This window comes from Phragmites australis, chromosome 10 (genome assembly GCF_958298935.1).
Source record: "Phragmites australis chromosome 10, lpPhrAust1.1, whole genome shotgun sequence".
Lineage (NCBI taxonomy): Eukaryota > Viridiplantae > Streptophyta > Magnoliopsida > Poales > Poaceae > Phragmites > Phragmites australis.
The window spans coordinates 29,844,164-29,986,482 of record NC_084930.1 but is presented as its reverse complement, the minus strand read 5'-3'; the positions used below and the strand labels follow the sequence as shown (position 1 = coordinate 29,986,482).

At 44.4% G+C, this 142,319-nt stretch overlaps 11 protein-coding genes and 2 pseudogenes across 16 annotated transcripts; 9 read left to right on the top strand and 4 right to left on the bottom strand.

Moving 5' to 3' along the window:
• Window positions 1-26,689: 26,689 nt before the first annotated feature.
• On the top strand, window positions 26,690-27,908 carry LOC133930650 (protein PHOSPHATE-INDUCED 1 homolog). The gene has a single exon (XM_062377343.1). The coding sequence runs from the start codon at window positions 26,806-26,808 to the stop codon at window positions 27,766-27,768; it is 963 nt and encodes a 320-aa protein (XP_062233327.1). The 5' UTR covers window positions 26,690-26,805; the 3' UTR covers window positions 27,769-27,908.
• A 3,042-nt stretch (window positions 27,909-30,950) lies between these two features.
• LOC133930649 (protein EXORDIUM-like 2) lies at window positions 30,951-32,191 on the top strand. The gene has a single exon (XM_062377342.1). The coding sequence runs from the start codon at window positions 31,032-31,034 to the stop codon at window positions 31,986-31,988; it is 957 nt and encodes a 318-aa protein (XP_062233326.1). The 5' UTR covers window positions 30,951-31,031; the 3' UTR covers window positions 31,989-32,191.
• Window positions 32,192-33,066: 875 nt separating this feature from the next.
• LOC133930648 (uncharacterized) lies at window positions 33,067-37,038 on the top strand. Its single transcript, XM_062377341.1, has 2 exons — window positions 33,067-34,342; window positions 36,641-37,038. The coding sequence occupies exons 1-2, from the start codon at window positions 33,180-33,182 to the stop codon at window positions 36,648-36,650; spliced, it is 1,173 nt and encodes a 390-aa protein (XP_062233325.1). The 5' UTR covers window positions 33,067-33,179; the 3' UTR covers window positions 36,651-37,038.
• Window positions 37,039-38,000: 962 nt separating this feature from the next.
• Window positions 38,001-41,977, top strand: LOC133930647 (pentatricopeptide repeat-containing protein At3g20730-like). 4 transcript variants are annotated; one of them, XM_062377338.1, is made up of 6 exons: window positions 38,001-38,874; window positions 39,320-40,477; window positions 40,624-40,674; window positions 41,128-41,319; window positions 41,389-41,462; window positions 41,650-41,977. In XM_062377338.1, the coding sequence occupies exons 1-2, from the start codon at window positions 38,253-38,255 to the stop codon at window positions 40,372-40,374; spliced, it is 1,677 nt and encodes a 558-aa protein (XP_062233322.1). In that variant the 5' UTR covers window positions 38,001-38,252; the 3' UTR covers window positions 40,375-40,477; window positions 40,624-40,674; window positions 41,128-41,319; window positions 41,389-41,462; window positions 41,650-41,977. The 4 variants fall into 4 exon arrangements, with proteins under 4 accessions (XP_062233322.1, XP_062233321.1, XP_062233320.1 ...); XM_062377337.1 differs by having other exon boundaries at window positions 39,320-40,542; XM_062377336.1 differs by having other exon boundaries at window positions 39,320-40,674.
• Window positions 41,978-42,421: 444 nt separating this feature from the next.
• Window positions 42,422-44,021, top strand: LOC133883220 (ADP-ribosylation factor-like). Its single transcript, XM_062322457.1, has 5 exons — window positions 42,422-42,756; window positions 42,847-42,937; window positions 43,119-43,234; window positions 43,358-43,483; window positions 43,720-44,021. The coding sequence occupies exons 1-5, from the start codon at window positions 42,700-42,702 to the stop codon at window positions 43,897-43,899; spliced, it is 570 nt and encodes a 189-aa protein (XP_062178441.1). The 5' UTR covers window positions 42,422-42,699; the 3' UTR covers window positions 43,900-44,021.
• A 7,781-nt stretch (window positions 44,022-51,802) lies between these two features.
• Window positions 51,803-56,327, bottom strand: LOC133930645 (polyadenylate-binding protein 2-like). The gene is made up of 6 exons (XM_062377335.1): window positions 56,146-56,327; window positions 55,976-56,075; window positions 55,173-55,243; window positions 52,439-52,630; window positions 52,216-52,340; window positions 51,803-52,103 (listed from the first exon to the last, which is right to left on the bottom strand). Exons 1-6 carry the CDS (start codon window positions 56,236-56,238, stop codon window positions 52,061-52,063), a joined length of 624 nt encoding a protein of 207 aa, XP_062233319.1. The 5' UTR covers window positions 56,239-56,327; the 3' UTR covers window positions 51,803-52,060.
• Window positions 56,328-56,894: 567 nt separating this feature from the next.
• On the bottom strand, window positions 56,895-61,601 carry LOC133930224 (probable leucine-rich repeat receptor-like protein kinase At1g35710; annotated as a pseudogene).
• Window positions 61,602-67,221: 5,620 nt separating this feature from the next.
• Window positions 67,222-68,211, top strand: LOC133930223 (aquaporin PIP1-6-like; annotated as a pseudogene).
• Window positions 68,212-73,965: 5,754 nt separating this feature from the next.
• Window positions 73,966-77,919, top strand: LOC133930222 (uncharacterized). The gene has a single exon (XM_062376886.1). The coding sequence runs from the start codon at window positions 73,966-73,968 to the stop codon at window positions 77,917-77,919; it is 3,954 nt and encodes a 1,317-aa protein (XP_062232870.1).
• Window positions 77,920-79,068: 1,149 nt separating this feature from the next.
• LOC133930644 (O-fucosyltransferase 7-like) lies at window positions 79,069-83,420 on the bottom strand. Of its 2 annotated transcripts, none has more exons than XM_062377333.1 (12): window positions 82,972-83,420; window positions 82,814-82,876; window positions 82,595-82,694; window positions 82,430-82,497; window positions 81,286-81,374; window positions 81,028-81,208; window positions 80,794-80,922; window positions 80,561-80,694; window positions 80,246-80,459; window positions 79,972-80,156; window positions 79,788-79,883; window positions 79,069-79,707 (listed from the first exon to the last, which is right to left on the bottom strand). In XM_062377333.1, the coding sequence occupies exons 1-12, from the start codon at window positions 83,164-83,166 to the stop codon at window positions 79,554-79,556; spliced, it is 1,608 nt and encodes a 535-aa protein (XP_062233317.1). In that variant the 5' UTR covers window positions 83,167-83,420; the 3' UTR covers window positions 79,069-79,553. The 2 variants fall into 2 exon arrangements, with proteins under 2 accessions (XP_062233317.1, XP_062233318.1); XM_062377334.1 differs by having other exon boundaries at window positions 82,814-82,873.
• Window positions 83,421-101,643: 18,223 nt separating this feature from the next.
• On the top strand, window positions 101,644-110,267 carry LOC133930642 (uncharacterized). Of its 2 annotated transcripts, XM_062377331.1 has the most exons (15): window positions 101,644-101,984; window positions 102,625-102,701; window positions 103,176-103,334; window positions 103,626-103,673; window positions 103,779-103,839; window positions 103,925-104,011; window positions 104,098-104,237; window positions 104,973-105,053; window positions 105,680-105,744; window positions 106,068-106,243; window positions 106,595-106,725; window positions 106,829-106,916; window positions 108,415-108,631; window positions 109,009-109,115; window positions 109,292-110,267. In XM_062377331.1, exons 1-15 carry the CDS (start codon window positions 101,817-101,819, stop codon window positions 109,679-109,681), a joined length of 1,995 nt encoding a protein of 664 aa, XP_062233315.1. In that variant the 5' UTR covers window positions 101,644-101,816; the 3' UTR covers window positions 109,682-110,267. The 2 variants fall into 2 exon arrangements, with proteins under 2 accessions (XP_062233315.1, XP_062233314.1); XM_062377330.1 differs by having other exon boundaries at window positions 103,626-103,839.
• Window positions 110,268-111,262: 995 nt separating this feature from the next.
• LOC133930643 (uncharacterized) lies at window positions 111,263-112,072 on the bottom strand. Its single transcript, XM_062377332.1, has one exon. The coding sequence runs from the start codon at window positions 111,990-111,992 to the stop codon at window positions 111,492-111,494; it is 501 nt and encodes a 166-aa protein (XP_062233316.1). The 5' UTR covers window positions 111,993-112,072; the 3' UTR covers window positions 111,263-111,491.
• A 13,096-nt stretch (window positions 112,073-125,168) lies between these two features.
• LOC133930641 (probable DNA helicase MCM9) lies at window positions 125,169-139,158 on the top strand. Its single transcript, XM_062377329.1, has 21 exons — window positions 125,169-125,367; window positions 125,449-125,551; window positions 125,638-125,734; window positions 125,838-125,976; window positions 126,457-126,523; window positions 126,719-126,893; window positions 127,203-127,302; window positions 127,973-128,070; window positions 128,808-128,873; window positions 129,792-129,884; window positions 133,019-133,135; window positions 133,295-133,367; window positions 135,958-136,024; window positions 136,117-136,198; window positions 136,985-137,106; window positions 137,250-137,317; window positions 137,579-137,688; window positions 137,753-137,800; window positions 137,901-138,053; window positions 138,410-138,567; window positions 138,946-139,158. The coding sequence occupies exons 1-20, from the start codon at window positions 125,192-125,194 to the stop codon at window positions 138,472-138,474; spliced, it is 2,019 nt and encodes a 672-aa protein (XP_062233313.1). The 5' UTR covers window positions 125,169-125,191; the 3' UTR covers window positions 138,475-138,567; window positions 138,946-139,158.
• Window positions 139,159-142,319: the final 3,161 nt, after the last annotated feature.

Below are 142,319 nucleotides of genomic sequence, written 5' to 3'. Positions count from 1 at the left end.
AAAATAATAATATTTTTTTTAATCAAGGCCTCTAACCCGATCTTCTTTGAGGTATTTTATGGGAGAATGGTGCAGGAGGAGAGAATCAAACCCTCCGCAGAGCTCCCACCCTGGGAGCCTATCACTAGGCACCTTTCCTGTCCGTAATAACTGAAAATAATTAAAAGTTAGATTAATAAAGATTAGATAAATAGAATATAAATCATGATCATCAAGAACAAACACTTTAAATTTAATAAAGTTTGTAAAGAAAAGCTTTGTTACATATATTTATAGTAATTATAGGTAGTAAATTATACTTGTACAATACCTGTGCGTGTACCCACAGGTGACCCATGCCGGCCGCTTTTGATGGCCGTACGTCGCTGTCTGCTCATATATGTAGCTACGGTCAGCGGCAGCTGTTGGTAGTAGACCGCCCTGTAAAACAGGCGATGGAGAATTTGTGGAGCTCGTGCAAGATGCATCGAGTTCACAGGGTGCAGTCTATCTAATCAGCAGAAGACTGGTCAGACTGGCTACAGACTCCGGATGCAGGAAAACAGAATACTGGCGCTATCTACAGCAGTGAAACAACCTCTGAGCAAACTCTAGATTTACATGTGGGCATATCCAGATTCTATACAATCTACCTATACTTCACCGATGCATTGCAGCCCTGCAGAGGACGCGATCAAATCAGTGTTGTTTGCTGTGGGACGTGCACCGAGCTAGGTTATTCAGAAACCTCACGTTATCAGACATGCACGTGCTTGATCATTCAGAAGTTTACTCCTGTTATAGTTAAAAAAAATCACTGCCCTGTATAGTACTATGTAACATCCCAATTTCCACAAAATTTTAAAAAAGATCAAGTTCAAATCATTTTCAAAATCTTTCTTTTTTTCTCCTTATCATGAGCTCAAGCTAGCCAGCTCATTCTCTCCCTCTCCCCCTCTCTCTTCTTTCCTTTCCCCTCCGGCCCAGCCCACCTCCCAACCCACTTGCCCTTTCCTTCTCTTTTTCCTTCCCGTGGCCTGCTCGCGCCATCCGGCCCGCGCCCCTTCTTCCTCCTCTTGCTATGCGCACCACGCTGGACTCCCCCTCCCGCTCTCTGCGCGCCTGAGCCCCCAACAGCTATTGCCGCAGCGGCCAGTTGTCGTGCCACCTTCACCTCCCTGTCTCCTGTCCCCACTCTGCACGGTCGCCTCGCACAAAGGCCAGCGACGACCGCATAACTACTGTGCGGACCGAGCCACGTAGGGCCGACAGCAGGTCACCACTGACCGCTATCCTACTCCCCCTCTATCTATCTATCTATCTATCTATCTATCTATCTATCTATCTATCTATGTATCTCTATGCTCGCACGCGTGCACACTAGCGCAAGTTAACACCGGCCCTACCGCAGAGCCAAAGCCACATGCCACGACCGGTGTCTACCGGGATTGCCGACTTATTGTCGTGCCTATCCCCTTCAACTCTCCGCCGATATAAAGGTCAGCCTGAGCCGCCTCCTCCCCTCGTAGCTCACCTCTTCTTGCTGAGCCCCCTTTCTCCTCAGTCCATAGAAAAAAATGTAGGACTACCATCCATCCCAAGCAGATAGCTCTCCCTCCTCTCTCTCTCTCTCTCTCTCTCTCTCTCTCTCTCTCTCTCTCTCTCTCTTTTCCATATCGCCCAGCTCCAATCGCTCCTCCCTCCCGATCTCTTCAATCGGCCGAGCTTCGCTGCCGCCAAGCTACCCAGAGCACCACCCCCTCAACCTTCTCCACCCACTTCCTCACCTCTCTCCCTCTCCCTCCCCCTACCGAGCTCGGCAGGCCGCAGTCATGGTGCCTCGCCGCTAGCCCTCCCCATCCCCTCTTCCGTCTAGCCACCGTTCAAAACGAGATCCATGTGCTCCTTTCTCCCCGTGTTTTCACTGTCGTAAACGGTGGCCGGAAGGCCGTTCCGGCGAGCTCGCCTACATGGACTAGGGTCTGAGTGGCGTCAACACCTGGTGTCATTTCAACCATCTCCCCCCCGATCATCTCCCTCACTGTGTGTTAACCCGACGGGTGGGCCCAACCGTTGACGTCATCTCCTCCCGCCGTCGCCCCTCCCTTGAGTCAAGTTGGGCCACCTTGGCCCAATAGCAGCATAGACCAATAGCATAGTACCACCCAGTAGCACAGTTCCAGCCCATATGAACAATGCCATCACAATACCTTTTTCTTTTTTTTCCTAGGATTAATTTTTTTGAAGCCCATATCTCCTTCGTTTCAACTCCGATTTTGACGATTCTTCCACTGAGATTCATCTAAATTAAAATCCTATCCTTCCCCAGTTTCATATTTATTTTAAATTTATTTATATTTTATTTATATTTATTTGTGTGTTTGTGTTTCTTATGTGCCGTGCTTTTAGAGACCATAGAGTTCGAGGAGGAGGAGGAGCCAGGAATGCAAGACTTCGAGCAGGACCCCCTCGAGGACTTGAACAAAGGCAAGTCTTAATCTGTTTCCCTCGTTGATCATTTTGAACCCAGATTTTATCACCACAACCCATAGCAGCCTTTTTTACCAGATAATTGCATAAAATATTATTTATCGGTATAATTTAAAATGTTTAGCTAGTATGTCCTAATTAGAATAGCCAGACTGATTGCTTTTGACATGGATATAACCTTGGTAACTCTAGGACAAACGTCTCGATAACTTTTATTATGCTAGACGAAAACCTTGTTACTAGTATGCTTAGGATTATGTACCTTATTGTCACTTCATGCTTAATATTAATTAGTGTTGCGAAATGTGTGAAAATTGTGACTTGGTGTTGTGTGAGTTGTTGGGATGGGAAGGCTTATCAGATAATGTTAATAAGAGATAATCTGTTAGAGTTGGACCAAATCAGGGTCTCGACGAGAATGCCTTGAGAGTTTAAGTGCTGCATATGTGGCAGGCTTATTGTGGAGATATTCACGCACAAGAAGTTAAGGATGCATTATGAGTTGTGCTTAGTGAGCTTTTAGTTGAATCAATACTTGCAACAATATTGTTTGATTCTGGAGCATCATACTCTTTCATATCATCAAGTTTTGTGTCACAACATGCTATACCTACAATATTACTTAAAAAACCCCTGGTAACCAAATCACCCGAAGCTGACATTAAGTGTCAATTGGGGTGCTCTTGGGTAAGGATCACTCTAAGTGGGTTAGTATTCCTAACGGACCTACTGGTACTTAAATCCAAAGGGATATATGTAATCCTTTGGATGGACTGGTTAACTCAACATGATGGCACCATAGCCTGTGCAGCTAGGATAGTGACCCTAACCAATCATGAAGGGACACGAATAACGTGTCATACCCTTAGGGGTAAGCCAGACCCCATGGTGTATAATCTAGAGGCTAAGACCCTAGAAGAGGTATCAATGGTGAATGAGTATCCAGATGTCTTTCCGGAGGAATTACATGGAATACCCCTAGACCGGGATATTGAGTTCATCATTGAACTCATACCTGGCATGGCCCCTATAGACAAGAGGCATTATCGCATGGTAACCAGAGAGATAGTCGAGATGAAGGAACAATTGAGGGAACTCCGGCAGAAGGGATACGTTAGACCCAGTTCGTCACCTTGGGAATCATTGGTTCTCTTCATTAAGAAAAAAATATGGAAGCATGAGGATGTGTGTGGACTACCGATCCATAAATGACGTAACCATCAAGAATAGGCACCCCTTACCAAGAATAGATGACATGTGTAGGCCTGGCAACGGGGCGTGCCAGGGCTAAGTGCAGTAAGAACGCACCTAACCTGAAACCCGAATCGAAAAACCCAACCCGGACCCGATACGCATAACAAGTGCAAAATCACCCTTGGCCCTGAACCCGACGGGGACCCAAATCCCGCCCGAGGACCTGTGAGTGGCAACCGGGAGGTGGGTGAGGGCAGGCGACGACTGGGAGGCGGGCGTGGGAGGGGGGCGAACTATGGGCTAGCGGTGGCTAGAGCCGAGGATGGCACGATGCGCCAGGAGCAGGTGACTTGGGGCACGACACATGGCGACCAGAGCCGAGGGGGGCATGGCACACCGATTGGATGCGGCCTGGGGCACGGGCGAGCGATGGCCAAAGCCAAGGAGGATGCGCCGTGCTGTTGGGAGGTGGCATGGGGTGCGTGCGGGCGATGGTTGGGCCCAGCGGGTGGCATGGGCTTTTCAAGCGCCCATCGAGGCCCACGAGCGACAATCTACCCCTGACCCTAACCCAACCCGCAATCGGGGACATCACTTGCGACCCCCACAAGCGAAAATGTAACCCCGCCCCTATCCTGTAATACCAAAAAAAATTTAGAAAAAAAAAGAGAGAGATTTGACCGGAATTTGACTTTTTGATCCGTGGCTCGTATGGACGATCGGAGACCATAGTTGCGTTCATCTCGTCGAGACGAACCCATTTTGCTATTCATATGTCCGTTTCGGGTACTTTGTGACCCGTAGCAAGTCCAATAAATTTAAACTGTTCGTTGTTTTTTTAAAAAAATAAAAAAAAGAAAGAAGATAAGTACCGGCCGATCCATCCAGACGTCTCCACCATTTTCCTTTCTCTCTCTCTCTCCTCGTTGCTGAGCACGCTGCTTGCCGAGTTCCTCGCGTTGTACGCTGCCGTCCGCCGCGCCGGCCGCTGGTTGCTGCGCGCTGCCGGCCACTGTCGCCTCCGCCTGACCGGCCTGCGCCTCGCCGCTGCGCTGCGCGCCTGCGCTGCCGTCGCTGCTGCTACGTGCGCGCGCCGCTGCCGTACGCCGTCGCCGCTGCTGCGCGCGCCGCGAGCCTGCGCCGCCGTCGCGCCGGGCCACCGCGTCGCTCCGTCGTGCGTGCTGTCGCGCTCGCTCTGCGCCAGCCGCCGTGAAGAAGTAAGCAAGCAAGCCGGCCGAGCAAAGCAGCCAGGAAGAAAAAAAAAGAAGAAAAAGGAAGAAAAAAGGAAAAGTTGGAAATTTCGTAATTTTGTCGGATTCGTCAATCCTTCGAAGGTGATTTCTCGGTGGTGTGACCTCACGTCACGACTAGCGCCCGGCTTCATCGTCGGTAAAGGCAAGTGAATGTATTGTATGACTACGCTTTCATCTATTATTGGGTTGCCTATATTCTTTAATTACAATGCATTCATCTGATCTGAATAACTGATTATGAGCTGGTTACTATGTTGTTTACTTTTCCAGAAGTTTACTCGATGATTGATTTATGAAGTGCAGTAAGTACGATATGCCATTCTGCAGTTGTTCATTATTGTTTTATGCAATGTTTTTAAGTCTCAAGCATTTTTCGGGAGTTATGTTGGTTATGCTTGAAGCACGTCATACATATACATCTCATGCATTGGAAGTTTGTCGTCGTCTTCTGGCCACGACCGTACCAGTACAGTACCGTATGTCACCCGAGGAGGGGTAAGGGTGAGGAGAGCATATCATGTGCATGGTTATGTCTTCTTATGAAATTCAATGAATCATTCGCATCAAATCTTATTTCCTTTAGTTAGCTTGTATATAGATATATATGAAGCTCTGAAGGCTTATACCAACCGATTGTTAAAATGTTTAATGTTATCGTTGGACTTGCTTAGTCATAATTGTTTTCTCCTAGTGTTGGCGGTCTGTTTCATTATTAGTTTCTATTTAGAATTGTTAGCACATTCAACTGTGGCTAAATAGCTTTTTGTTAAAGTACCTTTCACTTGCTGAGATTTTCGAATCTCACCCGTGTTTTCTTTCCAGGTTCCTTTTGAGGTGTCAATCGCTTGCGGGATGGTTAGTTACACGTCGCCTGCACGTTCACCTTTTTTTTTGGCTAAACTTGATGCCCTGTCAGATATTGTCTTTTGCCCTGTAAGGTATATATAGTGAGTTTGATGGTGATTCAGTGGTTTGGTCGAGGCTTGTACCTCGTTTGTTAGGATCTTAATTTTGCTAGTGTGATATTCTATATCTGTTCTGCCTGGTTTGTTGTTGCCTGTTATACTCCCACTTTCAGGGGAGGTGCTGTCGAAATTTTTCCTTAGCTTTCGGCAGATTTGTAGGTTGGCCTAAGTGACATTTCGAGCTTGTTTTGGTCGTCGGGGTGTTATATATCCCCACCGGGTCTAAAACTTGTGGGGCCCCGACCCGTCCCGCCCCGTTGCCAGCCCTCTTTTGATTAGCTGAAATGAGCCAAGTATTTCTCCAAGATCGACTTAAGATCAAGCTATTACCAACTAAAAATAAGAGAGGCAAACGTCCCAAAAACAATTTTGTAACCAGATATGAACAATACAAGTTCACAGTCATGTCTTTCGGCTTAACCAATGCACCTGCACACTTCATGGACCTCATTAATAAGGTGTTTGTGGAATAATTAGACTATTTTATCGTAGTCTTCATTGATGACATATTGATCTATTCTTAAAAGTTTCAAGAGCATGAACAATATCTAAGAGCAATTCTAGAGAAACTCAGAGCTCATAAACTGTATGCCAAGTTTAGTAAGTGTGAATTTTTGCTAGAGAATGTTGCCTTCCTTAGCCATATCCTAACAGTAGAAGGAGTTATTGTACACCCTGAGAAGGTAGAAGAATTCGCTCACTGACCGCAACCAGCCAATGTGTCTAAGATCATAAGCTTTCTTGGATTAGCGGAGTAATACCGCCAATTCACTGAAGGACTCTCCAAGATAGCCAGACCTATGACCGAGCTACTCAAGAAAGAAAAGAAGTTTGAATGGACACAGTCATGTGAAAAGAGTTTTCATGAATTAAAGAGTAAGCTGACAACTGCCCCAGTGCTTGTCTTACCAACATCCACCAAGACTTTGTAGTTTATTGTGATTCATCAAGGCGAGGTCTAGGATGTGTTCTAATACAAGATAATAGGGTAGTAGCATATGCCTCTCAATAGCTCAAACCCCATGAGCAGACCTACCCGACCCATGACTTGGAGTTAGCAGCAATAGTGCACGGTCTCAAGATTTGCAGGCACTACTTGATTGAAAAAGAATATGAAATTTAAAAATATCATAAGAGCCTAAAATACATCTTCACTCAACCGGACTTGAACTTGGGGAAAAGAAGGTGGTTAGAGTTAATCAAGCATTATGATTATGTTCAAATCATTTTCAAAACCTTTCTCTTTTTTCTCCTTATCATGGGCTCAAGCCGGTCGGCCCATTCTCTCAATCTCTCTCTTCTTTCCTGTCCCATCTGGCCCAGCCCACCTCCCAGTACACTCGCCCTTTCCTTCTCTTTTTCCTTTGCACGACCTGCACGTGCCAGCCGGCCTGCACCCCTTCTTCCTATTCTCACCATGCGCGCCATGCCAAACTCCTCTTTCTGCTCTCCATGCGCCTGAGCCCCTGACAGCTATTGCCGTCGTTGCCAGTAGCCTTTCCACCTATGCCTCCAAGGCTCCCCTCCTCGCTCTGCGCACAGCTCCCGCACGGACTGAGCCACGTACAATTGATAGCAATTTGCCACCAACTGCTATCCTACCTACCTCTCTCTCTCTCTCTCTCTCTCTCTCTCTCTGTGTGTGTGTGTGTGTGTTTGTGTCCATGCGTGCGCGCTTGCACACGCACACATGCACACTAGCACAAGTCGCCAGCCCCACCGCAGAGCCAAAGCCACATGCCACAACCGGTGTCTGCCACAATTGCCCGCCAATTTCTATGCCTATCCCCTTCCCCTCTCCGCCTATATAAAGGCCAGCCTGAGCCGCCTCCTCCCCTTACAGCTCACCGTCCATCCCGAGCAGGTAGCTCCCCCTCATCTCTCTTTTCCCCACCACCAAGCTCCGGCCTCCCCTCCCTCTTGATCTCTTCAATCAGTCGAGCTTTGTCGCCGCCAAGCTACCAGAGCACCCCCTCAACCTCCACCCACTCCCTCACCTCTCTCCCTATACTTCTCCCCTGCCGAGCTCCCCATAAGCTCGGTAGGCTATAGCCATGGCAGCTTGGTGGCAGCCCTCCCCGTCCCCTCTTCCGCCTAGCCACTGCTCAAAACGAGATCCACGTGCTCCTCTCATTCTCCATGTGCTTTCGCCGTCATAAACGATGGCCGGAAGGCCATTCCGGTGAGTTGAAAGGACAATGATGTCGACTAGAGGGGGGTGAATAGGTACTTTAATAAAAAAATCACCCATTTTGCCGTTAGCCTAAATTTGCAGCGAAAAATAAACTAACGGATTTTTCACAAGTAAAAATCCTAAATGTGCTAGGCTCAACTAATGCACAATCACTCTAAATAAGTGTAAAAGTTACAATCATAGGGTGACAAATATTATTCAAAACTAGCAAAATATATGCAAGAAAACACTAGTTGAAAATCCTAAAAACACTTTTCACCAGAGGCTCCAGGTTGACATGGATACTTTAGGTTCAAATCTGATTGTACAATATCTAAGGTTTCTGGGTTAAATCCGGAACCTTCGGGTTCTATAGAGAACAAACTTGAAACTAAAATTAAATGATGTCTAAGGAGTTCTAGCTCAAACCAAAATGAAGTCGTGTGTTTCAAATGATGATTTTAAATAGATCCACGGGGAACCTACATCAATTTCACACGAGCAAGTAGATCGAGCAATATGTATAAATATTGTACAAGAACTCAAAAACAAGGAAACAAGAGGAGAGACACAAGATTTATTTTCCGAAGTTCGGAACCTCCTCTAGAGGTTCCTATGTCTTTATTGAGGGGCTCGGTCATACTTGAGCCGGGTCTCTCTCAACTCTTTTCCTCTCCAAGCTCGGTCACACTTGAGCTTGAGTTTTCACTCTTGATTTCTTCCCTTCCGAAGATGAAATCGAAACCTTCACAAACTTCCTGTGGCACACTACAACCTTGGGTGCTCGCCGGTAACGCATAGCCGCCTAGGAGCTCAAAGCTCCAAGAGTAACAAATGCGATGAAGAACTTTTTGCTGATGAATCGAGTGCTCAAGATGGAACTTAGCTCACTTACACTCAATCTTTTAATCTCTCAACCTGACTCACTTTTCTTCTCAAATCACACACTAGATTGGAAGGGGGGGAGTTCTTTTGGCTCTAGAAGCTTTTTCTTTCATGCCCAAGCAGCAGCAAACAAGGGTGGGGTGAGGGGTTATTTATACCCTTCCTCTACAAACTAGTCGTTACACAGCTTTTTGTATTGACTCGGAGTATCAGGGTTTACTAGGAGTCTCTAGATTCGCACTAGAATGCATAACCGAGAGCCCTACCCAGAGTACAACTCAAAGGGTCTAGACAACTACCAAAACCCAGAGTCTCCAGGTCAACCCGGATTATCCAGGTGATACACTTAGGCCCTAACAAACCACCCAGCTCGAAGCTAAACCTAGAGACTCCGGCCAACTCAGAGTATCCAGGTCAACCTGGTGTGTTCGAGTTCATCACAGCTGACCCTTTGAAAATGACAATAACAACTAATTAATGATCCCAAAAACATTTGATCAAACTAGGAACACAACAAAAACCAATTAGGATACTTCCACACTTTTCGCACCGGATTCCTAAAGCGAACTCTCACTTTAGGTTGATTAGAAACTCTTGAGCACCGAGAGCTCTACGTTGCATCCCTCTTAATAGTGCGACATACATATAATTAATTTCAAAGATAAAAACATATTTGAATTACAATGAGCCTTTGAATACCTTCAAGTACCGCTCCTTTCTTTCAAACTTAGAGGGTTACCAACTTTTATATCGTCGTCACTCCATTTCTTCTTGATTCTTCATGTGACCGATGCAAATCACCTATAACTTCATTCGGCGCCAAACCATTTACTTACCCTTCACCACGGATGGTCCATTGCGGCCGAGTTTTGCTTTCCCTTCACCGTCTTGACATAAAAAACCACTTTGTATTCTACATCTTCAATAAATTCACTTTATAATATACGAAGTCCAATCTTGTTCTTCACTCTTGGCATATTGGATTTCAATTAAACTTATATCTTCTTATGTATTCTAAACCCAACTCACTCTTAAGCATAAAGCACACATGTTAGTACATAAAACTCTATTGACAATGGCATACCTTTAGTTACTTGATCTCCATAAGTAACTTAGCATTCACGCTTATCGCCAATTTATATGAGCTTTTCTATTTTCTTATGAGCATCACTAAGAGCTAATTTATCTTGATGCATATGTCTCCTCCATGCATCACCTATGGAACAACTTACTAAAAAACTTAAAACATTGCTAGTCCATAAGTATTATCATTAAATACCAAAACCACACATAAGGGATAGATGCACTTTTATGAGTCTCCAGCAAGCTCACCACCACGGGCCGAAGGCCAAGTGGCAACACCACCCGATGCCATTTCGACCGTCGGCTTTGTCCTCTGTTGTCTTCCAGCGGTCATCTCCCTCTCTTTGTTAACCTGACAAGTGGGTTCGGCCGTTAACGTCGCCTCCTCCCGCCGTCGCTCCCTCCCTTGGGTCAAGCTGTGCCACCTTGGCCCAATAGCAGCTCAGCCATAGCCCATCAACTCGAGCCAGCCCAATAGCATAGTACCAGCCCAGTAACACAGTTACAACCCATATGAGCAGTGCTAATACAATACCTTTTTTACTTTTTCCATGATTAATTTTTTGAAAGACCATATCTCCTCTGCTTAAACTCTGATTTTGACGATTCTTTCGTCGAGATTCATATAAAGTCAAATCCTATCCTTTCCCCAATTTCATATTTATTTCAAATTTATTTATTTCACTTGTTTCTATTTGTGTGTTTGTGTTGCTTATGTGCCGCGCTTTTAGAGACTGGAGAGTTTGAGGAGGAGGAGCCAGGAACGTAAGACTTCAAGCAGTACCCCCTCGAGGGTTTCAACGAAGGCAAGTCCCAATATGTTTCTCTCGTTGATCACTTTGAACCCATATTTTATCATCATAACCCATAGCAGCCATTTTACCACCAGATAAAATTGCATAGAATATTATTTATCAGCATAATTTTAAATGTTGAGCTAGTTGTGTCCTGATTAGAATAGCTAGCCTGATTGCTTTTGATATGGATATAATCTTGGTAACCCTGGGACAGTCGTTTTGATAACTTTTATTATGCTAGACGAAAATCTTGCTACTAGTACGCTTAGGATTGTGTACCTTATTGTTACTTCATGCTTAATCTTAATTAGTGTTGTGATATGTGTGAAAATGGTGACTTGGTGTTGTGTGAGTTGTTTGGATGGAAAAACTTATCGGGTAATATTAATAAGAGATAACATGTTAGAGCTGGGGAAAATTAGGGTTCCCACCAGCCATGCCTTGAGAGTTTAAGTGTTGCCTATGTGACGGGTTTATTGTGGAGATGTTTGCCTTGACTCGATTAAGGACTTAGTTGGTGTGATATCCTACCTAGTCTTCACAATACACTCACTCGACCATATATGAGGCAGGGCTTAGTATAAACCTCACAAGCTAGTCTATTAATCATCTGAAGACATGAGTGCAATAGGAGGCGATAGAGCATGTGCAAGTAGGTGCAGACTTATCGACCTGGTTGAAGGCCTAGTAAAGGTCATAAATCCCTAGTTAGCTACCGCAGGCGGCTAGTAGGATGATGCTGTGGTGGGATAATGACTTTTTTGAGTCGCATGCCATGACGGTGGTTTGTCGCCAAGCCCAACTTGTGAGTAAAATGTACCATTCTGCAGAGGTAAAACTATTCGAATAGCCATACCAATGGTTATGGATGAACTATGATTTGATCACATCAACTAGCATGTTTTGCGTGTGTTTTCATTGTAGTGTAAGTGGGTAAGGTTTGCCCGTTTTTGGGGAAACTAAGTTCGGCAGTTTATTGTGAGTTGTTGTCGATAGAGTGTCTGATAACATTAAAACTTGGACCCTGGTGACTTTCCAACACGGCCGAACACCCCCCCCATTTAATATTTATGGTATGATGTTTTTACAAAATCCGCCTTATTAAAATAAACTTTACATGTGTAAACTTAGCTTTTTCGCAAAAGTTAAATCTATTGCCTTATGATGTAGGGAAAGAGTTAGGACTTGCTCAGTACGGTTGTACTCACCCTTACTTATGATTTCAGAGGAAGAACCAGACTTTACCGACGCCGACAGTGAGGCTGACGAATAGATCTCGGCCGCGTCTGCACACGAGTTGCTTATAGAGCAACGTGTTCACCATACTGACCCTATTGTGCTCTTTGGTGTTGTGGACTTGTGTTTCTTGTAGGTTTTAGCATAATCTTTTATGTATTACGAACTTGGTAGAGTTACTTCGCCACTCTTTTATTGTATGACTGTGATATCAGTTGTTATAAGACTTGTATACGAGCAACTAATCTAGTGACTGATAAAAATAAAGTTTTAAGCACAGAAATTGACCAAGGCCTTATAACTACATTTTACAGTACATTTTTTAGACTTACGGTATCAAATAGTTCGCAAATGCTACATGGATGGAACGACATTGGGTTCATGTACTGTTTCCTCCGCAACTTTATTTCAGCAAGTAAGAGGATCCATTTCATTGACCGTGACTTTAGCCTTGCTGTGAGCAGGTGGTTTGAAAATAGATGATCAAGTTTTAGTGCTAAAGTATCTACAATAATGCTACAGTACCCGGTCTACATCAACTTCCGCACATCAATCATGCAAACAGTATCCGTGCTACATTTTCTTACCGCAATCACTGCGGCTAATCTCATAAATTACTGTTTACAGTACTGTTCCTTCACGTTTTTGCTTCAGCAAATCAGAGGATCTATTTCCATGAAGAAGGGATTATTCCGGTCACTCACAGATGATTCAATCCCCTCCGCCGTGTGCAAGCTACGGCGGCTTCTTTCCTCGATGCGGGGCTGCCTGCTGATTCCACACGATTTTAATGGCGATTGGCAGCAGCTGGTGCCTGCATCCTTTCAGAGAACAGCGGGTGCCCTCCATTATTGTCGCTGCGAACTGCAGATGCTGACCGGGCTCCTCCCCTGCTGCAGGTGCCTCACGTCGACACGCCTCTCGGCCTCTGCATGCGATCGAGTGCATGAGCGCCAGCTTGTGCCGGGATTACATGATGATCTCTCGAGCTTAAAGACTTTAAGCGCTCGCTTTGCCGATAATCTTTGTCGATCGATGCCTTTTGTTAGGTTGGCCATGGAGCGGCGCATGGTCCTAGCTGGTATATTTAACACTTGTGAGGGATGGGCTTATCAATCATCGATCAAACTCTATACTAGTTCTAATCTAGAGCGGCAGCAGCAGGTACAAGTGCCGTTGTTTGGTGGCTACAGAAGCCAACAGGATAAAGTATATAAAGCTTCTGGTTATCTGAACTACGAATTCTATTGTCCCCTATTTTGGCTTCAAAGAAAGTGTCACCAAATCTGTTTGTTTAACTTGGACTCAACCATGCAGCGCAGGTCACTCGTGCACTCAGGCAAAGAAGATTAATTTGGATCGAACAAAAAACAACAACAGATGCTCGTTCACCGTCTAGAGAAACCAAGAATACTTGGTCCAAGACTTGTTTAGTTCAGGGAGGGATATATATTCATTCAAATAAATGGCGGGAAGGTTGATAGATACTGGCATCCAGCTGGAGTGTGATAGGACGACTGGATCGTGATTACGCATGCATGCATGCATGAATCATGATCGAGATATATATGTGTCAAGTTGGAGCAAAAGGGCTGATCGGTTGTATGTATGGAGGAGCTTGAATGGCATATGGGTATAATTTTATAGGGAAATATGCTTGGTTATCTATATATATTGTTTTAGTCTGGTTTAACTGATACAAATATATATTCGCAGTCTGATTTGATGGATAGAGGCTCCTGCATCTATTCATGTAGGTATGTTCATTTATTAGTGTCATAAAATCACTTTCATGCGAGTAACAATCACAATCATAACTCTTGCATCCGTTTATGTGACTTCAGATCATCAACCAAATAGAAACTCAGCTCAACTTATCAAGACAGATACAACTAATCAAACACTATTTTTTTAACAAATATAACTCTGCCCAGTCTGCTTTTCATCAGCATATATATACGGTCCATACGGACAAGACCCAACAACCAATCACACCCCAGCTTTCCCTTCCGATGGGAGGTTCTAAAGAAACATACATGTCCAACTAGACCAGATGGGCTGGCTCGGCTAGGCACGACCCGTCAGGTCCAGCCAAGTATTGGATCTGACGAACCAGCTTGGCTAGGCACGACTTGTCAGGTCCAGCTAAGTAAACGAGTCGTGCTGTATCAGCCCAAGTGCTAGAGGCGTGGCTCACGGCATGGCTTGTGAGCGATCATGTCGTGTCGGATCGACCCAGGCACGGTTGTGGCACGATGGGCCATGTCGGGTGGCAGGGTGAGGGCGAAGCAACAGGGCTATGCCGGCATGACGTGATGAGGTGTCGGTCCAGGCACTGACCCTCCTAGCTCTCGGACCATGTCATGCCGAGTCGGCCCAGGCGCGGTTATGGCACGATGGGCCATGCCAGGTGGTAGGGCGAGGGCGAAGCAATAGGGTTATGCTGGCTCGACATGCTAAGGTGTGGGCCTAGGCACCGACCCTCCTAGCTCTCGGACCGTGTCGTGTTTGGGTTGTGCCTATAGTATCGAGCCACGTATCGGCTCATTAGGCATGGTCCAATTGACCAGCTTTGCAAAGAACACTGCTACAGAAACTATTTTCAGAGACGGTTTGTAACCCGTTTTCACATGCGTTTAGCGCACCCCGCCTGTGATTGAATGTCTATGGAAATGGACGATTTTCACATGTGCAAAATAGATCGTCTATGGAAATCTATTTTCATAGACGGTTCCTTAAGAGAACCGCCTGTGGAAATAGATTTTCACAGGCGCCGCACTTTAGCATCCGCATGTGGATAGATAGAGTTCCACACGTGCCATAAGGACCCGTCTGTAGTATGTATTTTATTTAATAATTAATAATGAGTAAATATTTTATTCCCTCTAGATTTTAACACCTTTTCAAGACAGATTTCAACGGCATTTGAATCAATATAAGTTTAATATTTAACATAAGTACAATAATATTCACATGTACAATATTTTTTACATCACAAGCCAAATATTCAACACAATTATTATTTCTCTCCCACTCAAAAAGCCTCGGATGGCTAGCTAATTCACCTCCGAAGTCAAAGAATATGTCACTTGTGAATGACTTCGTGCATGATGAACTGGCACATGTCACGTTGGACATTTTGGATATCTTCATCTTTGAAAGAGGTGTGGGTATATTCCATCATCCGTGTTTAAAATAAAAACACAACTAAAAGAGTTAAAATATTACTAATAATAGAAACAGAACCAAATAAGAATGTGCAAGCGCAATGATAACTTAAGCCCTCAGGGTTCCTTGTATATCTCCCGTTTACCCTAAAAAATTGGCAAACATAGTATCAACAAAAAAAGGTATCGAAACCTTACTTGTGTCACCTCAAATAAAAATGAGTTTAATAAGATTCTTCGTCATAAATAGTGAGATACAAGCATTGGAGGTGTGTTATTACCGGAAAGTGCATATGGGCCGTCATCGCATCCGGCTTGACCATATCATGTATCCCACCTTTCATTACGTACCACTTATAGGCCCTATTTGAATATCAATAAGTAATTATCAATTCATGAATGATTTATAAGACTTTTATGTATGGAGATTTTCTTTACCTCTTTATAACATCAATGATATATTAGTAGGAGGATGGGAGGAGATCGGCTGAGTCAAAGACCATGAGTCTGCTCTGCTTCGGTATTAGCATTATACAAATAAAGTGGTCGTTACATGAATACTTATGCTAGGCTCTTGATCGATCAATTAAGTTAAATAGTTATGTTAGGTTCTAGGCGTATCAAACTTACTTAAAGTTGTAGGGAGCTATGATGTAGTACTTATCTTGCATTTCTAGCATAGCCCTTTTTATATAGGTTGACATATCAAGCCTGCGTGATTTGGTCATTTCTCTTATAACCCTTTCTTTCTCCTTTTTACACTTCCTCTTAATCTCGGAGGGCATCAGTCCTCAACTTCACGACCAAGTTAGGCTGGAAAATTCGTTGCGGATCAATGAATCCAACTGGTAACTTCAACTTTTCCGCATCGTTAAATTATATTCTACATAACAAGTCATTAGTTTCTATAGCATATATTGGTAGATATATGAACATAGGGGTAGATTATAGGCACTTACAGGTACCACACGCTTATGAGATTGATGTTGAGTTTACCGCGCAAAACAAAGCGTGCATGTCCTTAAATCCACCATGAGATAGGAGTCTTCACTTAGAAAAACGTTAGCGGGGACATAAGCAATGATTATGGAGAACCCCGCATGACATACCCTCATGTACCATTCATAAAATCTCCTCATCTCTCATGGACCTTCTTGGATTTGAACAATGGTAGAAATGGTTTGTCATTCTCATATTTCTCAGGAACATCTAGTGTAGGCAGAAAATTCACCTAAGGGGTACTTTGTGTTTTGCCGGTCTCTCTCGCGAGATCGCCCAATCACTGGAGATTTCTGAAGGGATGATGCCTTTGCTTTAGAGGACAAAAGCCACCTCTTCACCAAAGATGTTAGAGTCTTTTCGTATGGGGTAACTATGATAGGTACTCTCCAATACTCAGGTGAAGGTGCCGAAGGTACAGACTCTAGAGGCGGAGAAGCCGGAGTCACAGAAGCTGGAGGTGAAGGTGCCGGAGTCGTAGACGGTGAAGCACGATGTGAAGATGCCTCAGGCGGAGAGCTGGGCATGGGGGTGAAGGTTCTTGAGGCTGAGAGGCTTGGCGCTACGGCGAAGGTGCCTGAGGCAGAGATGTTGAGCACGGGGGAGGCCGTGACGCTAACGATTGTGACTATTGATGGCTGAAGATGATATCCCATCTGGGCCACAGAATGAAGTTGCCAACAGCCTCATCGAGAATCTCAATACACCTGTCGAGAATCTTGATACCCTCAGATGTGCTGATGTCTAGCTTGTACCTCATGAAAAGTGGTTGGACTGAGTCCACTTGTACCTTGGCGTAACTAGCCGAAATGTCTTGATTGTGAAACACATGGCTTGGAATGACCTAGCCCGTGGCAGCCTCGACAGTGAAGTCTCCTTTTCTAATCAGAACATGTAGCATGTAAGGGGTAGCCTCTGTCACATCATCCATATGATATCTCTGGTTACCAGGTTGTGTGGATCCGACGCTGCTCCAAAAACCTGGGTTGGTTGGCTGCTCTATTATCATTAATGTCGTCCTTTCCTTCTCCTTTTCATATCACATTTTCATGAATTGGACCTTAACATGTTGTTGTATCTCTTTCACTAGGGTCTTCTTATATCGATTACAGGTCTTGTATTGGCCCACGACATCTGGGAACCCATGATTCCTGCCCATTTTTGATTTGATGCCTCGAGTACTACCGACTGTTCCATGTTCCCCAGGACCTTGGTAAGCAGGTCATTCTCTCTGTCGAGCCCTAGAGACCCTTCGTTAGCAATCTCTTAAATGGTCTAGGTCACTTCCATGGTTTCAGGGCTTTTGAAGGCTAAGTCCCTCGACTCGGTTTGTTCTAACCAAGCGTAGACTAAGTTCCTGCTTCGCTCATGACAATTTTCTAAAGGGTTAGGTTTCCCAGCATGTGCAGTCTCTTCTTCTTGCCTCCTCCATTTAGAACTTTTGGGGGCGTACCCAGACGAGTCCAGGTGATGGTGGTACTTGTTCTTCTTTGCAAGATGCTTGAACGATTCACCCAGTTTGATAGCCTCAGGTGTGGTCTTCTGCCTAACAAACTTCGCTCATTGGTCTGGTGTAATCTTTCTGTATTTATTAAAGGGTACAAAGTTTTTTTTTCACGAAGTCCTTATTAAGTTCACTCTTCCAGTCCCGGAAGCTTTTTCCCATAGTTTTAATGCATTCTATTTGGTGGCTTCCTCCATTCTTAAGGGGAATCGGATGGTTCTCTGTGATTGGGATGTACTCCTTGACCAGAAATCCGCAACTGTTGCAAAATCTGTCACAGGCCTCATGAGGTGCAACAGGCTCCCCTTCAACACCGACTTTCTTAATTGGGCAACTTATTTCTACTTCGCTCACTCTATCTTTGTTTTAGCGTACCCCCAGTGGGACCCAAAGTTATGACAGAGGGAGTGAAAGGTTGTGTTGCGGAAGGTCGTGCGCAGATGATCGACGCGAAGATCTTTGCACCCTCACCCTCCAGAGAGAAAAAAAAGAGAGTTGACATAAACAAAAAATATTCCTCTATTTAAGAAGTATATAATGCATTGACTCATCTCAATACCTCTTCGACAGGATCATAGTTGGGGCAACTTTCTTGACGTCCAACGTGACATGTGATACGAGCCTGAGCTTTCGCTGTTGTCGGAGGAGGATGACAAGCACGGGCTTGGGCTCCTATCTGTCCCATCTTGTGCCGGAGCGCCTCTATTGTGAGAATCCTTTGTGTCGAGGCGCCCTCTATTGCGAGCAACCGCTATGCGAGGAGCCCTCTATTGTGAGCATCCTCTATGCTGGGGAGCCCTCTATTTTGAGCATCCTCTGTGCTTCTGGTTTCTTAGCGGGCTTCGGCTCCTATCCGACTTCCTGCCTGCATCCGTCCCATCTTGTGCCGGTTTCATAGGGATTATTGTCCTATTGTGCCCCAATGACAAGTACCCAAAGGAATCAAGGTATGAGTTTTAAACTTTTCATGTTGCAAATATATACATATATATATATATATATATATATATTAAGAATGGGCAAGCCAACTATATCTCCAAACAGTAAATAGACTTTTTTAAAGGAAGTAAATAGACTTAGAAGTCAACTATTTTTGCTCTGTGATACCCAAAAGGCACATTTGGAAACATCATTTACTTGCCTCTCGCTTGACCAGAATACATTAACTATCTAAAATTCCATCGTTGACTTAGTTTTTTGAAAAGAAAAAAAAGCTCCTACCTATGTCACCATCACAAGAGTTTTTATTGTTATAATGTAATAAGATCAATAATGCAAAAGGTGATAGCATTAATGATTACTTAAACAAAGGTAGTTTGCATTACACACCTTTTAGTAAATAAGCACACATTTCTCATGTAAGCATTTCTATGAATGTAAAAGGATTGTACTAAACATTTGGATCCACAACAATTTGTAATGCAAGGAATCATGATTTCTACAAGTCCATGGATTCTACAACATCATCAGATGAAACATAGGAGTCCACTAATTTCTACAACATCATGATTTGTACAAGTCCACTGATACTTTGAAGTTTGAACATCCCATCTAAAAAAAAGACTTAAACATCAAAACTCATCAGCAAGCTACACTTAGCTAACATTACCGTTCATAGCTACACATACTTAAATTCAGACACAAACGTGCACTAGATGGAATTTAAATTTCCATATTTTGTGTTACAGAAAATATTGTGGGTGAATATGCAAACTGTTAACAACACCATCGGGTCAAATTTGTAACACGTTAGGTCATGCAGTTCATGAGTTTTTTTAGAACATGAGGTCAAAATAAAGTGAATGTTTTGTGTTACATACTGTTCACGGAGAGAGAGTAACAAACATTCAATCACAGTGTTATCAACATGAAGTCTGAATTCTAAAATCGGCCAAAATAGGAACTGTAGAAGAGACCGACCTTCATCGAAATAATCAATTCAATAACTATGTTTACAAACTTTAATTCTACAAAACATTCATAAAATTTTCTCAACGAAAATGTGAAATCCAATCGTAAGTGCTAGTTAGATTCACAGTGACTTGCTTGACATACAGCAACTCACAAAGTTGAGCAAGAAAAAAATGTGATAGGTGTGGTGACATGGGGTGCGGTCTGTCGACCCAAAAATGAAGGTGGACTGGGCATCAAGAACTAGAGGCCCAAAATATTAAGTCTCCAATCTCCTGATCAAATTCATTCACAAAATACATTCTTCTCCGGATACTCCATGGGTTAAATGGATTATGAAGGCACATTATCGCAACAACGACAAACGGCTTAGAGACAAAGCTCCACTAAGCACACGTGCTTGGAGGTAGTTAAGCTCACTCATTGATCTTTACAACGCTACCACTGTGGTAACACTAGGAAAGGGACAACATACTTCTTTTTGGCTAGGATATAGTTGGTTCAACAAAAAAAAAACTCTAATTGTTCAATATTTGGCCCTATCCTCAAATGTCAAAAATAAAATGTCACTGTTGCAGACTGCTACTCTCCAACGGGATGGCAAATATTAGCGGCGCGGTGGTCGGGCATCACCCAGAGCACAAGAAAGGACCATGGCTCGGTCGGGTATGAAGGAGGGATGGATACTCAAAACTCTGGTTTGTCGGCGACGAGGTGGATAGGGTCCCTCGGACTTTGGGAGAGGTCATCGGCACGGGTGATGATGGTGGCTGGGCTCGTCGGTGTGGGCTCCAGCTCCTCCAAGGCAGCGTCAGTGATGGGATGAAGAAGCTGCGCGAGCGATCGTGTGGCTCCTCCTCGGTGGTCCTCGGTGTCGAGGGCGGTGATGGATCCGGCGGCTCCTCCTCGGCGGTGGTAGCACGGTGTGGTCCTCCTCCGTGGTGCGACGATGGTGCAGGGTGGTCCCACCTCCTCTGTGGTGTGACGGCGGTGCAGGGTGGCCCCACCTTGTTGGGGGCAGCGGCGTCGCGGGGTGGCCCTCCTCGTTGGGGACGAAGAGCTCGCGGCGGTAGACAACAACGGAACGGATGTGGGAGGGAGAGGGCAAAACAGACAAAGGGAGAGGGTGCGGTTGACTTGGGCTACCTGACGGCACGGCTGGGCAAATTTCATAGGAAAAAATAGGACTAGGGTTTCAGGGAATCCCACAGGATATATATAGAATACATTTTCATAGACGGCTCACCAAATAAACCGCCTATGGAAATGCATTTCCATAGGCGGTTCCACAGGTGGTTCCTTAGGTGAACCGCCTGTGGAAATGCTTTTCCACAGGTGGTTCCTTAGGTCAATCGCATGTGGAAATACAGTGTCAGTTTTTACCTAAAACTGGCACTGATTATTTTTTATTTTTTTCAGGAAGTATTCTTCTATTACATATTAAGCTTCTGAGCTCATACATGTCATAAATATAAATTAAAGCATATCATTACTCCATATATGCTCTCGATATAAATTAAAGCATATTATTACATCATGCATACATGTCCTTTATACAAATTAAATCATATTCTTACATCATGCATATATGTCCTCGATATAAATTTGCATAACATGGTACTATTTTTTCTCACGCCGATCTTGGTCAAAAGTTTTTCCTTAAACTGTTTTTCTTATACCATAAATGCTTCTACAAGTTTAATCTTTTCTGAATCTTTGAATGGCGGCATGTCATCGAACTGATTGTATTCTTCCCCATCCTTCACATTCTCAACTCCGATAATTCTTTATTTTCTAGTAACAATTATGTGCTTCTTTTCATTCATGAGGTCATTTATATAGAAAATATGTGCGACGTGATCAACGAGTACCAACGGGTCATCTTTGTGCCCTACAATGCTGAGATCGATAGTTGTGAACCTGTAGTTCTCCACCACCACACCATTTGGGTGTTTGACCCATTTACAATAAAATATGGGGATCTACAGATTCACTCCATATTCGAGTTCCCAGATTTCATCTATGAACCCATAGCAGGTGCTCTTTCCCCCTATTGTGTCATATGCTTCTATCCAAACGATGATGTTTTGGTTCATGCTCTTAGTCCTTTGCTTTGGTATAGGACGTGTAATCATTAATATCATACGTTTGCCATGACGTAACTAAACTTGATGGGCCACAAGCCAATATTTTCACATATTTTTTTATCTACGGACTCACTATCTGGTAGGTTTTGGTTCTAGAACCATGTGGTGCAGCGATGCTTGCGCTTTTCAAGATCTAATCATCTGAGCAGCATTGATTTTCTATGTGAAACTCATTCAGGTGTTGCTCGATGTATTTCTCCATATCTTGAGCTGCTGCAAGATGGTGAAATGTGCTTCTTCCACTGCTTTGTAATCATGATCAATGAATCATTTATTTCCTTTGGTCCCTCTTCCAGACAACCTCCCCTCATATCGAGATACATATACACCTTCAGTTTTGCATCTTATATGTAATCAGTGGAACACTCAACGACTTCCTTGGTACTATAGTCCTCAATCATAGAACCCTCTGGTTGAGCACGATTCCGCACATAGCCCTTGAGAATGCCCATATACCGCTCAAAAGTATACATCTGATGTAAGAATATAGGGCCCAGTGCAATTATCTCATTCATGATGTGAATCAAGAGGTGTACCATGACATCGAAAAATGGAGGGAAGAACATCTCAAGTGGACACAGAGTCTCTATCAAGTGACTATGTAGGGCACCTAGTTTTTCAGCATCGATCACCTTCTATGCAATTACGTTGAAGAAGTGACACAACCGTGTTATGACCACCTTTATGTATCCTAGCTTGATACCCCTGATTGCAATAGGGAGCATTTGTGTCATCGTCACATGACAACCATAAGACTTCATGTTGATTAGCTTCAAATCTTTTATCGATACTAGTTTCTTGATGTTGGATGAGTAACCAGTCGGGACTCTCACCCCACGTAAGCACTTGCACAATACCTTTTTCTCCTTAGGTGTTAGAGAGTAGCTATCTGGGGGGGGGAGGTAATGTTTCCTATTTGGTCTGTCTTCAGAGTGTAGCTCTGGTCTGAGTTTAAAATGTGGCAAGTCTTACGTGACTTGATTCCATCATTTGTCTTACCCGGTATATCCAGCAAGAGGCCAAGGATGCTATCATGCATATTCTTCTCAACATGCATGATATCAATGCTGTGGCGAACGTCCATATTCTTCCAGTAGGGCAAATATTTAAAGGAAATTAGTATCTTCTTCCACATCACAGCAGACGACGTCTCACACTCTTCCTCTTTTTACCCTTCAGCGGCTTCTAAAAACTACCTTGATGCTCTTGACCATTTCAAATACTAGTACCCCACTACGAGGTTTTGGACCACTACCTTGCTCGATCGTATTGTCAAAATATTTCTTCATCTTGTGATATTTGTGAGTTTTGAGTAAGAACTATCAGTGTCACGTGTACACTACCTTCTGTGAGTATGGAAGGTACACAAACACGGTTTCATCCAAGCATACTACCCATCCTTGCTTCCCTTTAAACTATCCTGATAGGGAAAAAGGGCGAGATAATCACTGATGGTAATGAAAATCATGGCTTTCAGTGTGAAGTACTGTCATCAGAACTCATTCCACGCCCGGATCCCATCATTCCAGAAATATATCTATATTATTGCCAGGTTGTTTCGATCCTTGGATAAGAATTGACAACATAAGGTACTTCCGCTTTACGCATAACCATGGAGGAAGGTTGCAGATGTCCAGGACCACTTGCCATGTGATATGTGAGGTGTTCATGTCACCGAAAGGATCATTCCATTGGTACTCAATGTGAACCTTACATTCATTGGTTCTTTAGCGAAATCTGGATACATGACATCGAACTTTCTCCATTGGCTAGCATTATCGGGGTGTCGAAGCTTAGTTCCATCCTTCTTTCGCTTATCAGAATGCCAACACATCACTTCAGAGTCCTTAGAGTTCGAGCACAAAAGCTGCAAGCGGGAGATCACTAGTAGGTACTACATCACCATGGCAGGACTTCTTCTCTTCTTCTCCGTGTTGGAACAAGTGTCTTTTTCATCATGACCAGCAATACTCTTCTTCTTCACGTTGGCGAAAGCATCTTCGTCCTCACAATCATCATTTTTCTTGTACCGACTCGCATTACACACCGGGTATCTATCCAAGGCTTCATATTCTTTATGGTAGAGGATACCATGGTTTGAACATGCTTGCATTTTTTGCACATCCAATGACAATAGGCAGATAAGATTGTTCACTTGATAAGTGGTGGTGGCCTGGTGGGCAAGGAGTTAGGCTTTAGAAGCATGTTTGCCAAGAGACTCAATAGATCCGAGAAACTCTTGTTGGATCATCCACTGCTGGCCGTCAACCTTAGAAGTTTAAGCACCGAATGCAACAATGTAAACTCCTTATCACAACCCTTCGATTCCTCATACAAAGTCCCTTCGATGCTTTCTGTAATGCCTCGAAATTATCTAAACCTCTTATGTCCTTTAAAATATGTGGTTCAGTGTGGCACAATATTTTCTTTAGATCAAATTCAATATCATCATCCATCATAACATCAGTGTCGCCTTTGACTCCCTCATCATCAGCATCCACTTGAGCAGCAGCGATGTCGCTGTTTGATTCACATATACATTGTTCGCCGTGTTTGGACTAACATGTGTAATCCTTGACAAAACCTCTGAAGATCAAGTGTGATTTGATTATACTTGATTTGTCCCACAATTTTTGGTTCTTGCAATCAGAGCATGGACAGTGTATTTCCTTTGTTTTCTTAGCCAAAACGTCATTCTTGGTGACTTCAATAAAAGTAGAGAGTCCTTTGATGTAAATTTGTCCATGTCTTAGCACATCGTACATCCATGCTCTGTACATCTTTAACTTCAACCACAAAGTTTGATCCATAAATCAATTAATAAGAAAATCATAATAAAAGTTATTTTTAAAATGGGAAAAATTAGGCTTGTTATGATTATAATATATCTGCGCAATTAAATCTACAATGGCACAAATTTATGGCTCAAAACAATATAAATCTATTACTCTCTCTCCCTCTACATCTAGATCTAGATCTATCCTAAAATTCTACATTCATGATAAAACCTCCTAAGACTAAAAATACCAAATTCTAGCTACATTTTTTTAAATATAATGCTAGAATCATGTGAACTACTCAACTGAATCAATATTGGCCACAATTTTAGCTAATTTGATGATCTAAATGGCTACAACTATAAGCATCTCTAGATCACATCTATACCCTAATTAAGTCTTAAATTTAAATCTAAACTTTAAAAAGATGCAAGTTAGAGATGAGATATCCTTACCTTAGATGACTCCTCCAAGGATTTCAAAAACAAAATATTCTCCCTTTGTTTCCAAAACTCGAGGCCGTCTTTGAGCTCTACTGTTTGGATACAGTAAGCTCTATCTGAACAGAGGCCCCCTCTGGAGGACTGTTTATAAAGAGATTATCACAGGTGGTTCCTTATACGGGCTGTCTATGAAAACTAATTTTACAAGTAATTCTTTATGTTAACTGTCTATAAAAATAGATCTGTTATCACATAAGAAATTATCTGTAAAATTCTTCATTTTCACAGACGTTTCATTATGTCAACCGTATATAGAAATGAAATATATTTTCATAGGCGATATACTAACAAACTATATGTGAAAATACTTTATTACTACAGATTTTTTTTATGTGAATCATCTGTAAAAATAGAGCTATATCTACATACTATTCATATAAAAACTCGTTTGTAAAAATTAATTTTCACGTATAGCCTATAACCTGCACGGGACGATTTATCTATAAATCACCTGTATAAATGAAACATAAATATCTAAGAAAAAGTTTCGGTAATAATGGAAGCTCCTATCCGGAAGGACCGAAGGAATCATGATGAGGGCCCTCCAATTATACGTGGTCCGATCAATGCTACATTTGTTTGACTTCCATGTACGCCAAGGTAATGATTATGTTTAGGACTTTCAAAAAAAAATGATTAAGATTTGGAAGCGGTTCCCGTCCTAATCCACTGATGTGGATTGCCATGTTAATTGGAGGGTACTGTAAAGGTCCTCCCTAATCCAATACACCAGCACACTCGCTTCACTTAAACCAGTGATGGGCACTCCCCTTAATCCAATTCAAAGTATCGTAATTTTTTAAGAGTGCAATGCATGCTGTAAATTTCTAGGGTTAAAGAATATGTCCCTTGTTTATTTTTTCTAGGTTAAATAATTTGTTACTTGTGGATTAGTGGCTATCGGATGACACCGCTCCAGTATATATGTTGCTCGTTTTCTCCACCACTTAAGTTTTGTTCTTGACTGGTTGCTGCTGGTGTTATCTAGAAATAGACATAAGTGACGAAATCTATTTTGGATTTAGGTGTTTAATTTGAAAAAAAATTAAATATGTAAAATACAACTCAAAATCTGTTTTGAACACGCGAAATATAACTCAGAATCCAATATAATTATTAGAATTCAACTCAAATTTAGGATATTCAATTTAGATAAAAAACACAAATGTCCAAGTAATAATGGTCGGTGGATGAAACTCAATACTAGTACTGTGTTAGATTTTTTTCACGGAAGGAGCTGGAAGCCCGATTATATTAAAGGAGCACAGTACCACACCCATGTTTTACAGAAGTCACCCTGAAAAAGATGAAAAATACCATCAGATCCAGAACCACTCTTCGGAGGATCGCCCATTACGGTGTTAGAATTTAGAGGCTACGAATCTAGAGTTTGAGACCTGGTTAGTGCAATTTTAAGAAAAATAATTAATTGCGATCCACTTCTTAGTCCACATAGTTGATCAGATGAATCCTGATTTTAGGGAGAGTGTTAAAATGCATTGTTCATCTTTTTCTCAATGGCTTGCTTATTCGAGTGAATTGGTTGCTACCCGAAACAAGCCCCACGATAATTTTGTTCTACACATGCGTATCGATATGGATACAGCCACATTCCAGTCCGGCTGGTCTCCTCTATAAATACAGTCCTCATCTTGGCTTCTCTTCCCCGCCACTCCACCACTTCCCAATTCACGGAGTGATAAGAATCTTCAAAATCCGAAGCCCTCTTGTGCCTTGTCCAAATGGCCAAGCACAGTGTCCTGCTGCTACTGATGATGCTCGCCACAAGCATGACCACCTCATCGATGGCCACCAGGAAGCTCATGTTCCTTGTCACGCCACAGCCGAACCTCCTCACGTACCACAACGGCGCCGTGCTGAGCGGAGACATCCCCGTCTCCATCCTCTGGTACGGCCGCTTCACGCCGGCGCAGAAGGCCGTAGTCTCTGACTTCCTCCTCTCCCTGTCCGCCGCGCCGCGTGAGGCCCCCGCGCCGTCCGTCTCCCAATGGTGGAGCAGGATCCACCGGCTTTACCTCTCCAAGGCGGTGGCGCAGACCAGCGGCAAGAACGGAGCACACGGCGGTGCAGTCAAGAACGCGCGGGTGGTTCTGGGCGGCCAGGTCTCCGACGAGGGGTGCTCGCTGGGGAAGCGCCTGAAGCTGTCCCAGCTCCCCGCGCTGGCGGCCATGGCGAGGCCGGCGAAGGGCGGCATCGCGCTGGTGCTCACGGCGCAGAACGTGGCCGTGGAGGGCTTCTGCATGAGCCGGTGCGGGCACCACGGGTCGGACGCGCGCGCCCGCACGGCGTACGCGTGGGTGGGCAACTCGGCCACCCAGTGCCCGGGCCAGTGCGCGTGGCCGTTCCACCAGCCCGTGTACGGTCCCCAGGCGCCGCCGCTGGTGCCCCCGAGCGGCGACGCGGGCATGGACGGCGTGGTGATCAACGTGGCCAGCATGGTTGCCGGCGCGGTGACCAACCCGTTCGGGGACGGGTTCTACCAGGGCGACCGCGGCGCGCCCCTGGAGGCCGCGACGGCGTGCCCGGGCGTGTACGGCAAGGGCGCGTACCCCGGGTACGCCGGCCAGCTGCTGGTGGACAAGGCGACGGGCGCCAGCTACAACGCGCACGGCGCGCGCGGGAGGAAGTACCTGCTCCCGGCGCTGTTCGACCCCGACACGTCGGCCTGCTCCACGCTGGTGTAGCCGCCGCCATCCGAATCGACCCTTCTAGTGGCGTACCGGATCGAGTGTGTATTAGTGTGTGTGTATACTAAATACTAGCAGTACGTATCCTCGTCCGTAACGTGCCGGGCGGTGCTGAATAAAGGACCTGTACGTATCCTCGTACTGTGCGCCAGAGTGCTTGCAAGGTTCGGCCTTTGCGTGTCGCGAGACGCATGGTGCCGCGTGTGGCAGGTGAACCTAGAGCTTATCGGTTAGGGGTTGACGACGACGACGACACGACGAGAGGCAGATTCGTTCCATGCTGCCGTATTGGGACAGCACGGCGTGCATCCATCGTCGCATGACACGTAAGGCACAACTTGATGGTGACACACACCACACGTGCGGTCTCTAGAGAGGTGGCGACAAACACCTAGTGGGGCCGTGGGGCTCACTGTAATGGGCCAGGGTGTATTCGCTCATGGGCCAGTCCCTACCTCATGGCTTTTGCAGACCAAATTGTTCAACATTGGAATTCCTTCGACATTTCGGCTGGTTCCTGGCTTAAAACTGTACACACAGCCGTTCCGCCCATTTAAGCCCAACTGGCCCGTAATGATTTTCTTTTGTCAAACGAGACACGTCCAAGAAGTATATAGGATTTCTGATTATTCTTATAGATATTAATTAACTGATAAAAGTTTATTTTTAGATAATAGAATAAGTCATATCTCAGTCTCTACACCTGAGGATGTACGTGGCCGATAATTATTACACCGTTGTGACCAATGGATAGATAAAATCTAGATGACAAGTAATAACTAAAGTTCACCAGTGAAACATGGGAAAGTAAACTCAATCACTAATACTGTTGCTAAATTTCTAGCCATGTTTGGTGAAGATATCAATCGTGATTGACTCCAGAAGGTGACATACAATGAAAATCACATCTCGCTCTTTCTCCTTCTATAACAACGCCCATAACCTGGTCCAGCGTGTTCGTCTTGAAAATAACCTACATATAGGAGTTAATTTTGGCATTATCAAAAATCACATCATTCTGGCTAAGCCACATTGCCTAACACATCGTACTCGCCCCCAACTAAAATTTGTTTCCTAAGCTTTACCTCAATCTCATTAAGACAAGAACCAAACATATGGGGCACTTCTTGGCGGTTGTAAGCCAAAGGTGATTTGAACCATTCTCCAAGTAAACTTAGCAAACTGACATTCAAAGAATAAATATTGAATAGTTTTATTACTACCACAGAAGTAATATTTCTCATTCCCTTGCCGATTTCGTCTGACTAAGTTATCTTCAATTAAAATGACTCCTTTACGCAAGAACCGTATGAAAACCTTGATCTTCGGAGGTATTTTTAGATTCCCCAAGAAACAGTTGGTTACAATAATTTTAGAATCTAGCACAACCTTATACATAGAGTTAACTGAAAATTTTCCACTCTGATGTAATGACCATATGAAGCTGTCGGGTTGCTTATTAAGCTAAACCTGAGCTATCTTCGCTACCATATCGTGCCAAACATCTAAGTTGTTGCCCACAATAGCTCTACGAAAAGATATATTAAGGGAATATGAATTGAGCATAATCGCTACCGTTGCTTATTTCCTATGCACTATGTTATAACACAAGGGGTATTGCTCTTTTAAAATAGTGGAGCCTAGCAATTTGTCCTCCTAGAATCTGAAATGGGTGGCACATTGAAGCCTCCCCCCCCCCCCCCCGCCCAAAGTTGAGGAATAAATGCTTTACATTATAATGAGATCAGACTAAAAGTGAGAGTCAATAGTTTTTTTTTTCACTTGAGCTATTGTTTTACCAACTAAGTATTTACTCCTGAGTAAGTTTTGCCATACCCTATCTTCATTAATCAGTTTGAATAGTCATTTACTCGGTAGACATTTGTTTTAGATACCAAGGTCTTGAATTCCCAAGTCCCCTTCTCTTTAGGTCTACATAAAAGTTTCTAATTTAAAAATATACACAATCATCATTTTTAAAAGCAATACGTACTATTTTTCTATATATTTTGGTGTCACAAATATATCATCATTTTGTCGTCAAGATGATATATGTTAGTAGAGCAGGTTTCGTGGCAACCAAATGGTTCACTCCGTCGCCAAACCTTTTGGCCATAGGTGTGTATCATCAAACTATGGGAGTAGCCTGTTATCAAACAGGAGGTGACAATTGCTAGGAGTGTAATATCGTTGAGAAAAATTGGCCTGTATGCACATAAGATTTAAGATAAATATTGTTCTGCAATGTATACTATCAACCTTGTAAAAATCTAATTTTTGTTATGCATAAAAGTTTTTAGATTTATCTAACTAACTATCCTAATAGATTGTCAAAAGGACTTCGACGCCACCACAAACTCACCTTTTGCTGCTAATATATGATTCAAAAAGTAATGGTTAAAGTTGTGCATAGAAGACTTATAGATGTCTAAAAGAATAAGTATATTACATGAGGAATTATTTGTTCTACAAACATATTACTTTAATGTAGTATTGTAAAATTATATAATGTTTCCAGGCTATATATATCATTAACGTCTTGATGTTATATTGGTATAGGGACCAAAAGTTGTAATTTTTTATTAAAGAATATTTTTTTCAAATAAATAAAACAGAACTCCATCTCTAGCAATCGAAAAAAAAGTTTATATCTCTCTGGCACGCAAACTGGCGAAACCGGCAGCTCCATTTGCTGGCAACAAAACCACACGTCGGCAACATCAGTCAATCATTTGAATGCTGACAAAATAACCAAAAGAAAAAGGAACCATTCAACCAACATTTTCTCTTGGTCCAAAAAACCCTAAACAAACATGCAACACCATATCCCGCGGCATTCAACGCACAGCCATGGAAATTGTTGCGGCCACGTTCCACCCCAAGTGGCAACAAGCCAACGACGACGACAACTTCATCCTCATCTCGGCGTTCTTCCGTTCCACCGATTTCCTTCTCCGTCGATGTACACATCACGCTACATGCATCTACGGACGGCTGGAATCCAAAACCGCGGAGCCGGTGCGCACGCGCGCGTCATGCGTCTCTTAACTCCACGACGCGCCGACGCCGGCCACACACGCACACCTCCCTCACGTCGTCGTCTTTACCTCCACACGCTCCGGGCAGCGCGCTATATAATAAACCACGAGGTAGCTAGCCCAGGTACCCGAACTCAGACACATCGATCGCAACGACGTGCACACCAGTTTCAACAAACGCACAGCTCGACGCCTCATCGATCTCGGTCACCTCGCGCAGCCATGGACGAGCGCAGGAAGCCGGCGTTCGTGCCGCTGCTCTGCCTAGCCCTCGCCGTCCTGCTGAGCGAGGCGCCGCCGCGGTGTGCGGCGTTCAACCCGCGCATGCTGTTCCTGGTGAAGCCCGACCCGATCGTGCTGCAGGACCACCGCGGCGCGCTGCTCACGGGGAACCTCACCGTCAACCTGCTCTTCTACGGCCGCTTCGCCCCGGCGCAGCGCGCGATCGTCGCCGACTTCGTCCGGTCCGTCTCGGCGTCAGCGCCGCACCCGCAACCGGGCGCGGCGCCGTCCGTGGCGTCGTGGTGGCGCACCACCACGCTGTACCGCGGCGGCGGCGCGCGGCTGAGGCTCGGCAGGCAGATCCTGGACGAGCGCATGTCGCTGGGCCGGTCACTCTCTCTGGACAACGTCACGGAGCTGGCGAGGGCCGCTGGGCACCACCGCGGTGCCATCACAGCCGTGCTCACCGCGGCCGACGTCCTCGTGGCACCGTTCTGCATGTCGCGGTGCGGCGTCCACAACCACGCCAGAGGGGGCGCGCACGGCATGGCGCGGTACACCTACCTGTGGGCTGGGAACCCGGCGCAGCAGTGCCCGGGCCAGTGCGCGTGGCCGTTCCACCAGCCGCTGCACGGCCCGCAGACCCCGCCGCTCGTGGCGCCCAACGGCGACGTGGGCGCGGACGGCATGGTCATCAGCCTCGCCGCGCTCCTCGCCGGCACGGTGACCAACCCGTACGGGGACGGTTACTACCAGGGCGAGACCGGCGCCGGGCTGGAGGCCGCCACGGCGTGCGCCGGCATCTTCGGGAGCGGGGCCTACCCCGGCTATCCCGGGAAGTTGCTCACAGACCCCGTCACCGGCGCGAGCTACAACGCCGTCGGGCTCGGCGGGAGGAAGTACCTGCTCCCTGCGATGTGGGACCCGACGACCTCGCTGTGCAAGACGCTTGTGTAGACGTGGTGGGAGTGACGCGCGCAGCGCGGGGAGAAGGCAAAATGGATGGTCTAGCTTCACGAGGGGACGAAAAATAAATGGCTCATTTATTTTCATTCCTTGTTCACTTGTTGCATGTGCTTGTTGTAGTTTGCTCTCCGAGGAGAGACTGTATGATGCATTGTAGGACGTTTGTGTCAATGGATTTGCATGTTATTTTTCAATGCGTGGTTTGGAATATTTTAAAAACCTGTGCTCATGTTCGCCCGACCGGGGTGAAAAATCTCTTGATCTCCATTCAAAATAGATGTCAGAACGTGAGCTTGCCAATCTTTTGAAACTTTGATGATTAATATGTGCATTGAAGTAACTAAAGCTATCAAATTACAAACACATTAATGTATCCATCATAAAAAGTACCTCCTGATCGTCACAATCTGTTCTTTTTTTGTTCATATATACTTGGAACACCGGAGATGCCGTGCTCCTTCTAGGAAAAGAAAACTTGAGCTGTTGTGGCCTTCGGCAAGTCGTGTTTGATTGTCGTATATTGTTATACTGTCAGCTGCACAGCTGTGGTGAGTGAAGGACGCGCACATAACCAAATGCACATAATCCATGGATTGCAGGATTCTTTTCCCAAGCGTCATGCGTGACTGCAGAGCGTACTGGTGATGTGATAATAACTCCAGTAGCAGGCTCAGTTTGGCAGTCGGAGAAGACGATCCATTTTGAACAACGGAGAGAGAAGATGAAAGCAGCATAGTAACACCACGTAGATCGGCAGATGGTTCAGTTTGGCAGTATAGGAGAAGATTAAGTTTTGCAGGGGAAAAACAACTCCACGAGAAGGTGTGGACACATATATTATCCTGTCTATTTATTTCTTCTACCGATATCTATCCATTTAATTCTGTTAGCTAGCATATAAATTTTTTCAACTATCTTTCTATATAAACTTCAACAAAAAAAAAAAACAATCTTAATAGTCATCAGATGCCGGAGAGCCCAAAGGGAAGGCCCAGTCCGTAGGCCGAACAATCCCACTAGGCCATCAATCCAGCCCAAAAACTCCCACTCGACAAGTTCGCAACGCTTCTCCGGCGTCACTATCCCACCCACTCCACCTCGCCGCCCCGAAACGCCCAGAAGACTAGAGAACTCGCGTCTCCGATCCCACACGCCGCCGAAGCCGCAACGCCACCGGCAGCCATGTCCAGCTCCAACCCCGGCTCGCCCCACGCCTCCGCCCATCCCGACCACGAGCACACCCCGCTCTGCCGCTCCTCCGGCGCGCCCACCACGACGCCGACCCCGCCCCCGCCCCCCTGGTCAGGGACCTCCGACTCCTGGCCACCGGCCTACCGCCCCATCCGCATGCCGGCCACCAACGTGTCCACCAACACCGCTGCCTTCCTCTCCCCAGTCCCGCAGCCGCTCCCGGTGCCCCCCGCCGCGCCGCCCCACGCCTTCCAGGCCCCCGCCAAGCGGATCGCCTCCCCCGACGACATCGCCCGCTTCCACGCCTCCCTCCACGGCCGCCACTTCCTCGGCTTCGTCGCCGCGCTCTCCGTCTCCGTCCACGGCCGCAATCTCACCGACCCTCTCGCGGCCCCGCCCTCCCCCGCCGTCTCCACGCTCCTTGACCTAGTCACCGCGCTCTCCGCGCTCGTCGCCTCCACCCCGCCGCTCCCGCACAACTCCCGGTACGGCAACCCCGCCTTCCGCCTCTGGCACGAGAAGGTCGCCGACTCTGCCGGCGAGCTTATCGTGCGGATCACGGCCACCGCCGCTTCCCCCTCGGACCTCGCCGGCGCCGAGGTCGAGCTTGCGCCGTATCTCCTCGATTCCTTCGGCAACGCCACCCGCATCGACTACGGGACGGGGCACGAGACCAACTTCGCCGCCTTCCTCTACTGCCTTGCGAGGCTCGGGCTCATCACGGAGCCCGACTACCCAGCCGTCGTGCTGCGCGTCTTTGCCTCCTACCTCGACCTCATGCGTACGCTGCAGGACACGTACCTGCTGGAGCCCGCGGGCTCCCACGGTGTGTGGGGGCTCGACGATTACCACTTCCTGCCCTTCATATTTGGAGCTGCGCAACTGATCGTTCACAAGTACATAAAGCCCAAGTCGATTCACAACCCAGATATCTTGGAGAACTTCTCAAAGGAGTACATGTACCTTGGGCGCGTCGCATATGTGAAGAAGGTAAAGAAGGGGCCCTTTGCGGAGCACTCGCCAATGTTGGATGATATAAGTGGTGTGGCCAATTGGAAGAAGGTGAACAGTGGGCTGCTCAAGATGTACAAGGCTGAGGTGCTTGAGAAGGTGCCAATCATGCAGCATTTCCTCTTTGGCTCGCTTATCAAATGGTATTAATCATGGCACTGCTTAATTACTCTTGTCATGTATTTGGTGTCCATGAATTGATTTTGTTAGTTACAAGTTACAACATGGAACTGCTTGTGTGGGGAATGACCAAGAAACATTGTAAATTGTGCAGTGAGTAATTCAGTTATGTTTCCAAACTAGCCTTAGCATATGAACCATGAAATATGATTGATAGCCACATTAAAAAGAAAACTGAATAACATTTTTCTTGCTTTGATCGTGTTTATCAATTGAAACTTCCGGGTACAGCAATTCTTGAAAAGTTATCAGTATGCAGACTGCGTGTTTTCTTTGCACGGATCTAGCATTACAGTGTTGGAAGTAGGGAAATTTTGGTGGTGGTCCTATAGCCTGTTTTGGCCTAACAGCCTAATTCTGTAATGGTTTGGCCGAAACACAGTCAAATAGTTGTGCTTTCAGATTTTGTGTACTATTAATGTTGTCTGGAACTGGAAGAGATGGCCCAAAATAGTTTTGCTTTAACCTTAGTCTTCTGAGCTCTTTTCTCTTTCCCATTTTTGTGGTATTACCAATCCATTGGTGTAGATCTCCTATATTGGAAAGAGAGCCCAAAATTAAGATGATTGATAACCAGGTGGATAGTTGTAAGGGCCACCTAGAAGAGTAGGCATGTTGTGACCCTTGGTAAAGGGATGGACTGAAAAGTTACGATTAAACAGTCTTTGAATATAATACTTGAAGATAATTGGTGGTGGAAGTAGAATTGTGAGATTAAACAGAATTCAGATGAGTTACTGTAAGACAGCTATCTTTCCGTAGCATGAAAAGAAAAGGCAGTTTGGGATGAATGCTGGATGCTTCTATTCGAGTTCTGACACCTAAAAAATGCCGTTATAGTCTTATGGAGCTAAAGAGACTAAGGTAGCATAGCCTTGAATCATTGAATTGTCCTATCCAATCCTTAGTGGGACCCTAGGTTGCCCTATCTAGTACCTAATCCCTCATGTCCATTAATATGAACATGGCCTTTTCATCACTTCATGGTTAGACTTTGCATTTTGCATATTGCTTGATGTTGAATTCCTACATGTGATGGTCGACTTGTTTGCTCCAGTTCGTTTGCCCAAAATGGTCATATTTGCTATAGGCGCTTGCTGTAAAAACTGTCTACATTCAGTGCATTAGGTGATGCTAAAGTTTCATCTCCATAAGAGTGGCTGAGTTTTGTGTTGGCTCGCCAAGCCTATCACAACCCTCCTCCTTTACCCGGGCTTGGGACCGGCTATGTCGAGACAACATAGGCGGAATTTAGGTGATGCTAAAGTTAATAGGAATTTTTTTCCTAACATGTTTTTCCATTGACCTTGGAGCCTCCATGCCAATGCGCTACATTGTTCCTTGGTATTGTTTCTGATACTTGAATTGAAGACTTAATGTGGCACTTTTGCAGAAACGTTGTTCTTTTTAATGCTTTGTTTTTTTTCCCAATTACTCTACATGCTTTTGCCTTTCTAGTATTCTATGAATCATCTTATGAGTTGCTGTCCTTTTCATCATTACACAATCTTTGGTTCACAGAATGGAACAATGTAACACTACCCCATTCTGCTTGGCTCAGCATTGTTTGGTTGCCAATCTAATGTAACAGGGTATTGGAATCTTGAGGTTGAGGGTGCAGCATGACAACAAGTTTTGAGATTAAGCACTCTTTGCCCAATTTGCCATTAAGTAGGTTGCATTGCCCACATCACAGAAGAATCATGCACACGCTTTCGTGTTGTTTTACCCTTGACAAACTAGTTGAAGCAGTATGTATTAATTTAATATAGCAACCAGCTATGGACTTATGCTTTACATCATAAAAAAGGAAAAAAGAAAATAGTTGCATAGTTGGCCAAGAATATTACTGTCAAAATGTTTGCGGTATTTAAACTGACCTGCAGAATTGAGCGGACTAGAGCCTACCTGGAGAAGAGGATTTAGCTTAAATTTTGAACTAAATCTGAAACAAATCCTCCGCATTCAAACACCCTGATCTACAATAAATCAATTTGCAATGGGTTCCCGTTGGTTGGGTTATATTAGTTACATACTTACACGTGTTGTTTCATGATTCATACTTACATGTGTTGTTTCATGATTCATAGATATCTTGAGTCTGTGTTGATTGTTGAGCGTACAAACTAACTGTTACTATTTTTCAAATGAAATTATTGTTACTGGTGCCTGATACAGACCATTGTTGCTTACTGTCATCAACATTTTTTGTCCTGTGATGTGGTGTTAAACATTTGATTTATGTACTCCATCTTTTTCAGGGAGGGTTAATACCATCTTCAAAAGCTCTCCGCCTCAGGCAAAGCTCCAGAGCTACACCATGATCTATGAGAACCCTTTTGTGATTCAAGGACTATTTGTACAGTGATGCTGCTCAATGTCAGTAGAAGGCGGACCTATGGAAGCTCGCTTTCGATCTAGGGCGATGAGCTTTCTGTGTGTTAGCGTAGCCTGCCATCACACCGCTATATGGTGCTTAATTTCTCAAAATTTGCCACATCCTATTCAGGTTGTACTGCTTGGGGATTGCCTTGACTCTCTGAGTTTGAGGTCAAGCTAGCGGTTAAATAACACCTTGTACTGAGGCTTTTGGTGTAGATTACTAGGGTGGAACAGTTTTTGCTGTTGCTGAATGGAAGCCTGAAAGGTGCTTGTCTCCTTTGTTAACTTCTTGCTTAACTAATGCTTGTTGTAGAAGGTTTGCACACTGACTATTGCAACACTTGCGACAGCGTTCGTGACATGGACCTTAATGTTGTCTTCACTAACCATGCCGTTGCGGTGGTCGCCATGCGGATGATCTTGCCGAGCTCCTCCTTTGCAAGTGGCAACGTTGCCATCGCACTCGTGCAGAACCTTGTTGACTGTTACCGCGAGGAGGTCACTATTGGAGCTCTCCGTGTTGACCAGCTAGCTAGCGATCTCAGTGTTGACCAGCAATGGATCAGTATCGTCACCGGAAATAGTTATGAAAAATTCTTAAGTAGAATTTGCGATCATCAAACGTCATATAAAGTTTCATTTTCACTCATACGAGTTGTACAAGGAGAGAAAAAGAGAAGCTAAATCGCGGAGTTCGATACTTGTTCGTTTTCTGATTCACTAGAATGTCTTTTCTGTTTTTCCTTGCACAAGTCGTTGTTTCATCATCATCATGCTATGTTTTGAGAACTTTTTATGATTTTTATGATTATTTTTATAGTGTTCAAATATTAGGATCCTCCCCGTGTCACAATCTCTAACATTCACACCCTATGCTCCACATTAATATCGAGGGATTCCTTACGCCATTACGCATTTTTAGAAATTTTCTTCACAAGGGCATTAGGGTGTGATTGGGTTGATGGATAGGCTTAGGTTATATTTGTTTTTGCTGTGAATTGTTACGAGTAAAGAAGTTTATTTTTATTAGATTATAAATTATAAGATTTTATAATATAACTTGAATCGTTGATTATAAGAATTGGTTTTAGACCGGAACTGTTTATTTTTACTTTTTGATTTTTAGGCTAGAATCTATAATCAAAATAAAAAAAATACACTCGTTAGGGGGTGGAACCAGGCTAGCAAGCCAGTAGCTGCGGATGCACCTTGTGGTGATTGGTCAGTTACTCAGTTGGGCCTGGTTGAGTTGTGATGTTGATTGCTCGGCTGCAATATTGCCTGGTTGGCTGGTTTCAGTTTGGCTGCAAGACGCTCAATATTTCACCCAGCTTGTCGTCAAAACCAGCCTGAACGACCGAACGGCGAACGCCGTCGTCTACCTCGCAGCGGCAACCTTCTCCCGCTACCCTCCCACGGTGCTTCTTCCTGCACGACCTCAGCACCGGTAGGATGCGATAGACCCGTCGGTATCAAAGAACGCGCGCACCAATGAGCCTTGTCAATGGCCCGAAATCCGCCGCCGCCCTCTACTCCTCTCTGCTCCAGAGCTGCATCGGCTCCAACGCCTTCCGGCAAGGAAAATCCATCCACCACAGGATCGTAGCATCCTCCTTGCCTCCGGACCTCCACCTGAGCACCAAGCTCGTCATCTTCTACGCCCGCTTCGGCGACGTCGCGTCTGCAGGCAAGGTGTTCGACGGGATGCCGCACAGGAGCGTCGTGTCCTGGACGGCCATGGTCTCCGGGTACGCCAAGAACGGGCGCCCGCAGGAGGCGCTGGAGCTGTTCGCGCTCATGCTCCGGTCCGGCGCCCGGCCGAACCAGTTCACGTTCGGGAGCGCGGCGAGCGCGTGCGCCGGCGCCGGATGCGCGAGGATCGGGGAGCAGGTGCACGGGTGCGCGGCGAAAGGCAGGTTCGCGGGGGACATGTTCGTGCAGAGCGCGCTCATGGACATGCATCTGAGGTGCGGGTCGGTGGCCGATGCGAGGCGGCTGTTTGCGGCGATGGAGAGGAAGGATGTGGTGTCTTGGAATGCCTTGCTTAGGGGGTTTGTGGAGCGCGGGCATTACAGTGATGCGCTTGGATTGTTTTCACCATTGCTGAGAGACGGTAAGTTTCATCTTGCCATTTGCTATCATGAAATCTTTTGTGCAGTTGCTTACCTTTATGCACCTCAAATCCGTACTGCCCCCCTGTACCCTTACTCCAGTGGCATATCATTATAGTATATTATATCTAGTTCTACTAAAAAGAAAAGGCAACGCATGATACACTGATATACCAAACTAAATGCTGTCTAAACGGAATATTTATTCTCTCATCTAAATGGTCTAAATGGAATAACTGACACTGTTAAACTTACGTTTATCAGTTTATGTGGGATTATTGGTGACATTTGGTGTATAGTAATAATTTTCGATGACTTCTCAAATCTTTCTTCAGTCCATTTTAAACTTTTTGTTGTGCTGTTGTTGTTTTTTTCTTCACTTCTCAATCAATGTGTGATACATTTTTTTTGTTTGGATTTCCAATCATTCGCATCAAAATTTGACAGCGATGCTGCCTGACCATTTTACATTTGGAAGTGCTCTAAAAGCCTGTGGCGCAGTCAGTGTGCTTTCTAATGTGGAGCTAATTCACACTTGCATCGTCAAGCTGGGTTATTGGGACGAAAAGGTTGTTATTGCATCACTTATCGATTCTTATGCAAAATGCCGGAGCTTGAGCAGTGCAAGAGTGATATATGACTCCATGCTTGAACCAGACCTCGTGTCATCTACTGCACTGATCAGTGGATACTCCATGGATAGAAACCACAGTGAAGATGCAATGAATCTCTTTTGTAAGATTCATCATAAGGATTTAAAAATCGATGGTGTTCTGTTAAGCTCCTTGCTTGGCGTTTGTGCTAATATAGCATCAATAAAATTTGGGACACAAATTCATGCTTATATGTGCAAGAAACAACCTATGGGTGATGTGGCATTGGACAATGCTCTAGTTGACATGTATGCAAAGGTAGGAGCATTTTCAGATGCCAGACGTGCTTTTGATGAAATGCCCTACCGAAACGTGATTTCGTGGACTTCACTTATTACTGCCTGTGCGCAAAATGGTTTTGGAGAAGATGCTGTGACCCTTTTTGATAGGATGGAGGAGGATGGTGTAAAGCCAAATGATGTGACATTCCTTTCTCTTCTATCTGCATGCAGCCATTCTGGTCTGATGAACAGAGGGATGGAATATTTCACAACCATGTTGGGCAAGTATGGTATTGATCCAAGAGCCGAGCATTACAGCTCTGCTATTGACCTTCTTGCTCGTGGAGGTCAGTTAGAAGATGCATGGAGGCTTGTTCAGAAGACGAATGCTGAACCCAACACATCCATGTACGGTGCAATGCTTGGAGCTTGTAAAATACATGGAAACATGCCTCTTGGAAAAACTGTGGCCAAGAATCTTTTAAGTATAGATTCTGAGAGTTCTGTGAACTATGCTGTGCTTGCAAACTTGTATGCAGAATCATGTTTATGGGAGGATGCTCAGAGGACAAGGAAATTATTGGTGGAAACATCCAAAGGAAAAGAAGCTGGTTGCAGTGTCATTTGAAGATAATTTATGGTCTATGGGGACAAATTTTCCTCTTCACAAAGTTTCTTCTGAAGATAGGTTATTATATGTGCAGACAAATTTTCCTCTGCAGAAAATTCAGGTGATGGTCACTTGCCTCTTATTAGATGAGTCTGAAATCTGAAACAATTTTGGACTACATGCCAGGTGAACTTCAGAGGTCCAACATACATGAGCCTCCACAGCTTTAAAAACCCCTAACGAATTATGAATACTTTGCTATTTCAGTTAAACAGTGGACAGCTAATGACTTATCAGCAGCCATCATGTTGCTCCATGGTAAGTGCATCCTGTGTTTCATAGTAAAACTGTTGTGTCGTTTGTTTGTTATGCTGCGTGAGAGGTTTGAGTTCCTTTTGAATGCATATCTTGCAGCCATCATAGTTTAGGTTTGGAAGTTACATCATTGAACCTTAAAGGTTATCATTTGATTCTCATTCTATATATAGTAATGGTTGTGCATAACATGATTATGAATTCTTGATCCTCTTCTTTGTACATCAAGTTGTCTGCGTCAATTTTGATACCTATAGGAAATTAAGAATATTGCAAGAAACATGCAATAGATATGGAGTAAGCAACTGTTGAAATATAAGTGAATTGTCTATCTTTCTCTATCTGTTTAGACTTTTGGGTGAACTGGTCGATACATGCAGCTCGATAGTAACCACTATTTTGAACTACTTCAATGGTGTTCAGAAGGTATGTTACTGAACTGCTTGTGATATGTAGGGTTGCGATGGTTCTGTTCTGCTGAATGGCTCACCAGGACACCATCTGAAAAGGAATAGAAACCTAACCTCAGCCTGCGAGGCTTCTGCACAATTGATGGTTCGAGGCAAAGCTGGAGCAAGCTTGCCCTTGCCCTGGATTGATGTCCAGTGCTTATTCCAAGATCTGGTGCCAAGGGATGCTGTTATCATGGTAAGGACTAGCAGTCGTATTCATTAATGTTGGTTCGTTCTTTCAGTAATAGAAGTTAACATGGTTCAGGAAACTGGCGGGGATTGGCTGATTCGGGCTGACAGTGGTGCAAAGGTGTAAGACTACCCAGTTTGACTGTCTGAGTAAGTTTAACCACGTCTTACTGTGATATTTCATATTTGTTTGGATTTTGAATTATTTGCTAGTGGGTGGGCCGTGATAAGCATAGTCTTGAACACTGCTTGTGCTGCCAACCTTTAGAGCATTTGGGGAAAAAAGGAATAATATGCATCTTCTGATCTTCACCATGAATAGTGGGGTGGCCTGCAGGTGCTCTGGCGTCGTCGGACAGCGCTGCCTGCATTCGAAAAGATGGCGGCCTTTGTGCCGGTACTCCGACCTGCTGAAGATGGATCTCTGTATTTCTGCTCTCGAGAAGATTAATTGGGAGGCTCCAGGACTGACCTGGAGGGCGCGAGATCGACCACAACGGACTTCGCTTCATGCTGAACAACGACCCTTTTGTAATAGGATAGGCTTCCGGTTGAGTTACCGTTCTGCGTTCATGTATTCAGGCTGGTTCCATTACCTTGGAGTTAGTACTGTTGCTGGTGGTGGTAGTACGTCGGTGCTTACTGCAATGCATGGAGCGTTTCTATTGCGGGTTTTATTTGCACAGCTATACTGTGTTTCATTTTATATAAATGAAAAAGAGGAATACCCTTTTGATCTAAAAAAAATTACATAAGGTGATTCGGTGCCAGGCGTTGCACCTCTCTTTGGTTTTTATATACGGGTGATGACAAAAGGAAAAATAAAAAATGGCCGTTGCAGGGGGATCGAACCCGGGCCACCTGCGTGACAGGCGAGAATACTCACCACTATACACAACGACTGTAGACGCACCAAATGTTTTCGTTTCTTTTCCAAGAACCAATGTATTTTATATATATCGCTGCTACTAGTTATGCGTGAACTCGTCCTCGTGCATGCGAATCTGCGCGATGCTCTTAAATTGGACCAAAGCTTCAGCAAACAACACTGTCAGGTGCCATGCGCGCATTGGACCACTGCGATCTTCCAGTATGACTTCGTGCTCCCATGTCATCCCAGCTGAAGATTCTTCATCGGTTCAAGTCAAACACCGACGAGAAGTCAGACGCTTGCCCAAACAAAGTGGCGTTATGGTTTGCATGATAACCACCGTCCCCACCCAACCACACAGCACTCCACGTCCATTCACACGATCATGCTGAGGAGCAATAAACTCGAGCAAATCGACCGGAAGACGAACCGCAAACGGCTCAAAGTTCTGAATTCTGCCTACGGGAACGCAGGAAGAAGAAACTCGGTGCAAGGATAAATAGCGGTCACGCGTGCATGGGTCAGTCTCTGATGAAACTCTTCTTCGGCAATTCCTGCACAAAAGAAGTGAAGGTAACAACAGGCCATTGCTTCAGACAGTGATGTGATCAAGCTGTTCTGATTTCCTTCTCGGTTCTTTTCTCCTTTGTCCTGTCAATGCAGGTTGTGATGCTTGGGCTGGACGCCGCCGGTAAAACGACGATCCTATACAGACTGCACATCGGCGAAGTTCTGTCGTCGGTACCGACAATCGGTAGATTTCGAGCTACATTGGTTCTAGTACATATCCTGTTAAATTGTAAGACCAAAGGCCTTTGGCCCAGCTTTTTATAGGAAGCAAGAGACATTTCGCCGATGTGCAGCCTGTACCTGTTAAATTGTGCATCAATCTGGCTAGCGTCGAGGCTGCAATTTGACGAATGTTGCTTCTGCAGGTTTCAACGTGGAGAAAGTGGAGTACAAGAACGTGGCCTTCACGGTCTGGGACGTCGGAGGGCAGGACAAGCTGCGGCCGCTCTGGAGGCAGTACTTGGGCAACTCGGATGCTCTGGTATTTCGACTTTTTTTACCTCTTTTGATCTAGCATTCCCGCGGATGTTGATGGAATCCTGCTTGTGAACTCTGAAGAAGAGTCGACGTGACAATGCTGAACTTTTGCTGCCTTCTTTTTCAGATATACGTTGTTGATTCGATGGACAGGGACAGGATTGGGGTTGCCAGGGAGGAGTTCCAGGCCATCATCAAGGACCCTCTCATGCTCAACAGCGTCGTACTGGTACTCGCCAACAAGCAGGACCAGGTAACTGCCAACGATCCGAACTAAGGCCCCCGTTTGGAACGCGGGGATTTTGGTGTAATTTCGCAGAGCGAGCAGTTGAATTCCTGCAAGAATTGGAAAAATGTCGCAGGTTACAACTTACGATCAGAGTATACCGTGTCAGATAGTGTATAAACAAACGGGAACCGAGCCATGCTCAGATAGTGCATTAGTTGGCATGTGCCTCTGTTCTGACCTCTGCTTTTCTGTGCGCGTAGAAAGGGGCGATGAGCCCGTCCGAAGTGGGCCAGCGCCTGGGCCTGTACGACCTCAAGAACAGGGCGTCGCGCGTCGTGGGAGCCTGCGCGCTCACCGGCGAGGGCCTGCAGGGGGGGATGGACTGGCTGGCGGCGACCTTGAAGGACGTGCACACTTGGGGAAGCTCCGTTCGCTTCTAGCCGGGAGCCGCGTGCACCAGTGCACCATTTTCTTTCGTCAGTGCAGTGTACAAGGAGTGAGTGCTGATGAGGCTGATGCCAACCAAATTTTGCGACTCGTGTAACCAGAGGTGTTCATTTGATTCACTGCTAGTTTTTGCTTGCAAATATATGATGTTTATCGAATATCTATTTATATTGTATATACGTATAAAAAAATCTATTATATATGAATAGGATATCTTTTCCATCTTTAACAACTGTGGATATTGCGAATCTGAATCTGTGAGACCCAATATACTCGGAGATCATGAAAGTCCATAATAAAAAGATCTTGATCGGGTTAACTGACTCGAGTACGACTAGTATTCAAGCTGAATTCGGCTACCTTACATTGATCGACAAGACGGATGACTCCTCATCGATTACGTCAGGATTCAGGACAGGATTATAGCAGGGTTAGAGCCTATATAATGCGGGGACCCAGGACAACTTCGACACACCCCACAACTTTGATGACGTAGAGCAATTCAACCCAACTTAACTCGACAAAAACACCAAGACTATAGGAGATACTCGGTAGCTTCAACTCTAGTTTAGTTTAGATCCGATTTACTCTTTATAATAGGTCTAGCCATCTTGCTTATACTCGAGAGAATACATATAAATCAACCTCTATACAGGACGTAGGGTATTACTCTAGACGGGGATCTGAACATGTCTATATCGTGTGTCTTGTTTTGTGCTTGACCTCTTATTTCGAAGGTACCCTAATCTAATTGTGGACACATTATCAGGAACAAATCTTCGACAGTTGCCGTGCTAGATAGGGACCTTCTTCTGTTTTTCAGGATCAATCATGTCTCAAGTGCGCATCCACGTCAGATTCTCCAACACCAGTTTCTACAACCACTTTGAGTCAGCGACAGTCATCTTCGAATCACCTCCCGCTGGCTTCGAGATCACCTCGAAACTATGACTTACCGCTAGGACAATCAGAGTGGGTTGATCCACAACGGTATTCTCGAGTCCAGCCCATTGGACGCATACCGTGAGGTGGGGCACCTCGACTAGGATCCAAAGGAGCCTAACGTTTTCCGGTTCATGGACACCGATTGCGACAACGAAAGTTAGGAAAGTGACAACGATGGCTCCATCGATGGCCAGAGCAGTCAAACAGATCAATTCATGTTTATGGTTGAAGCCAACGAAGCACCCGACGAGCAGAACGCTGGAGATCAGGACACTGTGATGAATGATGATGCGAAAATCCCTGAAGACCCAACGGCTGCAGCCCCTGCTGTAGGAACCGATGTCATAGAGGTGCCACCGCCGGGCGTTGTCCCTGATACAACTCTTCATCGACGAACCGCAGGAGGTCAAGTTCATCCTGGTCTTCAACAACAACTTGCTATGGATAAGCCTCCGCCAACAGCGCCTCAGATATAAAGGAACGAACTCCCTCATAATAGCAATCACGGGACGACATTGGCCCGACCACAGATAAGCCTAGCCAGCTGTGTTTTCAATACCCTGGAGGCTAATGTCCAGGGCGCCCACATGATTCTAAGATCTTTCCCCGAGTTGGATCTAGCGAATTCGCTGAACCCAATGGTCAACCAACTTAAGACCCTACTCGATGCAGCTCAAGTCCAAGTGGCTCGAGCAAATAATCTCAGTGGCTCTATGCACCCCAGTCGGCAAGGTGTCGGTTCGAGGAGCAACAGACATGGACATTCCCGAGTTGAGGGATCACAGATGGGAAGCTCGGGTGGTCAAACTCGAGCACAACCCTGTGGGCCGAATTGTAACTACCCTATCTAGAGGCGTGGAAATCAGGAAGACTTAAGTAATCGCATTCCTCACGATCAATACGATCTCTGGAGAGTGATAGACAACAATCGTAAGGAACGTCGTGAGGACAATCATCGCTACAACCACCGTAAATCTCTAGGATGGGATAGTTGACGTGACTCCCCTATTCAAAGGAACAAGCATGACAGTCCTCCACCATCACCTCCTAAAGAATTTGACGGAGGTTGTGAAGCTTTCACACCTAAGGTCCGGTCGCTACGATGGCCCAAAAAGTTCAAAGCGGATCCTATCCAGAAGTACGACGGGAAGCTCAGCCCTAACGAGTGGTTACAGATCTATACCACTGCCAATCGAATAGCAAGCAGTGACAACAGAGTAATGACCAATTACTTGCTAACTACCCTCGTTAGACCTGCAAGGTCCTGGTTGTTGAACCTGCCTCACAACTCGATCCGATTGTGGGCTGAGTTGAAGGCTCAGTTCATCGCCAACTTTCAGGGTACGTTCGAGCGTCCGAGAATAGAAGATGATCTCCACTAGTTGAACCAGGGCAAGGAAAACATCACGGACTCCAAGCTCATAAGTCTACTGATACTGCCAAGTCTAACGATGGCGCTAAGGACCAAAAGATTGATGGTGGTGTCAATGCAGTGCCCATCGACCTGTCTGAGCTGGCTAAGACGGTCAAGGTAGGGTCCAACCTTGACCACAAACAGAAACTCAAGCTCGTCGCTTTCCTCCGAGTAAACCAAGACATGTTTGCATGGAAACCGTTTGGTATGCTTGGGGCCCCTAGGGAGGTGATCGAGCATCGACTAGCTATGAAACCCGACACCAAACATGTAGTGCAAAAGTAGCGGAGATTTGCAGAAGACAGAAAGCAAACAATCCAAGAGGAGGTTGGCAAACTCCTCAAAGCAGGCTTCATTCGAGAAGTTTGTCATCCTACCTGGCTCGTGAACCATGTCCCTGTAAAGAAAGCCAACGGCAAGTAGAGAAGTGTGTCGATTTTACCAACCTTAACAAAGCTTGTCCTAAGATCATTTCCCTCTCGCATAGACCAGATTGTCGACTCTACAGCGGTTGTGAATTGTTATGTTTTCTAGATGTCTATTCAGGGTATCACCAAATTAACATGGGGACAGAGGATGAAGAGAAAACCATTTTTATTACTCCTTTTGGTGTATTTTTGCTATGTAAGATGACTTTTGGCTTATATAGTGTCAGTGCTACTTATCAATGGTGTATCCAGAGTTGTGTACAGGACCAAATCAGGTGCACGTTAAAGCTTATGTCGATGATATTGTAGTCAAATCTAGAACCAAAGATGCATTGATTGTCGACCTCAAGGAAACATTCAACAACCTCAGGAAATACTGTATGATGCTCAACCCCAAGAAATACACGTTTAGCGTTCTATCTGGCAAGCTTCTCGGCTTCTTGGTGTCAAGTTTTGGCATTGAGGCCAATCCGGAAAAAATTGAGGCTCTCGACCAGATGCGGTCACCTCGAATACTGAAGGAATTTAAAAAATTGATAGGATGCATAGCAGCCTTTAGTTGATTCATCTCCAAGATGTGCGAGAGAGGAATGCCCTTCTTCAAGCTTCTAAAGAAGAACGATTGGTTCAAGTGGATGAAAGAGGCAAAGAAGGCCTTTCAAGACTTAAAAAGGTATTTATTATCTCTGTTGATTCTAACCCCACTTAATGAAAAAGATGAGCTCTTTATGTACATTGCAGTTACCCCACAAGTCGTAAGCACGGTCCTAGTGGTTGAACGGGAATGCCCTAAGAAGAATGCCAAGATCTAGAAGCCAGTTTACTACATGAGCGAAGTCGTATGTGATGGTAAACTGCGATACCCGCAAGTGCAGAAGTTGTTATATGCCATCCTAATGACTTCCTGTAAGCTACGACATTATTTCCAAGCGCACAAGATTATCGTTGTGATGACATATCCGCTAAATGGTTTTATATGCAATAGGGATGCTAATGGACGAATCATGCAATGGACTGTCGAACCCAATGAGTTTGAGGTAAACTATGCATCCCTATTACATAGAAAGGAAGAGGGGTGAGAACAGACGGCTTCGTTTTTCCTTATTTTTTTAGTTGTGAAAACGGGTCATACTGTGGAAAACGGCACCATTAAGATCCGATAGCGTCGAGCATGATGTTGAGGTCGCCTCAGTTGAACGGCACGTCTGGCGGAAGTCGAGGCATCACTGAGGCATTATGACTTGTCTAATCAGTGCAAAGAGGGGTGCGGTGTCATTATGATGCGTCAAATTAAGGGTTGCGATGAAAACGAGCACAAGCGGGAGTGGGGTTTTTAATACTCACTACCCGATTTATCAGATTAATTCAATGATTGTGATAAGATTGCAGCCATATGCTTGAGCTGACTGCCTTTGAGCATGTGGTCAGGAAGGAGTCGATGCCTATGCTTTACTCTCTGCTCGATTTAGTCATCAAGCGGAGAGTCAAGGGCTACATCGTATACTTTTATGCTTATACTTCACTTTCTATTTAACTATCATGTTAACCAGAGAGTAGGGAGTTACATTGTTTAATGCTAGTACTATGCTCTACTTTCTACTCAAACTTAGCTATTACGTGAAGAGTCAGGGGTCACGTCGGAGGTCTACATCAAACAGAGAGTCGAGGTCTACATTGTATACTTTCAATGCTACGGCTTTACTCTCCGCTCGATTCAGTCATCGAGCAGAGAGTGAGGAGCTACATCATATATTTTTAATGGTACAAGTATGTTCTTTCTTACTCCTCGATCGAGCATTTTTCTCCTCAACCAGAGAGTCGGGGGCTACATAGTACTACCATATTATGTAAATACATATATTTTTTTTTGCAAAAGTTTATCTGGTTTTGTGTCAACTGCTTTGGATAGAGCTAACAGAGGCATGTGTTGGGTCGATAACGAACAACTACATCTCATAAGGCATAATGACATATAAGATTGTCGGACATTTTATGCCTAACAGGCCACAAGGTTTTGAAGTTCTAGTTGATCCCGTATGTGTTTCCTATCAAGTTCATATTCGTATGTTGGCTAAATACACAAGTTGGTGAAGGTTTGCAAAAAATGTCATCATGCTATTTCTTCTTCTAGTTTATACTAGTCTCTTCTTTGGTTCTTTTTGTTGCTTCGAGCGTATACTCAAGGACCAATGCATCTAATTATTTATCTAGTTGAGTTTTCAAGCATCAATAGATACTCAGTCAGCAAATCTCAAGGATGGACATGGCATGTGCTAATCAATTTTTGCATCTATTCATGTTAACTTTATTTCACCGACAAGGAAATAAGGGTAAAAGCATAGTGGACAAGCAAAGTAACAAACAAGTTTTCATCACAACTATCAAGCAAAAACCTACTAGAAAATTTATTATGTTTCTAAGGGGAAAGCTTAGGCGACAACCATCTACAAGAATGCCACTTAAAATTCCCCACAAGGGATTTGATTGTTCTGGAGGCCCCACAATGGTATGGAATTTCAAACATTGTACATCCATCCCAATCATGATCCAAGTTTACTCGGTGGAATATGAGAATTGAGCCATGCGTGATGATCCCAGGAAGTGGTGGCATGGCCTTAGACGTCATACCTAGAAGGATTGTTCTTTCTGTTACAAAGGAGCAAATTCCCATCTTAGTTGTTCCCAAATGTCATCATTGAAGGCATGAAGACTGACTGACATTAGAGTGTTGTGTTCAGTCGGATCGTTAATTTGGTCACCGATCTTCAGGAAGAATGCACAAGTTCCAGCCAAGATGAGTTGACCTCCCCTAGTCCAGGTTGCCAGGACTCAAACTCAGGCATCAACTGTTCCAATGCCATTATGGCTCCTGATGGATTCTCAAAAGCAATTCCATCCAGAAAACCTATGATATTCCACCATAACTTGCTGTTGGAAATCTGAAACCATTGTGGTGGTCCATCGATAATACAAATCTACACTCCCTTTGTCATCTGAAGATGAAAACATGGCATCCTCAGAGCGACAATGATGAATAGTTTCCTATCCCTTCTCACCACACATCCTTCCAGATTCATCCAGAACCCGTCATAGGAGAGTGGAGGTAGGTCGGAGAACCATCTGGTCACAAGATTTACTACCTTGGCCTTGATCTGATGCCCCCATTCAATGACGATCAAAAGCCCATTCGAGGCACCAATCATCTCACAACTGTCGCTGGCCAAACCTCGAAGATGAAGATAAAAAATTGCATCACTCCCTAGGTGGTGTATCTCTACCATGCCTTCCCCATGTACGAAAGGACCTTTTAATATCCAGGGCACAAATTATGCTATTCTGTGCACTTCATGCTAGGTGGTGCAAACACAGCGAAAGAAGACAAAGTCTTCCGGATGCAGTAACTTGTCGGAGATGACGTCCAGCACCCCCAACGGCAAGACCGCCTAGTCGGAGATCCCCTCCATTGGATTTAGGTTAAAGGATGAGTTTCTGAATAAAAGTGGCAGTGCTAGAGAAATAGATGACGGCGGAAAAATTCTAAGGCAAGCAAACTATGGAAATTGAAAAGGTTGGATGGCAAGTTCTCATCAAAACAATAAATAGGCCTCATCCCATGATGAATTTTGAAAAGCATCCCCTTTCCAGAGGTGGATTCCAAAAATCGTTTCCATCTCGAAGATATTTTGAGGCGTCTCGTTCAACGTTAAAGATGTGATGATGGCATCGTGTGAATCTCTGCACGCCCTCTGGATGCATTAAATATGCATATACCGAACGTTTCAAATTTCGAAGATGTTCTTTTTAACTCTACTCAGAGATGGATGTCGGGAAGTCAAGTTTTCAAGCATTTCTCAAGTCTCGAGTGCGGACAACGGCAAGACGCTCAACCCAATAGTGTTTTCACTCGATACTCGGAACAAAGTTTTTCCTTGCTCGATTCTTTTGACTGCAGGCTTGATCTACCTTACTCGACCAAGTTCAGACTTGGCAGTACTCGAGTAGACACTTATGGAAATCCTCCTTGCTGAGTAGAGTTAGGAGGATATTATCGAATATCTAACTATATGGTATATACGAATAAGAAATATATCATATATGAATAGGATATTTTATTCGCATCTTTAACGACTTCGGATATTGCAGACCTGAATCTGTGAGACCCAATATACTCAGATATTATGAAAGTACATACAAGGAAAGTCTCGATCAGGTTAACCGACTTAAGTATGACAAGTATCCAAGTTGGATTCGGTTGCCTTGCCTTAATTGACAAGACGGAGGCCTCCTCATCGGTTATGGCAGGATTCAGGGCGGTGCCAAGACCTATATAAGGCAGAAACCTAGACCCTTGAAAGGACAACTTCTACGACCTAGAGCAGTTCAACAGAACTCAACTTGACGCAAACATCAAGACCATAGGACATACCCCAACGGCTTCAACTCTAGTTTAGTTTAGATCCCATCTACTCCTTGTAATAGGTCTAACCATCTTGTTTGTACTCGAGAGAATACATATACATCAACCTCCATACTCGACATAAGTTATTACTCCAGTCAAAGATCGAACCTATCTATACCGTGTGTCTTATTTTGTACTTGTTCCCTTATCTCGAAGATACCATAATCTAATGAACACATTATCATAAACAAATCTTCATCAATATTCTTCTCCCTTTCTCGTTCTTATGACCTCGAGCACACGACGTTGGGGTTCTTGGACGTGGCCGTGGAGATTCTCTTTGCCATGGTGGACGACTAGTGCATGGCCGTCGGCGCAGTCGGTGACCGCCTACAAGTGCGAAAGTCGTTTCTTACACACGCATATAGGCGAAGGGCAAACCCATCATCTCAAGATGCACGGTCACAGGCACACATTTTACTACAGAGCCACACTCAACTGCGTAAATGTAGACTAGGATGGTTCCTCGACGGCTCGACATTAAGGCAACCAGAAGCCCCTCAGTATGGTGAAAATATGATATTAGAAGTGAAGAAAGGTTCAACTTGAATTCAAGCAATACTATTCCAGGCTAAGAACCATTCAAGCTACACTCAAGTCGGGCAAACTGACCAACAGTGACTCTGCTGTCTCACGCTAACAGCATCAGAACAATGCAACCCAATAGTACGTGTAACCCATCGACCATCTAATCGTTCTGCATAACTGTCGCTGAAAGTCAATAATACACCATGCTGCTTGTAGCGTCAATACGGAAACAACACAACCGAGATAATAAAAAAAAACCATAGAACTGTGTTTAGCTATGAAACAACAAAATGCGGGAATAAGGTCCAGTGTCCTCTGGGATCTGGACGACTATGGTCGAAGACTAGAGTCGTGTGCTGACAGCTCTTGAGACCTGAGCTTCAAAAGTAAGGTCTTCTCGGACGGCGGAATCTGGGAAATCTCCTGCACGAAGCAAAACAAATGGGGCATTAGAAAAGAGTGTGATCGAAATTGGGGTTTCTTGCTTCTGAGACTCAAGCCGAAGTGCTAGCTAGGTGAATAAATATCAACTCACCCATAGCCACCATAAGGACTATAAAACGGTCCTCCATATGGCCTGTAGGGGTGGCCATGGTATGGATTGTATCCTCTACCCCGGGGTTGCTTCAAGCCGGGAACATTAGTCCTCTTCGGTGCCACCTGATGAGAAAACAAGGTCAGAATGTCAATATGCCATGTATTCCCTCAAAAAGAAACATGTAGGTTCTTAGTGAAAGCAAGAAAGCCAAGATTCACACCTTGATTTGGCGACCATGCAACTCTGATTCGTTCAACTTAACAGCTTCCTGAACAGCTTCAACTTCAACAAATTCCACATAAGCAAAACCTTTAGGTTGCCCAAACTTGTCAGTCAGGATTGTCACTCTGTTGACAGTTCCACAGGAATTAAAATGCTGCTGCACTTCTTCTGGAGTGCAAGCATAGTCAACCTACAGTTGTGATCACACAAAAAATGAGTGGATTTATTATGTCACGTGACCAATCAGCTGATGAGAAGACACATGCAACAAACAGAACCAACAAATTTTGCATCTATTTTGCAGAAAACAGAGCAGGATACTTCATTTGAAACCATCTACAATAAATATTGCATTAATATTGCATCGGGACCAGAAGAAGTTGTAGCAGGCTGGTCAGATGCAAGTGGTTGGCCTTGTTACGCTAGCATACAGTGCAGTCTAACACATAGTCCTGTACCAGAGTCTTGTCACCGGGAATCTGAAAATTGGCCCGAAGGCGTTGCAAGGTGCGTTGGACCCCCTCATGGCCTGTGTCATGCGCCTAAGCAAGGAGATACGTCACAATAGGTGAGTATGCCAGAACAAAGACTCGACGCCCGACCGTGATCAAGCCATCACGAAATGCCCAAGAAGGACCCTTATGGTTGGCGCACACGGTGGCCTTCAATTGCCGGAGGCCAGCATTGGCTTCCACCTAACAAAGCGTACGGAAGGCGTCAAACACCAATGTCGATAGAGCAAAGGCAGTCATGCTCTATGCAACACGCTGAAACAAGGCGTTAACCACCACATTAGCATGCCCTAGCTTGTACTCCACCTCGAAGTTGAACCCCATTAGTCTAATCCATCGGTGTTGTGGGATGGTGGACAAGCGTTGGTCGAGGAGGAACTTTAGACTGTAATGGTCTGCCTAGACCAAAAAATGACAACCGCACAGGTACGGCCGCCAATGCTTCATGGCCTGAGCGAGGCCGACGAGTCCCCGCTCGTATGCCAACGGTAGAGGGATGAGAGACAGAGAGCAGGAGATGAGGAATAGGCTGATATATTTCTTAATTCCAAAAGGATGCCGACTGCTCTATATATATAGTATAGAGCCCAGCCCTAACAATCTCAACTAAATCTAAATCGAATCCAACTCTATCTCTCTCTTTCTAATAACTAAACTGAATCTAACACTTTCCAATCTTACTTAATCCGAATTACCTAACTCTACTTCATTTCTTTCCAAACTCATCTAAACCAAATATCTCCTCAATCTGTCGCCAATGCCTCCTCTTCTTGTGCACCCTTTCCTTTCTTCCTGCGGTATGTGATCCCGCACATAACAGCAACTTGCCAAAACATATATTTATGCTTTGCCCTCGAAAAAGAATCAGATATTCAGGCTACACCTAGTAATTCACCAATAACATAGATGATGGATTTGTCTTTAAAATGATTGTTAACGGTCCATTACTAGCACTATTCTCTAGTAGATATTTACCAACAAATGTTTACCCCCTCTAGTACAAGACATTTTTTATGACACATAAGGGAGTGTCAACAAAAGTAATGGGAATTTTTCCAAATACCCAATTGGTCAAATTATGAAACCTTCAACCACAAATCAAGAGAAAATTTTGTCATAGATGCATGACAAACATCCATCCTATCATGAAACACTAGGTCTCCAAGGATATTGATATATTTTTTTATGTGACATGGCACTCTGCTAAGTTTACCGTTTATATTATGCCATATAGACATATAGTCATATAGATATGTCAAGAAAGCCAAAAGGATCTCAATGATTGTAGAGTACAGTGTTTAAAAAAATAGCACAAGGCTAACTAATGGATAGGCATTAGATACACTCAACATAAATATGAGGTCACACTTACATGCCATGCCTATGAACTCTGCCAGTAAATGGATAATGATATCACGCCACATCAGTCCCAAGTACATGCCTGACACATTCTCAGTTGGCTACTTGGGGGATAACTACTAGCCTATAATATCATTTTTCTCTTTCTCTTTTTCTTTTTTGTTTCTGTACTCTTTCTACTTCTTTCAAAGATTTTTTTCTATTTTCAAAGTTTTTCTTTTCTTTTTTTCAAGAATTTTTTATTGGATTTTTCCTCTTTTTTTCTTTCCCCCATTGTGCTAACACTAGAACTTGCGCTGAGATTCAATCAGATGCCAAAACTTTGACTGAAAAGCTTGATGACAGCAGACTAACCTGCAACCATTGCCATTGTTCAATCAATGCAATGGAAAAGAGAAATAGGAAAATAGATAAAGTTAGAAGAGACAATTTCTATTTCTGTTATTAATTGAAAATAAATACCATCTGTCCTGTAGTTCAATGAAATGGAACTTGGCATAAGGAACTACAAATAATATCTCACGTAGAAATAGGATCCTTAATGGAGCCCGCCAAAACTTATGGCAAAGTTAAATCAATTGTAGGGTATGTGGCATACTATCTACCGAGTGAAAAAATCAAACACAAAAGTAGATGAAACAATTCATTGTTAAAACCCCAAATGTTATATTTCAAATAGTCAATAAGCTAACGTGGATCCAATTTTATATCTTTAGTTTGGAAAGGATAACAATATTAAAAGGTAACAAGGACCACAGTAGGAATCATCAGAGGTATGTGTAGCCGTAGGTAATATCATATGAAATATTGAACTGCACGGCAGTCTTCTTAATTTATATAAAGAGAAGAGATAAAACTCACATTTCCAACAAACACTGACCGAGCATCCATCTCCTCTTTGTTTTCAGATGTGGTTGCATTAGGATCTACGCCTACAGAAAAAATGATTGGTGTATTAGAAAACTTATACAATGATTATATGGTAACCACAACATACAGTCTAACAAAGCATAAGGGCTTGTTTGGATAAAGGGATTGGGATTCAAATCCATAGGATTTTAAAATTTGTAGACTAATCACCATCTTCTAAACAGGCCCTAAACGTATAGGCGAACTCCAAGATTCAGCTAAACCAGAAAGCTGAAGTTGCATATATGGATGCCAAGCAAAGAGAGGATACCAAACCGGTTCATCTTCGAATTTCATTATACTGAAAAACTTTCTTGCCCCTAGGATACAGGGAAGGCAATGATAACAGAGTGAACTATGCGTTTATTGTAGTTGAACATGACATGAAATAAAGAATATGAAACAGATACTGGGTTTGAACTTCGAACTCTAGTTCACAAACATCCATCCCCTACTACGCAGTTTTCCGCTACTAGGCATAATAACAAAATTATCTCAGCCTGTAACATTACCAGCCTACCAGCGCTACAGGCCCGTCGTGATGCAAAATCAAGAACCATACTCACATGTATGCAGCAACGCAAAAAGCTAGTCTAAACAAACATCACACCGCCTCATATTGCTTCTAAGTTCTAACTCAATCCGCTATTCCTAACCTCCGATAAGCAGCTATAAGTCAACACAAATCACCCAACAAACCCCTATCTAGATGCGGATCTCATCGCTGCAACGAAGAAGTAGAGAGGGTTCCCAACCTTGCATCTCCTTGGCGACCTTGGCCTGCATCTCGCGGAGCGCGGCGGCCTCCTCCTCCATCTCCTTGAGCCGGCGCTTCATCTCGTCGAGCTCCTGCAGCTGCGCACGCGAGCATGGGTCAGTACCGCCGCTAGGGTTTGGGCGACGAGGAAGCGGCGCGGAGCGGGACCTTGGCCGCGTCATCCCCTGCGGCGCCCATGTCCACGTCCTCGCCGTCGACGGGGATCTCCTGGCCGTACACCTCGTGCTCCTCGTCATCCATGGCAGCCGCCGCGCCGCGTGGTACTCTCCCCTCGCTCCGACGGGTGGTTCGACCAAATGCGGTCCGCCAATCTGATTTGGGTAGTGGAGATCAGGGGGAATAGCCGATTAGGGAATGGGTCGAGCCAGGATGGGCTGGATGCCTACATGTAGCAGACCCATCAAGTTCACCGGCCTTTTGGAATTTGGACTGGTTTTCGAGTCCCGGCCCACCAACTGGAAGAATTCGCCAGGAAATTTTGGTTTTGGTAAGAAACCATGGTTACTGTTCCTTTTTTTCAATAGAGCATGACTGCAGGAGTTCATCACAAGAACAACATGACATGCTAACACTAATTGCAAAGTGTTAGAGTACGCGAAAGTATCATCAAAATCGTAAAGCCAAACGTAAGATCGATGATATCAAAATACAATGTTTTTTAACAGGTTTAACCATCGGCCTATATTCTTGGGCTGACTTGAGCGCTCCTCCCTAATATTGATATGTCTGTTGTATTGTAGATACAATGATGATACACAATGTTTATAAACCTAGTAATACAAGTTTGTTTGTAGCTTTATCTCTGTCTACCTAATTTAAATCCTAGTTTATCTATAATCGACTTTACATATATTATATTACAACACGAAGTACCACGGCCCGATTATTCTGGAGGGTCAGATGGTAAGTGCCCGGTAAACCTGCTGCATGGTTGGTCTGTCCTGTGGATTAACCTGTAGGCACTGAGGTGCCATCGAGAGTGACCGGAAGATCACGTCTTTCGACTCGACATCGGTTCCGGGTGCCTCGAGGCGTTGGTCCAGAATTGCCTCTAGATTTCGTCCCTCTTTGATCAGTGGAGCATTGGACTGTTGAAGATCTCCTGGATGGCGTGGATGCCTGCCCATCAGCACCTCTAGTGCCACGACACCGAAGCTGTAGACGTCGCATTTCTCCGTCACCACCAATGTGTAGGAAAACTCTGCATCCAACGGGTATCAGAGGAACAATCATATTGTTTCTAAAACATTTATGCGAGGAACAACCTGGTGCTGCTAAATAACAAACTAAGATGTTCCTGCTAGTGCGCTCCAATTCGACGAGTCTGGTTTCATAAATTTTGCAATCCCAAAGTCCGAGACGAAGGCCTTGTAATCAACATCCAGCAAGATGTTCCTGCTCGTGATGTCTCGATGGATTATGGGCGGGTGACAGTCACATGGTGAAGGTAAGAAATGACTTGAGCCACATCTCTTAGGAGAGTGATCCTTGTTTGCCAGTGCAATTGGGTTGCTACTTCTTCATCGCTTAAGATTGATGCCAAATTCCCCCTCTCTATAAACCGACAAACAAGGAACTTGTGTCTCGGGTGTGAACAGAATCCATAAAGCTCAACGATGCTGCGTTGGCGGACCTTTCTTAGATGATCTTCAATCATATTCTCTTCATTTCGTTTTCTTCTTAATTATCCTTTCCGTTCTCATTCCCTTTATTTTTTCTCATCTCCAACAGTTTTCCTTCAAAGGAATTCGTGAAGAGAAAGGAGAGAGAATTTCGTTCTAAAGGGAATGATCTTGAAAATCTTTTCGTAACGAGAACCATGAAGTGAAACCGTTGGAGCGCTGAAGGGAACGAAAATCCCTTTCGTGAAGATATTATGGGCCTTGACGGAAAACCGTTGGAGTTGGTCTTAGAACTTTAATCTCATGGCGAAACTTTCTTCGTCGTGTGTGTCTTCGCCGACGGAATGATTATGGTGGAGCCTCTTCACCGCAACCACATATCCATCTTAGCGTTGTGCCTTGTATATACGACTATCTCTGTTTAGATGCTTTTTTTAGCTTTTTCTGAAAAAGTTGGAAGCTATCTAAACGGCTGGTTTCTGGCCTCGATTTTTTTAGTTTTTGACTAATCAAGGAAGCGATTGTGATTAAAAAAACTAAAAACTGAAAAGCAGATTCTACTTATTTTCTCTAACTTTTAGGTATACTGAGAAGCTAAAAGTTTATTATAAAAACCAATAACTAATATTCAACTATCGCTGTCACTTCCTCAGCTAGTTAAAAGCTCCGAAACCACAGCATATCCAAACAGACTCTACATGTGCCTCTGCAATGCAATGTTTCTCATCAAAATCATCTGCTGCATTCACAATATCCTCGAATGCCACCTTACCATCGAAGCTCCATACGGAGAACACATCCACCCTGCTTGGTGAGGTTTGCCAAGGAGCGCAGGATCTTACCGGTGAGGTTGTTGTCGTCGAGGTACAACTGTTGCAGGGCCTCGCCGAACGCGAGAGGTATGCTTCTAGTGAGCTGATCGCTGGACAAGGTTAGATTGGAAAGCATGGAAAGAGAGGCGATGGTAGGAGGGATTGTACCGGAGAGACCACGGTTGTTGCTGAGGTCAATTTTGTTGAGGTAGGGGAGAGACTGGAGGCTCAAAGCCTCAAACCGTCTCACGATGTCGGCAGTTGGGAGGGAGATCCCGGTGATGGCTGTCTCGTTTGTTTGACGATGTTAAGTTCACCGCCACCGACGCTAAGTTCGTCGTTGATGGCCGACTGACGATGATGACTTTATCGCAGGTGATGTGGTCCAGCTGTAGAGGTAGGTGTGTGCAGCTCCAAGCGCTCAGGGCGCTCGCCTTGCTCAAAGTGGATCGCCAGCACAGAAGCGCTCCCGCATGTGCCCTCAGCAAAAAATCTTCTTGACATGACACCGCTTTGGCAAACAGCTAGTGGTAATCGCAAGCAAGGGCAACCAGCACGAGGAGTGTTGGGCACGAAAACGTGCCCTAGCAGAATTCCGCGAAAGTCCTCATAAGAGTGACTCAAACTTGAAGAAAAACAGTGAGTTGGAAGGTGAGAAAGAGAAAGCACTTGTGTAATGGAAGAAAAATTCGAGTCCCTCCGCCTACCCTTGAGGGTTTATTTTATAGAGCGAAAAGGAATGAGAAAGTATCAATCTGCACCTAATATATTATCTTACAATTATATGCGTATAAGGGTATTTTGGGTCTTTTATCCCTCTACATACCATGTGGTAACTGGAGCACTATAATTGCAATAGTCATGACACCGTACGATGTGTAAATATCTCAGTGTTACGGCATTTTCCCCAACAGCACCCATCATACATCAGTTCCAAGGTCCTAAGGGGCGAGCGGATGTACACAGAACTAGCTCTAGCCTTTTTTTTTTTTGAAGTCAGACTATCCAAGATTGTTCTGTGTAGTTGTAGCGTGGACGTCTGGGGCAAGGAGCTAAGGACGCAAAGCCCACCAAGGTCGCACACTAAGGGTCCCGATGGAGGATCTCGAAACCAATGACAGAGGTGACATCGACGAGGTCACGACCCCTTCAGCAGGTAGCCGTGGTGAGGCTCGGTGGAGGCGGGGCCGTCTAGAGCACCGCAGCGAGGGCCAGAGGTGACGTCAATGGCAAGGTCGAGGGAGGCAGTAGGTGACCCCCTCGGTAGACGCGGTGAGGCTCGACTGAGGTGGGGCAGTCCAAAGCACCACGGCAAGACCAGAGACAATGCGCGAGCCCCTCAGTAAGTAGTCACGGCGAGGCTCGACAGAGGCGGGGGCCATCCGAAGCGTCGTGGCAAGACCGGAGGCGAAGTCAACAATGAGGCCGACAGAGGCAGTGCTCGACCGCCTTGGTAACTAGCCACAGTGAGACTTAATGGAGGTGGGGCCGTCCGGAACACAAGGCCGGAGGCGAAGTCAATGGCGAGTGCAAGGGAGGCAATGTGTGATCCCCTCGGTAGGTAGCCGTAGCGAGGCTCGACGAAGGCCTGACCATCTGGAGTGCCACGGCATGGCCGGAGGCGAAGTCGAGGGTGAGGCCAAGGAAGGTAGTGCACGACCCTCTTAGTAGGTAGCCATGGTGAGGCTCAACGTAGGCGGGGCCATCTAAAGTGCTACGGCAAGGTAGAGGCAAATTCAATGGCGAGGCCGAGGGAGGCAGTGCGCAACCCCCTCGATAGGTAGCCGCAGTGAGGCTTGACAAGGTGGGGCCATTCGGAGTGCCACAGCAAGACGGGTGGTGAATTCGACAGCGAGTCTGAGGGAGGCAATGCACGACCCCCTCCGTAGGTAGCCATGGTGAGGATTGATGGAGATGGGGCCATCCTTAGCACCGCAGTAAGGACGAAGGTAAAGTCGATGGTGAGGCCGAGGGAGGCAATGCGCGATCCCCTCAATAGGTAGCCTCCACGAGGCTTGACAGAGGTGGGGCCGTTTGGAGCGTCGTGCAAGGCCTGAGGCAAAGTCGACGGCGAGGCTGAGGGAGCCCCTGCGCACCAAGGCTAATGTAGGGGCTCATGAAGCTCTTGTTGCAAGGCCCTTGGGGAGTTCAGCGAGGCCAGTGGCGAGGCGCCGTCGGAGAGTTTCTACATCTGGCATGTAGAGGCACACTAGGTTATTGTTGTAACACCATGGGTGAGGTTGATGCAATGAGACCGCATGCGGCGGGGTCAGAAGCCAGGTCGTGCATACCCGAAGCCACACATGATATGAAAGATGCTCGAGGCACATTCTTTTTGTTGAGGTGCTTGTAGCTGCATGCATGGTTAGTTGAACAACAAGTGTATGCCATATGTACTATAGGAGATAACCAAAATTCTAACATATATGTATAGTTGACATGCTACGTACTACTCCTTGCTGCAGTAAGATGATAGGCTTTTTGACCCTGTCGATGGCTCACATGTCCCTAGTGAATGCACAACACTTCATATAACTGACAGTGGTAGCTAGGGCCGCATGATCCTCAAGCAGGGCATGTGATAGCTGCCTTTGTCTTCACTTTAAAGCGGCGTAGTACATGCTGCCATCCCCTTAGCACCAGAAGCAAACCAAAGTACCTGACTACTCGCATTTAACTTCACCATCTAGAGACATTCAAGGTGCTTACTTCTGTGTGTGCCCTTTTGCGGACCAGCCGCTCAGTTTTCACTTAATTAACAGAGCACATGAGTATGCCGGGCTTTCTTGTTATTAATATAACAGACAACTCTCTTGCCGATTTAGTTTTCAAAAAATAATGTGACGTATGTTCTCTCTGTGCCAATCGCTTCCATGATCCCCGCCTCCTACCCTCACCCAATCGCATGCTGAAACCACCGCCACATCTTGGCGTTCGTGCTTTTTCCCCGTCTCCACAATCGTCCCCCTCCCCGGCTATAAAACTCCGCCCCAACCCCTGACCAAGCTTCCTCAATCTCCACCACGCTCAAGCCCTCATTTCTAGTTGAGTTCCCTTTGCCCGAGAGCTCCAGAGTCACAACAAAACCTTCGTCATTGAGCCTCGCTGTCGCCAAGCCTCCTCGAGCCACCCTGACTTGTTTGTGGGCTTCAAACGAGTTCATCACCATTCCCCGTTACTTTTCCATTGCTCACCGTCGATGTCCGAGCTGTGTCACGCCATTCCTGTCGCCTCTGGCTATCCTCCGCTGTCGCTTGAGCCTCACTATCGCCATGCTGCTCCACACCGCCCCAATACCGTTCGAGTTCACGACATTATTTTCCATTCGAATCTCAATGCCCTCAACCAACCTGCGTCAAGTTTTGCCGCCGCATTCGAGTTCCAGAGACTGCCAAACCTTTGCCCGTGAAGCTTGTCATCATCGAGCCATCCCGAGCCACCCCAACGCGAACTTGCCTCTCAAACAGGTTTGTCATCGTCTCCTCTTCGCGTTTCATCGCTCGCCTTTGGAGATTGGCCACCGGAGCTCAAATCCAGCAACTATCGAGCCGCGCCGCCGTGTCTGCTCGTCGTCAACATCACTCGATTGTGTGAGCCGAGGTAGCCCCCTCCTCCATCATTCGATCTCGTTCGTGCGGCATAGATTAGAAGTAAATGTACCATTTCGCAAACCAATAGGATGTCACCACGTGGCCTCATAATCCCAGTGAGCTTATGAAGCCACGTCAGCGTGCAATGCCTTCCAAAGCCCAGTCAGCATGTTGATGTCATCATGACGCAATAATTAAGATTTTCCTTAAGAAAAATGATTCACAAAATAGAATAATTCAAAATTAGGTTTTATTTTAATAGAAAAATTCCAGAAATTAGTACATATTTTTAATAGGTTTTTAATTCTATTTTAATCCTAAAAATAGTTTTAATGTTTAGAATAAATTTTTTATTTTGGAAAATAGTTTAGAAAATCTAGAATAAATCTAATAATATTTTAAATGTGTTTTATTTAGTAAAATAAATGCTTTTAATATGTTTTATTCCTTATAAAATTAGTTTTAATTCTATAAAAATGTAAATAAATTCTATAAAATTGTTTTATTTAGTTTTATGTTGAAGATAATTCTAGAAAAATTAAATAAATGTTGTAGGCTTTTTAAAAATTTGGTTTAATTCCATAAAAATAGTTTTCATCATTTTTAGTTGTTTAAAAATTCATTTAGCTGTACCTTTCGCGTCTTAGCTCCGATTTGGGTGATTTTTGCGTCTAAATCCTCCTAAAATCGTAACAAAGCCAGGCTTAGCAATTTTTGTTGTTGTGTTTTCTTACTGTGTTGTTCTCTTCGCGTGTAGATGATCTTGTCCCAGTGACACTCGAGAATATTCAAGATCATGACTTCGGTGACTTTGAGCAGTACTTCAGAGAAGGCAAGTGTCCTTGATCACATTGATCCTGTTGTAGGAAAATGTGTCTTTTATTCATATTGCATGCTTGTTAGTTGAATCCCATGACTAGGGTTTATTGTATTCTTCCATGATTATTCTTGTTGTCTGTGTTGTAGTTTGGATGTCGTGGTTAGAATTGCTTAGTTGTGATGTCAAGTTGGGTGGTTTAAATGTTAATCTGTTTAATAGTCTATGCAGTATGAACTGGTCTGATAATCTTTTTAGCAACATGGAACATAGAGATTCTAAGCAAGAAGTGGTATGTTGATGGTGAGGGTATGCATAGGTACGAGTATGTATTGTGGGTTGGTGGTACTACCTGCTTAGGATCCTAAGGACTGGTTTGTGGAGGATGTAACCTAGCAAAATTGTACAACCACGAGACTTATATGGGTATGGTCTGACCAATTAATTAGATGTCCTCCTTATTCTATATGCACCAGCTGACTGTTTGGTGGCACAAGAAGAGGCCTCTACTGTGGATGGAATCCTTGTTAGCGGTTAAACATTAGTGGGTGAATACAGATTAGGATGCTGTCGGAGGGTGAACTCCTCAAGCGGGGATTCGGAGGGACCTCCTTTGAGATTTGGCCGGGGGGATGATTCTGAATCTGTTTGCGGGAGAAATAAATGGGTGTAAATGCGATGACAAGTGGGATGGAATGATCGGATGCAAAATGCAGTAAATGCACTAGAGAGGTTTTTAGACAGGTTCAGGCCGCACTGAGCGTAATACCTTACTCCTGTGTGGATGCTATAAATACCCTGAGAATGTCCCTCAGGGATGTTGCTGGTTAGAAGAATGTTTGTCTATCCTAAAGCTTCAGGCTCCTTGTTCTTCGGTGGTCTCAGCTTCTGTGCTTGTACTGGGGTGTTCTTCTATCTTCGATCTTCGTTCCCGTCCGAGAGAGAGAGTCAGAGAGCTGGGTCCTTGTTCTGTGTCCACCGGCTTCTCTTAAATACTCACCGGCGGTAGCGTGCCCCGAAAGGGAGGGCACGAGTTCCAAGGCACCATAAATGGAAAAGTAGTCATCATGGGCTGCTGAGCGAAGTGACGGGGGGGGGGGTTGAAAACGCCCCCCCCCCCCCCCCCCCCCCGCCCGGTCTCGGTCGTCATGATGCGCTCTGCAATGGGCGCCGCGAAGAGGGCCCACCGGGCAGCCACAGAGCAGCCTGGCGTGCCCGCTGGTCTTGTACGCCTGACACGGCAGGGCGGCAGGCGGGGTGCCTTGGGTCTTGAGATGCTATCCCGAGGCGTGCCGGATGACGTGGGATGAGACCCGTGCATTAAATGTCCCCACACCCTCCTGCCAGGATGTGGCAGGGACTGACACCGAGTGTGGCAGGAGCAATTGGAAGTGACAGGCCACGCGCGCTCTTAAATGCGGCATCGGGCCTTTCACTGGCTGACACCTCACCGTTGGACCTATGTGGGGCCCACCGGCGAAGGACTTCTTGGGCCGTTGGGGAACCGAGTGCTCGGGGATCACTGTTCACATCCCGAGCACTCTCTCCCGGAAACGCCCTTTCTTGGTCCTCGGGGAACCGAGTGTTCGGGGGGCCACTGTTCACGGCCCCGAGCACTCTCTCTCGGAATTGACTGTTCGGATCCTCGGGGAACCGAGTGCTCGGGGGGCCGCTGTTCGTAGCCCCGAGCACTCTCTCTCGGAACTACCTTCCTTGGGTCCTCGGGGTACTCGGGTGCCCGGGGGCCACTGTTAGCAGCCCCGAGCACACCTTTCCTGGTACTCGGCTTGTCTGGTCGTCGGGGGACTTGGATGCTTGGGGGTTACTGTTCATGACCCCGAGCACTCTCTTCCCGGCACTTGGTCTTCGCGGATTATCGGGGAACTCGGGTACTCGGGGACCACTGTTCATGGCCCCGAGCACCCCCTCCCGGGACTTAATCTTCTCGTACTTCGCGGAGATGATCCCCGCGGGAGGGCGCCACGTGGCAAATTGCTGACCTGGCCTCAGGATTCGGGGACCCCTGGTTCCTGATTCACCGGCAACCCCCTTTGAGATTCGGGTGGGGGGGTGATTCTAAATCCGTTTTGCGGGTGAAATAAATGGGCGTAAATGAGATGCAGGTGGAATGGAATGATCGGAGGCAGAAAAGAGTAAATGCTCAGGGGATTTTTAGACAGGTTCAGACCGCACTGAGTGTAACACCCTACTCCTGTGTGTATGATATAAATGCTCTTAGAATATCTTTCTGAGTGTTTGCTGGGTTACAAGAATATTTGTCTAGTCTAGAGCTTCGTGCTCCTTGTTCTTCAGCTGGTCTAAGCTTCTGTGCTTGTCGCCGGTTGCCGAAGATTTGATCTCGTCCGAACTGGTCCGTCCTCGTTCTCGGGGAGCCCACCCCACCTTTATACCCGCCGGGGCGGTAGTGTGCCTAGAAAGGATGGCGTGAGTTCCAAGGCGTCATAAATGGAAAGCAACCATCATGGACTGCTGCGCGAGGTGACGGGGAGAGTTGAAAGCGCACCCCCGTCTGGTTTTGTTCGTCATCATGCCATTTTTCAACGGGCGTCGTGGGGAGGGCCCACCGGGCAGCCTCCGAGCAGCCCGGTTTGCCCGCTCGGTCAGAGCAAGCCTGACACAGCAGGGCGGTAGGCAGGACGCCTTGGGCTTCGCGATGCTATCCCGAGGTGCGCTAGATGACGCGGGATGGGACCCGTGCATTAAATGTCCCCACGCCTCCCTACCAAGCTGTGGCAGGGACTGTCAGCAAGCGTGGGGGAGCAGTTGGAAGCGACAGGCCACGCGCCCTCTTAAATACGGCATCAGGCCTCTCACCAGTCGATACCTCACCACTGGGCCCTTGTGGGGGCCACCGACGATGGACTTCTCAGGCCCTCGGAGAACCGAGTACTCGGGGGGCCATTATTTGCCGCCTCGAGCACTCTCTCCCGGATATGCCATTTCTTGGTCCTCGGGGAACCGAGTGCTCGGGAGCCATTGTTCATAGCCCCGAGTACTCTCTCCCGAAACTGACTGGCTCTTCTTATCGTCGGGGGACTTGAGTGCTCGGGGGCCACTGTTCGCGGTCCCGAGCACTCTCTTCCTGGTACTTGGTCTTCTCGGGTCGTCGGGGGACTTGAGTGCTTAGGAGTCACTATTTGCATCCCCGAGCACTCTATTCCCGGTACTTGGTATTCTCGGGCCATCGGGGAACTCGGGTACTCGGGGACCACTGTTCATGGCCCCGAGCACCCTCTCCCGGAACTTGATCTTCTCGTCGTCAGGGGACTTGAGTGCTCGGGGGCCACTGTTTGCGGCCCCGAGCAGTCTCTTCCTGGTACTTGGTCTTCTTGGGTCGTCGGGGAACTCGGGTACTCGGGGGTCACTATTCATGACCCCGAGCACCCTCTCCCGGAACTTGATCTTCTCGTCGTTGGGGGACTTGAGTGCTCGGGGGCCACTGTTCGCGGCCCCCGAGCACTCTCTTCCCGGTACTTGGTCTTCTCGTTGAGCACCTGTCTCGGAACTTGATCTTCTCGTACCTCAGGGAAATAACTCCCGCGGGAGGTCGCCACGTGGCACTCTACTGTTCTGATCTCGGGACTCGGGGACCCCTAGTTCCTGTGTCACCGACAGATATACTTTGTAAAGACTTTGTAGTGAAACCCAGCTCTAAATCTGAGTCAAGTCTTTCTTATCTTAAACTCTTATATCATAATTTTCTACACTTACTGAGTACGATATGTACTTATCTTTCCTATTTTCAATAATAAATACTGCTTATTTAGAGAAGATTACATGAAGATTAATAAAGCTGAAGACTACAAGGAAGACGGAGCGTCCTAAATCGCGTTACTCCCAGTTGATTACTTGTGGTGTGCCATAAAATTTTCGTTATAATTTTCTCGTGTTCTTCCGCTGTTATTTAAAACTCTAGTATTTATTTCAATAAAATTATTTGTATATGATATAATACTATTATCACTAATTCGTCTACAGAATTCTGAACTTGAAATTTGCAGCTAAGCTGCGAACGTAAGCTGTCAAATGGGAGTTTATTAGGTAGGAACGGTTGCGTCACTGGGTCACCCATTAAGCGTTCTTGAGCATTTGATGAGTACTCATATAGTCATATGCATGTCGCAGCGGCTGCCGCCCATTCTGTCTCTCTGTTCTTGCATCCATCTTAATTTCGTACTAACAATTGTACTACTTGCACGTCATGACATTCTGAGCCGTCAACCATGGATCGTGCTATAAGAAGGCACATGGCTACCTCATTCTTCGCTCCATCTAGTCACTCACTTCTCTAGCTAGCAGCTCGCACTTGACACAGCTGCATCGATCAATCTAGAGCTCGTACGTTGCTCAGCAAGTTAGCAATGGCAGGAGGGGAGCACCAGGATGAGGACGTGCGCGTGGGCGTGGACCATTTCCCGGAGCGGCAGCCCATCGGTACGGCGGCGGACGACCTCGGCGGCCACTACCGCGAGCCCCCGCCGGCGCCGCTGTTCGAGGCGTCGGAGCTGTCGTCGTGGTCCTTCTACCGCGCGGGTATCGCCGAGTTCGTGGCCACCTTCCTCTTCCTCTACGTGACTGTCCTGACCGTCATGGGCGTCAGCAAGTCGCCGTCCAAGTGCGGCACCGTTGGGATCCAGGGCATCGCGTGGGCGTTTGGCGGCATGATCTTCGCCCTCGTCTACTGCACTGCCGGCGTGTCGGGGGGGGGGGGGGGGGGCACATCAACCCGGCCGTCACGTTCGGCCTCCTGCTCGACCGGAAGCTGTCGCTGCCGCGGGCGATCTACTACGTGGTCATGCAGTGCCTGGGCGCCGTCTGCGGCGCCGGCTTCGTGAAGGAATTCGGGAGTGGGCTCTACGAGGCGGCCGGCGGCGGCGCCAACGCCGTGAACCCGGGTTACAGCAAGGGCGACGGGCTCGGCGCCGAGATCGTGGGCACGTTCGTGCTCGTGTACACCGTCTTCTCGGCCACCGACGCCAAGCGCAACGCCAGGGACTCCCATGTCCCCGTGCTCGCGCCGTTGCCCATCGGCTTCGCCGTGTTCCTGGTGCACCTCGCGACCATCCCGATCACTGGCACCGGCATCAACCCCGCCAGGAGCCTCGGCGCCGCCATCATCTACGACAGGCCGCACGGATGCATGGGCATGTAAGTTTTACAGCTAACACACCGCGTGATGGTACTAATCAAAATCATACTCATATCATGGTTGCAACGCTTGCGTTGGATGATGTCAGTGGATCTTCTGGGTGGGTCCGTTCGCCGGAGCTGCGCTTGCGGCGGTGTACCACCAGGTCGTCATCAAGGCCATCCCCTTCAAAACCACCGCCGGCGACAGCACGCACTTCTAGCTGCTAATCTGGCTAGCAAGAGTAGGTTGTTGCCGGCGTCCCCACGATCCATGCTACGTCTTGCTGATGCTGTTCGATGTATCATCTACTTCATATGCATGATGTGTGTATGTTTGTATCCATGGAATTAATGTACTTGTGCTTAATTTTCTTCTTACATGTTTGTATCCATGGAATTAATGTACAGCTCAACTGTGTAATTGTGGCCCAATTGTAATGCAGTCCAGCCCATAAAATATTAGGCCTGTTATGAACATACGCAACCAGTTGTCCAGTTGTGCATGGACCGCAGAATGCTTGTGTGAATACTATGTTAAGACGCCGCCCTTCCCTTGGGGAAAAAATTATGTGCAGCAGTGCTGCATCGCCATTCCCGTGAAGCACCATGCCGGATGTACGCCACTTGCGCCATGCGAATCTCAAAGCAACTGGTTCTTCACACGATTATGCTTCGGCTCCGGCGATCAAAGACTCACCTACGACTCCAACTAACGAAACTTCGGCTCCATACAAAAACAGATCAAGTCGCACACCTGGACTAAAAACAAAGACAGAGCCTAGCGTGCGTTGTTTCTCATCCCCCCCCCCCCCCCCCCTCATGAAAACGACGGCGTGTTGTACCAAAAGGAGCATCGCTACCCTAGTTCTCCGTCCCCGTCGAAGAAGTGTGAGGGTGAGTTCCAGAGGAATCGGGTAGGGGCCTACCATGTGCAGAAATTTTTGGCGACCAGGAGATTCTGTCCAGCGGCTGGCACCAGGGAAGAAGATGCTGAGCCCGAGCTTCACTGCTAGGAAGGGGGTGAAGGCGGTGTAGAAGAGCTCTAGCCGTGCTGTGCAATGGCACTGCCATGTTTGTGCTCTCCGGCGACGAGTGGTTGCGGGGCTCGGTCAGAGGAGATGGGAAGATGTAGTACATCCCAGGGAACCGATTTGCGGTGGTCGTGTCAATAGTGGTGGATAGAGGAAGAGCCACTATGAGCAGTTGTGCTCAGGCCGACAGCAAGAATGGGGAAGAAAGGAGCAGCTGCTACTCCTTCATTCCTCCTGATGATCTTCTGAATTTTAGGAGATATTAGAATCCGAAGATATTAGAAGGGGAAGATTGAGTTCTTGTCACTTCTTGATGAGCTTAGCATGTTTCTTTATCCTATATTTTTATGATATTATTATGTTATATTATTATGTAATGCATAATTCAACTATGGTTATGGTATTATATTTGGATTTATCGTATCCCTATATTGCTGTTTTTTGAAAATATCATATCCTCGTATCTGTATCCCCTACCGTGCAACATAGGAAACTACTATAGCCAAACTGACAAAACTGAACATGGTCATCTCTCTGAGTTGAAATAGATAAAGGAATGCTAAAAAAAAAATGATTGAATCATGAAATATATTCAATGTCCTAGAAGAATGCTGATTGTGAGTGATCACCTTTAATAGAGATGATTCCATTTTTCTGAAATCCCAGGTTCAGGTCACAGTAAAGAGATGAGACAATTAACATGCCTCGGTGAAGCCGTACATACTAACAGTTGTGCTCCAATTTACCTCACACCACCTATCGCATCTGTCACGCAAAAGAGCCAATGTTTTTAAATTTTATTGAATGATAGCATGAATATTACAGGGTAATGCAGACCCATCCACACCAGAAAAGCTGTCAGAAAATGAGGAATTAACTTCAAATAACAGTTGCCGATGATGCATGAAAAATGGACAACCGATACTCCATCACCAAAAGTTTGGTCAGGAACTTGTATGTTGTCAGTATATTTCTTTGTAGAAGCAGTCATTAAAAGAATTTGCACTTGTAATTCATGCTTGAACTCAAAGGAAAGTTCAATTCAGGCTAACTGGATTTTTCCAGAAAAAAGTTGAAATATACTCTTCCACATTATTATGAACAGACCGAAACTGGTCACGAGCATTTCAATGCAGATAGCCCATAGCTATTACAAGTTCAGAATTAAAATTCCAATTTCACATGTAACTAAAATAAGCACAATCTCTTCAATCCTATTAAAGCTCCAAGTACAGACATGCAGATGATGTGATCAAAAGACCCTGGATAAATATACTGTACAAGACAGGGGCATGAAGAATGTCGCTCAGGAATGCAGTCAGTATGTAAACAATCTACCAGAGCTCACAAACTTTGCCACATTGCTGTTGCTACGAAGTCTATAATTACAAAGAGGGAACGAATGACTCAAACAAACCAGCACTAAACCAACAACACTAGTTCCTGGCTGAAACTAGATTAGCTTGTCAAAAAAAAAGACCACTGCTGCTGCTGCTTCAGAGATTCTATCAAACTATCTACTGGACTACTAATTCACTAAAATCGTGCTATTGTATCATCAATTTTGATCACATCCGAGTGACTTCATACGGCCGTGTCGTCCCTGTGACGCAGATTTCCAGAAGCGGCGGCGACAGCACAGGTTGGCAAAGGCGAGGGGAAGCAGGTAGAGTACGCCATGAATGACAGGATCCACGAGAACTAAGGCATGAGGAGATGGCCTTGCTTCTGTCTTCACCAGCAGCGGGGACGAAGGCCGTCGCACTGCCGTCACGAAACCTTGGCACGACGGGAGGCACGTCGCTTCCCTCTTCACCGGCGGCAGGGGCGGAGCTCGCCATCGACAGCGGCCCTGCGAGGAGAGGGCACGAGGGTAGGCGCCTCGCTTCCATCTTCACCGGTGGCGGGCTTAGAGGTCGCCATCGAAAGTGACCGCCACAGACGCAATGCTAGCAAATCGATCGAGGTGTGCTGCTCGATTTGTTTTCAGAACAAGTTAAATGCCCGTGTGTTATGACAAAAGTCAAAAATTTGTACAAAATAATTATGTTGACATAATAAAACACGTGTAAAATAGTTAAAAATACACTGAAACAATAGTCTTCGCCATCTGTATCGAGCCAACGCATAAAAAAATATATGTCTAATCTAGCTCATCGATTCATCAGGACAGGCTAGAATAGATAATTCAGTGTCATCAATTCAACTTCAGCAAAATATGACAGCATAAAATGAGTATAATTTATGGATGTTCACAGTTAACTTGCCACAATGAGTGAAATAAAATTACGAACATAATCAGTCAACTTAGGGTTGTGACTGACTCCATCATTAATTTATGGATTACAATGTTATAATCATGCTTACAACAAGAAAGATGAACACGAGTAAAACAAGCAGGCAATAGCATCTTTACTTCCTGAATAATATTTCCATAGATTGATAGGTCATATGCATCACTCTTCGGTGCTTGATGATAGAATTGGGAAGAGGGGATGGGAGATCAGAGAAAGGAATGAGTAGGGAATTCAGTTCATCCTCGTTTTGTCGTTTCTTGGGCATAACGTGGTTACAGGATACTGCTTTTTTGGTCAAAAAAAGAGAATTCTGCAGCTTTTTTAATTCTAACCCCTGCCTCAACCATGGCAGGTGGGCCCTATGGCTTACGCCTCCCGTTCCACCAACCCAGGCTGCTGAGCACAAACAGTTCAGCGCAACAACTCTCAAACACGCACACCTTGGACTTGGTCAGCCTGGACCTGGAGCGTCCATCCACTTGTGTCCGAAGCGATTTCTCTAACCTAACTACAGAGGGTGGTCACTGATATGGTAGATTCACTAAAAAAAAAAATAGGTGATATGCGAGTTGTTTCATGTGTCAGCAATAGTTGATATGTGAGACTCACTAAGAGTTATCTTACATATCAATAATCACATCATGATACAGTTAAATTAAATGATCTCTTCCTTAGTGTCTGCTGTCACTAGCGATGGAGGCGTGACATTGTGATGATAGCCTTCTCTTGTGTCTGCCGTCCCTAGCACCATTGTGATGGCAGGATGGTGTTAGAATGTCAAGCTTCACTGTAATACCATCGTGCCATCTGGAAGCACGACGTACCCTTGCAAAATAGGGTTGGGCTCCTCTGTGGCGACGCCATAGAGTTTCTCCAAAAAATTCCCCTTTCGTCTCAGGTACTGCCCAGGCTCCGCTTGCGCCTAAGTTCTTGGCGCGTGCTCGGAGCTCAGTGAAGCTGCGAGACCCCTGTTCGTTTCGATGGCGTGCGTTTCCTCGCCGCCGTCGATTTCGGGGGCCTCATCGAAGGGAAAGGAGGTGACGAAAACGAGACCGGAGATTGAGGGCGGCGGTGAAGCAGAGAAGACGAAGATGAAAGCTCCGAGCTCGGCGCTCGGCGAAGCTTCGAGAACCCTGTTTGATTCTTTGGCGTGCGATTCCTCGCCGTCTTCGAATTCGGGGGGCTCGTCGAAGGGAAAGGAGGGGACGAAGAAGAGACCGGAGATTGAGGGCGGCGGTGAATCGGAGAAGACGAAGATGAAAGCACCGATCGATGAGGTGTTCAAAACCCTTGATCTGCGTGAAGATGAGGAGGAGGAGGTGATTTTGGAAGAAGACCTTGACGAATTACAGGTAGATGCAAGATGGTTGGCCCTCGCACGGGTGCACACAGAGAAGAAATTTAGTCATGGTGCCTTCTTTGGTAACATGAGAGCAGCATGGAATTGTGCAAAAGAGGTAGAGTTCAGGGCAATGGAGAATAATCTATTCTCGGTGCAGATGAACTGTCTCGAAGACTGGGAGCGCGTGATGGAGAATGGTCCCTGGATCTTCAGGGGATGCCCTGTTTTGCTGGCATCGTATGACGGATGGTCGGAGGTCGAATCAGTTGATCTCAGCACTTTTCCAGCGTGGGTTCAGGTGCTGGATTTGAAGGAGAAGATTAGGACCGGGAGCGTGGCGTCTCAGCTCGCTCGCCGGGCGGGAGAATTTGTCTTGTTGGATGAGAACTCTGTAAAGGGCCATGGTCAAGGGGTCAGGGTGCGAGTTAAAATTGATGTTCGCAAACCTTTGTCACGTGCCGCGACCTTGACGTTGAGGATGCAAAAGAGATACGTTCGCTTCCAGTATGAGAAGATGCCTATCTTATGTGGAGTCTGTGGCTTTCTTGGTCACGTCTCCAAAGAGCATGGGGATGGGGTGCATGCTGAAAAGGATATTGAGTATCCTGAAACCCTTATAGTCCCCGAATTCCGGAGAGGAGGACCATGGATGGTTGGCGATGGGGGTGGCTATGGCGGTGGAAGGGGTCGTGGTCGGGGCCGCAGGGGCCGAGGGTCCATGGCCGGATTTGAAACTGGACAATGCGTCTATGAGGATGAAGACATGCAGAGTTCAGAGATGGGCCTGAAGCAGCATATGGCCAATCCAGCAAACTTTAGGTCATCAAGCAAGAGACTCCTTTTGTTGGAGGATGTGCAGAGGCCCAAGGGCCCTGGGGAGCGGGGAATTACAGAGAAAGTGCAGGAGGGGCAAGACGTGGTGATGCATGTACAAATCCCGGAAGTGTTTGAGAATGAGGTGCAAAATTTTGCACTGAATCATGAAAGCAAGAGAATGAAGAAGGCAGAGAATACAACAGTTTCTGAAACTATTGACTTGGCAACATCAGCGGGCTCCCTCGCGGAGCGTCGCCGGGCCTAATGTGTATTCTAAGCTGGAACTGCCGGGGGCTCGGGCGCTCCCGGACAGTTCAGGACCTCGTCTGCCTTGTGTAGATGCATCACCCGAAACTGGTCTTCCTTTCGGAAACTAGACAGGACAAGGAGATAGTGAGGAGGTTGAGATGGCGTCTGGGCCTGCGTAATTGCTTTGCAGTCAATGGAGAGGGCAAAGGAGGTGGGATAGCCCTCTTTTGGGATGAAGCGATGGAGGTAGCGTTGAAGTCTTATAATAAAAGGCATATTGACGTGTTGGTCCGGGAGGCACCGGAGAGTGCCAAATGGCGTGGAACGTTTGTGTACGGCGAGCCTAAATCTCAGGACAGGCACCATATGTGGACGTTGCTTCGTCGGATCAAACCAAATGCAACTGAACCCTGGTTGATGATAGATGACTTCAATGAAGCAATGTGGCAGTCGAAGCACTTCTCACACGCGAGGAGACCGGAGGGGCAGATGAGAGCCTTTCGTGAGTCTCTCTCATTTTGCGACCTTCATGACTTGGGATTCGGGGGCACACCATGGACGTACGACAATAAACAGGGAGACGGAAGGAATGTGCGGGTGCGGCTTGACAGAGCTGTTGCGGATCCGGCATGGTCGGCGTGTTTCCCCCTGGCGCATGTTTCTCACATCGCGTCGTCGTGCTCCGATCATGTTCCGTTGTTACTACTATGGGATGAGCCGGAGAGGCCGCGGGCGGCGCCTCGCTGCCGTCGCTACGAGGCCATGTGGGAGCGAGACGCCTCGATGCCAGATGTGATAAAGGAAGCATGGGAGAAAGGGGAAGGAGTTAGTAATTTGGGGGATGTCATGGCAAAGCTACGGTCGACTTTGACCCAGTTACACACATGGAGTGATAAGAAGGTCGGGAACGTGAAGAGGAAGTTGGGGAAGTTGAGAAAGAGACTCGGGTCCCTTCGCCAGCAGGGGTTGCTGGACGGATCTAATCAAATACGGGAGGTGCGTGAAAAGCTGGACGAATTGCTGTTTCGTGAAGAGATTATGTGGAGACAGAGATCAAGGACCTCTTGGCTCAAGGAGGGTGATCGTAATACAAGATATTTTCATAGGAAAGCTTCTTGGAGAGCTCGGAAGAATAGAGTTACAAAACTAAAAAAGCAAGATGGCTCCAGTACGTCTGATGCAAAGGAGATGAAGCATATTGCTCAATGTTTCTTTCAGGATCTTTTGTCAAGAGATGTTACTCTTGATCCTGGGCCTTTGCTGGACATGTTCTCATTGAAGGTGGATCAGGAGATGAATGAGTCTCTTACGAAGGCTTTCACAGATGAAGAGATTTCAGATGCCTTGTTCCAGATAGGTCCTACGAAAGCACCGGGTCCTGATGGATTTCCGGCTTGCTTTTTTCAAAGGAATTGGGCTCTGTTAAAGGAGGATGTGTTAAGAGCTGTTCACAAGTTTTTTGAGGAATGTGAATTGCAGGAAGAAGTAAATGACACTACAATAGTGATGATTCCGAAGCATTGTGCACCGGAAGAAATGAAGGACTATCGTCCTATCAGTTTGTGCAACGTGGTGTACAAAGTGGTGTCAAAGTGTTTAGTCAACCGTCTCAGACCGCTGCTGCAGGGTTTGATCTCGGAGCAACAAAGTGCTTTTGTTCCAGGTAGAATGATAACGGATAACGCCTTGATTGCTTTCGAGTGTTTTCACTCCATTCAAAAGTGCAGAAGAGAGAATCAAAATTTCTGCGCACTGAAATTAGATCTTTCGAAGGCTTATGATTATGTAGATTGGGTCTTCCTGGAGAGAGTAATAGAGAAGATGGGCTTCAGCCAAACATGGATCAAGTGGATCATGATTTGCGTTACTACTGTTCGCTACAAAGTGCGATTTAACGGGGAATTATTGGAGGCAGTCAGTCCATCAAGAGGGTTACGCCAAGGGGATCCTTTAAGCCCATATTTATTTCTGTTTATTGCTGACGGCCTCTCAAATATCTTGAAAAGATACTCGGGTGAAGGAAGAATTCAACCACTAAAGGTTTGTCGGAAGGCACCGGGGGTCTCTCATCTGTTGTTTGCGGACGATAGCTTATTGTTCTTCAAAGCAGAGCTGCAGCAAGCAAGAGCAGTGAAAGAAGCCCTGACTTTATATGAAAGGAGCACGGGACAGTTAATTAACCCAAGCAAATGCTCCCTGCTCTTTAGTGATTTTTGTTCGGCGCACCAACAGGATGAAATTAAGGACGAGCTGCAGGTTTCCAAAGCCACATTTGAGGACAAGTATCTAGGCTTGCCTACGCCGGAGGGGCGTATGAAAGCGGAAAAGTTTCAGCCAATCAGAGAAAGATTTGCTAAGAGGCTTAGCAACTGGTCAGAGAAATTTTTATCTGCAGGAGCTAAGGAGGTGTTGATAAAGAGTGTGGCTCAAGCACTCCCAAATTATGTGATGGGAGTGTTTAAGTTGCCGCTCCAGACTTGTGAGGTTTATGATCGGATGGTCAGAAAGTTTTGGTGGGGAGAAGACAAAGGGCAGCGTAAGGTGCATTGGTTGGCCTGGGAGAAGTTAACATGCCCGAAGTCCTTCGGAGGAATGGGGTTCCGGGATATGAAATGTTTTAACCAAGCTCTCTTAGCTCGTCAGGCATGGAGGCTGCTTGTGTACCCGGACAGTTTCTGTGCACGAATTCTAAAAGCAAGGTATTACCCAAATGGAACCCTCATTGATACTGCCTTCCCGGTGGTTTCATCACTGTCGTGGAAGCGTATAGCTCATGGGATGGACTTGTTGAAGGAGGGAGTTATATGGCGAATCGGGAATGGAAAAGATGTTAGAATATGGAGACACAAATGGGTTCCACATGCAGGCAAATTGAAAGTAATTGAGAAGAAAACTTGGAATAGGCTCACCTTTGTTCATGACCTTATATTGCCAGGAGAGAAGAAGTGGAACGAACCTTTAATTCGTCACTTAACTCATGATGACGATGCTGATGTTATTCTGAAATCAAGGATTCCAGTGCGGGAGAGGGAAGATTTCCCTGCGTGGCATTTTGAGAAGAATGGGGTTTTCTCAGTGAAAAGTGCTTATCGGCTTGCCTGGAATTTGTCGGGCCTGAGCTCCAGATCGCATTCTTCCAGCTCAGCACCTGATGATCAAAGGAAACTATGGAAAGTGTTGTGGAGGACAGATGTACAGCCTAAGGTAAGTGTCTTTGCATGGCGTCTTGCCCATGATTCGCTGCCAACAATGAGAAACAAGTGGAGAAGGACTTTGGAGAGTACTGGGGTCTGCAAAATCTGCGGGCATGAGGTGGAGGATGGGCACCATGCCACTGTCAGGTGCTCAAAAGCAATGGCACTTCGCCTAGCGGTACGTGAATACTGGGAGTTGCCGGATGAATTTCTTTTGAAATACACAGGACCAGACTGGCTTTTGGTACTGTTAGATTCAATCCCTACGAAAATGAAGACAAATCTATTACTAGTCTTATGGAGATCATGGCACTTGAGGAATGACATCATTCATGAGAAGGGTCTGGCTTCCATTGCTGATTCGGTATCATTCTTGAAGAATTTCAGGGAAACTCTTTCCCCGGTCTGGCAGCAGGAGGTGGATCATAAAGGTAAATTGCCCATCTCTGAATGCATCATCCCGGAGCCCATAAGAAGAAACAGGGCCACTTCTGATGATGTTGTGTGGAGGCCTCCGCCTGAAGGTTGGGCAAAAATTAATGTTGATGGAGCTTTTAGGCCAGAGAGTGGAGAAGCTAGCGTCGGAATTATCGCTAGGGACTGCAGGGGCTTGGTCCTATACTCTGCATACAAGGCGGTTCAGAACTGCAATGCGCCTATTGAAGTGGAAGCATTGGCATGCCTAGAAGGAGCTCGCGCGGCTGCAAATTGGGTTCAGATGCCGGTGATTTTTGAGTCTGACAATGCCACCGTCATTCAGGACATTGTGGCACACCAAGGAAATCGTGCGGCATGGTCTCCAATCATCGATGAGATACATGGTGTCTGTAGCCGTCTCCAAGATGTGCAATGGCATAAATTAAAGAGAGATTGTAATAGGGTTGCTCATTTTCTAGCTAAGATGGGCATGAGCTCCAGACTTTGTTCCGAGTGGATCCTCCAGGCTCCCCCGGCCATCTTTGAGCTCCTTGCCCAGGAATGTAATACCCTTTTCAGTTAATCTATAAAGCTCTCTCTTTACCCAAAAAAAAAAAAAAGAATGTCAAGCTTCGACCAGCATTGAGATATATAACACCACCAATCATGAAATCTGCTGAGTGACCGACCGGTGAAGTGGACCACATAGACGAAAGAAAAAAGCTAGTCTACCAAATAGAAGGTTTAGACGACTGATTTTTCTCGGATTAGCTCCTGAGGCTACATTGACAACAAGAACTCAGATATCAAAACAGCAGCCACAAAAATTCAAAAACCAAAACTGCACTGTAGTCTGTATAGTGTTTTCCCTCTCCACTTTGCCAGAGTATCACAGTTCATCTAGGCTCATCCTTTCATTAAAAAGTGGGGTACAGATGGACTTCATGACACTGTAGCCTAAGGAATGTTAGGTATTCGTTTGGTTGTCCGTACCATCTAAGTCTTAGTTCGTATCTAGTAAGTTAGGCTCATTTGAGTCGGACTGTGAGTATATAGTGCGGTTTGTTTGATTATATATGTTCAATCTGACTGAGAAGATATTATATTTGATTGTTCGTATGATTATATATTGCATAAAATTAAAATAAAAAACAAGTATTAATATGATATTTATTTTGCACAAATACATTTTTATAGTACTTAAGTTTATCCTAATTAAGTCTTAATCCAATTTAAAATGTATTAATATAAGTTAATACTTATTAATTATATATTAATCCTATCATTAGCTGCGCCACGTGGGGAGTATGCGCAGCCTAGGTCCGAAGGAATAGATCTCATCCGCGTGCATGTGGAGCCTGGCCCGAATACCCTTTTTTGCACGAGCTCAGGAAGGCCCGAAGGAGCATGCAACTATCCAAACAAGCACGAGCTCAAAAGATGCTACAACAGATTTGTTTCGTGAGTCGTATTTCCTTCACGAAGAAATTGTTATTTCTTTCAATATTTTAACAGTTTCTTTAATGATTTTCTTTATAAATAAATTCATAAGATCATTCCCTTCACTCAAAATTCTCTCTTTTCTCTTCGAAAGAAAATTATTAGAAATAAGAAAAAATAAAACGAATAAGAGCGAGGAGGAAAATTAAAAAAAGGAACAAAATAAAGAAAAAATGTTAAAAATAGCCTAATCACTGGTTAGGATATTTGCTCATTTGTTACGCTCAAGATGTAGCAACTGCTGAGTCTAATATACGAGCTTCTCTGAGTCTATACACGTGAGACAAAATGTCAAATGAGATACCGAGATACAACCCGAGGTCCCCGGCGATAAATAAGCGAATGCCACGCCACTGGCCAGGTGCTTCAGTTGTTCTATATTTCTTTTTATTACTACAATCTACTTACAAGCAGGTGGTTAATTACCTGATCCTAAAAACAGCAGCTATACGACCTCTGTGGACCTGCACAGCAACGTAACTACAGTACATCCGTAGCCTTGTACAGCTGTTTTTTGTCTCCCTCCAGCTGCCTCTGATTTCTGAGCATGCCCATGCTACCATGTCAGTACTTGAGCCACAGGTGGACGATGATGCTAAAGTTCTGATGCTGTGGAATTTATCAGCGTGCACCCTCCTGGCTTCCTCTCTGTTTCTGAATTGCTCTATGTACACGGGAATGGCTCTCGGGATCTGCGAGGATGATTGGTTCCGTAGCTTAGATGCTAACAAGAGAATCATCGCTGGCTGGGGACCCCGGTTGACACAAGCAGTCGGGAAGAGGGTTCTCATAAAATGCCTCTTCTGACCGAAACCTATCTTTGCCTTTCGTGCCCGGGACAGGGCCTTTTCGTTTCCGTGGAGAGCCTTGTCTGATGAACAGAACAAGATCAAAATAAGGATCAAATGCAATTTTGATTCTCGCATATATATCATTTTTTTACTTCAATACCTTCTCCGGTGGATGTCTATTATCCTTTGCGATAGCATTTCCCCTTCCTTCAGTACTCCGTTGCTGACTTTATCAAACAAGCGAACTAACGCTTTCCTGAACCAAAGAAATGACATAATGAGATTCAGAAGCGAAAAGACAATTTTTCAACAGTGCTGAGAAACGTACTGGTCTGTGATTTCACCTGTCTGGACTGATTGTTTTCCTGTGGCCAAGAAAACGCCGATGACCTGCAACAGCCCGTGCCATGTTCCCCGAATAGGACGGAATGAATACATCACTCTCCACCGAAACAATGTAGTCTAACGCTGCCATTTGAGCAGCATATTGGCTGAAAGGTTGCAGTTCTTCAGCTGAAGCAAGTTTTTCCTGAAATGGAGCACACACCATATGTCAAATTGTAGCTCAAGAAAGTTGTATTAAACGAGATGTAACAATCGAAATGGCAGTGCCTCTACCTTGTTCATTAGAATTGGGAATCGTGATTGTAAATCAACCATATGAGATTCACCTCCATATATTTCCCCTGCAGCTATGTAAATTGGGGTGCTTGATGGATATCCTAGGGCAGAAAGAAACATGCCAACTTCCTTTGGTGTCAAGGGGCAGTAGCCATGGGATCTTTGTTCTGATGAATCAATGTCTTTCACCTTCCAGTAGGTTGTGTTTTCTCTGTAGGAATAGAAGCAGCAGAATTCGCACAGCTGACGCTATCCAGTAATAAAAAATCAGGCAACAAAAGTGCAATGAGTACACATATCACAAGGCCTTACCTGATCATTGCAAGTTCTTCTGATTCTGTCTGTGATAAGCCATATGTGCACCCACTAAAAGCAAGCATATCCTTCTCATATCGTAGATGCAAAGCAATATATGGCCCAAATGACCTCATCCTCTCCACCAATAGCTGCAAAAATCAGTTACACTTTGCTTGTCAAAACATCTCATGGTATATATTTTAGGCAAAATAAGTATCATAATGGGAAGATATCAGAAAAGGATTTACATTGCCCAAAGCTTCAATTGGGGGAGCAAATCTAAGTGCCTGGAAAAAGGCCCGGCAACGAAGCTTTTGAATGTCTGGAGGAAGGTAGTTATTTGCAAGGCGAGAATCTGACTTGGCAGCACGAATGACCTAATACAAGTATTTGATCAGGATAACAGATCCAAAAGTTTCATCCAGCAAATACTGCTTAGAATTGGTTAGTATGGAAGTGCACAGTGGCTGTTGAATTCACACCTGGCGATGATCCCATAGTAGAGAAATCTCATCCTGGTAATAATCTACTCCAGACCAACTCTTGAAGTACCTAACAGACTTTGGAGCTTTCATCAAATCCTTGGGCAACTTTTTCTCAACTTTCACATCATTAACCAAAGAATGTATGAAGTGTTCTTCGTCAAAGACATCTGAAAAGTTGCTGATGTTGAAAAATGCTCTATTTAGTCTCAGATCAGTTGACGGGAACTAAATAATAAAAACTACATAGCAAATTACCTTTTGTCATGCCAGAATGATTTCTTATCAAGCTCCGGAATGATGAGCGAAGCATTGAGTATGCGCGCAACTGCTACCATATCACTGATCTGCCATAAGTAAACAGGAGATTGAAACAGAGAACAAAGCATGCAGGATTTTGAGTCTAAAGTAAATCTGTTCATGATTATTGCTTTAGCAAAACAGGATCTGTATAACTAAAAAAGAGGACAAAACATGTGCATCGAACAATGAAGAAAATTTCCTTTTCTTTTATTTTACTCAAATCACATGGCAGTCTTGTTAAGAGAATTTCTAAGGATGGGGAAAAAATCAATTGGCAAAAAGGTACTTAATCTCAATCAAGGTCCCCAAAACAAAAATAGCAAATCCACTCAACTAATCAAACTCAGGGGAACTATAACACTAATTAGTTTCAGTTATCTAACAATCTGCATGCCCAAAGAGAACGTCACTGCTTTTGGTCTCCCCTAACAAACCAGGCACCTTTCTTTATCAAGTATACTGCTTTCTCTCGTGCTGCAAATGACAAATGATATATCGATTGCAGCTGGCACAAATATGACAAAAGTGTCATTTATCAAAAAAGCAAAATGACTAAAACATTCAATATGAAACATCAGGAACAGAAATTTGAAACGGTGCTGAGACATCCACCCACCAACCATTTTCAGGAATCAGGACTCTATCCTTGATGCAGTCGAGCCATTCAATCTGTGTCGCCGATAACTTAGGTAAGCAATAATTAGTTGAGAAACAAACAACTAAGTTTCACAACCACCATATACAGCTTAAAGGGAGCGGAACATTGGCACCAGAACACCCAGTACAGGTGATTAAAGGACTGAAACACTGACACTGCCCAGTGCGCAACAGAAACTGGGAGTTAGGAGTACACATTAGCAATTAGCACCAGAGGACCCCAGTACATTGGTTAAAGCACCAAAGCATGCCCACAAAACCTGATGATGAATGCTTAAAAACCGTCAACTGTGATCAAACACCCCACATGCACGCACGATAGGCTCCCCCACTAAAATCAACACATCTAATGCAATCCAAGCAATAAATCTCATCCCCCGTATATCAATACACCACTACATTGCCACAACTAAATATTTACGAGCAGGACGATCCAGCTTACCCCAGCGCGCATCTGGTTGAGCCCGCCATTGGTGTGTACGAGCAGGAACCCCCTCGAGGCCCCCGGGCCTGCAAACAAGACGAACGAAATTTAAGAGCGGCGCATGAGAATTTGGACCACAAGGCCAGATGTCGTTGTCGGAGGAATTGCCAATAATGCGCATACTTTTGTACTCCGGCGACGGCGCGACGCAGGGCACGAACCCCCGCGACGGCGCCGGCAGCCACAACCTCTTGTCCGCCGCGTCGTCGGCCGCGCCGTCCAGCTGTCAAATCTAGAGATTAATCCCCGCGTCATGGACTCCCACGAATTAAAAAAAGCAACAGCGGTGGCAAGTAACAAACAGAGATATGTGCGGCATCGGTGGAGAGAGCAATCTATCACCTTTCGCGACTGCGGCGGCGCAAACTCCTGCTCCCAGCGCAGCTCCTCGACCTCCCTCGGCTGCTGCGGCGTTTGAGACGGTGAGGGGCGATCCGTCAGCACATCCCAGAGCAACAATTTGGGCACAAAGAGCTGAGATACGTGAACACAATACGCACCTGGGAGAGGCGGTAGGGCGCGCCGGCGAAGGCGGAGGAGGCAGCGGAGGAGACGTGGAGGGCGACGGCGAGCAGCGCGGCGGCGGAGGTGACGGTGGCGCCTGCAGCGGCGAGGGAGAGCAGCCACCACCGCAGCGCCGCCCGCCGCGCCGCCGCACCCGCGCCCGCGGGCCTCACCTTTCGGCGCAGCGGCATCTCATCCGCCTAACCAAACCCAAACAAACAAAGAAAAAACTCCTCCCGCCCCGTCTCGTCTCCGCCGATGGCAACGGCCACTTGCTTGGCGCTGCCGCTAAGACGCCGGTGCGCGCGATCTGTCGCGGCCTCGTGGGAGGAGCGCTTTGCCCTTTTCGTTTTCGCCCTGGTCTGTGTTTGCGTGCAGAGCCCTCAAGGCCTCGATGACGCGGTAAGAGGGAGGGAGAGGACAGGGTGGGTTCATTTGACGGGAAACGAAGGGAGGCAATCGCATTCGGATCTAATTGCTCTGATTTCATTGGAGCAAGTCAGAGAGGAACAGTAGATTGCGAGAAAAACTATAATGTTTTGGTGTCAGTTACTATAAAAAGATACTATTTTATGAAAATAATGTATAAACTTTACCGTAGTAATGGTTAGTATTACTGTAGTTCTAAATCTGACACATCCGTTCACGATCTAACGACTCACAGTGAGTAAAGTTAGATAACCTTCGGCCAATCATATTCACCACCAGGCGGCACGAGGATGTGGCGTGGTTCGTGCTGAGGCAGGGGAGGTGGTAAGCATGGGCTACAGGAAGGTAATACGGGTCAATGGAGGATTTGAGGTACAGGATTCATGATGGTTTTAGAGCAATTAAGCATATTTACTGTCTTTTCGGTGTGATTAAGAGACCTCCTATTAAAACGAAACTGATGATATCGTAAATGCTAAGGGCAACTACGTGTCACGTAACTAGATAATCCAACACACTAATGGATCATAAGAACAATCAATCGCCAAAAAACTTGGCTAGTTTACCGCCAGCCGAATCAGTTCATAGTGTTTGGGTACAACCGGAAGTAGTGGAACATAGACGGGGAGAAAGCATTCTAGATTGGGGAGGAAGAGAAGGGACTGTGAAGAAAGAGAGAGCAGCAGCATGGAGGAGAATCGAAGGAAGGGGAAGAGGGAGTCTTGAGGAGAAAGAAGGTTATGTGTAAATGTTCTTACATGTCTTCCCGTTCTGCTAGCCATCACCTCTTATGCGCTGATCGCCACGACCTCCTAGCCGAGTGGGCCACCTAGCCCATTGGAGTCCAGCTCACTATCCAGCCCATCAGCCAAATGTCTGTGGCATCCCCCTTGAGGCTCGGCTTGCCCTCAAGTCGATAGAGCGGAGAACTTGCAAATATCTAACCTCTGGGAATTCCAAACTTGATATTGCTGCTTGATATGTCTAGCTGCAACACCAAGACTTGAGTAGAGGTTAACCCATAAACCTTCGATCCAACAAGTCTATGGCGCAAGATGTTAAGGGAGATTGCTGGTGACGGAACGAGCAGCCAGTACCGCAATGGTGGTGTTCATTGAGGAGGCGCACGTCAGGTGTTTGGTGAAATACCGGGCTGGGTGGAGAGCTTCATAGGTGTTGGACTTCGCATCTTAGTGATACAAATTATCACATACCCAGATGATCCAACACACCAATCGATCACAGAAACAACCAATCACCATAAAACTCAGCTAGTTTATTACCAGCCAAATTAGTTCACATTGTTTGGGTACAACTGGAAGTAGTGGAACAAAGATGGGGAGAAAGCAATCTAGATTGGGGAGGAAGAGAATGGACCAGGAAGAGGGAGAGAGCAGCAGCAGGGAGGAGAATCAGAGGAAGGGGAAGATATGGAGTCTTGAGGTGGAAGAAGGTCACGTGTAAATGTTCTTCGATATCTTCCTGTTCTACTGGTGATCACCTCTTATGCGCCGATCACCACAGCCTCCTAGCTGAGTGGGTCACCCAGCCCATTAGAGTCCATCTCACTATCTGGCTCATTAACCCAATGTCCATGACACTACCTCCCCATTATCCACCCCTCATCAGTCAATTTTGCAATCTTGTATTCCTGATGAGTCCCTATTTAGATGGTAGGAATTCAAAATATAATAATTAAGTTCATACAAAGATGTACACGTCTATCAAGGGTGATCCCTGACAATGAATTTGGGGTATACCGGACGAGAGCACGTTGATCTAAGTTTTTTGTGGGTGTGCATCGAACGAACTTAAGAACACAAGAATTTATCCAGGTTTAGGCCTCTCGTGGAATAATAGACATACGTCATATGTATTTTCTTATGTATTGGGTGAACTTGTTATAGAGTGTCTCCATATCCCTTCTCGAACCCTCCTTCTCCCTTTATATAGTAGGGAAAAGAGGAATGCGTACAAATAGACTGTGTCAAATGCCGCGACAGACCTACCTTTGATGAAGCCAACTACGCCTAGTTCATCATGACGTTGGATAGGCATGCCCGCAATCGTTGAGGGAATGTTGTACGGTATTATTGGTTACTACTAGAAGAGGCATGCAGCTGGTGTGAGTCACCATACAACAATGCGTACACCGTATGCCCAATGGATGATGGATACCTCCAAAAGAAGAATATGAAGGCAGTACAACATATGTTTTGTAGCATGGGCGTCAATGATCGCTGCTTCGAGATAACCCTGAGGTCAAAAGGAGGAGTGGGGACTGATACCAGAATTTTCACTCATGACTTGAATGTAGGGCAAGTTTTCAATAGATGGTGTGAATGCTCCTGCAACAAACCGAAACTTTTACATGTTCCGTGTTCTCATTTGCTGGCTGTATTATGTGGGTGTGGGAAGCTCAATATATGTGTCACCATTTTACTTGAAGAAAAATATGGTGCTGACTTGGACTGGAGAGTTCCGCGGATTCAGTGCGCATGGTGACTTCACAGTTTACGATAGAGATATATCGATATGTCTGCCCCCTATGATATTTCTTAGACATCCCCATAGAAAAGGTGGTCAACCGCAGACTAGGTGTATTCATAATGATATGGATGAAGCTGAAGTTAGTGGCCCTGTCAGGAGGTGTGCACTGAGTATTATGAGTATGGTCACAAGCCAAAGGAATGCCCACACTCTAACCGTGCCGATGCTGGAGCAGGACCATCCACCGATAGTAGACGTGGGAGAGTTGCACGTGGAGGACAAGCAGTGCACGGGACTAGGGCAGACCTTGTCGGATATGCTATTTATGAACAATATGTTTATTTATTTATTTGGTTAACTGTTATGTTCTTGATGTAAAACCTAAGTGGTATTATTTGTGTAATTTTTATGTTCTTGATGTAAAAAATAAGTGTTTTCATTTATGTATTATTTATGTTCTCTCTGTCTTATAAAGTAGTAAGTGTATAGTTTATGTTGTTGACATATTAATTATGTGATCATCAATTTACAATAATTATGTGTTTTATGTTGATCTATTTTTGCAGAGATGGAGGCGTCATACAAGCTTCTCGACCATTCTGTGGACGCACGTCACCGTTCCACATGCCGTTTGGGGAGATGGCAGTCACGCTGCAGGACGTCTCCATGCTGATCGGGTTAGCGATTTCTGGTGAACCGATTGGTCCCTCGGTCACTCCAGTTGGTTGACAGTAGGACTTGTTTGAGAGGTTTCAGGGAGTCCTACCTGAGCCACTTAACGTGTCGCCCATTGAGGAGCATCAGAAGTATGGCCCCAGGAAGCAGTGGTTAGAGCAGTTCAGAGTTAGTATTTTTTTTTTTTTTGCTTCTCTAATTTCATATTGCACGTCCTTTTTCCATTTATTATCGGTAATAACAATCAATCGAATTATGCAGGTGGAAAGGATGGCCGAGGATCCCACGGAGTACCAGGTTGCTCGACATCTGGAGGCTTACCTATTGTGGTTGTTCAGTTGGGTGATATTCACCTCTAGCCACGACAACACTGTAGACGCACGTTGGATAGCCTATGCCCAGGCTATTGCTGACGCAATAGTCATCGACGTGCCTCAGGTGTCTTAGGGTTCGGCGGTTCTTTGCGCCACCTACCACGCGTTGTGCGACACCTGCGTGAGGACACGCAACGCGTCCAACTTGACGGGTATGCCTCTTCTGCTTCAGTTGTGGTCGTTCGAGCGCTTTCAGGTAGGACGACCACTCGTGGTGCCTATGTATTACACCTCAGAGATGTATGCTGGTGACGACATTAGCAAGCCTACGATGGGATCACTATGGACACACCGACGGGTACGCCTTCTATAGTACTATTAAAATTTTAGTGTTGTAACATTAATAACATAACTTAGATGAACTATAATTTTGCAGTCGCAGTGGGCAGGAGTACAGGTTCGTTCAGTGTATGAGGCTTTCACTGACCAGTTCGACCACCTAGGGTTGATATGGTCGTTTGGGAGCCGTACAACGCCGACTTCGTGCTATGGTGATCCGTTGGCAGTGGGATCTCCGAATTGTGCTTCAGGGACTCGACATTTTGGTCGACGAGGAAAAAACTGGTGTTCTATGTATTCATTGAAGACGACGCCGTGCACCACGTGATGCGCCAGTTTGGATGGCACCAGGAGGTCCTGGTCCCGCTGAGAGACCGTGTTCCTGCTTCCGTACATATGTGAGTTGTAATGTCACATACCTCGTTTTATTATGTGTATTGATTTCCTCTAATTGACACTCCATTGTAGGTTGTCGACTAAGGGACCACCAAGGAGCATGGCTGACCTGACCATCAGGATGCAGCCTAGGTGCAGCAGTGGTGTCAGAGGATGAACTCCTCAAGCAGGGATCTGGAGGGATCCCCTTTGAGATTCAGCCGGGGGGATGATTCTGAATCTACCTTGTACGTGAATTAAATGAGAGTAAATGAGATGCAAGCGGGATGGATGATCGGATGCTAGTGGAAATAAATGCTCAGGGGATTTTAGACAGGTTCGGGTTGCACGGAGCGTAATACCCTACTCCTGTGTGTATGCTATAAATGCTCTGGGAATGCCTTTTTGAGGATCTCTTGTGTTACAAAATTTTTTGTCTCAGTCTAGAACTTCGTGTATCCTGTCTTCGTTAGCTTGTCTGCGTCTATTGAACTTCTTGACCTTGTCTTCTATCACTTCACTTCAACCTTGTTAGACTCCTAAAACTTCTTCGACTTCTCCGGGGTGCCCACGCTTCTTATATCCCGTCGGGGCGGCCTAGCGTGCCCAGAAAGGAGGGCGCGAGACCCAAAGCGCCATAAATGAAAAACAACCATCATAAGCTGCAGCTTGACGTTACGGGGAGGGCGTTACGGGGAGGGGGGTTGAAAATGCGTCCCCGACCGGTCCTGTCGTCATCATCCCACTTTTCAGCGGGTGCAGCGAGGGGGGGGGGGCACCGGGCAGCCACCGAGCAACCCCGCGTGCCCGTTCGATCAAAGCAAGCCTAACACAGCAGGGCGGCAAGCAATATACCTCGAGCCCAGCGACGATATCCCGAGGCGCGCCGGATGACGCGCGATGGGACCTGCTGCATTAAATGTCCCCACGCCTCCCTGCCAGGCAGTGGCAGGGACTAACAGCAGGCGTGGGGGGAGTGGTTGGAAGTGACAGGCCATGCTTCCTCTTAAATGCAGCATCAGACCTCTCACCAACTGACACCTCACCGCTGAGCCCTTGTGGGGTCCACTGGCAAGGGGCTTCTCAAGTCCTCGGGGAACTCTGGGTGGTCGGGGACTGCTGTTCATAGCCCCGAGTGCCCTCTCCCGGATATGTCTTTTCTCGGTCCTCGGGTACTCGGGGACCACTGTTCATGGCTCCGAGCGTCCTCTCCCAGAACTTGCACTTCTCGGGTCCTCAGGGAACTCGGGTACTCGGGAACCACTGTTCATGGCCCCGAGCGCTCTCTCTCGAAACTATGTCTTCTTGAACCTCGGGGAGATAGTCCCCGAGGAAAGGTGCCTCGTGGTATTCTGCTGTCCTGGCCTCGGGACTCGGGGACCCCTGGTTCCCATGTCACCGACAAGTGGGGTGATGCTCTTGTGGATGTGATCGAGTTTGGTGCCCCTTATGACGACTACAGTTACCAGCAGTACCTGTTGTGGTACAGTACACGAAATCGCACACGTCTTCTTCGTGTCGTGGACCCCCTCCACCCCCCGGTCGTTCCTCTGTTAGCACTACTACCCTGTACCCAGGACACGTAGGAGTTGCGCTACACGTTGCGGTACGTGAAATATTCAAATCCTTACGGCTTTCAACATTCAAATTACTACTATTGGTAATGATTAGTTGTGTACCGCAGTCCGACATTGTGAGAGAAATCTTATAGTTTCCTATGCAAATGGTTAAATACGTAACAGTCCATATAGTGTCGATTTAACTAATTTTACAGGCAGGAGGCTCTGGATGGGTGGCACCGTAGTTCACAGGAGGCCCTAGATGGGTCGACCCCCAGTTCACGGGAGGATTTGGATGGGCCAGCCCCCACTTCACAGAAGGATCTGGATGGGCCGACCCCCACTTCACAGGAGGCACTGGATGGGCTGCCCCCAGTTCATAGGGGGGCCTGGCTGGACTGGGCATAGCTAAGATACTCCTCAGCCTCCGCATCTTGTGCATGCAGGAGGCTCTGGTTTTGCCACGCATGTGTGTATTCCCATGCCAGGTATGTCACGGCTCTTTTTCCATAATGTTAGATTCATTACGCATTCTTCGCCAATACTAAGTTGTTTGTGTACGATATAAATGCAGGTTTGATCCGCATTGATACAACGACCCATGTTTCCGGGGGTACGCTACACTCTAGCGGGAACCCCTTCTTTGACTATGTAGGGGCCTCGGAAGTGCTGGCCTCATCACAGTTGTACGATGCACCACCTCTCACTCAGATTATGCAGCAGGAGACAGAAGGCATGTATGAGCCCCAGTTGCCTAGAATTGAGCGCCACAGGCCAGATTGGTACAGACCTTCCGCCTATGAGCATCCTCAGGAGGAGGACGAGACCAACATTCCAGCGTCAGCACGTAAGCGCAAGCATGCCAGAGGCAGGGCGCATGGAAGGGGTCGGGGTCCGGAGTAGTCTATGTTGCTTTTATGATTAATAATTGTCATTTGTTTAGCTTTCCATTTCATTAGTTCATACTACTAGTTTACGGAGTAGTTTAGTTACTCTGATGCTACTACCTTATAATGCTACTACCTTATTTTGCTATCGTATTCAACTGTGTTAGTATGGTGGATTGTACCATTGCATATGTAACTTACATGTTTTTTTCATGATGCATATTTGTACCAAGTCTTACGTATTCTCGAAACAAAAATGCAGGTAGGGGACTAACATTAATTTCAGATCTAGCATGAACCATGTGATGACAACACGACACGGGGATACAATTTATTCAATTATGAACAACACGGTATAGATCAAATACGAAATCAAATCCTTGGTAGACCGCTAGAACACATCCTAATTACTCCCAGTTGTTCCTCTAACCTGCCATGCAAGGTGGGATATAACGTCTTCTGACGTTGCTGCATCTCTCTTGGCGCAATTGTTCTTGTAGTTTCTCGATAATGACGTGCAGGTGACGGATATATTCTTGAATGTGTGGATCTATTAGCAGGTCAATCCAGTACTAAAACCCACAATCATCCGTCTCGAAAAAAATGAAATGTGAGATAAGTAAATGGTTTTGAGAAAATAGGAAATAATGTGAGTATTATTTCTTCGTACTTTGAAGTGTGCACAACAGAAGAAGCGATGGCCTGCGTCACTGTAATGCTCATAAACCTGGACAACACCATCTCCATATCTACATAGCGGCCAAAATGAGAAAGGAAGAGTATTGTGGTTTCCGTAGAAATCTTTGCCATGGCCATCTAAATAGGGGTGTGGAGGTGGTGGATAGATGGTGCCATCAAGAGAATGAGGATACGTCATTGTCTCGACATGAGTCGTGGTCACGAGATGTTTGAGTTCAGAATCGATTGTGTTCTGTTTATATACAACAAGTGCTGATGGTGTATGGACCAGGTGTAGGCATGTAATTTGGAGAAAGTGCATGCATTTGATGCACTACTTTAGCGACTCTGTAAATTCAGCACTGTGCAGTCACATCGCTCTAAAATGGTGGTAACGACAGGTTACGTCATTCTAAAATGTTGACAGGGTGGGGTCACCTCAACACACTACATCATTGATGAGCTCACCAACGTACGAGTAGGGTACGAGACTGTGCATATTGCCTTAGGTACTGTAGCCACAAACAGGCAACAAATGCTTACGATGGCCCTTGATTTGATGTACTTTACTTTCTTCAATCAAATGGTTGGGATTTACCAATCTACCAAGACGTTATTTCTAAGGACAATGATTTCATTGCATTCCCTGCCTTGCTTGCAGAGGCAACAATAACTATTTATCCAACTTTCAAGAATGAAATGACTACACCAAGCAAAAGCTACCAAAGGGAATTTCTGCCACGCATCAGTGCCACAACTTTTCCAGGTTTCATAGGGCATCCTATGCTCCACCCCCCACCAAGCCCTTGCACTCAATCCATGCACCAACCCCCATCCATTATAAATAACCCCTCCACCATTTATGGATAGACCACTCCTTCCTCAGCTCCACCAAGCCCATCCAAGAAATATTAGGGGATTTTCACCCCCAGGGGGTCGAACTATCAATATGCTTCTGTGACAAACATTGTAGGCTTCGCGAGTTCCACAACATATCCTACACCTAAGGCCTGAGCTTCTTCATGTGTGCCAACTATGAGTACAACAAGCCTCGATATGAACCATATAAGTACCCACGGGTATAGCGACATAGATCACTCATGTGGCCATTTACATACGATTTAATGCAATCTCTTACTAATCTCTCCTCTTGTTTCCTTTGTCCAATCTCCTCCACCTCTCTGCGACTTCAGGCAATGGCTCGATATGGAGCAAAATGAGGACCAGAAGCGGTGGGTGGATATGGAGATGCGGTGGAGGAGGGAAGCTTACCAACACTGAGTGTACAAGCGACATTAGGATGAACTACGGATGAAGTGCAAGAGGAGGAGCGCATCAGGAACGTCATGAAGGAGTGTGCCGCGACTCAAGCAAGCGAAGCAGAGAGGGAAAGGAAGCAGGAGAGAGCCCGTCGCGCTAAGGCGGCGGGACCCGATACCCAAAGAAAGGGCAAATATCCTAGGTGCACTCAGTAAAGAGCATCTATTGTACCACCTACATATTTCCATTCCCTAAGGCATGTTTGGTTTAGCAGCAGCACGCTATTAGGTTACTCTTTTGACGTACCGTACATGCTAATATTTATTGTTGGCACCTCTTTATGGTTATGGTATATTCGCGCTACGACGAAAAACCCCATGTCACATGTAATATTTATCAGCTTATGTAACCTTTGTATCGGGTTCTATGGTACTTATGCTTTACAACTACTATTGTAACCTACCATGTAATATCTATCAGCTACCTCCTATTGTCTGACAAGCGATTTTACGATTTATTTTACATCTTTCCATTTCATTTTAGAAATAAGTTCAATCGCAAAAATAAAAAAGTGATACAATATTTTGTCGATAGAAAAAAAAAATCAGTCATTCCGACGCAGGAGATAGAACTCACAGGCCCACGCAGGAGGGAGGGTCCACGCTGCAAAAAATTTCGACCTCCCATTTGGCGACATTTATTTTTCGTTGTATGGTTTGGCGACAACTAATTTTCGCCAAACCGTACGGCGGAAACTTTCTCGTAACTGCAGCCATGCACCTCAGTGCTGTCATTGGCGGCACGTCAGTAATTTTCACCATACCGTATGATGAAAATAGTATTTCGCCGTACGGTAGGACAAATATGTATTATTTTTAAAATTTCCTTATTTTTGATACTATTTCTATAATATCTGTAAAAAATGTAATATTAAAAAAATTACCCATTTCGATTGATTGTTAATTCGACTGCGAGTTAGATTTTGATTTTCATGTTTCTTGATGGATGGGTTTTGACTTAACCCACGCCTAACCCGGCCCATTGTCCATCCTTATGAAGGAGGACGCTGATATTTGGAGATAACGGCTACCGTCCACGAACCACGGCATGGTGACTCATGGTGTCGTACACTTACTATGTAACAGTCCGCCCCGTTTGCCTGATGACAATTCCGCTCAAATGGGGACATCTCTCCCCCTTTGACCATAGAAAAAAATATTTGATGATGGATATATAATTAATAATTCAGAATATTACAAAGATTATGATATATTTTTAGGATAGAATTTTCAGTGTACAGTTTCATGCTAGGGTTTATAGAAGCCATCATGATACATATGACAACCTCATGCTTCAAGTGTAATATGTCTATACTTGGAAATGATATCCAAATAAGAAATTAAGTGTCTCAGATACCCTGGAAGGTAGACTCAAGTCAATTACGCTCGAGACTTTAAGTAGGATACAATCCATATTCGCTTGACTATGGGGTAAGATAAAGACAACTCAAGGAGAGTCAAGCCCTCGAGAGCAGGAGAAGACCTCGACTAGTTTGAAGAACTCACTAAATAGTTTAGAGTTAAGAACTAGTCACTTTACATTGTAATTCTCTTATCGAATCTCTATAAAGCTTAGGGCAGCACACGTGACATAATACTATTATTCTTTAAAAGGCTTAAACTTATCTATATCATGTGTCTCTTTTTTTAATCTACAGTTGACAACTGCCGGCAGGTAATCCTTACCCTATACAAATATTGCACTGCTATTTTTATTAATCCTCGGCATGATTAATTGTGATTATCATTAACTTCCACCGAAAAAGAATATATTTCTCTCATAAAAAAACTTTTGTAACTATTTTCTGTTTATGTAGATTTACCATTTTAGTTATTATCGTTGATCAAAAAAGGACACTGCTTGCTGGGCAAATGTACACAAAAAATTAGGCTTGGATTCAACTAGGTGGATGACCATTACTTATTTAAGCATATATATAATTCTATACTCTTATAAAATAGATGAGTTGTAACAAATCTGAAGGTCTCCAAACCATATATTTTACACAATCGAATTATTCACAATTAAAGTTGCCACCCAATCTCATCTCTCTCAATTGTTTGAAAATTTCCAATTAATTTAAAAACCTACAATTAAAAGATACTATCAGCATTAAAAAATATTAATACAATATTATTCCCTACCATCTACAGAGTTGTATTCTCAATCTTTTATTTTTTAATTATTATTTTCTATAATTTTTTACTCTGTTAAAATACTATTGATTTAATGTATGTCAGTGCCAAACACCTCGTGGTTGCTACTGACCTCATAATTCACTACGCTTCTCTGACCCTGCGTTAACGATGCGATATGCGTCCTGACCCTGTGTTAACGATACGGATCCTTTCCCTCGACGGATCGCCGCGCCACCGGCAAAACTTCTGCCAGCACCGTTGGCGTTCGCCTCCGCCTGCGGGCGCCTGATTCCCCAACTCCCATGCAACGAACTGTCAGGCCGCTACGTGCTCCCTGCCTCCCCATTCCCAGAACGCCCAACCCAACGCGGCCGGCGCCTTCGAATTGTAGCCGTTTGGGGGCGCCGGCGCCCACGCGGATGGCAGCAGCCGCCCGACTCCTTCCCCGAACCCCGTCCTCGGGCCTCGGCACCGGAAGACGACGCGGCGGAAAGCGACGCATGGCCGCATGGTGTGACGCGTGCCTCGTGGCGGGATGTCGTGGCAGGATGCAACGGCGCCACATTTTTCTGTTTTCTATTCCCCTGGACCACGGCGGAATGGAAACGTGGGCGGCGGGGCCCGAGCCGCCCGACACGATTCGTCTCCAGCTTGTGTCACGGGAAAGGAAGTGTCTGTTCGTCACGGGAGGGCAGAACACAGGAGCCCTGCAGCCTGTCAGGGCCCGCCGTCCCGGAGGCTGGACTCCGCTGCTTTTGAACTCTGTTCCGGTGGCGGTGCGGTTGGCACAGGGGATTTCGCTCCATTGATGAACGCTTCTTGTCAGCACGGGAGGACTCAGGAGTGGGTGATCGTCACGAGGCTACGGCTGTACGACCAGTGTGATATGTAGGCGACCTTACGGACAATTGCACTAGTCGCTTCTTCCGAGTACTACTGATCTGTTGTAGCCCAGGAAAATATATTTCTGCGTGAGTTAGTCGGACCGTTTTCATACACTACTCTGGCAGTGAAACGAGCTTAGGTCATTCTAACTATTTTCCCTTTATTTCAATTTTTAAAAAAATTCTCTATTTTTATTATTTTTATTTTTCTTTATTTTCAACAGTTTTTTTAAAAGGATTTGGAAAGTGAAACAAGAAATAATTCCGTCCTGAAGATAACGTACTTAGAAATTCTTTCATAAAAAAATATGAAAGAAAATCATTGAATCACTAGAGGGAAAAAATCATTTTGAGAAAAGATTGTAGGTCACGAAAGAAATTGGTTGAGCGTGATCTTAGTATATGCTCATTCACTTCGCACATGGGTCTTAGATATTTTTGTTGGGCATTTCAGACGTCCAGGTGACTGATAAACAAATACAAGTGGACTAATCACTGTCCCTCTCTCTGAGTTGCAAAAAAAAAAGTGTCGCGCTACGCTCCAACAGTTGCCCATCCCGTGCTCGCATCGATCGATCTCACACGACAGAAAAAAAAAACCGCCGCGGCAAGCAGCGATCGCCACTGCCACGTAGAGGGGGTTCGTGGATGCCCATGCTGTTCCGTGGGACTAGTGAGGTGATGATGGGTCGGCGCTATCCAGATCGCACGCTGCCGAACCGCGCGCAGCCGTGGCCGCCTGGCCCCATTGCTTCGACACGTCCCGCGCCAGTCCACTGTCAAAAGAGCTGGGTTCGGGGCCTCGAAGGAGTTCGGCTACTCATCGTCAGTTCGTCACTTGTGTCCTGCGGCCAATCAAACGGAGGGTGAGTTTGCGATCGATCGCATCCGGCATCGATCTCCGTGCGGGCGTTGCTTATGCTCTTTTTAGTTAGAAATTCTGAAAAGCCGCTCATTAATTATAAAAAATATGTATTATGAAATTTAAAACATACTTTAATGTGTAATTTAGTAAAATAGAGTTTTACAATATGTTAAAAGCTGAGAGAGACCGATTTGTTGGATTGTAAGCAAATTGTAAAAATCTATGATTAAAAACTAACAATTTATTTTAATTAAAAAATTGTAAAAACTAGAATACATAATCCCTAACTGAAACATAAAGAGCCTTATTTACGCGGCCGGCGTGCTGCACACGCCTTAACGCGGAGCGTCCCCTCGCCGTGCCCATCTCGGCGCTCGCTCGTCTCAACCTCGGCTGGGGGCGGATAAGCCCATGAAGCCCTGTACTTTCTTCTATATCGATGGCCATGCGATGTGTTGCGGCGTCTACGGCTCCATGTGCTTCTATAGTTGGAACGCATGTGTGGGGGCGTGTTGACCTTGGCAGCTTGGCTACGTGTGTGTCTCGTCATGGAAGCACACCGGCCTCTCCGAGGGACTGCAGGTGCACGGGACGCTGAGCCCACTGATTTCTTAAACACAAAGGCTAAAATTGCCCTCACCACTCTACTTACTAGAATTCATAGCACAATCCGATAAAAAAATCATAGCACCATGGCATTCATTTCATTATTTTTTTACGGCCCGCTTGGAACAGAAATTTTTCATACTTAGTCAAAATGTATGCCATTTTCGGGGTTGGCAGCTTGGTATGGTCTCAAAAACATAATTTTGAACATTAAATTTGTCATGATACATTTGAAATACCTAATAAAATTAGGGTATTATGTTAGTATTTTTTGACAAATCAACTAATACCAATTTGAAATGTCCGATTTACTGCTTCAACCACAAACAAGTGTTATTTTAGGTTGTATGTAGGTAATATTTTTAAATTTTAGCTACAAATTATTATTTGTGTATTGAGTTTGGACATTTGGAAATAATACGGGTAGATTTATCTCGAAAAATATTTTTATAATAGTATAAATTTTAAATTTTAGCTATAAATTACTCTTTATGTATTGAGTTTGGATATTTAGAAATGACACGGGTAGATTTATCTAAAAAATAGTTTCATAATAGTATAAATTTGTTGTATTCTATAAATATATCACACCAAAAAGTAATAGTCAAAAATATGTTTTGAGAACCGCATCGGTGTCTAAAATAACATTTATTTGTGACTACATGTAGTATAAATATATTATTCTTCAAACTTTCGTTTGAGTGTATGCATTCCAGGACAATACTTATTTTTTATTACATTGAGTGTGATTTTTTTCCTAGGCGAATCAACTAATTGCGAATCCCTAGGTTTTAGGTTAGTCAAGTACACTCCTCTCATCATTTGATATACTACCTTCGTTCGGATTTAGAAGTCATTTTAGATCTCGCTATAAAGAACAATGCAACAGTTAATACCTATTACTTGACATATCTGCGCTCCTTCGATGGACCCATCGCTTCATTTACTCCACCAGTCCTGCCCTTCCATAATCTCAGGTAGTCTCAACCAGCAAGTGGGCACCACTTTAATCTCAACCAAGTCTCAAGAACTAAGTGCCATGGCCTCTGGATGGGATCGGTCATGACTTACGGCGGGCACTGCTCAAGCTCAAGCTCTAGCGGCTCTTGCCTCGACCTGAGTTGCATGTAGAGGAGAGTTTGTCGGTGTGTTGCAGCCTGAAGCGTGAGCAAGCTGGTAGGTTGCCTTGCTTGCTAGGTGGCAAAGCGAGTTAAATTGATTGACAATAGCGCGGTGGAGCGAGACAAGGCTGAGCACATTTGTGCAGTGGAGGTTGCAGGTAAGCAAAACTAAAGAGGCAACTAAACATGATCTTGTCACTTGTATGTCCACGGCAAGGAGTAATCTCTTACTAAAATCTTGAGACTCTTTAAAATTTAATAGGGACTATTTTGAAAGAAAATACCTAGAAAACTAAAAATAATATCTATTTAACAACAAAACTAAAATTTAAAATGATATTAAAAGAGAATAGAGGTAATAACTTCGTATTTCTTTTTGTTTACATCGGCATTAGGTTCCGGCCTCGATCTACTAAATCTAGACCATCCCTGTTTTTCATGGGAGAATTTTGAATATTATCGGTGAGCATACATTGGAGGATGAGCCGGTGTTTTTCTGGAGAACTTCACAAGTACCAACAACGCGTTGTCAGCAGGGTTAGAAAATTTATCGGCAACCGTCCAAAATACATGATAAACGGGCATATCGGTCCGGCTCAGTTTCAGAAACTGAAACGGTAACCAAATTTAAATTAAAAAATAAAATTTAAAAAAATTCTAAAAAACTAAATACAATTCTAAGACCTTATATGAAAAACAATTTTAAAAATAATGTCGTTTGCATCATATTCTATAGGGAGGAGGTTTAAAAAAATAAAAAAAGAAGTTGAAGCGTGCGGCTCAGTTATTAACTCATATTAAAGAAAATCTTAACATGCAAGTACATATTTTTCTTGTGTATAACGTATCTTAAGATGATCTTTAAAATTGATTTCACTTTATTTAGAGTTTTATTAGTTTCTCTATGATTTTTACAAAGTTCACAAGCATAAAGTGAATATGTTAAGAAACAATACTGTAATTAACTTTTTCATGTCTACTATTATTTTTCCTACATAAATCATAGTATAAATAAACTAATAAAAGTAATTTCACTAATTGTTGAGGTGTGATGAGTTAGTTATGAATTAATCTAATCGCAACACATTTATACATTCCTGCATGTTACAATAAATAATTCATGAGTTCATGTATTTTAAAAAGGTATAGGATCATGTTAGAAGACTAACAAAATTAGTTTCATGATTTTTGGATTAGCAAAGAGTAAACTATGCATTTAACTTAGTTTAACAAATAAATTTTCTCACAGAAAATTTTGAACTTTTTTATGAGTATAAATACTTTTATCATGTAGATCATATTACAAGGAAACTAACAAAAATTGTTTCGTTTGATTTGAAGCTCAGATAAATTAGTTATTGATTTTACTAGATTGACATATTTTTTAGGTTTTTTTGTTGAACTTCACTGAAAATTAAGAAAACCTCTCGATAAATCGAGAAAATCGAACGGTTACCGACAAAATCAAGCGGTTACCGATAATATGGAAAATTCTAGAAAAATCGCTCGATAAATTGAGAAAATCACTCGGTAACTGGTCCAATTCGACTGGTTACCGAGAGGTTAATTTCACGAATTTTTTTAATTTTTTTAAATTTTATAAAACAAATTTTGTCTAAATTTTATTCTAATTTCAACGGTTATCGCGAATTTTCGATAACCGTTGGAGCTCGATAACCGTTAGGCTATGGGTGAGTTCAACCTTGATTGTCAGTTGACTTCGAGACGAGTAGAGAATAAATTAAACGAAGCACTGGACTCAAAGCAATCCACCAATCACTGTTCACTACTAAATTGCACGTATACTAGATCAGTTCGTAGATGCTTGAGTTTGATTGTAACTCTGATATACCAAGATTAATAAAAGCTCTCTGATTAAAAAAAAGAGTGGTAATCAAATTTGCCATAGCTCAACAGACGGATTAAACTGCACCGCTTGGCAAGTTGGTCTTCAACTAAGGCATCACTAGTTTTTAAGGTTCGTTTGAGTTTTGTTTTAAGTTCTGTTTGTATTGCGTTTGAGATATAGACTAGACTCTGTCATAGATCCTACTTAAAAATAAAAATATATTTATGAGGGCTCTGATTGGTGGTAGTTGATGATTTTATTGTAGCAATGTAAGCACTAGATGAAGTCCATCTATTTCCAATCCGTGGTGAAGTAAGCTATGAAGTCAGATGATCCCTATTCATAATTGATATGTGACGGAGGAAAGATAGAAGAATGAGTATAGAAATAATATTTTATTGCTTGAGGCTTAACCTCAAATTTAAAGACCGGTTATAGAAATATCTAGAAATATAGATATAAGATTGGGTCTTAAGATCATTTTTTGGCTTATGACCTGCTTTTACACACTACGGGTGCTTTAAGACATGCCCCCCTCAGCATCCACCTAGCGTGAAGGAAACTCAACGTCGTGCATCCAGACCATCAAGACGTCGAGTCACGCGAGCATGCACAGCCAGCTCGTGTTACCAGGCAGTACTTTTGGACAACACATGCGGTGATTAGAAGAAGCGACGTCCAACTTTCGAGCGGAGACAGTAGGTGTCAATGTGGGCACGGCGTGCATTCGGAAGCCTCTCAGGAACAGTGCTGATTTTGCGCCGGCGTGCTGGTGGGCCGTGGGCGCCGACTCGCCGAGGTTGGGAAAGGGGTGGCGGAGGTGGGCTGAAAATTTATAGGTAAAGATGCTTACCGTCCTTTTATTTTTTTACCAAATAATTTAGTGTTGAAAATAATTTTAAAAATAATTATATTATATAAAAATAATATTAATGAATTTTTTTAGATTTTTATGAATTTATTTAAGACTCTAATAGCTAAGTAGAAGTTATAAAAGTAGTTTTTTTTAGAATTTTAATTTAAATTGTACATAAGATTTTTAGATGAATCCAATTAAAATGGTGTGAATGTAGAGTATAAAATATGTAAAAAAAGTTTTAAAATTTTTAGAGCAATAAAAGACTACTGTTTTGAATAGGGAAGACGAGAAGGAAAAGTGAACAGCTGATTACTGTTCACTACAGTACCTTACTAACCCTCTCATATGGCTGTAAGGTTCGACCACCGTTTAAAAGAGCGGTAAGATATTATTGTGATATATTTATCGCTCTCTAAAAGAGTCATAGTTTTTTAAAGATGGTAGACGACTATTTCTATAATTTTTCATCTAAGTCTATTTATTTAATTTTTTAAGTTAAAAAATATAAAAAAATCCCCGACGATGGATGGTCGCGAGGATTTTCTCTGGAGCACGAGCGACATCCGACATGCAGTCACCTTCTTTCCCGTGAGTAGACCATGGGCAAAAGAGTTGACCTAACAAAGTCGTTGTCGTCGTGGCCTTTCAGCTGACGACGACATAGCTGAAACATCAATCCGTCTCTTAATAATTATTAGGTGCGACCATGTTGCTCGTGTGTACATGCACCTGCGGTATGCGCCGCGCATGCCTTCTTGACGCGGTCTTGCATTCACCTAAACTGTTACTCGTGTCAGTATAACGCGAATCCTGGATGGCCCGATTCATTTGCCCCTCGTCATTTGACACGTTATTCTGTTTTTTTATTTATCTTATCCGGCGGCGGCGCTACAACAAACAACGAGTGACTAGGTCCGAGCTCGGAAGCGGTCCAGGTCCAACTCCATACGGAGGCGAGGGGACCGAGACCGAGAGCGAGATCCTCTCCGGTGCTGAAGCAAATGCAGAGCAGGAACTACAAGGATGAACAATTACTTGCATTTACACTGTAGTAAATGGGTGCAGGTACAATATTGCGTTTTTGAATTTTGAATAGAATAGATGGTTGCACTTTACTGTTCCCTCTCTGTATTTACTTTAGCACTGCAGAGCATATCGATCCGGAGGCGAGCCGTGCTGGATGCTGCTGGGTGCTGACGTCAGCGACAGAGAGAAACGAGCTCCGATCACCGGGCCCCACCTCCGGCCACGAAATCCGCTGAACAAGTCGGATCCGGCCCCACCAGCGCCCCCACCCACCGCTCCACCTCACCCCACGGCCCACAGGCCACAACGCCGAGCTTTTTAAGCCCCCCGCCTGAGTCCTTCCCCGCCACCGCACCAATTCATCTCTCTCTTCCCACCAAAGCTGCGAGGCGGAAGCCGGAGGCGGAGCGGTTGTGGAGGCTGCGAGATGTGGGTGTTCTACCTGATATCGCTGCCGCTGACGGTGGGGATGGTGGCGGCGACGCTGCGCTACTTCGCGGGCCCGGCCGTGCCGGGCCACGTACTCGCCGTCGTCGGCTACGCCTGGCTCTGCTCCCTCTCCTTCGTTGTCCTCGTCCCCACCGACATCTGGACGGTGCGATCCCACAACCTCCTTGAACCCCTTGCGCCATGCTGCTGCCGTGCTGCGCGTCGCTGCGGTGCGGCTTTAATTCGTTGCTTCCTGCTAAGTGCGTGGCGATATCAGAAACCATTTCGGCGTAAGAGGAAACTCCTTAGCGCGGGAGACCAAAATATAGTGTCGGAAATGAATTCTTTTTATGAACCGCATGTGAATCAGTTGCTTGTCCGCTGCAAAATGGTATAAAGTGGGTCTAGCCTGGAAGTGGGAATGGGGTTTGGGCAGTGGTAGTTCATTGTGTGTTGGCAATGTCGACGCGAAGATAAGAATTCGTCAAAAAAAGTAATCACAAGAGTGACGGATTGGAGTTGTTAGAGGGTGGAATAGCCGAATTGGCATTGGAGTGGCTCCGTGGCTTGTCAACGGTGGAGTTTGCTTGTTCCTGCTAAAAAAATCAAGTAAAAAATCACCATTAAAAAACTAAGCAGACTTTGGTTGCCACTGTTTGTACAGATGCATAATAAGTAGAATTGTGGATGAGAAGGCAGACAAGGTGCTGTTACTTGTTACGCTACATATACTCGTGCATTGGTCCGTGAGGTAGTCTGTTTTCATTCTGTTGGCCTGACCCGTTATGCTATTATCTGACTTGCAGGCAAGCTCCGGCAATCAGAAGAGCGACGTTGGATTCTTTTGGAGTTGGTCGTACTGGAGCACATTTATCCTAGCATGGTATGTCAGTGATCACTGATCACAAAAACTCGCGTTTCAGTCTCATCCCCATGGTAGCAGTGTTGGAAGACCTGGAAATGATACCTACTGTAGCTCCTTATATTGCTAAAGATGAGCTCAAAACTTGACATGTCCATGCCATAGCGTTTATATAGTCTGAACTGCTGCAGAAGCATTGAATTTTTAATTGGCAATTGGTCAACGTTCTTTTTTTTTTAGGAACATTGGTCAGTGTTTTAACTGAACGTTTCTGAACATGGTTACTATATGAGAAGATCCTGACCTCTTGGTCAGTATTGCTGTTTTCATATTAAATATCATATTTGTCATGAGAGTTCCACTGATGTCAAAAGTTTCTGATGGAACGACTTATTTTTCCTTTCATCTATTTAGGTTCACAGTTATTAGGTTGTTTGTCGAAATGCACATTTTTACAGTATTGTCATTTGAAATTCTGTCTATCTATCCGAACAGGTCTATTGTTCCGACTCTTCAGGGCTATGAAGATTCCGGAGATTTCACATTCAAAGAAAGGCTGAAAGCTAGCATCCACAAGAATTTGACCTATTATTCAATTGTAGGAGCTACTGGCCTTTTTGGACTCATTCTGATTATAATCATGCGTCATGATTGGTATGCTTCAAATGTCTATTGAGTTTGTATAATCCTCGATCAATCTAATATGTTTCTGCATCTCATGCTCAAATGTGATTGATCTGTTTAGAGTGCACTGGAACAAATAGCTGATATTTTTTCCATCTTGACATGGTAGTTTAAAGTTATCCAGTTTCAGCTACTCTAAGTCTTTCTTGACAATATACTGTTTCTTTTGTTCAGTCCTTTTAGTAATCACTATTTGGAGAAGGGAGCCTTTTGAATTTTTTACTTCACTGTCTTAACTTGAAATAATGCTACTGTTGGCAGGATTGGTGGTATCTTGGGCTTTGCCATGGCATGCTCGAATACCTTTGGGTTAGTGACAGGTGCCTTTCTTCTTGGTTTTGGCTTGATCGAAATTCCAAGGAATATATGGAGAAATGCTGATTGGACTTGGCGCCAGCAATTTTTATCTCACAGAATTGCAAAGATAGCTATGAAGCTTGACCATGCTCACCAAGAATATTGCAATGCAATATTTGTACGTGCTATAATAGATTATAAATAGTCATTTCATGATCATCGCATTCTGCTGAAAGTTTTTTTTTTCTTTTCCCATATATAAGGTTGTTGAAGCCACCTCAAATCAAATGTCCAAGCGCGACCCATTAAGACCTTGCATGGATATCATTGATAGTATGCTGGCTCGAATGGTATGGATGCTCAGGTATCACTTGAATTTGCATTTATATAGTGGGATTATCCATAATAACTCATAATCTCACACCGTTTTTCTCAGCTGCAAGGTGATCCATTATTCAAGCCAACTGGTGGCAAATTAGGAGAAAAAGACATGGACTATGATACTGATGACAAAACAATGGCTACTCTCCGACGTCAACTTAGGAGAGCGCACGAGGAGTATTATAGGCGTAAATGGTATGATATACTAGGATACTACACGTTGATATCTTAAACGTGCACTTTTTAGTAAGGGAAATGTACATGTTACCTTCCTGAGCTATCAGCTTTGTCTACATTTAACCCTGAACTATGAAACCTTTTATTTTAGCCCTTGAATTATCAGGATGTTTCAAATTCGACCTTGATGGTGGATTTCAAAGTGGTTTTGCCACGTGGTAACCATATCAGCAGGTACCACCACCATGGAGTTCCACCACACCATTTCTACTGATCCTATAAATGAATTAAAAAATGCTAGAAAATTAAGATGATACTTTGTTGAGCTTGGACCCGTTGCTGGTTCCTGCCCACCGTCGGACCTACTGCTTTGCTGGTAATGTTCACACCTGTAGAATAAAACGGGGGACAAAATTGCCCAGTGAAATTGTGCTGCTTGCGCACCATGTCAGGAAATATTTCTTTATTAGCATGCCATATCGGCAAAACTGTCTTGAAACCACTTCTGGGATTGGATTTGCTCCTATTTTGATAGTTCAAGGGTGTAAAGTAAATGGTTATGTAATTCAGGGATGAAGTTAGATAAACATGAAAGTTAGGGGGTAATGTACATGTTTTCCTTTAGTAAATTCTTGTAGAGTTACTACTGAAGTTTGAAACGGAAGCTCACAAATGCTGAAAATTTCAAAACAATTTTGCTTCTCTACTTAATTTCTCATATCTATTATTCAATTATATTTTGTGCTTTTGCAGTGAGTATATGACTTATGTCATGGAAGCTCTTGAGCTAGAAGACACCATTAGAAACTATGAGCAACGTGATGCAAATGGATGGTGAGTAATTGACTTTTTATGTTCGCATAGAGTGGCTGTACCAGTTCATGAAATTATTTTCATGCTGAAAACTAGCCATAAGACAACAGAGTATTTTAGGTTTGGTGCATGTAGTTACACGACTTGACTCTCAGTACAGTTTTAATTACTGGGCAACTTTAGCATTTTGATGTATCTTTCACTCTGTTTAATAACATATCGTGATAAGCTACCTTGGTGGATTTTCTTTGGTATTTGTACCACTGTAAATATTTCATTGATCAATTTAATCGATTGATGCACTAAGGATGAATGGATGATATGTTTGCCGAGCTTCATTATCATATAGAGCTACTGAATAACATAATGTTATGTGCAATTCTAACATTAGAACTCTTTTGCTAAATTTGCCCAGTCCATGCACTTGAATTGTGCTAACGTGGATATTTGAGTAAATTTACTTCTTGGCATTTCAAAAAACTATTCCTGGCTATGCAAATATTATAAGGTTGATAAATCTTATATCAGCAGATATGTATTACTTTTTGCACAAACTGCTGCAATCATCATGTGTTTATCCTCATGTCAAATATTTCTAGATGTCTGTTTCAATCATCTTTATATCTAATTTACTTTTACTTTTGCAGGAAATATCTATCGAGTTTCAGGGAAAATCGATCAGGCACATTGGGGCCCTTCCTTGACTCCATAGGTATTTTCTTCCAATCTGAGATGGAAATGTCTTTCGATATTTCTTTAATGATGTAATAATTGGAAATGACTTACAAGAATCTACTAGTTGTACTGATCGTAAGCAATAACCTGACATTCATTCATCAAGTGGCAATGCATATGCATTTATCCTTTCTATGGAATTTCGAAGCTGAAAAGTGTTCCTAGAAATTTCATACTAAAGATATGTCTTTATGTACAACCCTATCATTGATCATACATATGCATTGAAAGTTTTAAGTTGACCTCCCTGACCTTTCAGTAATTCATGGAACTGATTCGAAGGAGCATTCACAATTTCAGAGTTCATTTGGCGCTGTTTACTGAGAAAGCAACTTATGAGAGTACTTTCTATTGTTCTTGGCTGCATCTCAGCCTCCATACTGTTGGCTGAGGCCACTTTGCTGCCAAGTGGTGTTGATCTGTCACTTTTCTCCAATCTTATAAATGCTGTAGGAAAGCAAGAAGTTCTAGTACAGGTAAGAAATTGGGCCATTCGAGTGCTGCAACTTTGCCTTGTTATCACTTGCTGTTAGTTTGGAGGGAAATGCGCACAATGACTCCACTTCACTCACATGTATATGCTTTTTATAAGCATAACTTCTTTGAATGGGATTATTCAATCCTTTACTTCTTGCTTTTATTGGTCATTTACGCTACTATTTCTCCTTTAATATGTGAGCAATGCTTTCTGGTGGCTTGTTGAATTCTGCTTTTTAGAGGATCAAATACTGTTGTTCCTTTTACTCATTGTACACTCGTCATAAAAGAACAATTTCCAAAGTACTATTATAACCTTATTTTTGCTGATTAGAGTTTCCACTTAACAGGTTGCTGCATTTGTTCCCTTGATGTATATGTGCATTTGCACATATTATTCGCTGCTGAGGATAGGGATGATGGTGTTCTATTCGTTGACCCCAGGACAAACTAGTTCAGTCAGCTTGCTTATGATCTGCTCGTATGTTTTCCAGTTTCCTACCTTTTGGTGCTTCAAGTGGCAGGAATCGTTAAAGACTCTTTTGCATCCTAATCTAATTTTTACATCAACTATTCCAATGCAGAATGGTTGCCAGATATGCACCACCTATTTCTTACAACTTCCTGAATCTCATTCACCTTGGTGATAATTCTAAAACTACTTTCGAAAAGGTGATAATTTTGATATGTTCCTTATCTGTGCTGTTCTATTGCTTTCTTGGTAATAAATACAATCAATATATGTCGTAGACTTTTCTATTTCATTTTTTGGTTTTGGGGTTGGGGTGGGAGGGGGGCACCATGAAATATGTGCGTGCATGTGATGACGAAGTGAAATGAATCCATTATCCACCACACTAGGAAAGTGAAGTTTTAAAATACTATATGATTGCAACCTTAGGGTTCGCATACCAAATAAAGGGTCCCTGTTTAGGATTTACAACTCTTTCTGCGAATCACTGATCCTACCATTCAGTAGAAAAAATGAAAAAATATTTATATATCACTTCGCAGCACGTCCAAAAATAATTCGGACAAAATTCATTTGAAAAAATTTGAAATTTGGAGGAAAATCGTGATTTTACCCGCTCGGTAACGGGTCGAATTGGACCGGTTACCGAGCGGTTTTCTCGAATTTTCCGCATTGTCGGTAACCGTTCGGTTTTGTCGGTAACCGTTCAGTTTTCTCGATTTTCAATGACGTTCAACAAAAAACCCAAAAATTATCTCAATCTTGTAAAATCAACAACTAATTCATCTGAGCTTCAAATCAAGTGAAACAAATTTTATTGGTTTTCTTGTAACATGATCTACATGATAAAAGTATTTATACTCATAAAAAAGTTCAAAATTTTCTATGAGAAAATGTATTTGTTAAACCAAGTTAAATGCATAGTTTACTCTTAGCTAATCCAAAAATCATGAAACTAATTTTGTTAGTCTTCTTACATGATCCTATGTCTTTTAAAAATACATGAACTCATGAATTAGTTATTGTAACATGCAGGATTGTGTAAATATGTTGTGACTAGATTAATTCATAAGACCCATCACACCTCAAAAATTAGTGAAACCACTTTTATTAGGTTATTTATACTATGATTTACGTAAGAAAAATAATAGTAGACATGAAAAAGTTAATTACAGTGCTGTTTCTTAACATATTCACTTTGTGTCTAGTTTTCTTAAAGTTTTTTTGATTTTTTTTATTTTTTTCGAATTTTTTGAATTCAAATTCGGTTATTGTTCGGTTTCTGAAACCGAGCCAGACCGAGATGGCTGGTTATCACATTTTTTCTCGGTAACCGTCGGTTTTTGGAACCCTGGTCCCAGGCCGCCACGGTCGCACCAGTGGGGCCCGTAGGTGGCCCCGCTAAGCTGAATATATATATATATATATATATAAAGTTAACCTATTGTGAACCCTATAAGATATCTTGAAGTCGGTAGGGGCCCCATAAGATATCAATGAATGATAGTCAGATTCTCTGGAGAGAAGGTGTTTGGAGTATTTCTTTTTTACTGCACTTGCAGAGTGCAGAATTTGTCTTATTATTGTATAAATGCCCTAGTGTTATTTGACTGTTATGTTCTTTCTGAAACATACTATTTACAAGAAAATAAGTCCCAGTTAATTGCTTGTCTTATCATCTCTTGTACTGTTATGTAGAGAATGGGAAACATTGATGACATTGTCCCTTTCTTCGGGAGAAGCTTCAACAGAATCTATCCACTCATTATGGTTGTTTATACTCTACTGGTCGCCGGTAATTTCTTTGGGCTCCTGATTGACTTTTTTGGAAGCTTGAAAAGGTTCAAGTACTGGACTGACCAAGAAGAAGATATGGACGGGTTTGATCCATCTGGAGTGATTATTCTGCAGAAGGGTAAGAACTGCATAATTTATCTGTGAGGGTATCTTTTCTTATTATCCCACACATCTCCCTCTAATGGGAATTTCAGTTTTGTTTCCCTCTGCAAATAAATGCCAAAGAACTGGGAGCTACATTAATAGGATCATGTATCTGAATTTCAAGTGTTTCTAATGTTACCTCAATATTTATATTTCTCATTAGTATTTAACATTTTATCAACTTATCATGCCTATACAAAATACACTTCAAAGACTGCTAGCGTCTCTGAACCATCAAGCATTATGCTCTATTCTCGTCTTATTTCTTTCTTTTGTTGAGAGAAGTCGTTTTGCTCCTGGAATGACTTGTTCTATCAGATATTGCCTAATGTATTTTGTTTTCTTCTGCAGAGAGAATCTCGATGGAACAAGGACGCAAAGTCAGTGAGCAAGCAACTCCACTATCAAGAAATTTCAGTGGTGTAAGCAAAGACGTCGAATCTGGAATTGTACCACTGGTGCGAATTTATTTGGATGCATCACCAGTCCTTATTCATGATGGCTTTAGTATTTGTCTTGTTCATTTCCTCCACGAGTCTGCACTCTGTAGTATTTTGTTTGGCAGAATTTGAGCCCAAAATTTAGACCATTTAGAGATGTTTCTCTTAGTTCATCTTCAATTTGTTTTGAACAGGGTGAAAAAACAGTGGAAAAGAAGACGGAAGGAACCGCCCAGTCAAAATATGGTGGCAACGTTGCACACAAATACTCTTCTATTAGAGAACAATGCAGTAGTCAGAAATCAGTGGATCAAGTAACCTCATCGACCTCCATTTCGCTTGAAGCTGGAAACCCTGAAACGTCGCCTTCTGTCAGTGTAGCACCAGATTCATCAGTTGGAATGACCTCAACATGGACCTCAATGAAGACAAGTCTTCAGAATTTCAAAGCAAACATGGGCTCTAAGAAATTCCTTCGTCCGAGCCAGTCTCCAAGTGTATCACTCGATGAGATCTTCGAAAGGTTGCAACGGCATCCGAGCAATGCACATGTGGATCACCTTGATGATGATGGACTACCTTGACGACGATGACATTGAGAACACGAACCCAACAGTTCAAAGATCAGCAAGATAGCTTGACGTATCTGAAGATAGAATACGAAAGCTCAGGTTGTACGGGATTGGAGAGCAGTGGATACAGAAAGGAGTGCATAAAGAAGTTAGATACAAGATGTATAGATTTTTGGTAGGCTTCTGCGGGACCCAGGTTACTAGTTCATCTGGAAAAGTGTAAATATGAACCGGTAATATGATGATCTGTCCTGCCCATAGAAGGTTAGAGGTACCAAAAAGAGGGGAGAATGTATGGAGAAGTTTTGTGCGCTGTCAGAGTGTTTCTGATCATCGCATAATCTTAGTTACACCACACATGCTATCTGATTACTTACTCAGAAGTCAATCAGAATAGATGACTAAAAAAACATACAACATGGGGAATGCATAATGAGGAAGTGGCAAGCAGTGTCTTAGTTGTATTCTACTCCTTTTTTGCGAGAATATTAGTTACACCTGCCATGGAAGAAACGAAAAACACTAAATGTCTTTTCTCAAAAAGCAAAAGTGATGTATGCTGAGAGCCCTGCTTGTGCAGCAGTTGTGCTGCCTGACGACTACAAAATGTCTGTCACTAAGAGGCTGTTTGGTTGTTACTCTCGTGGAGATGTGCTTGAGCTTAAGCAAGTCGGAGATATGTCTGAGGGATGTTTGGTTCCTCAGGGGTTGCTACCCTGAGCGTCTCCCTGCTCAGGCGCGTGTCATAGGCTCAGGCATTTTGAAATCGGACGCCTGAGACTCGCGTCTCTAGTGCGCTTGTGCCTGAGTTACCTCCTTTCTTCCACCGTGCTCTCTCTCGTTGACCATCCACTCTGTGTGGCCAAACTCTTTCCTGGCGACCGTCTTCACGCGCAGCTGCTTCCACAAACACCTTCCGTCGAAGCCATGCTACAGGCCCCATCTGCCCCGAGGCTGTGAGCATGCGATGGAGGAGCTCTCTCTCAGCCTCGGACTTCATGCGATGCTGCCCTGGAGAAGCTCTGCGCGCGTAGCTACCTCGGTCTCCACACGATGCTGCTGCCCTCCCGACGAACCCACAGGTGCCCTCCAGCTCCCGCAACTCTTCTCAGCCTCCCCACCGGCCGACCTTACTCGCGACATAGACCATGTATGAGGCCAAATCAATCGCACCACCATCTTCTACACCTCCTAACGGTCCATTTTGGTGGTCAGTGGCGCACTTCCGACCGATCCTCGCTGCCGGCGAGATCCAGAGGTGGGTCGTCTTCCTTCTGGAAGAAACGATGAACACAGTAAAAGCGTATTCTTTCCTTACTATTTGGCAAAACCTATTCTGAAGTTCCGTTTTCATCTCAGGCTTATGGCTGCAACCAAACAACAAGAACTCCATGCCTGAGCAGGCAAATAGGATCTCAATCTCAGGGAGGTCTCAGGCATGCAAAATACTCAGGCATATGAACTAGGTAAGCAACCAAACAAGCCCTACTTGCCAAAACAAGTAAACAACTCAGTCGCACAGCCAGCGAACGCAACATTAGTCTGGCCAGTGAACACGATCAGTTTGATCATGGCACCATGACGGGAGCAGAATAACGCGAACGAGCCGAGTGCAAGTTTCTTGATTTCTTAGTGATTTTTACAAATTGGGCAAGCAATTATGCGGGGAAAAAGAAAAGGAGAACGAAAGATGGCGCCAGATAATCAACAACGTAAGCACAGGAATACACAAACGAAACAACTCAACGCGCTCGCCCACTGCATGGTCTTCGTCGTCTCCGCCCGCGCCCGCGCACGCTGCACGCGCGCCCACGCGCGCCCATCAGACCGCCGGCGCACGCTTGAGCGGCACCGCGGCGCTCTTCTCCGCGGCAGCAGCCCGGGAGTGCGCGAGCGAGCACCCATCCTTCCGGTGCCATGCCCCGTGGTGGAGCTGCTGCTGCAGCCGCGCCCAGAAGTTGCCCTTCTTCGCCTTCCTCTCCCCCTCCTCCTCGGGCGGCGCCTCCTCCCGACGACCCACGACGAGCGCCGCCAAAGCCGCCGACTCCCTCCCCTCCTGCCGCAACAGCATCCCGAGCCTCTCGCGGCGGCGCGGCGCGTGGGCCGACGGCGCGACGCTCTCCTCCCACGACGAGCAAGGGGAGGAGGCCGACGACGACGAGGGTGAGGAGGCGTTTGCGTCGGAGCGCGCGGCCGCGGCGGAGAGGCGCGAGAGGCGGCCCCGCAGGCAGAACGGGCACACGCCCGCCGAGTGCCGGTGCCGCGGGTGCCTCCTGCACCGCGCGGGGTCCGCCTCATTCGACTTGCCCGCGGCGGCCGCCATGGATACTGCCGAGCACGACTGACCAAACGAGTGCCGAGTACAGCGATGGAACAAGAAATGGGCGCGCGCGCGCGCGTGCAGGTGGCTGCTGGTGCGGCCTGGCCGTGCGGGTGCGTGGTCCTATATATGGCGCGGGGCCTGGGGAAGTTTCGCGGGTGCAACAGGAAGTGAGTTGGGTGTGTGGGGAGCGTGGCAGTTGGGATGGTGGAGTGCGTCGATGGCGCGTGGTTGGAGCCTCCCTGGGATTCGCTGTTGGCTCGGTTGGATGGGTCTGGGCCCGTGGGCGGCGGGAAGCGCACACAACCTCACGTCTTTGCTACAGTACTACCGTGTTCTGCTTTTGGTCGAACCTCACGATCCGCATATAGCCGATCAACAAAATGGCGCAACAGCTTGATTGGTTTAGTGATGATGGCTTGCTATAATTCCGTCCACGGTCACCTACAGATTCCACTATAGACACACTACAGATCGACGAAATCGAAGCGCCGCCGGATCCGTCGTCTTCCTGGCGGGATCGGAGCGACCGGTGGCCATCCTCCCTCCTCCCTTCACTGGTCGGTGTCAGATGGTGTAAAAAGAGCCGCCGGTGGTGGACGGCTTCGAGCTCTGCTCGTTCTTATTGCCAGAGAAATGCAAATTGGCAAGTCTTTAGGCACGTACAATCTATCTAGGTTATCTATTTCTTTTATCTGATACTTATATATCTGTTAATTTTTTTATATTTAATGATTTTTTATCTATATTTTTAACACAAATCTCAACACAAATAAATATCTTAATAAGTAATATGTACGCATGATTTAGTAGAATTTTTATGTTCTTACCAAATAAATGTTTGTCGCTATCTTTGTCCACCGGCCGAACCCCTCTACTCCTTTCTTTCTCTGGTGAAGCTATGATGAGAGGAGCAGTCTCGGTTCACGAGCTACGAGCTAGCCTTTCAAGAAGCACTAGCGATTTGCTTTTTAGTGCTCTCTCACCTCCACATCGGGCGGATTCTAATTCAGCTAGCATTATCGATCACCGATGGATATGACTAAGTAGATCGTGCTTCTAGATTGATAAAGACATAAAGCAAATAAAAGACATGTGGCCTAATAAATCCTGAAAGCCTTAATCCAAACCCTACACTGTAGGCCTGGAGCCAAATACAAACGTTCCCGTGAGGAGTTGGGATGACAGTTTTATCTGTTTAGCTACGGATAAATACCATAATAGAGTTAGATTTATTCTTGTTTGCTGCCTACAAGCATATTTGTGGACGCAAATCGCTACCCGATGGTTATACAGGCATGCGTCTAGATAAGACACACCTACTCATACATGTGACACCCGTTTATCCGTGTGTGTATATATGACAGGTGAGCCTAGTTTAAATCTCCACTCTCCAATCATAACCCTAATCCCCATCAGTCTTACCTCGTGCCTATGCAACCATTCATTTACATTTCACACCAACCACCACTCACCTGCCATGGCACCAAGCGACCAAGTCAATACCTACCTCGATCCAACCCATTTGCCGTAGGATAAACAAGACTCTTTGGACTGGTAATTGACCACAATCATTCACATGGATATACATGTATGCCCGTAAACGAAGAGTTTGTTCCCCACTCTTCATCCATGGAGCGTTCGTGGGTATGCCAACGAATGAGGTAAAACTCACGAGTACAATTACGAATGAGTACTAGACACACCCGTCATACCCTATTGCCATCCCTAGCGAGGAGGGATGTACATATCAAGTCCTGCTATAGGCGGCTGCTACTTGCTGAGAGTGTTTTCATAGGCTGAGAGTGTTTTCAGCTCGATTGTATCACCTTGATGTAATTATTTAAGTTTAATAAAAATTTCTATTATAAAAAAAATATATCCGTAGACGACAAGTTTGTTCTCCACTCTTCATCCATAGAGCATTCGTGGGTATGCCAGTGGATGAGCTAAAACTCACTGGTACGATTACGGACGGGTACTAGCAAAACCCGTCATACTTTATTACCATCGCTAACACGGAGGGATGTAAATATCAAATAACTAGAAATTCATCCGAAATCCTGCAAAGAAAATCAGTTGACCTTCTCATTCTCGTGATGTTTCAACGTGCGCGCCATGCATTTAGCATGTAAATACAGATGCACCGTCACGCATTTTCAAAGCTAGTAGAGCGTGCCGCGTCACCTGTAAAACATGCACGCACGGCACCGAGACTTTCCACGTACGGCCGCGCCACCGTGCACGCCACGCCGCAGGGTCGCCTCGCCTCATCTCGCAGCCCCCCCCCCCCCCCCGGTGCAGACAAGGCGCCTGCCGCTGCGCGTACGGTGTCCCCTCCTGCCGAGACCGCGCAGGCGATTACCCAGGCGCACAAAGGGATACGCGCGGCGCGCGCTCCCACGCGTGTTTCCTCCTTTCCGCGCACGTGATCCCGTCGGTCGCGAGCCGGCCGCCGTCGAGCCCCAATCGACCGGGAGCATACGCTGGTACGCAGCACGTACGCGCGCTTCCTTTTGCACGCCGGCGTTGACAGCTGAACAGCGCGGGCGGCTGCTTTGCTCGGCCTGATTGGAACCAGCCGGCAGCCTGGCGCGAGCGCTTTATCGCTTTCGTGTCCGGAGCCTCCGCGCTTTTTGCTCGCGCGTGTTCGCCAGCGACCAGCGCCCGTTCGTGCCATTGGCTAGGTACTGGGCGGCTGGGCGCTGCGTGCAGGGTGCAGGACTGCAGGGTGGCGCTTCAGAAAAGTGACAAGTGCTTGAGCAAGCAGACAAGGCAGGAACTGACTGGGCTGGCCGTGCAGCGCAGTGCCTTGCAAAGGGCGTACATGCACGAAGGCAAGCGCTGGCGCAGTGTGGAGTAGGTACGGCGCGCGTCTAAGATGAGTGGTTGTTTGTCTGTGCTCGTTTGTTTCTAGCATATGCTTGGCACTGGTTTGCAGAAAGTCAATACTCCCTCTGGTTCTAAATGTAGGTCGTTTTAGTCCTCTCAACTATTCTTTAAATATAAGTTATTCTCAACAAGGTTATTTGATCTACTTTCTTAATCTTTGTCCATAAGTCTAAAACGACCTATATTTGCAATCGAAGGGATATTTGCCAAGTCAATGAACTTTGCTAGCATTTATCATTTCACACTGAATTTGTGTATTTAGCTGAGGGACACTGCAAATTTGAAATTGTTTGCCACAGGACATTGCTGGCATTAAAATATAATATGTGAAAAGTCTATTTTGGCCCTAGCTAGTTGGGCCCACCGTCATTTTTTTTCGTTCTCTTTGTTTCTTACCACCGGACCCACTTGTCACTCACGTCATCTTTATTCTGCCAAGTCGAGCTCACACGCAACACGCGGAGGAGTCCCGACTATAGTGGCGCTCGGTTGCCTCTTGGATTTACTCGGTGGAATCCGAGCGGCCAAGGCCTGCGGCTGCAAGTGCTCCTCAATTGGCAAGATCGAAGGGCATTTGATTGTGGTGGTGCGTTTGGGAAGGCAAAGATTTGGTGTGATGCTTGTATAGTTGGTATGCTGCTTTTTGGGGTTTAACTACGTGTGATTTGCTTGCTGATGTGATGGAGATTTGACTCAACGCCATCATGACCAGATCCAACTACAATTAGATCGGAGAGGCACGCAGCTCCTCCATCCTTGATGGTGCCATGTGTAAGAGCCCCTTTGAAAGATAGGATAGGAAAAATGTAGGAATAGAAATGTCATGCTTATATAATCTTATGAGAATTGAAAATACGGGAATAAAAAAGGAAGCTCTTTGATAGCAGCATAGGAAAAACAAAGGAATCAATCACACCTCTTATTGTGTGTTTGTTTGAATTTGAACAGCTAGCCGTTTGACCAAGGTAGCTGTTGCCTGATCTTGTTATATTACCTTGATTGGTATTTTGGCTGACATGCAATCGTATATGATTGCACCTGACCATAGGCCACAAGACAAGGATGAACAGTAGATGCTCTGCATGGGCAGTAACAACCTTTAGGCCCACAAAAAGCTACAAAATGGGGGCAGTGAACACTGCGTAGCCCATCAAACAACCAAACTCCATCGCGTGGATAAAGCCTTGAAGTCAAGTAGCCTCCAGGAGTCTAGGGAGTCACCGTGTCGGCCGTCGGTGAGGAGTGAGCGTTAGGACGCTAGCGCCCACCGCGGCTCCGCTCGACTCTTCGCGCTCACCATCACCGCGTCGCTGTGTCAGCCGTCTGCGCCTCTGCGGTCTCTGCCGGGCGCCGACCCTGCCGTCATTGCTGGCTGCCACCGCGGCGTAGCCCCGCCTCACCCAGCTCCTGGGCACCCAGCCGCTCCCATCAGCACCAGGCACCAGGCACCAGGTCGTCCATTCTACCAATGCTGCACGCACGTCGCTCGCACAACAAACTAGCGCACATGCCATAACCCAATGAGCCAATTGAGGTACTCTTCTCAAGCAAATAAGCAGTTGTTTCATAAATCATACTTCAATACTTCATATTGAGACATTGAGTTACTCTGTTTAGATTTGTTGCAATCATACTTCAATATTCTATTTAGACATGAAGTTCTATATGTATGTAAGGATTAGTAATTTATTTTCTTGTTTCCTCTCTCCTATCAGGTTGTAGATATTAAAGCATAAACCAGTAACACATTTGAGTATCCCTTGTTACTTTTGTCATTATCATGGATCCAAACTATCGATGACGATCACAAAATGAAGATGACTTCATGTTTTTTGTTCTCCCTACCAGGTTCATCACAGCTATCATGTAGTAAGAAACCGATGCATACATCAAAACTTTCAAGGGCTTGTCTCGTTAATGAAATCTTAACGGGACATGAAAGCCTAAGCAAAAGGAACTTTCACATAGAAGTTGGCATTTTTCAAGCTTTGTTCAATAAGTTGCGTGAGAAACAACTACTTGTTGATTCAAGAGCCGTCTCAATAAAAGAGCAAGTTGCTATATTCTTGTATGCACTAGCAAAAAATGCAAGTAAGGAGACCTTGCAACATGAGTTTCAACACAATGGAGAAATAATAAGTTGGCATTTTGGTGCGGTGCTTGATGCAGTTATGTAGCTTACATGCATATACATATGCCCACCTTCACTACATCCACATCAGATCTTGAAAAGACCAAAATTTTACCCCTTTTTTTAGGTATGAACAAATGCATGTTCCAATTCATTTAATTTTAGGAAGTCAAAATGATCACTTTAGAGACAAGATTATATTTTGGATTCATATAGGACCGTATTGGCTTTATTGATAGGACACACATACCAATGATACTTTCATTAGACCAATAAGAACCATATCAGAATAGAAAGCAAACACTATCTCAGAATGTTATGCTAGCTTGTGATTTTGATACGAAGTTTGTACATGTACATGCTGTCTGAGATGGATCAGATTTAGATGCAAGAGTTCTACAAGATGCACTTAACCATGGCTTTCAAGTACCTTATGGTAATTTTTTCTTGTAGATGCTGGTTATGTAAATACAACACAATTCCTTGCACCATACCGTGGAACAAGATATCATTTACAAGAACAAAGAAGTGCTCACCAAAAACCACAAGATTACAAGGAGTTGTTCAATCTTCGACATGCACAACTCAGAAACCATATTGAGAGGGCAATTGATGTATTAAAAATGAGATTTCCTATACCGAGGACTGGCTCACACTACCCAGTTAATAATCAAGTTGACATATATGTTGCTTGTTGTGTTCTACACAACTTCATACGCATGAATAATGCAGATGTGTTGTAGCCAAATGAAAGGATCGAATGGCCCAAGAGGGGGTGAATTGGACTATTAAAAATTTACCCCTACCAAATTTTAGAACGAGTAGCAACCTTAGCCTAGACGAACTAAAATATGATTACACGATCAAATTAGATGGAAGCAAGAAAACAAGCAAGCTAGAACATAAAGTAAATGCAGAAAGTAAAACTTGCAAGAAGTAAATACCCAAATGTAAATGTGGAAAAGTAAGGAGATGGACAAAAGAACACCGATTTTTTTCCCGAGATATTGAGGAGTTAGCACTTCCCTTAGTCCTTGTTGGAGCATTCACAAAAGATATCACTCACCCTTGACTCATGAAGTCTCAAGTGCTCACTCATGATTAACACTTCTCCATCTCTGGATTGGCGGGTATCAAACCAAGCACATAACTCTTCATGGGGCTCCCACAAAAACTCCAAGAGCTCGAGACACCTCCAATCTCTAAATACTGGCTAGGTGTTGTCAACCATCAAAAGTAAAGACAATAGCTTCACTTGACCAAGATCAAGCCTAGACTACACCTAGATGCACACTTGCTACTCTCCAAGCACTAAAGATGTCCTTAACCTTTAAGTAAAAACTTTTGAATTCACTCAACTGCACTCTCTTGCTTCTTGATGACACACACAATGTACGAGCTCTTCTGAGGTCATAAGAGATACATATGAGACCAAATGAGGGGGTATTTATAGGGTAGAGATCTAAAATTAGCCGTTGCCTAATAACTCACTTTTTCTGTTAACACCGGATGATCCAGTGAGCATCTTCTTACTCACACCGAATAATCTAGTGAGTAAAAATTTGAAAAACGCACTGTGCCAGCTCTCATTAGCCGTTACTGCTGAGAATAGTCCGGTGTATGCATCCTGTGAGCATACCTTTAGCACCGGACCATCAGGTCAGCTGACCTCTAATTTTCAAACAACTATAACTTTGTCTGCAAAAATTGCTCCGGTGCTTGTTTTGTCTATCACCGGACCATTCGGTGAACTAAGAAACTTTAAATTGTCCGAAGCAGCCTCTGTGCAAAAATTAGTCCGGTGACCTCACATTTCAATCACAGGATAATCCGGTGAGTTCAATTTCATTTTACCTAAAAAATATTGATTCTGCTAAAAAAGCTTTGGCGCTCTCACCAAGGTAACATCGGACCATCCAATGCAAGACTTTGAAAAATTCAGGACATGTGTCACCAAGAAAAGGTTCCAGTGATACTGCATGTTAACCACAGGACTATCCGGTCAACACATGTGATTTCTGTTTGAACCAAGAAAAATGCTCCAGTGAGAACTAGAATCACATCATCGGACTATCCGGTGAGGCTAACTTCATTGAACTCGTCCAATTCAATCTTTTCTTAAGCTCTAACTTCACAACATCTCAACCATGAGTTTCTATAAGCTAACTAGTGCTAGAATTTTACAAATATACATCAAAACAAGTTTAGACTCAACTAGCTCATGCTACTACTCTTAGCTCCTCATTATAGAATGGTAAAAAGACTAAGAAAGAAGATCTATACTACTCTAAGTGTCCTTCGTCTCCCTTGTAACACTTAGAACTAGAAGATCCTTAATAATGCACATCTCCTTTGAGCGTCCATATAATCAACTTAGGGATCAAGAATAGCCAATCATCATTATGAACTAAAATTTTTGATATCCTTCAAAACAAATTAGTTAGCCACAATGATACGGTTGTCATTAATTACTGAAACACTTACTACTTATCTAGGGACCTACATACTACAATCACCTCTTTTTTGGTGATTGATGACAACACAAAAGAGAAAAGAGAGATATGAATTGAAGTACGCCTTATCATACTAGGCAATTGGCAGCATATATTATTTGAGCAAGAGAAAGCTTAATATTAGAATAAACTAGCATGCTAGTAGAACAAGAATTAAACAAGCACGAAATAAAAACACAATATGATGACAAAACGAAAACTCCCCCTATCATTACATCAAAATCCATGAAGATCCAATAAGTCAAACCTAACTACCAAAACTCCTAAACTCTCCCTAAAACAAAAGTTCTCTAGACACTCATGCTAAGACTCTCTCTCCTAACTCCTCCTATCACTAGACTCTCTCCCCTTTGGCATCTAAGACCAATAAGAGAGCCATACTAAACATCCGGGGCCGGAGAAGATGGAGGAGCCGACGCCGTCGAAGAAGGTCGCACCACGAACTAAGAAGCATCGGATTCGGAGTCGAAAGAAGTGAGCTTAGCGGTGGCATTGATGATAGGTAAGAGCGATCCTGTTGAAGGCTGCATAGATGCAGAAGGAGCATGAATCTTTGATGACACTGCGTCAGGACGAGGGTCGCAGCTAGAAGTATCGACACCTTGAGGTGCCATCTGCTGAAGAGTGGCATTAAGCTCATCAAAAGTTGATTGCACAACAGAAGATGGCTCGACTAAGGGGTGCCGAATAGGGACAGTCGGTTGCGGAGAGTCCTCGAAGCCGAGAGATCCAGTGGTCAAAAGTGACATCAATTGTAAGGAACCGTCCAAATAATATTCTAATTAATCACCAGAAGGATCATTATTCATAATCACAACCTCGATGATTAACCAGAATATCATCCCAGTAAACCCGATACGTGTTTTGTGCCCAAGGATCGAAACATATGCCTTCCAATATGTACATCATAGCATAGCTTAATAAAGAACGAGTAATAAACATTTATATTACAAGTATTAATCATGCAACTAATTTTAATAATTTACGACAAAAGCGAGCTAGGAAGAGACAAAACCCCTCAACTCTTAACCACAAAAGAACTACGCAGCGGAAAGATAAACTAATGAATAACAAAAGAGGACGGCGCCACATGCCCTTAGGCACCATCTCAAAATGCCACCTTCAGAGTAGGATGCACTACTCTTTGCTGTCATCCTAATTGACAGACATGAAGTAGCCAAAGACAGCCTCTTCCTCGGCAGCAGCAATACCTGCAACAACTTAAGGGTAGCACTCTGAGTACAAAGGTACTCGTAAGACTTACACAATATAGATATATAATATTCTGACTCTAAGGATTATGCATTGAGCTGTTAGCAAGGATATGCCATAAGGTTAAGTAAAGCATATGCGGTAAGCAACCTACACATATATGAGTGAGTACCTACATTTAACCAAACATTATATTCTACCCTACAATAACCAACTGAACATAAATAAAACTGTAACATAAATGTAACATAAGTACTTGAACAATTAAGTAAACTGAACCAACTCATCTATCACCATAATAACGAACCATCAACCACATACGAGAACTCTACGACCGGGTGCAAATGAAACAATAGCATACTCATGATCGAGAGCTCGGCAGTTCAAACTGTTTATACACCCCGCATGGGATACTCATGGACCCATACGACACGAGGACCATACGGCTTGTGCCACCCGCTAAAGTGCACACAAGAGTGTACTTGTGACAACCTTTCCCAACAACCGTGTGGATCGTGCATCGCTCGGTGCGGAGGTACTAGAACTACTCCCGGAGCAAACTAATACCGCTTACAAGCCCGCCCACTCACACCGTCGATGTTCAGACCCACAAAGCCACAGCTACAAAGTTATTCGACTCGCCTTATCATTAGATCGGTATGTGGTGAGTAAGGTAAATGCTAAAGCCAACTACCCTGACAATCGACCTTAAACAATGCAAGTGGTCTACGGTGCCCGGGTTCCTTTCCTGAACTGCCCCCAGGACTTTCCTTCGAGGCAGACGTCACCCCTAACACTGTCCATGTCTCGTATCATACTCACCACTCATCCAACCAACATCCACATAACCATATACGTGAACAAGTAGTAAACCCTAAGCTCGCAAACAATGGTTGAACCATTGCTCGTCTTCTACCGAGGACATATGCATTGCTAAGCATTTCGATCGACTCTTAGATATTTACCATGTTATCAAGGCTACAAGGATATAGATGAATAATTCAAGGTAGGGATTATACAATTAACATAGGTTCTACCCATAAAAACCTGACATCGACTCCCTATACATGCAAACCTATACATAAGCATAGTTTATCAATATTTAGATTTTATTCAATTCGACAAAGGTGCAATATGATAGATGCTTACCTTGCTGTTCAGGTAGCTGCCTATAATTACCCATGCAACACTCGTCGAAATCTGGAAGATCGGAGTTGTCTTCGACCACGGTCGCCTCCCGCTCCAACTCCTTGTTCACTAAACAAGAACGTGTGCAATGATGAGCATGAATGAATGCAATGAGGTATGCCACAATGCTTAACAACATGCTAGAAGTATGAGATATGCGAATCAATGCAATACTAAACGATCTAAACGAAAACGGGAAAATAACAGCCATCCAAAGTATCCAGACTGGTTCGGAGTATCCGAGCTCGGACCCTCCGGGAGAAGCGCTCGGTTACTGCTTTTTATTTGACTGGCCCAGAGTATCCGGGTGAATTCGGAATGTTCGAGTTTCGGAGTATCCGAGCTATCCACCAGTGAAAGCTCTCAGTTAACATTATTCTAACTTGACTCAGAACCTTCGAGTTGGTCTGGACTATTTGGGATGTGCTGGACACTCCGAGTGAGGTTACGAATGAAGCTCTTAGCTACACGATTACATAACTACCCGGAGTCTCCGGGTTTGTCCGGATAATCCGAGTGATACAGACTTGATTTCTTCACGATTTTTCCCTTCGGTGATTTGGCTCATATTACAAATCTGTACTACACAAACCTGCATATGCCTTATCCAAGAGATCCTAAACCAAACTCACACCTTAAACTCTAACCAATTTTGAACACAATTAATCAGACAAATTCTGCTGAACCTGGAGTATCCGGGTGATTCCGGAGTATCCGAGTTAGCCCAGAAAAGCTGTTCTCAGTGGGTTTTTGGTTGATTCGAGTTGCGATCTTTTCCAAGCCTAAAGGAAACATGTTAGGGAGATTCCAATGGTACTAGAGCTTGTTCATCAACTACCAACATGACTCTAGAGTTTAGATTCGATCAAAACTTCATTTTTGCTTCAAAAAGCTCAAGAACGCCAAGAACTTCAAGAATTACTCGATTCTTTCACGAAAATAAAAATGGATTGGATAGATGAATAGCTTATGAGCTAGAGAATGCAATTGTATCACATGCATACCTTGAATCCTCCACTTGAGCTCGGATTTTAGGAAGAAAGGGAGAGAGAGAGCTTGAGCTTGAGTGAGAGAGGGAGGAGAGCTGCTGCTGCAGCAGCTTAGGTGGCGTGTGTAGTGAGGAGAGGAGAGAGAGAGAACAGGTGGGGTGCTGCCCACTTGAGAGAGGGAGTGGGTGAGGTGTGAGGCCATATGTGGGGCCCACATGGTAGATAAAATATGTATTTTAATGCATTTTCCATTATTTCTTCCCTAATTTTCTCTCTTTTATCCAAATGATTTTTAATGAAGTGCATTAGCGCTCCAAAAGACCATCACGCAAAATTAAGCATAATGCTTAAGAAGCATAATTTTGCTTAAATGAGTGATTAAGAATTTGGGACGTGACATCAATAAAGGAAGCACTTCCATCTGAGAAGTCTCGGTAGGTAGAGAGAAGACTCCGGTGGTGAAAAGTGCTAAAAGTGGTAAGCTTGACGTCGGGGTACTCAAGAGACCACCAACACTACCTAGGAGAGGACTCAGGGCTGAAGCTAGTGCTGGAGGTGCAACTTGCAACTGAAGACCTATATGCTGAAATAGGAATGAGAACATTCAAGCGTTATTCTCCTTATCTGTCTGAAGCGTTGTAAATATGGCCTACCCATGACCATGGAGGCCTGAGTCTAGTCAAAAAGGTTCCGTTTGTTTTCACCTACCCATGGCCGTGGACATGACTATTCGAATAGATTTACACTCTACAGAGGTTGTACATTATACCCACACGATATGCTCAACCTCCAACCATTGTAAGCGGAAGAGCGAATCATACCGAGACACTTCAATCACCTTTCCTGCTGGGCTTTTCTACGAGATACCCTAAGTACTAGAGGTCTTGCACTAAATGATAGCTCCCTTTTTAAGCTATTGCTGATCCCGAACATTCAAACAGAGGGACATATAGTCACGTGTTGTCCTCGATGAGTAGGACGATGACGAGTTGGTGTGCTGGTGCCCACCTCATTTCCTGCGATATGGTGGCTCTACGCCGGCTAGCGCACGACGGGCGTCAAAGTCAAGTGGCGTCAGACATCTCAGGGAGAGAGAGTGAGAGAGAGGCAAGTTGCCGGCACATTGAATGCGCCGGCCGTCGCGGTGGCGTGGGCGGGTAGCGCGATGCTGTCGCGCTGGAAGAGGAGAAGGCGTGATGGCGGAGCCCACGTGTCGGCGAGGGAGAGTGGGCGTGGTCGGGTGGCCGACACGTGGACGACTGCGTTTGCGTGCGCGGGAGCGCATGAGTTGGGCCAAGGCACACGTCGTGGCCTAGGCACACTGGCGAGGAGCGGGGGAGAAGATGGGGAAACCGGGCCAGGTGATGGGCTACGCCGAGGAGAGAAGAAGGGGTGGCGTGAGAAGGTGAAAGAGATTGGGCCCAGGGTGAAAAAAGAAGAAGGAAAAGGGTTTTGAGACAATTCAAAAGAGAGATTTGAATTTGGATTTAACTTTTAACTTGGTATAAATTCAAATAAATATATTTGAATTATGAAAAGAAGGTAGAGCTCTAAGATTTAGAAGATGATTTGAATTAGAAAGATTTAAATTTCAAATTGAGTTGAAGCTGAAAAGAAACTAAGATTGGATTTGAATTGAGAGACACTCAGATTCAAATCTCCACTCAAAGAATCATAAGAACAATAAACCAACTGATATGAATCAATTCAATGCAGGGATTAGTTTAGAAATAACTCTAGTGCACTTTGAAATACTTAGCCAAATTAATACATCTGAATGTATATACACATAATATATATATATATATATATATATATATATATATATATTCAAATCTATATTTCTTTGATTTTAAGTTGGTTTAATTAATTATAATTTTTTAAAAATTAAGTTGAATTTTTCTATAATCTAAATACTAAAATTGAAGATGTTACACCACAGCCAGTATTCCGCAGTTCTGATTCGGGAAAGAGGGCCAACAAATTCCTCCCGCTTCGACACTAGCACCAACTCATAGCCTCCAACTTCGGCACTAGCACCAACTCATGGCCTCCAACTTCGCGCCAGCACCCAGAAGTTAAAAAAGAAGAGAGATTTGTATATCGGATTTTTAAAAAATACACATGCATAGTTAAAAAAGAAGCACAATCACTATTAATTTCTTGTTCGTGAATGGGAGATTAACTATTTAATCAACTTAAATAAACAATAAACATCGTTCAAATATACTAGAACTCACCTATTATATATATACCTGACCATCACCGCCTCCTCCCATGTCCCATCGGCCCTTTCCCGCCCAAATGCCGCCGCCGCAGGAGGAGGCCTCCGACGACGATGGCGGAGAGACGCAAGTGCGTGAGCTCGCGAGCTTCCTCCGCAAATTCTATTCCGACGACCTCCGCATCCTCCTCGACGCCGAGCCCACCGAGCACTTCCCCCTCGTCGTTGAGTGCGTCCTCCTCCACACCCTCCCCTCCCCTCCCCTCACCCCTTCCCCTCCCCCATACCCTAACCCTATCCCCTCTCGCAGATTCGCCGAGCTCATGGACTTCGACCCCAAGTTCGCCAACGAACTCTACTCCCGTCCTGGCAAGCCCCTCCGCGTCCTCGACAGGGCCGCTCAATGCGCCCAGGTGAGCAGCGAGTGAACCGACTGACCGTACGATCACCTTCATGCCCATTCTCCACTCTTTTCTTAAACCTTAATGTTGCCTTGCAGCGTGAGATGATTGAGGAATCGGGTAATTTGAAGACCGAAGCGCATGAGTTCGTGCACGTACGCATCGACGTCTCCGGATCGCCACTAGAGTTCCCTGGTGCGCACCTATGCGACTCTGTGTTTGTTGGAATGCCTGTGTGGTGATTTAGCGGGTCATTTCATCGGATTCATGATGTGGTGGTGGTGGTGGCGTTTTGCAGAGGCGTCCCCGAGTATTGGGAAGGTGAAGGTAAAGCACATGGGGACTTTGCTCACTCTGAAAGGGACTGTGATCAGATCAGGTGGTGTCAAGATGATAGAGTACGAGAGGGATTACATGTGCAGGAAGTGCAAGTACAGGTTTGCGATTCATGTTTCAGAACTTCGTAGTATGTATACTTGTATTGGCTGAAGACTGAAGTCCTCTATTCGTCTGTAAATAGCAGTGATTTCGTGAAGCATAACTGTAAATTGCGTATTAGTGTAATTCTGCTATTTCATATGGTGATTTACTGATTCTCTGGTTAAGTAGAAGCTTCTCATAAAAATGAGAGAAATATTTCCTAAAACTAAAGTAGAGGGTAATATTTCTAGTTGAGCTGGCAAGATTACCCTTCGTTGTAGCATTTTTAATAAGAAATCGGTGAGATCCATTCAGAGTTCAAAACTATTTGTTGATTGCATTGAAAGTTGAGATGAACTTTCAAGTGAAAATTTTCTGCCTCAACATATAGTGAGAAATATCACGACCTCATCATTTCCTTTCAGAAGTCTTGTTGAACATTATGATCATACATTTAAATGTTGGACACAATACCTAGCTTTCTCTATCTTGAATAGGTTCAAGGTTTATCCTGATATGGAGGCTGGGAATCGTATAAACCTTCCTGCATCTTGCCCATCCAAGGTATATCACTTAGTTGTTGCTATTAGCATTGTTTTTTTTTCTGGTTCTACCTATGTTTGTTCACATGTGGTGAACACTTGTATTGTTTTCCGTGATCGAGGTACTATTTCTCTTGCATATTACGTTTTGTAATTGTTTGAACTTTTGCTTGAACTGCTGTAGAAGTCGCTACTGATAATTTTGCTGTCCATCCAGAGTTCAAGAGGTTGTGCAAGTGCTTCTTTCCAGTTTATAGAAGATAGCATAATCTGCCATGATTATCAAGAAATAAAGATCCAAGAAAATGTACAACTTCTGGGTGTTGGGTCTATACCCCGTTCAATGCCTGTAATCTTGATGGATGACCTTGTAGATATCGTTAAAGCTGGAGGTAAGCAGTCTCTTTGTGCTCATCCATAGGGTTATGTGGAACTGCTGATGGTCCATTTTGGTCCTTCACGTCTTCAGTCACCATCCTGGATTTTCCAGTAGTGTTCAGAACTTGAAAAATTAAAAAACCTTGATCTTTCTGGGAGCACAAGATTTCCAGATAACTTGGGTAATAATTTGATGTTGATTTCTCGTTGTTCTCAGGCTGAGAAGTGGAATATTGCTCTCTTATGCATGAGTTCCCATTGTCATCCATTGTTGGTTTAGCTTGCTGTTCTATTATATTTAGCCATGTTCGTTCTTTCTTCAGATGATGTCATTGTTACGGGTATATTATCTGCCAAGTGGTCTCCTGATATTAAGGATGTGCGTTCCAACCTTGATCCTATGTTGGTTGCTAATTATGTGAGGTAATTTGATGAATTATAATTTGGTTGTCAGCAAAATTCAGTTCTACTAATTTTGAATTTCTGCCAGTTTGTGACCACTTGCTCTCTGCACAATTATCATTAGGGCTTTTGCATCTTTTCAACCATGTGATTAGCCAATTACTATTGCTCGTTCTTTGAAGCATTTTTCATCGCATTGTGTGCTTATTAAGAACCTGGGTGAAAATGTGCTTAACAAAGTCGTTGGAGCATTTTTCATTATTATGGCTGTTCATGCTCTTCCAGATCAATCCCAGTAATAATAGCAAGAAGCTTTATCATGTTATTACTAGTCAAGAAATAGTCCATGTTTTCTTGCACCAGCGGTATATCGGCTCTATATCATAATTTTTTTTCAATATAATAGATATGTCGATATCTACAGAAGTATGCAGACTCATATAAAGGAAAACCTTCACCTACAGTCTGTAATCTGACTCAGTAACTAATTTCACTTCCGTTCATTGCATTGCCTTTTATCATCTACCAAGGTAGTTGAATGTGACAATAGACAGTCATATGCATAGAAGTTTGCAACTATCTTTATTTGCTCAGTGCTTTCTGGTTTCTGGATTTCCCAAGTTTGAACAATGTCAGTTACTCTTGTCCATCATGCTTGTGTTTATGAATGACTGTGTGCTGCACTCTACAGGGGAACAAATGAGCTGAAGTCTGATATAGAAATCCCTGATGAAACTATCAAGGAGTTTGAGCATTTCTGGGAAGAGCACAAAGATACTCCCCTAAAAGGTGCTTATCTTCTTGTGCTTAACCTGTTTACGGTGGTGTTTTCTAGACAGCCCCAAATCCAAGGTGCTATCATTGAAACATATACAATGCATTGCATTTTCCAATTGGTTTAATTTGTGAATTGGGAACTTTCTAGTGGAAAGCTCACTCCTATCCATGTCAGCTGTAAACCCTGATCTTGTTTCTGTATTCAATTGTGAAGCTGTTATGATCCTTATCAGGGTATCAATATCATGCTTAGAAGGGTGGGATGATGACGGCTGAAGGGGAAGGGGCTTTACCGCTTTAGGAGAGAGATGGACTGTAGACTGGGGCAGTTAGAAGCTTTGCTTGTGAAAAGGCTGAGTCATTCTTTGCTTAATGATAACAGCCGGGCACCCTCATTTTATAGATGGCTTTGCCTCCTAACAAAATATTGCTAAACCAATATGCCTATTTTCATAACCTAACTTACATCTCAAACTCATATCCCTAGCAACTTGTCTACCAACTAAATTAAAAATCAATTAACTTGGCTGCTGGAACAGTATCACAGGGGGCACTGCAGGAACATCTTGAACTCTTATCTCCAATCAAACTTTTGTTCTCTAATAGCTTATCTCCTAACTAAATTAAAGGGCCAACTTGGCTGCTACTGCAGTATTTTCACACTACCTCTACAGATAACAGAAGCCTTCCAGGCTGTTTGTTGCCAATATTGCACTAGTATAAATTGCGTATTCTGTCTGTTTTGCCAGGAAGAAATTTAATCTTGAAAGGCATATGTCCTCAAATTTTTGGGCTATTCACGGTGAAGCTTGCAGGTATGCAACTCTAAGCTGTATTGTTGTACTAACTAGTTAAAGTAGCCGTATAATCTTGACGTATGCTCTCAGGAATTAAATTGCACAGAATTTAAAGCAATGTGAATTAGTAGTGCTGTAATGAGTAGTATAAATCAATCTTTCTACCAACCTCTTTTTTCACTTCCTATAGGAGCACTGAAATACTTCCTTTACTTATTTCACTTATATGTACTCCCTCCGATTGCAAATATTACTAGTTTTAGACTTGTACACAAGGATTAAGAAAGTAGATCAAATGACTTTTTTTTGCCCTTCATTTTTACTACATTGGGAAAGATGCCTCATTTATTCAAGAGGGTGATAGCACTTATTTAGCAAGGGCAAGGAAGGAAGAAAAGAGAAAAAAGTGCCAAGAAGTTCTAGGACGGCTTACATTTAGAGAAGAGTTGAGAAGGCTAAAATGACTTACACTTGCAATCGGAGGGAGTAGTTCTATTTGACCTAATAAAGTTATTTAGCAGCAAGCTGAGCATGTCAAACTATAATTAGACGAAAACAGTTCCATTACACAATTTTAATCCAATAGAATACTGAAAAACATGCACCTAAAACCTGTCATAATTCATTTTTACAGTTCTTTATCCTGTCTGCACGCTTTATGTGTGCCATGCTTCCACCCCCATGTGATTGCCAAGGCTTAAAGATCACAATGATTGCAAGATGTTGCTCGATTTTCAATATCTTTAATTACCTAGTTGAATTTATATCAAACGGCTGCGAACCCAAAAAACTTGTAGTGTATAGCTGCATTGTAATCTATATTAAAGTTGAGTCCAAAGGAAAAATAAGAAGTGCCAGGTCATATCAAATGTTTAATACCGTATGATAATGAAAAGTTGTAACACTGCAATGGTTCATCATCCTTTTATATTTCAGTTGCTCTTACATTAATTGGTGGAGTGCAGCATGTTGATGCTTCTGGAACAAAGGTTCGCGGAGAACCACATATGCTTCTTGTTGGTGATCCAGGTACTATATTCACAACATGTGTAGACAAGTAGCAATTTCACCATGGGATTCTGCAAAGGTGAACTTTTTTTGAGCGAAAAGGTCAGGAGTTGTGCCTAAGGCATTAAAGAAGAGAAGTAGAATAGAGGTCCCATACAAAGGCGCATAAAGAGTAGTGTTACACGGACACATACATGGTGTTATGAATAGCACTTATATTCATCTGAGGGCTCTAGGTCCATATATATACACGTTGCATATGTGGGATAAATGCACAAACCGCCTACAATTGGGGAAATACATGAAGCTACATATACATCTAACACCCTCTCAAACTCAAGGTGGATCAACAACACTGAGTTTGGAGAGATAAACCTGTTCTGAGCTCTAGTCTGTGCCTTTGTGAAGAAATCTGTCAACTGAACCTCTGAAGGCACACACTGAAGAGGCAATAACGTGATCCTGTACCTGTGCCCGTATGTAAGAAGCATCAACTCAATATGTTTGGTAAGCTCATGCTTCACCAGATCTTGTGCAATGCTAGTAGCTCTTGTACTCTCCAACAAAAGAGGAGTCGGCATAGAAACTGAAACACCAAAATCCTCAAGCAACCACCATAGCCAGGTAACCTCTACTGTCAAAAGTGCCATAGCTCGCAACTGAATCTCTGCACTCGAACGAGAAACTATTGTTTGCTTCTTAGTCTTCCAAGCAATAAGAGAACCACCGAGAAAAATATAGTAGGTAGAAATAGACCGACGATCGGAAGTATCACTAGCCCAGGTAGCATCGGAATACGCCTGGAGTTGTAAAGAGCTGGAGTGTGAAAACAAAAGACGGTGAGAGATAGTCCAGTGATGATCATGTCATCAACATAAAGAAGTGTCCGACCACGAGATGAAGTATGGACAAAGAGCACTAGATCATGTTGTTGGTCGCTAAGTCACCAAAACAGGGGAAGTCTTCAGCCAAGAGAGAGAGAGCTGAAGGCGGCGAGATGCGACACGTGTTTATGGGGAGATGTGTAGTCTCATTAATGTGTCGCATCAGTTACAGTGTCGGCCTATTTATAGCCCGTACTCAACCACTCCACGCCATAATTTACAGCATTACCCCCCTAACTGCCACATTCCCGGCATATTTGGGGGGTATTTTGGTACCATTAAGTACATTAGCACATTTACAATTATACCCCAGACCGCTACTTGTGCTTCGATGGACGCCGTGCCTTCGCCCGAGCCTCCATAAGGCCAGTCGCAAACGGGCCTTTAGGGCACCTTCAATCAGCCTTGGCGCTGCGTCCCGAGTCACCCTTCGGTCTCCGTCCGAAGGCCTGCCAGAGACTTCGCCTGCGCTGTTACTCGGCGTCGTGGGTTGACCTTCGGTTTTCGTCCGAAGGCCCACCAGAGACTTCGCCTGCGCTGATACTTAGCGCCACAAATCGACCTTCGGTCTCTGTTAGAAGGCTTGCCAAAGGCTTTGCCTGCGCTTCCTGAAACACAATTGCATTATTCGTCAGTGCACAGTCACCAGTGGACTTCGACTCACCATTCGAAGGGGTGCGTGAGACCATTCCCCAACACGTGTATTGGCAGAAAAACCAACAACAATGACCATATAGGCAAAACGCTGAAACCAATCACGCGGAGCTTGCTTGAGCCCATACAGAGAGCGACACGAATCACAAACCATACCCTTAAGAACATAATACTCATGTGGTGGCTGCATATACACCTCTATGCAACTCACCATTAAGACATTCTTCACATCAACTTGAGAGATGGACCACTCACAAATAGAGGCCACAACAAGAGTGTGAACAGTGGTCATATAAGCCACACGAGCAAATGACTTATCATAGTCACGACCATGCTCCTGTTGAAAGCTACGTGCCACAAGATGAGCCTTGTAGTGCTCACGAGAGCCATCTGAGCAGGTTTCAACCTTATAGACCCGCTTGTTGGTGATAGGGCGAACATGTGGAGGAAGGGGAACTAAATCCTACGTGCCAGTGCGCTCAAGGGCAGCAAGCTCCTCCGCCATTGCATACTGCAATTCCTGATGAACAACATCATCATGGTAAGAAGTCGGCTCAGCAAGAACAACACTAGCAAAGCCAAAGCGCTCAGGAAGCTGAATTGACCGATGATCGCGAAAGGCATATTGAGGAGGAGGCTCAAGAGTAGACTCCTTAGAAGAAGATGGCTCATTAGGAGAAGATGGCACATAAGAGGAATCCTCCACCAGCGAACAACACGTGTAGACGTGTCACAGGCGGGCGGTGACGGTGAAATCATGGCGAGGACAGCGATCTGAGGACGAACTGACGGCCAACGACGGATGAAGACGAGCTGGCGGCGGTGGTGCGTCAGGATGAAGACTCAGCTTGAAGAGAGGCGTGCAACTGTTTCTCAGAACGAAGAGGATTAGCACGCTTACGAAAAATGGTGGTGGAGATCACGTGTGCAAGTGCGCGCGCGCGCGCGCGAGAGAGAGAGAGAGAGGGAGAGAGAGAGAGAGAGAGAGAGAGAGAGAAACCCTAGGATAGCACTTGCATTCATTTTAGGACTCTAGGTCTGTATATATACACAGTACATGTGGGATAAATCCACAAAACCCCTTATACAATTGGGGAAATACATGAAGCTACATATATATCTAACACATGGGTGCTGAATCCGACTCGGACTTGGGTGTCCTATTCAGAAAAACCATTTTGGACTTGCCAAATATCACATGGAATTGACTCGGGTGTCGAGAGTCTGACTTGGTAATTCTTTTTTGGGCTCCGGTGTGTCTGGGTAACAATGCTAAAGAGGCCGTGAAAGAAAAAAACTGACAGCCGGTAAAAACAAATCAGCGCCGTCACGTGGAGGTCTGTTTGTGGGTGAATTGGATCGGGGAGGGTAGGTTTCTGGACGTGGCCCTCGACCTCGTCGGGGCAGCTGGGGAGTCATGGTCGGCTACTGCACGAGCGAGATAGGGGATAGAGAATGAAACTGTGATAGTAGATTGATCTATTGCTTAATTCCAAAAGATGTGCCAACTGCCAATTATATAGGCAAGGCTCCTAACTATTTTTTGTAAAATGACAGAAAATAGTTTATTTAAAGAATGGCAAAATTGCAACTGTATTTTGTTCCGTTGAATTTCAGGTACTGGTAAATCCCAGTTTTTGAAGTTTGCTGCTAAATTGAGCAACCGTTCTGTGATAACAACTGGTTTTGGAAGCACCAGTGCTGGGTTAACTGTCACAGCTGTCAAGGATGGAGGTACTATGTCTGATATCGCCATTCCTGTCAGTATTACTCTTTATATTTGTTGTTTTTGCTTCATCTGAATCTAGTAACGAAATTCTTGGTAGCAGTTTTATGATTTTATCATATAAATAACTCCAATGTTTCTTTTTCTTCTCTTGGATCTAATGATAGGGGAGTGGATGCTTGAGGCTGGTGCTCTTGTTCTGGCTGATGGTGGTTTATGCTGCATAGATGAATTTGACAGGTTATCAATTCACTGGCGAATTTTCTACGTAATACCATTATTCACTACTGCAATTAGTGCCCTTTGAATATCTGAAATACGGCACACTTCTGTTCCTAAACTATATTAGAATTCATCTGACAGTACAAAAAATATTGGTAGTATTATGAAAATCGGTGCTAAATTGTGTTATCTTTAAAGTAATTGATGGACTAGATCCCTTTATATTTATAGATCTCAGCTGAACAAGAAAAACATGAGGAGCTAAATTGTGTCATCTTTATAAGATATTTTGTCCAAAATTTTCCACCATTTTTTCCATTGTTGGTTTCTGGCCCCTACTACTTGGTTTAATTCTAAGGAGCTCCATGATGCTCACCGCGAACACTTTTTAACTCCTTTCTTCTTCTCTTCGAAATCTCACATTTTTTTTCCAGTTGACATGCTTTGATTCTATAATTTTCGATTCTAGGCGGTAGTGCGTCTATGCATATGAACTGCTCTGAACCAGGTTAAACCGACCAGTTTCGTCTAAAATAGCTAAACATCGGGGTGGTCCGATCGGAGGCGAACGGACATAGGCTGGTGCGAGGAGGCTGGTGGGGAATATAGCCAAAAAAGAGGGGGAATCTGGAGTCAAACACGTGACCTAATGCCTAGAAGGCCCTACGTAGGTGGTGCTACCCATTCAAGCACTTCGTTTTTGCTGTACAAAACGAAGAACTTATATATATATATATATATATATATATATATATGTGCCTATGCGCAGCGTATGTGCAGCATACGTACAGGCACAGAATAGCAACTCACGAGTTGGAACTCGTCGTATACTGTATTGTAACTGCCTACTGACCCAACGCGCTCCCCTTCACCTACCCCGCAGGCCCACTGGATGACCTAGCACGTTCCCACCTCATGAGCAGCGATTTGCAGCCAGTTACAACTAGGTGTATAGATGAATTACAATATGTAGTATAGAGTGATTGCAATTACAGATAGAGCAGTTAAAACTATATACATGTTGTAACTAGATTGTCTACCATGTTGTAAGTGTAGTGTTCACCATATTGTAACTGTTTTTAGTTGCATAATGCAATTAATTTGATTTTATTTTTTCATGTTGCAACTGTACTGTTCAGCATATTGCAACTGAAGAGTTCAACATGTTGTAACTAAAGTGCCTACCACCACCAGAGAACATTTCTTTCAGTTCACCATGTTGTAACTGCAATATTCACCATGGTGTAACTGCGATGTTCACCATGTTGTAACTATATGGACGTAACTCCTTTATGATTCTAAAACTTCATCAAAATATAATCTTGATGGATCTTATTTTGTTAAGCATATTTTTTTCCAACAATATGCATCAAACGGATTGAGAATCGGATCTGTGGTTCTAGAGATATTGCATTTTAACGATTTAAATCAACAAAAGATTCTCCACATGCAACGCTCTGGTAGGTGGATGATGGGTGACGTGGCATAAGCTGGTTGGCTGACTCATGTTGTTTGGTGCATGTTGGAGGCCGAGTTGTAATGCAGAGTTGTAATTGGTCTATGTAACAAGTTGTAATTCGCAATTCTTCGGATTGTAACTGGCGGTTGCGGGATGTGCGCAGCGCGAATGGTAGTTGCGCATAGGCGTAGAATAGCCTCGCAGTATATATACATATATGTGTATATGTATGGATGTATGTATGTATATGTGTATATGTATGTATGTATATGTGTATATGTATGTGTGTATATGTGTATATATATGTGTGTGTATATATATATATACATATATATATATATATACATACATATATATATATATACATACATATATATATATATACATACATATATATATATATATACATACATATATATATATAGTTTTATATATTCATTGAACCAATGGTCCAACCAGTAGACCGGCGGTTGGACCACCTAACCCGCGAACAAACATGTGGACGGTTCAATGTCTGGTTGGGTCTTTAAAACTATGGATTGAACTACTGCTCGAATTCTCCGGACATGTTGCAATCTACATGCAGTAAGCAATAACACCAAATAAATACCAAATCCAATTTACACAATGGCAAACAAGCAAAATAGAGCTTGTGGAGTGTAGCTTGAATTATTAGAAATCCAATGAGACAAGACCGAGCCAAATCAGAGCTAAAACGGATGAGATATGGATTTTAGAAGGAATAACCTAATTCTAAAACTATTAAATGAAGGATTATTCCTTCCGGATTATTATATTAACTAAACAAATTTTAATTCCGAAATTAATTTATTAATTGGTGACCCTGCCTAGGGCCAGTTCTGATGACCACTCATGCACCCTCGTGTCCCTGGATACCCACAATTAGGTCTCAGATAATCTGCCTGAACACTAAGTTTTTTCCTGATGTATTTTAGTGATAAATGGATAGTTCATCTTTCTTTTTTCTGGACATGAATGGATAGCTCGTTTTATCGGAGTGTTTTTCATATTCTTTACAAGCCATGACGTAGTACTTCTGGTCTTTTGCTAAAATTAGTGCATATGCTATTTTATAATCTAATTATTGTGGAGGTGTATGACACCTAAATTTAACATTCTCATCAATAGCATGCGAGAGCATGACAGAACAACAATACATGAAGCCATGGAGCAACAAACATTAAGCATTGCAAAGGTACTGATTCTTTGTAAAATTGCCAGTTACTGTGCCGTTTGCTTTCTTTTGTGTGCACTTTGATTCAGCATTATTACTTATTTGTCTTCCAGGCTGGACTAGTGACAACACTCAGTACAAGGACTACTGTCTTTGGTGCCACGAATCCAAAAGGGCAATACGATTCTAATGAATGTAGTGCTTTTACACATCAAACAATTATATAGCTTGGTTACTTCAGTAAAACATTGTTAGAAGTCAGCACAGTGTTTCAAGCATATTTGCTGCTGGATTCCATTATGGTCACCCATAACACGATGGTGTTATTGGCAAATGATATTATGACGCTTGTAAATTTCTTAGATTCATTTGGAGGACTTCCATAACATGTAAATCTGTGTTAGGATATTAGTTTAGCAAGGCATTGGAAAGCAAACACATGCAATATTTTTTGTAAAATGACAGAAAATAGTTTATTTAAAGAATGGCAAAATTGCAACTGTATTTTGTTCCGTTGAATTTCAGGTACTGGTAAATCCCAGTTTTTGAAGTTTGCTGCTAAATTGAGCAACCGTTCTGTGATAACAACTGGTTTTGGAAGCACCAGTGCTGGGTTAACTGCAAAAGGGCAATACGATTCTAATGAATGTAGTGCTTTTACACATCAAACAATTATATAGCTTGGTTACTTCAGTAAAACATTGTTAGAAGTCAGCACAGTGTTTCAAGCATATTTGCTGCTGGATTCCATTATGGTCACCCATAACACGATGGTGTTATTGGCAAATGATATTATGACGCTTGTAAATTTCTTAGATTCATTTGGAGGACTTCCATAACATGTAAATCTGTGTTAGGATATTAGTTTAGCAAGGCATTGGAAAGCAAACACATGCTTCTACGCTTTTATCGCTGGCCCTTGCTAAGTTCTTAGATAATTGCTTATCCATCTGATTGTTGTATCTCTGCTTTTTCTTTCAGGCTTATCTGTGAATACAACACTTTCAGGACCACTGTTGAGTAGATTTGATATAGTTCTTGTTCTCTTGGATAGAAAGATCGCTGAATGGGATAAGATAGTTTCACTCCATATACTAAATGAGGTACATTTCATTGTTATTAAGTTGCCTTGCTCTATTTTCTGCTTCTTGAATACTCTTACTCTATAGGTATGCAAATAACCCAGTGGGTTGTCACTCTGCTAGGAACATTTTCTATTTAGCATTGAATGTTTAAAATCATGCAGCACTCGGATGAAAAGAAAGACAAGACAAATGATTCTGAACTAAAGTGGACGCTCCCCCAGTTGAGAAGGTAGAAACTCTTTTGATGTCTTGTTGGTATGTTTACCTCCCATGAAAGGATAAGGTTGAGTTTGGAGGCTTGTTCTCAGCAATACAAGTTCATTTGTTTTGTTATGTTATATTTAATATCCATGCCTTCATTTGTTAGCTTTTGGAAATGCTATTTGTCAGGTCGTACATGATAACCACATTTAGCTGACTGTGCTATTCACTGCTGAAAATTTGCCTTCTTTCATTGTTAATTCTTTATAAGTGTATTTCAAAATCCCAGGTATATCAATCATGTAAAGAAACGATTTAAACCAGTGCTGACAAAGGAGGCAGAAAGAGTTATCTCAAGCTATTATCATCGGCAGCGACAGTCAGGAACACAGAATGCAGGTTAGCCGAACAATTTTTCCTCCCTAAAGAGTTTGCAGCCTCTGAAAAGTAGGTTTCTGTGCAGCAAGGACTACTGTGCGCATGCTTGAAAGTTTGATAAGGCTAGCACAAGGCATGATCTGTTATCTCCTGTGGATCTTTTTCCCCGTTTCACAATTGTTCTTCTTACTACCATCTTTCCTTGTTCTTACAGTTTGTTCTGTCTGTTGTAGCGCATGCAAGACTAATGTTCAGAAATGAGGTTGAACAACTTGACGCTATTGCTGCCATATTATGCATTGAATCTTCCAAGACAACATCTGCAATAGTAGACAGTGCTGGAGATGCTTTGCACTCTATTTTTACTGATAACCCTGATGAGGAATGTATCCTAACATGTGGTTTTTTAGCCTACCTATTCAAGAATACAGAAGATTTAAGTCATTTCATCCGTGAAAACATAAACTGAATTCTGATTCCATGTCTTCCTTTTGTTTTGCTGTGTCCACGAATTAGTTATCTATTTCTTTGGAATGGCCCGGTCTGGGAAGCAAAGATATACATTAGAGATGATATAGTCTTTCAGCAAATATTAATTTTACGTTGTACAACATATTCTCTGCTTCTAACTGACTCCTGGCCACTCAGGTACATCCATCATGAAATGCATCATTGTAGATATAGATTCTGTAAACCAACAAGCAGCTTTCCCTGTGTCTTTGTTTGTCTTGACATGTCATAGATAACACACAGGCGAAGATAATCCTTATGGAGCTTGGACTAGTTAAAGGCTCCCCATTATCCTAGCACATAATATCAGATGTTGCGACCTGAAGATTTATAAGTGTACTTCAGGCTTCCGATCTGCAATTCTGCACAGCGAATCAGTCATACGCTAAGGTGATCTTGTTACTCTTGCCTCAGGAGTCATGCCATTCAATTATTATTTGCTTATGTGTGTCGGCACTCCTTTCACGTTGCTATGATAATCAGCATTCCCTAAATGAACTACTAATTCGAATGACAGCAGTAATGAAACTGTGTCCATAATTTTATGTCATGCAATGGGTAGTCTGGTAGTACTATCTAATAGTCTGGTAGTACTATCTAAAAGACTGAGTTGGAAAAGGTAATTCTGAAATTATAGAAGGGTAAAAAACTAAAGCATTTTAGCATTTCTAGCTTCCCCAGTTGATGCTTCACTTTTTCCTGTTAGATATGTGAGATTCAATTACTTATCTTGGTATCGAGTTAATGTCCGATTGACTTCATATGCAGGGTGTGGCGGAATGAGGTCTACCTTTGCAGTTCACGATGTATTTACTTCTTATGTGCATGCGTTTTATCCAATTTTTGCAATTTGTACCAGACAGGATTCGTAACTTGTAATGCGCATTTATTTGCCACTCTGAGGACTATCTTCTGGCGGCATCTTCCAGTTCAAATTGCAAGAAATTAACACACTGAAATGAGTCTTTTAGCGTTGTCTTCCATTATCAATCCTCGTGCAGTGTTTGGTAAGACATGGTTTGGTGATGTGTGGAACCCACGAGGATCTGGGGTTTCAATGATGTGGAGCGAATAGCAATGGAAAATTATGTATGTGGGTTTCGGACCTTTCGGTCGACATGTCGGCGACGACACAGTAGCAGGACCAATGCTCATCTCTTCTCTAAACTCTAAAAGCGGTCACGTTCCAGGCCGGCCAGCCTATCCACTGGAACGTGAGCCTATACACGTTAGCAAATACAACGTGAGCCATCGATACGTATTGAACGTATGGAACGCATCGTTTTGCCCGCACTTTGTGATTCTTTGTGTTCTGTAGTCTTCCCCTCGCACGTCGCCGCAGCAACTCAGCACCGCCGAGCCGATCCGTCTGCCTCTTGGATCCAAACGTGTGGCGTTAGGACAATCTCCATCTCCTCCTAGAGCTGAAACCAACCTGAGCTCTCCCAGTCGCGCCTCCTTTCTCGCCAACCGCTCGCACCTCCTCACCAACCCGTCGCCACAAGCCATCACTGCCTGTGCTGAAACCATGATGAGCTTCACCGCTGCTCAGGGAACCACATTGACCCTTCCTTTTCCCCTCTCCCCCAGTATAGCACGCCATAGACCCGCACACTGTTGCTAGCTGAGCTCGCTGTCGTGCATGTCACCGCCAACCCCTCAAATGGGTACCCCGTCGCGCGCTGGACCTATTGGTACCACTCCTCGGCTGAGGCTCGCCACCGTTCGTCACCGACGACCGGTCAAAATCCAGCCAACGTCGACCCCTCCAATTGATTTTGACCTAGGGCAGCGATTTTGACCCGGTCCAATGGGTCTTGGACCCACAGACCAGTGAAGGGATAGGTTGATCTGAGCCTAAAAAGGCATTTAGGGATTAATGGATTTCGAAAATAATTAAGAAATACATAAAACAATAATTATTCTATTGTTAAATCGGCTAAACAATTATAAAATTCATAGAAAAATGATTAGAGCTCAGAAAAATACGAAACCAATTTTGTTGAGTTTGTATTGCTTTTGTCTACATGATAAAAAAAAAAGCTTGCACACACGAAATGTACACTGAATTATCTTTATTTCATTAATTAGGCTATAATTACTTAATTCCATAATAAAATTATGAAATACTCAAAAATTGTGAAACCAATTTTGTTAATCTTAGTTTGTCTTGCTCTGTACAGGAAAATTAGAGATCAATCATGAAAGCACGTTTAGCATTGATTCTTGGTTAACCTTGTTTAAGCCTTTTAAACTTGATTACTTTATACAAAAATTAATAAAAATCATAAACTGTGAAACTATTATTTTTAGGTCTTCTACATGGTGGCCGGGCAACATTTCCCCACACACATATATACACACACGTTAAGTCTATTATGTGTCTAGACGCAGAACAGACTTGCGCTGCACCACTGCGGCTGACTGAGCTGGATCGTCACGGCTCCTGCTCCAATCCATACCCAAAACCTTCTCTAGGCTGGCATCATAGGTGTAAGACCCCAATTACCAGGATCTCCTGTGCCTCATATATCAGTCCCTGGATTACGTAGCTGATATGCATAGTATAATAGTTGTAGTATCATAGTCAAACTTCGTACATAAATAGTAAGATTTTGGGTACAAAATTCTTACAACCCATACTGTATATTACAAGCCTAGTCTAGCGGCCATCAAAACACACAACGGAAGCAAAAGCCCAAGCCACAAGCAGCGAGGGTGCGAACGCGACTTTAGAGACTACTCTTCATCCCTAGCTTCATGTCCGGCGAAGTCGATATTGGCTTCTTCATCTGAAGGACAACAAGAGTGAGTACGGAAGGTACTCAACAAGCCATATACTACTTCAAGGTGTTGATAGATGCATAAAGAGTTTATTCAAGGATAAAGCTTTACGGTTTAGATTTAAACGTAAAGTAGTTTATGCAGATATCCAATTGTATCAATCATGATCGACTTCAAAACATTTTAAGTAGTTCAAGCCAGGTAACAAGGTGTATTTGGGGTTTTTGGGTCTTGGGAGGGGCTATACCTCACTCTGCAGTCCCTATTATCACATCTGGAGTACCTCTAGTACCACACAACTTTTGGCAGATCGAGCTAGGAACTCATCACACAGACATCTAGTCTACACACTTACGCATCAAGACACATGCACCTGGAGTCTAGTAAAAAAAGTTCTGCCTTTGCATGTCCATGACCATGGAGACGGCTATTCGAATAGATTTACACTCTGCAGAGGTTGTACAGTTTTAGTTACATGATATGCCCAGCCTCCAACCGTAGCTAGCGGAGGAACGAATCATACCGAGACTCTCCAAACACCTTTCCTGCCAGGCTTTTTCATAAGACATGCCAAGTACTAGAGCTGCATGTTCCGAAGGTCAGCATCCCTTTTTAAGCCTAAATCGGTCCCTGAAACCTCCAAACAGTGGGACAGATGAACCCTTGGCTACTCGTTGCTCTTAGCCTCCTGGTATGATGCCCAACCCAGTCCGGTAAAGGAGATGTCAAGTCCTGCCCATACCAAACACATGGTTGCACGGGGGTGACTAGGGCATGGCTGAAAAAATGACTTGGTCCTTAAACAGCCCCAAGAGCATCCTCATCCAGAGTACTACTCCACCTACCCCCTCTAAAATAGTTTTCACCCATTTTTACACGTCACCCTCCACATCCCACATGACACCAAGGATTTCACAACCATCACGGTATTCACAACCATCAAAGATTTATGTTATATGAGCTATCATTGATACAGTAAATCTTATATCCGAGGAGAGGTGTTTTAAAAGCGACATCTCTGAGGAGACGTATTCAATCATAAGAATGCTAGATATTGAGGTGTCGTCCGACGTTAACATAGATAACGACAGGTAATCCTAAGGTGATATGTATTCTGGATGATAATCTTCAAGACATTGCATGTGTTTGATAGGATTAACTATTGCAAGTAGTTTGTAAAAGCATAATACATAGCACATGTTATAATAAGTCCGGTTTTAGTTGATCATGTATATTATTTGAAAATCATAGGTTCAGTATGATCAAGAAAATAGGACTTGCCTTCCTCAGAGTTTTCCTCAAAGTCTTAAACGAAATCAAGATCCTCCTCGCTTCTGATGCTTCCTGCACAGAACTCG

Excerpts from the sequence above, each read along its gene's own strand:
- LOC133930650 (XM_062377343.1), top strand. The coding sequence starts at position 26,806 with ATGGCCAAGCACAGTGTCCTGCTGCTACTGATGATGCTCGCCACAAGC.
- LOC133930649 (XM_062377342.1), top strand. The coding sequence starts at position 31,032 with ATGGACGAGCGCAGGAAGCCGGCGTTCGTGCCGCTGCTCTGCCTAGCC.
- LOC133930648 (XM_062377341.1), top strand. The coding sequence starts at position 33,180 with ATGTCCAGCTCCAACCCCGGCTCGCCCCACGCCTCCGCCCATCCCGAC.
- LOC133930647 (XM_062377338.1), top strand. The coding sequence starts at position 38,253 with ATGAGCCTTGTCAATGGCCCGAAATCCGCCGCCGCCCTCTACTCCTCT. Across the intron at positions 38,875-39,319 it reads TTCACCATTGCTGAGAGACG|CGATGCTGCCTGACCATTTT; the intron begins GTAAGTTTCATC and ends AAAATTTGACAG.
- LOC133883220 (XM_062322457.1), top strand. The coding sequence starts at position 42,700 with ATGGGTCAGTCTCTGATGAAACTCTTCTTCGGCAATTCCTGCACAAAA. Across the intron at positions 42,757-42,846 it reads CCTGCACAAAAGAAGTGAAG|GTTGTGATGCTTGGGCTGGA; the intron begins GTAACAACAGGC and ends CTGTCAATGCAG. Across the intron at positions 43,235-43,357 it reads TGGGCAACTCGGATGCTCTG|ATATACGTTGTTGATTCGAT; the intron begins GTATTTCGACTT and ends CTTCTTTTTCAG.
- LOC133930645 (XM_062377335.1), bottom strand. The coding sequence starts at position 56,238 with ATGGATGACGAGGAGCACGAGGTGTACGGCCAGGAGATCCCCGTCGAC. Across the intron at positions 52,631-55,172 it reads GGTCAGTGTTTGTTGGAAAT|GTTGACTATGCTTGCACTCC; the intron begins GTGAGTTTTATC and ends TCACAACTGTAG. Across the intron at positions 52,341-52,438 it reads TGCATGGTCGCCAAATCAAG|GTGGCACCGAAGAGGACTAA; the intron begins GTGTGAATCTTG and ends TTTTCTCATCAG.
- LOC133930222 (XM_062376886.1), top strand. The coding sequence starts at position 73,966 with ATGGAGGTAGCGTTGAAGTCTTATAATAAAAGGCATATTGACGTGTTG.
- LOC133930644 (XM_062377333.1), bottom strand. The coding sequence starts at position 83,166 with ATGCCGCTGCGCCGAAAGGTGAGGCCCGCGGGCGCGGGTGCGGCGGCG. Across the intron at positions 82,877-82,971 it reads CGCCCTACCGCCTCTCCCAG|CAGCCGAGGGAGGTCGAGGA; the intron begins GTGCGTATTGTG and ends CAAACGCCGCAG. Across the intron at positions 79,884-79,971 it reads AAAACAATCAGTCCAGACAG|GAAAGCGTTAGTTCGCTTGT; the intron begins GTGAAATCACAG and ends TCTTTGGTTCAG.
- LOC133930642 (XM_062377330.1), top strand. The coding sequence starts at position 101,817 with ATGTGGGTGTTCTACCTGATATCGCTGCCGCTGACGGTGGGGATGGTG. Across the intron at positions 104,238-104,972 it reads GAGTATTATAGGCGTAAATG|TGAGTATATGACTTATGTCA; the intron begins GTATGATATACT and ends GTGCTTTTGCAG. Across the intron at positions 105,054-105,679 it reads CAACGTGATGCAAATGGATG|GAAATATCTATCGAGTTTCA; the intron begins GTGAGTAATTGA and ends TTACTTTTGCAG.
- LOC133930643 (XM_062377332.1), bottom strand. The coding sequence starts at position 111,992 with ATGGCGGCCGCCGCGGGCAAGTCGAATGAGGCGGACCCCGCGCGGTGC.
- LOC133930641 (XM_062377329.1), top strand. The coding sequence starts at position 125,192 with ATGTCCCATCGGCCCTTTCCCGCCCAAATGCCGCCGCCGCAGGAGGAG. Across the intron at positions 125,735-125,837 it reads ATCGCCACTAGAGTTCCCTG|AGGCGTCCCCGAGTATTGGG; the intron begins GTGCGCACCTAT and ends GGCGTTTTGCAG. Across the intron at positions 138,054-138,409 it reads TGATAACCCTGATGAGGAAT|ATAACACACAGGCGAAGATA; the intron begins GTATCCTAACAT and ends GACATGTCATAG.